This window comes from Gobio gobio (genome assembly GCF_949357685.1).
Source record: "Gobio gobio genome assembly, chromosome: 20".
Classification (NCBI taxonomy): Eukaryota; Metazoa; Chordata; class Actinopteri; order Cypriniformes; family Gobionidae; genus Gobio; species Gobio gobio.
The window spans coordinates 13,884,052-14,028,230 of record NC_137113.1 but is presented as its reverse complement, the minus strand read 5'-3'; the positions used below and the strand labels follow the sequence as shown (position 1 = coordinate 14,028,230).

At 38.9% G+C, this 144,179-nt stretch overlaps 4 protein-coding genes and 1 long non-coding RNA gene across 8 annotated transcripts; all 5 read right to left on the bottom strand.

Annotated features, from left to right (window-relative positions):
* Positions 1-23,438: 23,438 nt before the first annotated feature.
* Positions 23,439-48,116, bottom strand: st6galnac (ST6 (alpha-N-acetyl-neuraminyl-2,3-beta-galactosyl-1,3)-N-acetylgalactosaminide alpha-2,6-sialyltransferase). The gene is made up of 10 exons (XM_079801225.1): positions 47,983-48,116; positions 46,392-46,763; positions 39,840-40,104; positions 39,070-39,235; positions 38,168-38,342; positions 31,735-31,873; positions 27,587-27,690; positions 27,315-27,398; positions 25,619-25,718; positions 23,439-24,536 (listed from the first exon to the last, which is right to left on the bottom strand). The coding sequence occupies exons 2-10, from the start codon at positions 46,541-46,543 to the stop codon at positions 24,366-24,368; spliced, it is 1,356 nt and encodes a 451-aa protein (XP_079657351.1). The 5' UTR covers positions 46,544-46,763; positions 47,983-48,116; the 3' UTR covers positions 23,439-24,365.
* A 3,604-nt stretch (positions 48,117-51,720) lies between these two features.
* Positions 51,721-84,024, bottom strand: cep131 (centrosomal protein 131). 4 transcript variants are annotated; one of them, XM_079845678.1, is made up of 27 exons: positions 83,861-84,013; positions 82,970-83,164; positions 82,421-82,515; positions 79,836-79,947; positions 79,521-79,648; positions 72,104-72,208; positions 71,761-71,937; positions 71,479-71,596; positions 71,255-71,368; positions 71,010-71,163; positions 70,768-70,856; positions 70,500-70,679; positions 68,868-69,059; positions 68,653-68,790; positions 68,375-68,500; positions 66,516-66,632; positions 66,094-66,123; positions 63,721-63,823; positions 63,150-63,351; positions 61,581-61,688; positions 59,621-59,738; positions 58,466-58,540; positions 57,534-57,676; positions 55,481-55,658; positions 53,963-54,159; positions 53,755-53,815; positions 51,721-53,666 (listed from the first exon to the last, which is right to left on the bottom strand). In XM_079845678.1, the coding sequence occupies exons 2-27, from the start codon at positions 83,156-83,158 to the stop codon at positions 53,595-53,597; spliced, it is 3,321 nt and encodes a 1,106-aa protein (XP_079701804.1). In that variant the 5' UTR covers positions 83,159-83,164; positions 83,861-84,013; the 3' UTR covers positions 51,721-53,594. The 4 variants fall into 4 exon arrangements, with proteins under 4 accessions (XP_079701804.1, XP_079701805.1, XP_079701806.1 ...); XM_079845679.1 differs by lacking the exon at positions 66,094-66,123 and having other exon boundaries at positions 83,861-84,024; XM_079845680.1 differs by lacking the exon at positions 66,094-66,123 and having other exon boundaries at positions 82,970-83,158.
* A 230-nt stretch (positions 84,025-84,254) lies between these two features.
* Positions 84,255-137,241, bottom strand: rnf213b (ring finger protein 213b). The gene is made up of 63 exons (XM_079801224.1): positions 137,098-137,241; positions 127,051-127,793; positions 126,779-126,934; positions 124,907-125,073; positions 124,540-124,814; positions 124,220-124,455; positions 123,788-123,991; positions 123,078-123,297; positions 122,924-122,979; positions 122,681-122,843; positions 122,467-122,610; positions 122,223-122,321; positions 122,013-122,141; positions 121,740-121,899; positions 121,410-121,577; positions 120,911-121,060; positions 118,454-119,070; positions 118,199-118,358; positions 117,889-118,106; positions 117,355-117,498; positions 117,013-117,165; positions 115,637-116,816; positions 115,138-115,322; positions 114,850-114,999; positions 110,878-114,774; positions 110,658-110,794; positions 110,471-110,569; positions 110,157-110,290; positions 109,951-110,073; positions 109,500-109,549; positions 109,241-109,388; positions 108,963-109,098; positions 108,413-108,601; positions 108,181-108,314; positions 107,862-108,037; positions 104,182-104,385; positions 103,774-103,961; positions 103,470-103,590; positions 102,509-102,609; positions 102,147-102,329; positions 101,922-102,067; positions 100,820-100,919; positions 100,570-100,681; positions 99,968-100,157; positions 99,657-99,847; positions 99,403-99,525; positions 96,984-97,094; positions 96,508-96,750; positions 96,329-96,413; positions 96,201-96,235; positions 95,861-96,109; positions 95,175-95,340; positions 94,507-94,592; positions 93,996-94,232; positions 93,755-93,887; positions 93,578-93,661; positions 92,984-93,164; positions 91,422-91,623; positions 91,235-91,312; positions 90,819-91,016; positions 88,539-88,628; positions 85,919-86,094; positions 84,255-85,102 (listed from the first exon to the last, which is right to left on the bottom strand). The coding sequence occupies exons 2-63, from the start codon at positions 127,764-127,766 to the stop codon at positions 84,967-84,969; spliced, it is 15,222 nt and encodes a 5,073-aa protein (XP_079657350.1). The 5' UTR covers positions 127,767-127,793; positions 137,098-137,241; the 3' UTR covers positions 84,255-84,966.
* A 246-nt stretch (positions 137,242-137,487) lies between these two features.
* On the bottom strand, positions 137,488-142,501 carry dnai2a (dynein, axonemal, intermediate chain 2a; the record flags this gene model as incomplete). The annotated part of the gene is given in 10 exon segments (XM_079845559.1): positions 137,488-140,447; positions 140,654-140,800; positions 140,897-141,023; positions 141,260-141,426; positions 141,432-141,473; positions 141,562-141,684; positions 141,828-141,936; positions 141,938-141,953; positions 142,116-142,229; positions 142,495-142,501. Coding segments are annotated over 10 exon segments (939 nt in total). The 3' UTR covers positions 137,488-140,360.
* A 47-nt stretch (positions 142,502-142,548) lies between these two features.
* Positions 142,549-143,796, bottom strand: LOC307143670. Its single transcript, XR_013818620.1, has 3 exons — positions 143,592-143,796; positions 143,320-143,387; positions 142,549-142,667 (listed from the first exon to the last, which is right to left on the bottom strand). It is a non-coding gene; the product is annotated as an uncharacterized lncRNA (long non-coding RNA).
* Between the last annotated feature and the right edge of the window lie 383 nt (positions 143,797-144,179).

Genomic DNA, 144,179 nt, shown 5'->3' with positions numbered 1-144,179 from the left:
GCGGTGCTCACGTGAACAGCATCGGCTGCCGTAGAACTCAAAAGAGCTGCACTGTTTACAACGTAAACTGCGTAGGAGACTGACACAGGCTAGAACGAGATTATTGAATAAAGTTGTTATTTTTGTTCGTTTTTGCTTTTAAGGCTAAACCACTGGAGTCACATGGACTGTCTTTCCTACCTTTCTGGGCCTTGAAAGTGTTAATTAAATTGCTGTCTATGGAGGGGTCTGAGAGCTCTCGGATTTCATCAGAAATATCTTCATTTGTGTTCTGAAGATGAACGAAGGTCTTACGGGTTTGGAACAACATGAGGGTGAGTAATTAATGACAGAATTTTCCTTTTTGGGTGAACTATCCCTTTAAACACATCAAATGCCTATACCCTGTCTGTATCTAACAAATAAAATCACAAAATCAACATAACCTGTTGAAAAGGCATTTACAGTGATTCAATGTAGTAAAACGTATTTATAGATTTGAATGTGTCCCAAATAATTACCATCATTTAAGAAACAACAACTTAACATGTACATTAATCTATTGTATGTTTGAATAAACTATTCGACCCTCTTAATACTAATAATATTATTAGATAAATTAAGCTTAATTAAAAATTGGGGTTTTAAACTGCATTTAGACACATCCCACATTTTGATATCAGAGTTGCAAAATAAAATAAAAGCTCATATTATTGACCTCCTGAAGTTGACAATCAAAATTCATTAAGCAACTATTGTTTAAAAACAATACTCATCACCTCTGGTGAATGCTATTTTCAAAACCTATTGTTCGTCCACATTCTTGACTTACAGGAAACTACTACATAAAGATTTTCTTGAATCTCATTCTATATATATGTCTGTATTCTACAAGATGCTTTGAGAATGCCAGCAATAGGAGAGAGAGAGAGAGCGAACGATTATGCGAACGAATCCGTAATGGATTCTATATTGAGCTTTCATCTTAGCCTTGCTGTCCTTCAACATGAGATGGGAGCAACGTAATGCCCTCTGTTTCTCTCTCTGGAGCTCTCCATGGTGCTGATACAGAAGTTAAAGTGCATTAAAAGTCTGCTACATATAGTTTAATACACAAGCTATACAGAGCAACACGGTACCCTCTCAAACCAAGATTTAAAACAAACCCATTCTGACCTTTGGGTACAAACTTGGCCAATTTGTCTTTTTTTTTTTTACCTATATTACTCCTATAGTCAAACGCCTCATCTCAACAGTATGCCGTTTCAGCATTTTGTTCTACCTTGTGTGTTATTTTGCCGTGCAATCCATCTGTATTTTCTGGGTCACTGCAGCCTGCAGTGAGTGTGACGATGAGCAACTTCTCTCTTATCCAGACACTGAAGGCCATCGGCCATTTACTGCTGTGATGCCCTGTAGACCTAGAGAGGGAGAATCTGAGTAGCAGGAGGTGGTTACAGAGGGCCATGACCCATCTAGAGGGATTCATTTAATATGTTTGCAAAACTGCTGCCATTTTCAGCAGTTGTAGCAACATCTGACTTAAACATAACAGAAATAATCCCCTAAATACATAAGGGATTTGCAAAGCCCTCTTAATGTTCTGTGCATAAAATTGTATTCAAAATCTGTTCTTTTTTCTGATTATACTGCATCAACAGGGAACAAACCATCACTTCAGTGCTGTTCTAGGTCACCATCCTCTTTTTCTCTTATGCTGAATAGCTCCACTCAGGGCATTATTGCAAGTCCTTGAGTCTTGCTGTCTAGCACTTGGCCTTGTTTTCTCAGAGATTTGATAAGATAGTTTAATAGTGCCGGAAAAGCCTTCAACATACAAATTAGTAAACTCTACCTCAAGTCTGAGAATGCATAATTTAGTTGCTGTTGTTTTTTTTCAACGAATTACCCCCAGTCAAAGCAAACATATACCTCTTATTTTTAATTACTATTTATAATATAATGTTGCACTGTACTGGCATAGACTCTCAACTGTTTGTAAAAGCTAATATTGGGTGCAATCATACCCATTATGATGATTCTTACTCAAGAAAGAGTTCAATACACAGAGCAAGAAAAGAATATCATGCAGTCTCCATCATGCAGGAGTGGCATCTATTAATGGATGCCATTTTGGGGATGCTCTTTTCTAACTGCTCTAGTCTCATGCTTTCAATCAGGATTGATTATCTTCCACCATCTCCTGCACTGCTATATACTCCAATTTCCTGACTCCAAAAGCACACGCATGCACAAAGTAGTTCTGCAGCAATGGCACAGGCCATTAGCAACAATCATGGGAGCTTGTTTGTAACTCAACCTGAAGGAACAAATGACTGAGCTTGGAGCCAAAGAGTAGGTGTGGAGAGCTTTCCTTAAAATAGAACTGATGAGAGCAAATGAAAGTAAGTGAAAGCTTGGTAAAGCATGTGGGCACCCCCTTATAATTAACAGCTTTGGCTTTCCCAGCAACATGCCTAACTAGCAGGTACATACAATCAAGAAAACAGCCATGCAATATCCTTTAACCAATATTTTGAGGCATACATCTTGTGTTCCAGCAACACAACGCACTTCTGCAGACCTGACCTGAATCCTGAACAACTGATTTCAAATAAATGCTGTTCTTTTGAACGTTCTATTCAAAGAATCCTGGGAAAAGTATAACCGTGTCCACAAAAATAGCAAGCAGCACAACTGGTTTCAACACGGATAATAAGAAATGTTTCTTGAGGTGCAAATCAGCATATTAGAATGATTTCTGAAGGATCATGTGACACTGAAGACTGGAGAAATGATGCTGTAAATTCAGCTTTGCCACCACTGGAATATATTACATGTTAAAATATATTAAATAAGACAAAGGTTATTTTAAATTTGAATTACACTTTTTACTGTATTCTTGATCAAATAAGGCAGCCTTGTTGAGCATAAGAGACAAATCTTACTAAACCCGAACTTGAAACCTGAAATAAATCAAATCTGCATATAAACCAGAGCGCCACGCACCTCACACTGACCTATCCCAGCTTGTTTACATTACACCCGATGCCATTTCACCATCACTTGAGCATCCTGTAACAGCTACGTCTTTCATAAACACACAACTGAGCACAAATAAGCCTCTCTTCTCGATTTCAACCACATTCTAAACACTCTTTCTGACGGTTTGAGGAATATGTCGATGTTCACAAAATCTCATTATGGTCAATGTCATATTTCGCCTTTTTTCTTTTTCTCATCTAGCATACGATCTACTATATAATCCACTGTAACGTTTTCTTACCGATCCTTCTGTCTCTGGTCAGGGAATAAACAGCAATTGGTCTTTCAGGAAGAGCCCAGTGCTACAGGACAGTCTGATTGTCTGGCGGTCAGGAAACCTGAGCTCTGGAGGCTGGCATGGGATGGCTGCCAACACCACCACCAGCAATTACCCAACAAACCCTGCTTCCAGAAAGATGATGTCATCATTACAATAACCGAGCCTCTCCATAGTCCCAATTTTTATATTACTTAGAAGTCGCTGTAAATCTCAACATACCCTCAGGAACAACCGTGTAACTAGAGCCATGCTGTTTTATTTTTTAAATCATGGTGGCATTCTTAACAGCCACTAATTTTAGAATCCATTAAAATGATCCAGCTGAAAGGATGCTTAAAATGCTCGGTGCTGCATCACCATGATTCATGGTCAAAAGTGTTGACTTAGTCATTGTGAGTCATTCACCTTCTAGTAAAACACAAACAAAAACGCAATTAAAATGCAAATGATGGTGTAAAAGACTTCTTCCCAGATTTTGCCTAAAATTCCAGACTGCAGTGTGACAGCATAATGCATTTTTAACCCTCAGGAGCTGTTCATCCTTTTTGACTGAAATTTGTGATGCAACACAATTATGTGAGTAAAAAATGTTTTTTATATGTGATAGAATTGTGTACGATTATGTGTACATGTCTAGCTAAACATAAGTTAGACTAAACATAAGTCCTCCACGCTGTCACAGGCTGGAGTATCCTTTGTATTTGAGGTGTTGTGGGTTCATTGTGCTGCGATTCGTGATCAGACTCTGACATATATGGGCCAGCCAGGGCTCGCAAAATAGTGAAATACGTGTGTGTGTGTGTGTGTGTGTGTGTGTGTGTGTGTGTGTGTGTAATAAAAAATAACATTCCAATTAATTGCAGGTGGATGAGAGATAAATCATTGTTTGTTTGATAAAGACATTTTGCGAGCCCTGTGGGCGAATCATTCCGGTTGCTGTTTCACCACATTGGAAGTTTTCAAAACAATTCCTCACGTGTAATGACTGGGGAGCCGAAGCTCATTATAATATGTAAAACTGTTATCCAATCATAGCAGTGGGCGTTTACTTCCAAGTCTTCAATATGGCACGCCCATTAAAACCGAGCGTTTCAAGAGCTAGGCTCAAAACCAGGGTAGAAAACAGCTTATTCATTATTATGTTTTTGAATGTAAAAACCACACAAACGTCATAAGTTGACCTCAGACAACAGTATGAAAAATGTTAAAAAGCCAGTTCATAACAACCTGGGTGCTGGACGTAAAAAAATTATAACTGCGTAGGGCTGAAACTACCAAAACACACTTGCCTGGTGTCGCATTGCGCCAGGCGTATGAGAGGGCCCCTAATGTGAACACACACACACACACACACACACACACACACACACAAAAATCATGGACATTATTCGAAAAGGGGTCCTGAAATCTAGTGGAAACGTTTGGTACTGCGGCCAAACAAAATCTTACTGAAAGCTCACTTTTTGAGATCTATGGCATTGATTTTCTCACAGTTTTAGAGTAAAACATGTTTTGGAAAATAAAAATAGTATTTTTATGCAATTTTCATAATAACCTTCCCTTTTTAAACTTTCACTTCAGCAATAATCTGTCAAGTGTCTTCTTTAAAAACAGACTAAACGTAAGTCTATGCTCCAAAGCAATAAGGATTTATTACAGTTTAAGTTCGAAATTTCATTTTCAATATTCAAAAAGTGATTAACAGGTAATAAATGGATCATAACGATCGCATAAATATAATTTACAACCATAAAATTCCCTTAAAATACAAAATAGTCGATAAAAAACATTATTGAACTTAATTTAATTAAAATAATAAAAAGAAAATCTGCCATTTTTGAGCACCAGAGGGTTAACACAAAAAAGCATTACATTCATCTGAAAAACAGAAGTATGTATGTCGCACAGATTCAATGAAAGAATACGAACGATTTTATCTCCCTCTAATCATTCCCAGCCTCTCCAGGATGAGTCCTACTTCCATTCATCACTTTGACAGATAGAGCTTGTTCCCCTCTTCATCCCCGCTGACGGACATAATTCAATTGGGAGGAGGGGAAGAGGTCTGCGACTCCAAATTGAAAATGTAAAATTGTAAAACATGGAAATTCCAATTTGTGAAAGTTAATGTAGAGACTTTGAAGAATTCTGGAAGTAGGCTTCAATATAGTTAAGAATAGCACATCTCATAAAAGGTATTAATAAAATTGCAGAGAAATGGAATCGCTGTTTAGATTCCTAAATCCGGAACTGCAGACCCTCTTGGTAACCATAGGAACCATGTGAGGAGGCAACTAACACACAGCTGAGTCCTAATATAGAGGGGAATACCATTCAAAATTGGCAACAACCTACACGATGGCTCATTTTCACACCACAGGGAGGCTTTAAAGAGGTAGTTCACCGAAAAATGTCATCATTTTCTAGACCTCATGTTGTTCCAAACCCATATGCTGTTGTTTTTTAATCAGGTGAAACGCAAAGGAATAGCTTTGTGTGTAGAACAAATCTGTGTCAGCTTGGACGTCAATGACATCAAATGTCTCAGGACCGAACAACATTGATGTCCAACCTTATCCTATGCCTCAGACAATAATTGATTTGACAGCAAATGGAGGGAAAGATTTTCCGTAAGGGTTTTCGTAAGAAAAATATCCATATTTAAAACTTTATGTAATCCGTATACTTCTATATACGGAAAAAGCGTAACTGGCGTGACATTATGAAGTCAGACGTTTTTTCGTAAATTGAATATGGAAGGCGGTCTGGGGGAAGCTAGATATTTAAATATGGATATTTTTCTTACAAAACCCCATCAATTAAAGCTTGGAAGAGCCAGGATATTTATTAATAAAACTCCAATTGTGTTCATCAGAAAAATAAAGTCATTTACACCTAGGATGGCTTGAGGGTGAGTAAATCATGGGCTAATTTTCCTTTTAAAGTGAATTAATCCTTTAAACGGTTTCAGGAGACTTGGCTTATAGTGCACCACTTCTGTGATGCTTTTTTGTCCTTTCTGGAGCCTGACAGACTTTGAACTGTTGTTTCATGGACAGCATCTTTTTCTGAAGATTCTTCAGAAATAAATAAATAAACAATGAACAACATCAGTGTTTGCAGTGGAGCTTCGATAAATGCCAGCAGATAATTTATTTACAGATATTAATATTATGTATTTTATGTATTTATTATGCTGCTGCTGCTGTTGGTTATTGCCGCTGTACAGGACTTTCTGCTGCCAATACATACACAACACACTGCTGTGAGCAAGTAAGACATGCTGCTGCTGTACAATAGAGCGTACATTAACCCATAGCAGATCTATACAGGTGGAGCTGGGGGAGGTGGAGGGTTTCTGCAAGTGCGCTGACACTGCTACAGAAATTGCTGACCAGTATTTGAAGGTTGAGCAGCAAGCTCATTGGCTACTAATACAGCAGGAACCAATCAGCTGTGCCCTATAGAGAATGTCATTGCAAGCAGATTGAGTTATCAACCTGTGCCATCTAGAGTTTCATGACAGAACTTTGTAAATGTCTCTGAAATCTGCAACGCATGATACCATATGAATATGTGGAAGATGCTTTATTGTTTTTAAGTGTAATTTTAAATAAGACTATGTGTGTGTAGGCCTACTTGTCTAAATCAACCTATTGTTTCCATTAATTGATAGTCATGACATGAAGGTTATATTCTTCCTCATTAGCATATATTATATTCTTAATGAACTCCTCCCTTACCACACACACACACACACACACACACACACACACCTCCCTTGAGGTTGATAGTGTCCTGCTTGTCCAATCAGAATTGGCTACCTGTGCATCAATCACCCAGTTTTACTCTCACCTCTGACATGAGAATCAGTGGACGTGCGGAGAGGCAGATTGAGTCATTTGTTTGCCTTCACCTATATGACTTATCCTCTGAAATAAAAATACAATCTTATATCGATCATTAAAAAACAATAAAATTATCAGATTTCCGTGTACAACTGCAATAAGCATTCATTCACGCTTCTTTTAGAATATCTCGTTGTAGCAGCCCTTCGGATGCTGCTGAGGTGAGCATTTTGCTAATCTCCACAGAAACAGTTTTTACTGAATGCAATGTGCATAAATAATACAAAATAAAAGCCTACCTGAGTCGAAATGAGAGCTCAGCGCAAAACTAGGGTTGAAAAACGACGCAGACATGACCAGCAGTGTTACAGTGCCTGACATGCTGAAGATAACGTGAAGTCCAGCAACGGTGTCTCTGGTGTTAAAATAAAGAGTTTATTTTCTGGTCAAACATGCCATTCCCTCGCTCCTCCATGTTATAGAGCTAGAATAGGGAAATAGCCGGACAAATCCACTGGTTGTGCAGTCCATTATGGATGTGTCTCACCACAAGCCATTGCCGTGCTCATTTGAATCTTCTCTGGTCATTCTCGAGGAGAGGGTCTCTGCGGTTGATTCTTCTGCTTCTCTGCACCAAACGACGCGTGCGCGCGCCCAGTGGAGCGTTCATTTATGTGTCCGACTAAAGAAGAAAAACCGAGACCAATTCTGTCATCCGTTACCTTGGAACGCTGTAAACCCAATGGAACTGTTAGTTAATAAGCGCGACAGGAGCTGTTCGGTGCTGAACGACACAGCGCCATCTTGCTCATAGCGATTCCTCCAGAATCTCAGGTTGACTGATTCTGCTGGAATCCGCTGAGGGGAGGAGATTGCGCCACAAGCGCATCTGTGAATGGCGCTAACGTACATGATAAAAAAAGTAGGACTAATTGACTTTTTATTTTTATTTTTGTACATTACAATTCGCAGAAACTGTTTTATGATTCACAACTTTTATGTTGATGAGAGCACTGGGAAAACAGCTGAATTCTTGCATAATTGCTTATGAAACTGATATCTTCGAATTTGAGCTCTGATTGGATGATGAACCAACAACCAATAAAAGCAGATAACTTTAATGTATTAACGTGACAGGTAAATGCAAACTGCAGTAAATAATCAATAAATTGGAGGAAGAATTTCTTATTCTGATTATACTTGTCTTTCGAGAACTCATAATTGAAAACGGTCTGACTACACTTGATCTCAACTAAGATTTTGATTTTGTTAAATCATTTCCAAAACATAAACCAATACGATATAAAATGAAAACAAATACTTTTGCGATATTCCCGGTTAAAAACATTATATAATTGTGTTGTGAGGGTATAGAAGATTTTTTTTAAAAACAACAACAAAACCAAACAAAACAAACAAAATGTGAATTAGGTGCGTTTCCATTAAGTTGTTTGAGCAGATGACTGTGGGATTGGTAACCTAGTAGGCTAACCAAAAGCAAATAAAATGCCATCAGAGGAAACAGCCGAGTCACGTGGGTTTAATGTTTGCTATATGTCAGAATATATTCAGCAAATGCATTTCCATCTCCCATTATTCGCATTAACTTTGCATTAACGAATAAATAAAAAACCACCTCAGGCAAGCAAATTTGCGATACTTCAAAATGCGCATAAAAACAGATTGGTTCAGATGATGAAGAGAAAGATGAAAGTTTCCAAAACAAAAAGTATTTATTAAATAAAACAAACTCAAGTAATCCAAAGGTAAGAAGCAGCAAACATACAGCGGTATGACATCACTTTGTAGGCCAAAATGCGGAAGCGAGTTAGCATTTTAGCACTTCTGTTTCCCCTTTACCGAAGTCAATGGGTTTTTTGAATGGGGTTTTTGCTGAAATAAGGTCTGTGGTGAACACAAGCTCAAGAAACATTCACATTTTATTCTACAACATAAAATACATCAGTATTCCCACTCAAGATTTTTTTAAGCTGTTATGCGTCTTGAAAAAGGCAGTTGCTAACAAGTGGCTAAATGGGACTACGGCTGTTGAGGAGATTAAATGTCATCACGCCGGGCAGGTAAACTCAGTCCGCTTTTACAGCCTCATGCTTATAATTGTGCTCTTATAAACCAGTCTAACTCAAACGTTCTGGGAAAATGTTTTTAGATAAAAACTGGAAGAGTTGTCAGAAGCGATGGTGATGTTTAATTTGTGGGACCGTGGTGTAGTTTGTTTATAGCTTGCCTTTAGCTTTTTACTTCTGGCGACTGCATTTAATTCAAATTAATAAAAGTTATGTTCATCAGTGACAACTATTTTGACGAACAAAACGTGTAAGTATCATAAACTTTTGTTGATCACAGAGCTTGTTTCTAGCGATAATCCAAAAGCCTATGGGAAAATCCTATTGGGTTTTTCTCGAGGGAACCAGCGTGATGCTAACTGCCGGTTGGCCTACAAAGTGACGTCATACCTGCACCACTCTATTCCGGACAACTAAAGTGAGCTCAAATAGTAACTTAAATACACAATGACAAACAGCTGTGATGATTAATAAGTGACCATGACAACTAAGGCTGCCTTCACGTGCTATCGGAATCATCGTAAAAACGAGTTTTCTAGGTAAAAATTGCACATGAACGCCCTCTGATGTCGTGTCTACCACTGGGAAGTTTAGAAATAATGCCGCATTCCAGGCAACCCGTAACCCGTGTTTTTCCAACCTTCTACCCGTAAAAGTGCAGTCAAACCCGTAACTTCCCACCCTTGGACTCGTGCTAGATTGACGTACTCCCAGTTACGAGCTCTGATGTCACATAGCCGGCAAAACAATGGCAGCCGCATACGGATGCAGTGTTTATGAAACAAATATACTCTTGCCATATGCGCCGTTTTTTCTCCTCCGTTTCCCTCAAATAAGCAAGGAGTGAGCACCTTTGGTGATAGAAATGATTGTAAATGAGCATAAGCCCCGTACGGTCCGCCATGCTTTGTTTACATCTACGTTAAGTTACCCCAATTCCTTGCACTCAGGCAGTTTGGCCTGACTTTGCCTGGAATGCTACAAAATCGTGAGTCGTGGTTTGAAGTTGCAACTATGGGCTCAAAAACCTGCCTGGAACACAGCATCATTTTGATACCCATATTCCCTAGATGGGCATATCATAAACTAGTTAGTGTCATAAAATAGTTTTTTCCCCAAAACAGCTTGGTTGTCTTGTCTTGACATTAATGTAATGCATATTTACATGTACAAGTAATCATTTGAAGCATATTGTATGTTTGATACACAGCGAAAATAGCCTGCATTTGACTCAAATTACAGAATCGGCAGAAAGCGGACTATCTGGAATGTATGGTTGTCAGTGCATGGGACACTACATATGATGTTTTTAATAAGATTTTCCCAATAAATAGGCAAAAATAAACCTGGTGTCCACCATGATACCGGTTCATTCCGACAACAAAGCACTTGAATGCAACAAGCTCGAAATCACGACTTCTGAAGCATGTGAAGGCAGCAGAATGCTGCGTTCCAGGCAGGTTTTTGAGCCCGTAAATCAAACCACGACTCACAAGTTTGTAGCGTTTCAGGCAAAGACACGCCAAACTGCCTGAGTGCAAGGAATTGGCGTAAGGTTAGCTAGATATAAACAAAGCATGGCGGACCGTACGGGGCTTATGCTCATTTATAATCATTTCTATCACCAAAGGTGCTCACTCCTTGCTTATTCGAGGGAAACGGAGGAGAAAAAAACCGGCGCGTACGGCAAGAGAAGCTGTTATACCTTTTATTTTATGTTATTTGTATATTTTTTTCATAAACACCGCATCCATAGGGGCTGCCATTTTTGTTTCACAGGCTATGTGACATCAGAGCTGGTAACTGCATGGGAGTACATCGATCTAGTACGAGTTCACGGGTGGGAAGTCACGGGTTTGACTGCCGTTCCTGTGCACTTTCACAGGTAGAAGGTTGGAAAAACAAAGGTTACGGGTTGCCTGGAACGCGGCTTAAATCATGGTGGGAAACTAGGAACAAATGAAACAGGTAACTGACGAATACAAACTAAAAGTCCATGAAAGTGAAACTAAACACAGTTTGTGACACACAGAAAAAGATATCTGTTCTATAGTTAAAAAAAGAAGAAGAAAATTAAGAAACAAATCAGCATATTTTAGACGGAACATGTGACACTAAAATTTTAAATCCAGCTTTGCCATCACAGAAATACATTACATTTTAAAATATTTAAATAAAATTAGAAATATAAGAATAGAAAATAGGTTTTTACAAATGTGCCCTTGAAAAGCACAAAAGAGATCTATGAAAGAACAAAGGCACTATGTATAGCACAAGATATTTGCTCAAAATATATTTTCTCATCAAAGTCAATATACTTGAGCAGTCCAGCAGCATTTGCCTTCAAAGAGCATGTCCTGTTCCCAAATCTGAATACTAATGAACACATATGCCCTTACACTGTTTTGTTGTCCTAAATGGAAGCTGGTTCAGAGGCTAGAGTCATAATGTCAAGCATTCTGTTTGACTGAGACAACATGTCACACTGTCAGGGTTGCCGTGGAAACACTGTGGATAGCGAGCGTGTTCATATAGTGCTGAGATGAATGATAAAAACACCTTTCTTTTTTCTCTTACTCAAGCGCACTGCTGTGAATTCTGTGTCTGCCTGCAGATGAAAAATAGAAACTTTTATATTTGTGGGTTGCTTTTCCTTCACCAGCAAATTCCTTTAAAAACAGAAAGTAAGAAAAAAAAGTATAATACCTTCCATTAAAAAGACTGGGGTTAGTAATTTTGTAAATTTTTTAAATAAACAAATGAATACTTTTATTCTGTAATGATGCATTAAATTGATCATAAATTATAGTGAAGACATTTCTAATGTTTCAAAAGATTTCTATTCTAAATAAATGCATTTTTTTTTTTTTTTTACTTTACATTCACCAAATAATCGTGAAAAAAACATATCACGGTTTTACACAAAAATATGCAGCATAACAATTTTTAACATTGATAATAGTCAGAAATGTTTCTTGGGCAGAAAAACATCACTAGAATGATTTCTGAAGGATCATATGACACTGAAGACTGAAGTAATGATGCTGAAAATTCAGCGTTGCCATCACATGAATATTCACTGATCAGGCATAATATTATTAACCTAATATTGTGTTGATCCCCCTTTTGGTGCCAAAAGAGTCCTGACCCGTCGAGGCATGGACTCACTAGACCCCTGAAGGTGTGCTGTGGTATCTGGCACCAAGATGTTAGCAGCAGATCCTTTAAGTCCTGTAAGCTGCGAAGTGGGTCCTCCATGGATCGGACTTGTTTGTTCAGCTCATCCCACAGATGCTTGATTGGATTGAGATCTGGGGAATTTGGAGGCCAAGTCAACACCTCAAACTCGTGCTACTCAAACCATTTCTGAACCATTTTAGCTTTTTGGCAGGGCGCATTATCCTGCCACAGCTACCAGGGAATACCGTTACATGGTCTGCAACAATGCTTAGGTAGGTGGTACCTGTCAAAGTAACATCCACATGGATGGCAGGACACAAGGTTTCCCAGCAGAACATTGCCCAAAGCATCACACTGCCTCAGCCGGCTTGCCTTCTTCCCATAGTGCATCCGGGTGCCATGTGCTCCCCAGGCGACGCACACGCACCCGGCCGTCCACGTGATGTAAAAGAAAACGTGATTCATCAGACCAGGCCACCTTCTTCCATTTGCTCCATGGTCCAGTTCTGATGCACACGTTCCCACTGTTGGCGTTTTTGGCGGTGGACAGGGGTCAGCATGGGCACCCTGACTGGTCTGCGGCTATGCAGCCCTATACGCAACAAGTGTATTCTGACACCTTTCTATCAGAACCAGCATTAACTTCTTGAGCAATTTGAGCTACAGTAGCTCGCCTGCTTGATCGGACTACACAGGCCAGCCTTCGCCTTAATTGGCTGCCCATGACCCCTGTGAACACCCCACAAGAGCTGCAGTTTTGGAGGTGCTCTGACCAAGTCGTCTAGCATCACAATTTGGCCCTTGTCAAACTCGCTCAAAACCTTACGCTAAGGAACAAGATCTATCAAATTGTAATATTATTTCATGATATTGCTGTTTTTACTGTATTTGTAATAAAAAAAAAATGCAGCCTTGGTGAGTATAAAAGACTTCTTTACAAAACAAATAAATCTTACTGACCCCAAACACTTGAACAGTAGTGTATATACATGAAAAAAGCATCTGGGCATTTAGATCAAAAGGTTTTAAGATCAGGAAACTGATAAACCGGTGATGCACAAATGCATATTGCATGTAGTAAACATCATTCTGGCTAAGAGTACATTGGATCTGAAACACAACCTCTTAAAGGGTGCTCAGACAGGAGACTTCACCTAAATTATATTAGTTACTGGCTAGTCATATTGAGTGAGATATTAAGAGTGTAAATGTGGGAGAGACAGAGACTGAAGGCAAGAGGAAAGGTGACTGTAGTTCATCCACAACAGATTCATCAGGCATCCCATAAAACACAAGCATTAGACTACACAGAATCATAAGCATTTTATCTCTACTTACATGACCCCCAGTTCAGAATCACATGTAAATAATGCCAAACAGGGGGAATAGAACAGATGTTTCTTAATTGATCTGAGAGTCCAGCATGGTCTTAAATAAGTTAAGCCTCCACCGGGGAGCCATAATCCCAGAATGATGTTAATATCACATAATTAGACTTGAGCTCTAAAAATTAAACACAATATTACCCTCCTCTGACCCATCAACACAAATGGAAGGGCTTGACATTAAAACAAAGCTTAACATATAACGTTTATTAACACAACAGTCAAATATATTTGTACACCAACTTGAGTTTATAGTGTCCTTCACTAACATTGGTATGGTAAATATTAGCAAAAAAAGCTGTGGAAACAAATGTCTTTAATGTCTATCATCTTTGTGTTTTGTTTAATACTCTGGTACTTTGATATAGCCTATGCTGTAAGATATCAGGGTATTTCCACAGTACTCGAAGGTACTTTAAAAAAATACCAATCAAATTATAATGTCAAAAAAGCATGACACTTCCCTGGTTCATACCTAGGAAAACAAGGGAATTTTCACTGCTTTTTTTCTAGAAAGTATAAAAGTAGTCCTTAAATATATTTGTCCGATATCTCAACCATACAGTACAACAAAATGACTGCACAATTTCAAACATTCATAAATCCCAAACAGACTGAGATCCCAATATTCATTGAAAATAGGGCTCACATTTTAGGGGCTAGTGGAGATTAAAATAAATAGCATAAAGAAAAAGTGATATTATTCATTTTGTGCAGAGGCAAGCCTGAAAGGGAAGGATTAATTTGCCTTGAGTACAGTTCTTATAAAAAGTTGCACTCATTGCAAAACTCTCACAAACACAAACATCTGTCCATTTTGTGAGACTAGTGCATTATCAGACATTTGAAAGGAAAGGAGGAAAAGAAGGGGTACTTACAGACACCATTATTGTAAAATTGCAAGAGTGCATGCAATCATTTCTATACAAAAGATAAGATGTGGTGATAATTTCCTTGAAGAAAAGAGCTCTCAATAGGTGTATTGACTACAAGGCTTTTGAAAATCTGTAGGCTACATGCTGGAGTTCTCAGATATAAATGATGAATTGCTCATGAGGTTTGAAAGCATCTCTGAGAATCTCTGGTGTGGTTCAAGACCATCTGAGCAAAGCCGAGCTTGATCTGTGCAGCTTCAGCAGATTTAAGCTTCATCCCTCTCGGAGAGAACATCAGCAGGAGGACAATCATTATATGCACTTCAATGAACACACATGCAATCCCTTTTTAAAGCGGACCTATTATCCTTTTCTGCATTTTCAATTTTCTTTAGTGTGTAATGTTGCTGTTTGCTGTTAATGTTTTGCAAAATTGCAAAGCACAAAGTTCAATCCAAAGGGAGTTATTTTCAGTAAGCACTGTTTCTAAACTCCCTGATACGCCTCGATTATAGTCTTGAGGGTTTTTTTTTCTTTTCGGGAACGTACATCCCAGTATTCCTCACTGAAATAATTCCTGCCCAAGTCATTCAGGTCTGGTTGAGTTAATAGTGTGTTGAAACTCGCTGTTAAGGAGCGTGACATTTCCGAAACATGTTTGAAGTGGTTGACCAATCAGAACACATTTGTCCAGCAGACGAATCAGAGCATATTGTGCTTTTTGGAAGGAGGGCCTTCACATTAGTTTTTGTGGTTAAAAACCACATTAACCTAGCCTGGTCCTACTAGACTCTCGTACATTTCATTTGTACAGAGAGTCTGGCCACTCTCCATTGACACGCGTTTACTTCCTTGAAGGCGGGTACTCCGTTGAAGTTTAAAACAATTGGATCTGCCCAGAGCCACTCTGGATCTGCCATAACCAATCGCTAACGTTTGGTCATGACGTATGTCATCTTAAACTATAGCGCACGGCATCAACGTCATCGTTCTCAGCCACTCCCTCTGTTCGCTGATTGGACCGGTTAAAATTTGATCGGAGAAAACCGGAGAATATACTGCAATCCCAGACGGAGTACTGAAGGAAAATGAAAATTGAGCGAAGTACATAGGAAGGCGGAGCCAGGCTAACATTAACCAAGATGCTGTACAGAAATTCTACCAATCAGAGAGTCGAAACCAGCAAAACGTGCCAAACAAGCTCTTTAGCTCTGCCCCCTCCCACAAAAGCAATGCAAATGACAATCAAGACGGTCTCCCTACGCTCTCAAAATACTTAAATATTTGCATATATGTGCATATTTTTCAATAAACTTAAAATATATTGTTTATACATTTCGTAATCATTCTTAATTCGATTATGCTGTTCACAATGCTTAATGGGATTGTAGTTCTTAGAGTCGTTAAGAACACAGCCTTGAACCTTTGTGTTTTTGTCAAAATTTGCAATGTTATGATTTACCTTGTAGCTGGTTGGCATTGTTCATGGCTTATAACGCTTTAATGAAGACTTTTTAAAAATCCCTATAGGAGAAATAAATGGAGAAAACATACTTTCCGAACCAACACCGCTGAAAAAGTGGGCGGGCAGAGCTACTTACAGACTGGGAAGAAAGGTGCAGCAACAATGTAAAATATATGAAAAATTATGTTTTTTTTTTAATCATTCAAGCATGAAAACCTAAGACCCCCACCCTATAAAAATGACTTTGTAAAAGGGCATAATATGGCCTCTTTAAAATCAATTTGATGGTCCAACATGACGTGTGATTAAATTGCATATACGACAGCTATGAAAAATGCTATTTCATTATGAGGCATAAATACATTTCTAAAAGGAGAAATTTCATTTCTTTCAGAACGAATCTTCATGCTGTGAGTCATAACAGCTTACATTATAAATTGGTGTGTCTTAGGATGCTTAATTTAAACCAAAAAGCCCCCCTCCCCCTTTCTTCTTTAACCTTTTCCCCCATTTGTCATCTTCTCTTTTTTGCTCTGATCCACTTGGCTGTGTGGCAAACAGCCATCTAACTCAATTACATGCTTCTTCCTTAACCGACTGCAACAGCCAACCAAAAGCTGGACACGCAGTAAAGCGATTATACACAGGAGCACAACCTAACGTACATCCCAGTGTGTGTGTGTGTGTGTGTGTGTGTGTGTGTGTGTGAACAGATATCATAGTTGTCATTTCTGAAGTCTAGAGCCGGAGGCGAAACGCGAGAGAGCAAAACACATCCACAAAATCAGCTCGATTTGTGTTTGCACAGCCAACCCTTGTGCTCTCCTATGTTAATACTATAAGAGACCTTTTATAGACCTTTTCTAAATGTGAGGGGAAAACCAAGTCAAGAGAAAGAAAGTGCACAGGAGACAATAGGAATCATCTGAAGGCTACGTTACAGCATATGGCTATATTATGCAAATCACATTGCATAACACCACAACTATGACAAAGAATAAGGTTCTTCATTTTTCATAGCTGACTATAAATAGCCCATGAAATAATTTGTTCTGCTTATTTTAGACCTGTTTCCAATACAAACAACAGCTGCCATCATATCTCGGGCCAAAAATAGAGAAGTGCTGGTGACGTACAATCAAGATAAGGATATAAATGATGGAAGATTATCAAAGTACAGTCTGTAATTGCAGAAATTCACAGATTATTGGTCGTGAAACAAGAACAATGCTGTTTTTAACATGTTTCCAGCCAGGTTTTTTAAGGTCACACTTTGGCGTAATTCGCCAGTTCATGACTTTAGGGTAAGATGGTGCCTCTCTGAAGGGCCATAGAAACAAGCTTTCATTCCCCTCATTAGTCAAATGGTGAGAGCTAATGGTCATTACAAGTAGCCTATTCAAATCTCCTGCGCCGGTCCTGCCAACACTCATTTATACATGATAGCATCTCCGCCTCAGTCATTATTACTGAGGGTTTTGTGCTTACACAAGCATGTAGAGAGGGTTACTGGAGATAAAATGTTGTTCTACATCTTGTTCAACATTTTGATACCAACCAGAAACTTCCAAATGATTTCTAGCTGACACTACAGGTGACTTTGGACTGCAGATGAAGTTGATCTGGTGTGATGGTGATTCTGAGTGAAAGAGATATTGATCGATCTCAGTTTCATTATTTAAAAAAATCAGTCCAAAACAATCTTGAAAATTATTTAAATCGCAAGTAGCCTTCACACCATTTTTTTTTAAATAATCATGTGCCCTCATAATATTTTATTTTACGAAAAATAAGTAGGCTATACTTAAAGTTCGAGTGTATTTTTTTAAATACTTTATGTAGTAGGATAAGTGTACTAGAAGTATAGGCCTACTTGTAAGAATCTGATCTGCGTAGTTGCCACTTTTTATTTCTTAAAAATAATTAGTAAAAAATTTTCTTTTAAAATATTATTAAAATATATAATAGTTCAGATTGATTTATATATATATATATATATATATATATATATATATATATATATATATATATATATATATATATATATATATATATATATATATATATATATATATATATATATATATATATATAATTTTCTGTTTGTTTAAGTTATTTAATGGAGACTTTCCCCTCCTCCAGGTTTCTGGAGTTTATTACAGTCAGAATTTAAAGGGTTAGTTCACCAAAAAGTGAAAATAATGTAATTTATTACTCACCCTCATGCCGTTCCACACCTGTTATGGTGCGTTCACACCGGACTTAAGACTTCCGTTCATCTTCGGAACACAAATGAAGATATTTTTGTTGAAATCCAAAGGCTCAGTGAGGCCCCCATAGGCAGCAATGAAATTTACTCTCAATATCCATTAATTTAGCTTATTTAAAACAGTTCATGTGAGTACAGTGGTTCATATGTTATTGTAAAGCGACGAGAATATTTTTGGTGCACCAAAAAAATCCGAAATAACGACTTATAGTCATAACCGATTCAGCGATTCGGAGCGCCAAAGTCCCGTGATTTCAGCAGTTTGACACGTGATCCGAATCATGATTCAATTCGCTGATTCGATACACTCCGAAGCTTCATGAAGCACTGTTTTGAAATCAGTTATCACTATATAAGTCGTTTTTTAGTTGTTTTTTTAGGCAATTTATTATTATTTTTTTATAGCCTAGCCTATATATTTTTTTATTGAACAAATATTAAAGCAAACACAGTGAGCCAGGGGTATGAAATTTAAAAGATGTCGTTTTTATTAAATGATCTCTCTGATTACGTGCCGCGCGAGGGCGGGAAACTCCATACTATCGGGCTGAAAGAGAAAATCAAGTCCCGTCATTTTTCTTGTTGGAGAAGTAGTTTCTCTCGGATGTAAGCCACAATACGGAAGAAAACACTATATATAAGACAATTTCCGTTTCATGCCGACTTTAAAACCTAAGAGGCGCAAAAGACAACAACAGTGAGTGTAAAGAAAGCAGAGAAACACTTCACCCACACTCTGCCATTTAATAGTGTGAAATGCATCACATACTGTAGCTGTAATTTCATAATCATTCAAAATGCCAGTCTACTTATAGCATTGTAACATCCAGTCCTCATCTCTGGCTAAATAGCCTAACAACATTTTCAAGTATTTCATTCTTGTCCATGTTCTCAGCCCCAGGCACCCCTGTCAGGTGAAGACAGCCTGGACTGGAGTCAACAGAAAGTAGCAGAGATCGACGTCTAAAAATAAGAGGTAAACTAACCACATTCAGCAATCAATTATTACACAGAAAGCACGCTAAACTGAGATTTGAACACATTCATATTCATGTAACGAATATGGCTGCAACTGAAAACATTCAGCACTAGATGGCAGAGGAGTGTAGGATCTGCAAATGCACAAATTGCAACGTTTATGAGCAAAGCTTGCAATAGACTTTAGCATAAGATTTGTTCATCGATACAATTATTTCTATTAGGCCTAATTTGTATTAAAAGGCACCCGACTCACCGGTTATTTAACACTGGGACAAAGCAGACTGCATAAGCCTCATCAGTCTTCTGCTTCTAGCTACTTTCTCTTAATTTTTAAATTTTTTTTGCTCCCCTTGTCTAATTCAATAGGAATCAACAACATAAGATAGCCTAACAAGGCATATATGGTCGTCACACATTTGAATTTACTTTGGATTGATGAATGAATTGAGAGTAGCCTATAGGTGTGTCACGTGTCCTGTCTCCATCCGTGGGTTTCATGAAATTGACTTGACGGCTGTTATAATTGAATGCTGAGTTGACTTTTGAGAATCTCCTGTGGAGAGGCCTATGTTTAACCTATGAACTGTTCTAAAGACTGTATCCTGTTTGCCCACTTTTTGACTAAAGCTCCCACACCCAGGTTCATACATAATCTCCTCTTTATATTACTACAATAGGATGGTTTGCTTTAACGTCGTATATTTTAACTCTCACCATCACACATAACATGTAGGAGTGTTTTTTTTTTTTTCCTTTCTAGAATTGCTAGTTACTAATAGGACCCAAAACACTTAACAAGGTCCCATTAGTTAACATTAGCAAATACATTAACTGACAATAACTGTGAGCTATACATTAGTTACAGTATTTATTCTTAACGCTAACAAAAATATGTTTTTAAATTGACATTAACCCTCCATTCATGGGCCATGCCCCTCCAAACAAGTTACTGTGCTCCCTCCCTCCCATCCCTGATGAATGCGAGCAAAAGGGAAAAGCTAAAGCGCAGAGCGAGCACGCTTTCGAAAGCAATTACAAATGTGTGAAGTGATTCGAAATCAACTTATCTAAGAAAATTATTCATCAAATATTTAAATATCATTTGATCCTATGTTTACTTTCTTCACTAACACAGAAACAAATGAAAAGACTATATCAGTCAAAGCTCAGGAGGGGAAGAGATAGGGCAAGATAAGGAGACTGAGAAAAAAAGAATGGGTGATGGAGATGAGGAGAGAGCAGGAATTGACAAATAATCCACTGACATGGTTTTAAAGCTATTTCTTAACCATTTTTTGGCCTTTAAAAGTATTAAAGGGATAGTTTACCCAAAAACGAATTTTTTATGTTTATCTGCTTACCCACAGGGCATCCAAGATATAGGTGTCTTTGTTTCTTCAGTAGAACACAAATGAAGATTTTTAACTCCAACCGTTGCAGTGTTATAGTCGTATAATGCATGTCAATGGGGATATTTAAGAGTATGAGAGCAATGAGAGTAAAAACACATAGACATACGAATCCTCATTAAACCATGCGGCTCGTGGCGACACATTGATGTCTTAAATACTGTTCGGTTTCTCGAAGAAACCGAACATTTCGTGTCTTATGTTATTTTTTTTACCTCTTATCAGACGAATGTCATCGAGTATTCCTAGCGCCATAACTTCCGGCGAATAAGGTCAAAATACTAGCGCGATCAAAGATATATATACGTAGAAGCCTTATTCGACCGATCCGCCAGGCACTAATGAGGAATCTATGCATATATCAATGACCGCGCCGGTATTTTGCATGTATTTTGACCTTATTCGCCTGAAGTGATGGCACGGGGTCGGCTGATGCAGAGCCATAGAAAGAAATGAAATACATTTTTAAATATGGATATTTTTCTTACACAAACGCATCGGTTTGCTTCAGAAGGCCTTTATTAACATCCCGGAGCCGCGTGGAGCACGTTATTTGACGGACAGATGCCTTTTTTATGGACTTCAAAAATAGAGCAACTATTACTGCTATTATAATGCTTGGATTAGCCAGAACATTTTTAATATAACTCAGATTTTATTCGTCTGAAAGAAGAATGTAATTTACACCTCGGATGACTTGAGGGTGAGTAAATCATGGGCTAATTTTCATTTTTGGGTGAACGATCCCTTTAAAATGCATGTAAAAAGTATAAAAAAAATAATTTGGTACTGTACAAGCGAGATATTGGTAGAAGCTCATATACAGTAAGTCAGTCTGCCCACTAGACATTTACTATATAACCATATAAATATCGTTCATTGGAATGAAGGATTGGACATTTATATTTTTGGACTGAGTGGAATTTGCAGGCGGTCCCTTTAGCAGCCTAGGCGAGCTTTACTGCACTCTTGGAGTAGCTGCTTTCCACAACAATGCAAATGCTGTTGACCCCCCCATAGAACTATAGATGCCACAAGGCTGTGTTATTTCCCCTGTGCTTTTTTCTAATGAGTTTATGATTATGATTAAGGAGGAACATTTTAGACTATTTAAAACATGCTGATGATATGGCCTTAGTTGGCCTTGGATAAAATTAACTCTACATGATGCTGCTTACCTGGCTCACACAATAAGGCGCACGAAACTTGATGTCACTCTAATAATTTTGTCTTCGCGACATTCATTTCTAATTGGCTAATTATGTGCACAAAACGAGACATGATAATCCCAGCCAATTTCACTTGAGCGTCAACAAATTAAAATTGCAGAGAATTCTGGACTTGTAGGTGAGCTTCGTTGAAAATTCAGAGTACATTTTTAAAATAGTTCTTCTTAGAAAGCTCAGTGGCCTTGGGGTTAGTCAGCATATTTTAGAACTTGTTTATAAATATAAATATTGTAGAGACTTTTCACACACACTCACAACTTTTCATCTCCCTCCCTGCTACAATCACTTAACTGAATTGTGTCAATGACAAGTAAAGTAGTTGGTAGGCCACAGAAGCCCATAACACAACTTTATGCTGAAACTGCAAAGAAGGTGAGAAGTATTCTTGCAGATAGTTCTCACCCTCTCTTTAGTCAATTTGAGCCCTTGAAATCAGGAAGGCTTGATAACCTTCCTAACGGCACTAAAATACTCAACTCCGCAAGTGATTGACAAACCAAATGACTGTGGCATGAATTATGCGATGTGTCTGTCTTTTGCTTTTGCTTTTTCTTAACATTGCCTGTTTAGCTATATGTGGTGGTGAGCCAAAGACAAATTTCCACCTTGGTGGATAATAAAGATATACAATCACAATCACAACAGTTCTGCTCTGGCTTTATAGATAATATTTTCATTGGAAAATTAACAAAAACAGACAATATTATATGTAAAATATATCACAAATATGAACTTCTTATTTATTATTAACTTTCACATTTGTACTCGTTCCATTCGGGATAAAAAAAAAAAGCACTGTGATAATGCTTAACTATATCATATCATCTAGGTCTATATGAGAGACAAAAACTCAGGGATATTTTTGGGCGGAGTTGTTGCCCTACATCATGTTCGACTATGTCACCAATCAGCTGTATGAACTACATAGGAATAGAGCGGGGCAGGTGCGTTAAATTCTTTCAAGTTGACAGCCGTCTAAAACAATTAATAACATTTTAACCAACATGAAGTATTGATTTATGAAATTGACTGATGACAGGTTGTTTAGGGATATGTCCTCAAGCACTTTATCTTTGTGCTCAGAAAAATGTGGTCAAACCAGATATTTCTGAAGGAACTGTCAATATAACTGAATCACCTTAACTGAAAGAACAACACCCATGCTGATAAAATTGACATTACTTTATGTCAGCTCACCCCTTAGGTACATGGATACTTAAATAAAATTAAGATGATGAAAAGTGTACAATACCAGGATGCTAAGCATTAAATATATCTCTCTAAACACATTTTAAAAGGCACATTTAACTAATCGAAGTTCTTTTAAACCAAACCAAATATTTGTTTATAAAATTGACCATAAATAAGAGGCAAAATGGAGGCATATCATTTATAACCCAACAACACAATTTTAAAAGATTTATTCTGAGCTTAAACATATACCCTGCTGTAGGACCATCATTCTATTTTCTGTTAATTAACATCTGTTCCCAAAAATCCTTAACCATTTTATAAAAGTGGAGGGATTTTTGAACTATAAAACAGGAGTGTGGAGAATCTCTAAACCAGTTAATCTGACCAGAATGAACATAACCGTTAAATTATTCTGTAATAAAAAAGGATTCAATATAATCAAGAGATAGCATCAAAAAGACCTTAACAGGATAGATAAAATAAATCATAAAAGAAATTCACATTTTGATTCAAACATAAGATATTGCACATTAAAACTTCCAAGTAAAGTTAAGCTGTAAACTTAATAGCATACAAATTCCTCTTAAAAAACAGAAAACCTTCTTGATTTACACATGATGCAACATGGCAACAAGTGCATTTTGGATGAGCCATCTACAAATCACACACCACATTAAAGGAATATGATTAAGAATATAAAATAATAATTTAAAAATATTGTCTTTGGTTGATTATTTTTGATTTAGCGTGATGCTCTGAAGCCTTCAAACTCAATGGTAGTCCATCATTCGAGAAGTCCTAAGGCACGCATTACAGAATTCTTGCGATTCATCGCTCCCAGCCTTGAACTGAAATGTCTATGTGTGAACAAATTCGTGTTTGCAAGGCCTCTCCCTATGACACATTAGTCAGTAATTTGATTCTCTTAAAAGTTTCTCTAAAAAAATGACTTAAAAGAGAGCGTTCACTACGTAGCTCCTATACGTAGTTCCTTGTTGAACAACTATATATGATCTTTATCTTCAAAAGCAGAAATACCTCGTACAGGGAGAATAACAGGTTTGTCCTGCACACGCCTTCCACAGGTTCTGACAGTAAAAAAACACCTCGCACAAAGTGTAGGCTCCATCCGTTTGTGCTCACTGGCGCATAAAGAGATTCATCAGTCCAGCCTGATGCAGCTCTTGCCACAACCTCATTTCCATGCGCATGTCATGGTTGGCATAAAAATGCACTTTACGTTTCTCTTTGTCATAGTAGTGGTCTGAATACAAGTTGTAGTCTGGGGTCATGAACCCATAAGCATCAACCTGTTAATAACACAAACATCATGTTATCACAAACTTTCACAAAGACAAATAAAGTATGTTTTATGTAACAGAAGCTAATCGGAAATACGTGCTAGTGGTGGCATTTCTGCATTCCTTGATGTGTGTTTTGCAACAATTTCAAAGTGAAATGGAGCTATAAGCGCAGTCGAACATAAATCTGGCAACGTTTTATTATTTTGGTTGACGTTTTGCAGCAGTTCCGAAATTAAATGTCCGATGAGCGCTAAAAGGTATAACGCTCTAACACGTTTGAAAATAACGTACACTGAACCTCACTGATGGTGTCAATAAAAGCAAACGTGGGATAAAAACGCATTTGCTGAAGCAATCATGCCATTTTAGCTTGCTTCTACAAGTCTGTGTGCTCTTTTATCAGGTGCTGTGACCTGTTGTGACCCGCACTCTTACCCAAGCGCTCCACATTGTAAATGCAATGCTGTACCAGCCATACATATGTGATTCAAACATCCAGATGGATTTATTTTACACATCATTCACTATGGTAAAAAAGTTGAGGTCATGGCCTAATATTGTGCAAGGATCTCTTGGAAAATAAATCTTTGTTAATTGATAACCTGTCGCCGTAATCATAATTTGTGTGCGAAGGAATAATATTTAATGTGTTTACTGTCTCTAGTGTTTATTTTAGCTGGCAACTGCAGGGAATTGTATGTTTTTGCAAAAATGTAAGTAAAGGGACGCATTTCCAATTAGCTTGGGTTGGTTTTATGACGGCAATACAGCCCTGTGAGGGGAGTCTTCTATATCTTACAGCAGACATCTGTCCGGTTAGACTACACATCTAACATATGTGTAATAAGTGTAGTTAAAACAGTGTTCAAACTTTTGACAACCTTTGATACTGTAGGTGTTTGCACACAATTCGAGGTATAATGTTTTACTATATTTACAAAACTTATTTTATTATGTTCTTATCTTAATGGTGTCCTCCTCTAAATGGATGGATGAGGATTGGGTGTTTCTACTCATTTTACAGCAGGGCACATTCATAAGACGCATGTTTGATGTCTTTAAAATCTCAATAAAAAGATCACACAAACCTGGTCACATGTATGAATAGCAGCCAGGAGCATTACTGCTCCTGTAGATGGCCTGTAAATTCTTCTTGCACCTGTTTTCAGAAGTCTTGAATGCAGGAACCTTGATGATGACAAAGAAAAAAAAGTTAAAAACTCAGATCTACGTACAAATGAAGACAAAACGAAACAAAAAGATGCAGCATTTATAACATGCCGCTTTCAGTTGATGGCAGGGTGTGCGCTGTGCGAAGTAGGCTACTGGGATCATAGTTGAGAGCCGCGCTTCATGATCCATATGGACGGACCCCCCACCCCCCCATTTGATTATTCCATTTCTGTACCTGAATACAGTTACATTTGTCTGAAAAAACCCCCCATAAAAGCACTGCTTATTTAATCTGTATCTTTGTTCTATTGTATTTAGCGATGCTTGTAATTTGTTTATTATTTTCTATGCAGACGCAATGCCCTACAAAAATCACCCTAGAATGATTCATTCTTTAATAGAGCTATTCAAATCTTCTGGTGAAATTTTGTATATATCGTAATTAGTGCTGGGTAAATGAACGCGTTTACGTGGGCGATTAATTTTTTCAGTTTAATGCATTCAAAATATTTAACGCAATTAACGCAGCGTTCGTTTTTATATCCATTTTTGCCCAGCGTTACATTATATGATCGCGCTCTTATTCATGTAAATGCTTTTAAACAATCTAAGCGTGACAAGACAGAAGAGAACGCCCTGTATGTCAATGTCCTGTCTGTGTGTGTGTGTCTGTCAGCTGATCGGGACACCCTGACACACACACACTCGACGCACAGACGGACTCGCGTCCGTCTCACACACAGAGTTGCTCTTTTGCTCTTGATTATTAACAAACAATAACAACAACACAGAGAATTTTGCCAAGATGCGCGGGACATGTTTGGCAGCGGCTGATCTTAAAGTGACAGCGGCACTGATAATGTCTGTCATTAATGTTCATCAAAGAACAAAGGGAACAGAGAAAATTGTAGCTTTAATGATGATTAATCTATATTTAATTTATTATTTATGCAGTTAAGAAAGGTGTTTGATAACTATTACATTTCTGTATGTGTCTAACTTTTAAAGCCTAATAAATGTTGAAATTGGTAGCTTTCATTTATGCTGTAATGTAATGTCATTAATGTTTCATAGAGACATTAGTATCAGTGATACTGGTCATAAAAAGATGCCATTACAACACATTTAAAATATGCTGTCATTTAAAATATCCTGTCGTTTCTACATTCATTTGGAGAGTAACTGAAATGAATACAATATCAAAATATTAAAAACTCCAAAATATAAAAAACTTGCGATGAATTACATAAAAAAATGTGATTAAATGTTTTTTTTTTAAATCGATTCCCAGCACTAATCGCAATGTATAATCACAGAAAAACTAAATATCCCAATGCGGCCCTATAACGTGCGGCCCTAATAATGACCTCTGAACTGTATAATTAACCACTGCAGCCAGCAACAGATTTCTGCTATAGCTGTGCAAAATTCATGGGTTTCATTTCACTCTGCAGGATATTTCTTCCCATATCATTCCAACTCAGATCACGTAGTCATGTAATAAGCGGGATGATGTGCAGTCAGCCTCTTGATCTCCCTGTTTGGGATTAATTTTGCAGTAATGACTGGCTGAGTGTACATTATCCCTTAGTCTCTGTTTGCAAAGCTTACCTGTTTCTGAGGTAACGGACAAAGTCTGGGTGGTAGATTTTGAATTTTTCTACTGTCACATCTTCACCAAAGTATGCAGGGGGTCTGAGAGAGATATACATTGCAATTAAATATAGTCTTATATACTAACTAACAGTTACTTACACAGTTGATTTGTACTATTTATCTACAGTAATGAATAAAAACAATGATGGTTGGACCGTATCTCTTATAGTGATCAAGGATATGTTCATTGCCAGTTATGTACATATGAAAATGTTTATAATATTTACTTTTTGCTGCGTTCAGGGCCTTTATTAATTACTGTGTGTGTGGAAGCCGCCTTCATAAGAATGTAATCTCGGTCATGATCTGGCAGGAATATATACCTGGTCTCCTGAACAGATGGAGACAAATAGAGAGTTAGCAAACAACAACGTCACAATTCAACACACAAAAGGGTGTTTCTGTAGCTCAACTTGTAAAGTATGCCCTGTTTGGATAAAACATGTATGCCAAATGCATATTGGGTCACTAAAATGTAGTGATAAAAATGACTTTTGGATTGCATTATTATTGATTTATTATCAACTTTCACATTCCGTTTCCTCTCAATCTGAGCATAGTCAAACCAAAACCTGTCTGTCTGTCACAGAAAAGATTGTAGTCAAACGACCATTTCAATAATAATTTTGACAAACATATATAGTGTTGATGTATTGAAAACCCCTTTTGCTGCTATTGAGGTGGGATACGGGTCATGGTTAGGTTTAGGTGGGTTAAGGGAAGGGTCAGCAGTGTAATTATAGATGTAATTACAGAAATTAATTACAGCTATAATTACATACAGTGTAAAAACACAATTACACAAGTGCATTGTATCAAATTATTCATTTAATTGTTAGTACATCGTTCATGAGATGGCGCCGCCGTGCTCGGTCGCCGTTCAGGTCGCTCCGCTAAGACTTTGCTTTTATTTATTATTCTACTCTCTTTTACTCTCTATTTTTTCCAACGGATCATCTGCTTTGATCTGTTACGACAGCAAAACACTTCTGGAAATTGGTTACCGCTACACTGACCTGTTTCAGGACACTTTCTCCAATCTTCCATCTGAGATTCGCCGGGACGCCGAGTTGAACAATGGCCACTCGAGTCGACGGCGAAGATTCAAAAAACACTGCGGGAAACGCGCTGGGATCCGCAACAGACTGAGAAAAAGAGCATTCAGTCCTCCTCTCCCGAGCATTTTGCTCGCAAATGTCCAATCCTTGGAGAATAAGATGGACGATCTTAGAGCCAGGATAAGTTTTCAACGGGACATGAGAGACTGCAACATCTATTGTATGTCCGAAACATGGCTCACGCCAGCGGTCCCGGATACAGCCGTGACGCCGTCCGAGAACTTCTCTGTTTTTCGGATGGACAGAACAGCCGAGGCCGGGAAATCTAAAGGCGGTGGAGTGTGTTTCATGATAAACAAGAAATGGTGCGATCCTAGGAACATCTCCATTCTTTCGCGATCCTGCTCGCCTCACTTGGAACATTTATCTCTCATGTGCCGGCCTTTCTACCTACCGAGGGAGTTTTCCTCGGTCATCGCCACTGCCGTTTATATTCCACCGCAGGCAGACACGGGGCTGGCTTTATCTGCCCTCCATGATGTGACCAGCGGCTTCATAAACAAACACCCCGACGCTGCTTTCATCGTCGCGGGTGATTTTAACAAAGCTAACCTAAAGAAAGTATTGCCAAACTTTCACCAGCATGTCTCCTGTCCCACACGAGGAGCAAACACACTGGATCATTGCTACTCTCCGTTTAAGAACGCCTACAAAGCTCGTTCACAGCCAGCTTTTGGCAAATCGGACCATGCCGCCATTTTCCTCACACCGGAATATAAACAAAGGCTCGTTCAAGAGCCCCCGGTGAGGAGGGAAGTCAAACGCTGGTCATCCCATTCAGAGATCACGCTACAGGCAGCTCTTGATGACGTCGACTGGGACATGTTCCGCGCGAGTTCTGAAGACGTCAGCGAGTTCACAGAAGTGGCGCTCTGCTTTATCAACACACTGACAGAGCAAGCCACACAAACAATAACTATAACGTCCTTCCCTAATCAGAAACCGTGGGTGGACAGTTCAATCCGCACTGCAGTTAACACGCGCACTATCGCGTACAATGCCGGTCTCCAAACGGGGGATATGAGGGAGTACAAAGCTTCATGTTACGCCCTCCGGCGCGCCGTTAAAGCCGCAAAACTCCGCTATAAAGACCGAGTGGAATCTCATTTCCAACTCAACGACTCCCGGCGGATGTGGCAGGGACTGAGGACCATCTGTGCTTTTGGAACTAAATCCTCTGCAGAGGTGAGAGCTGATCCGTTGCTGGTGAACGAGTTAAACTCTTTCTACGCTCGCTTTGATGGTAATCGCGGCAGCGCGACTCCGGCGAGTGACGCGTCAGAGAGAGTCCCTCAGAGCAGCAACGGTCACGTGATCTCTGTCTCGGAGGACGAGGTTCGGAGGGCACTCAAACGTGTGGATGTCAGGAAAGCTGCTGGGCCGGATGGTATTTCAGGTCGTGTTCTGCGGTCCTGTGCTGATCAGCTCGCAGGGCTCTTTACATCCATATTTAACGAGTCCCTTGCTACATCTGTTGTCCCCACCTCCTTCAAACGATCCTCCATCATCCCTGTACCTAAGATCAGTAAACCCTCTTGCCTAAATGACTATCGTCCAGTGGCTCTCACATCTTTAGTCATGAAGGTCTTTGAGAGACTCATTAAAAACAACATTTGCTCCTCCATTCCTGACACTTTGGACCCTCTTCAGTTTGCCTATCGTCCCAATAGATCGACTGAAGATGCCATCTCTCACGTCCTTCACTCCTGCCTCACTCACATCGACAGCAAAAGTGGGAACTATGTCAGGCTGCTATTTATTGACTATAGCTCAGCCTTTAACACCATAGTTCCCATTAAGCTAACACACAAACTCCTGGATCTAGGCCTGAATTCTTCTCTCTGCCTCTGGATTGAAGATTTCCTCACTGGCAGACCCCAGGCGGTGAGAATAGGCCAGTTCACCTCCACCTCCATCACCCTGAGTGTTGGAGCTCCACAGGGCTGTGTGCTGAGTCCCCTGCTCTACTCTCTCTACACCCATGACTGTTTGTCCACACACAGCTCCACCTCTATCATCAAGTTTGCTGATGATACTGTTGTCCTGGGTCTCATCTCCAACAACAATGAGACGGCATACTTGGACGAAGTGGAGCAACTGACATCATGGTGCCAGGACAACTGTCTCTCTCTGAATGTTAACAAGACCAAAGAACTGATTGTGGACTTCAGGAAGAGACAGCATCGGTCATACTCCCCTCTCATGATCAGCGGGACACCGGTAGAGAGAGTGAGCAGCTTCAAATACCTGGGTGTGAACATCTCCGAGGATCTGACCTGGACTACACACATCCAGACACAGGTGAAAAAAGCCAGGCAAAGACTGTACCACCTGCGCCAGCTGAGGAAATTCAGGGTTTCACCAGCCATCCTGAAAACTTTCTATCGAGGGGCGATAGAAAGTGTCCTGACTCAGTGCATCACAGCGTGGTACGGGAACAGCACCAGTCACGATTCCAAAGCCCTGCAAAGAGTGGTGCGCTTATCCGAGCGCATCTCAGGCTCAGCTCTCCCGTCTCTGCAGGACATCTACACCAAACGCTGCATAGGTAGAGCTACCAAAATCATCAGAGACATTAATCACCCTGCAAACTCTCACTTCACCCTGCTGCCATCTGGTAAGCGCTTCCGTAGCCTGATGGCAAAGACTGAAAGACTCAGGAGGAGTTTCTTCCCCCAGGCCATCAGACTCCTGAACTCAGTCACGTGACTTCACTTCACCCCCGCACACACATAAACATCCAGTTTAAACATTAACATCCACATACTGCCATTGCACTGCACTTTACTTTCCTATTGTTACTGCGTAACAACCTGTAATAAACCTTGCACATTATACTTCTTTATATATACATATATATATATTTATGTTAACCACTTATTTCTAAGTCTACAGTTGCTCACTTATCATATCCACTTATTTTTTTATATTTTTATATTTTAATTTTTATATTTTTATTTTTATCTTATTTCCTATTTTTATCTTTTACTTGATTTATTTATAATTCTACTTATGTTATTACTTTTTATTCTAATTTTATTCTATTTCTATTTTAATTTCTTGTAACTGTTATTTGCACTGTCCATGGAGCGGACCTGTTTACATTTCACTGCCAGTTGTATATTGTGTATATAACTGTGTATGTGACAAATAAATAAAACTCTTGAACTCTTGAACTCTTAAATATACTTAATAAAAAGTGGAGCACTGCGTCTCATCTTTGCATGGACGTATACTAGTCTGACATCATTGGTTACCTTTGATATGGGTGGACCTCTGTAGCCTACGCGAGCATAGCTACGCATGGAGTTTCGCATGGTGTTGGTTGAGAATGTGTAGAATGAGGTACGTGATCCCACATCGTTCTCAAATCCCTTAAGGGCCGCACCATTCACCCTAAAGATAGGACACAGAAAGAGAGAAATATTGTGATATTAATCAATAAACAGTTTTTTTTCTCCCAAAAGAAATAACCAATTCTAAACTGCCTGAAATAAATCGTCAATTCCAGTCTTACTTCCTGCACAAACCTATGTAGGTGTGTAACCAATTTGCATAATGTGAAGTCTATGGTCTTCATTCGCTGTTCGTGAACAATGTCTACTTTGACACACCCCCAAACCAAACACGGTAGTTGTAACTCAGGCCTGGTATAATTTGTTTTATGTTGTCGACTAGGCAGTAGTCTGTGTTACCGGTGTTTTTCAGCTCTTCCTCTCCCCCCGCTGTTATCGGTAATACTGGTAAAATGAGTTTATATACCTGTGTGAAAAGTTCCTCAACGTGACATCCCTATTTTCAACATGTTGAGAATATGCGGTTTCGTGCGCTGTGAAAGCAAATCCACTTTGCAGGCTTACGGCCAAATTGATACAGAGAAAAACCAACAGATATGTAACTGTTCATATGACTGTATCAAGTGCTGAGGAAGCCTCTTGAGCTGAAATTCAGATATGGTAATAGCCGTTTGGTTTCCGACACGTGCTGTAAGCAGTAGACCAATCACAACAGATTAGGCCATCTGACCAATCAGAGCAGAGTAGAGTAGGCTTCCGGAAAGGAGGGGTTTAGAGAGACCGGATCCTTGTTTCAAACCGTTTCAAACACTGTGAGAAAAAAGGTAATGCTGCAATCAGGGCCGTACTCACCATTGAGGTCCCCGAGGTCCGGACCTCTGTCATTTTTTGAAATGCATATAATGAAGGTTGTGAAATTAAATACTTTGTTGCTACAATGATATTGCATATCGCCACAATAACCGACCTCATCTGAGCTGCTTTATGGGCCGTTCACACATCGCATGTTTTGCACGCTCAAGTTCGTTATTTTAAATGTAGATGCGCGAAAAGTACTCTCAAATATAGAGTAAGGTGATCATGCGGTGCGCATAACGGTCGTTTTTCCCAGGCATGTCTACACTGCAGCAAGATGGAAAAATTCTAAATCAAAGTAGATTTTAGGGCTTTATGTTCACAGAAGCTGCCAGCCGAGCGTGAATTTTAGCACAACGCTTCATGACACGCTTTCAGTTAACAGGCATAAAGTGCGAGTCTGGCCTGCGAGATGTAAGTAACTAAACCAAAAAGCTGTTTTACAATAGAAGTTTTAAAGGACCGACAGAAACAATCAAGTTTGAATCAATCAAACATCCAATACAAAATTAGGAACCTTAAACATAGCATAACAGTTAGAACTTTGAAGGAAAACTACACCAATAAAAAATACAAATAAATACTAATCAGTAAAAGACTATCAGACAAGCATCAGACATGCAAAAGACTAGAGGTCGACCGATTCATCGGTTTTGCCATCGGTTTTTAATCGGCACCAATAGCTGATTGGTGAAACAATCGGCTATCAGCAAAATTCCACACCGATAGTTTATCCGGGTTGCATCCGTTGCTGGAGTGGCAGAGACGGGTGCGCGGTCATTACACAGTACGAGAGCTCTGAGAAGGGTCTGCTGGCATTATATAGCACGAGAGCGGCCTCTAGAGGCGAAATAAAAACTGTTGTTTACATTCACACGTGAGGCTGCACCATTGCTGCACTCGCTGCACAGAGAGCGCTCACACATCAGATGCGCGTTTAAAACACGACAGCGAAACGGTACGAATACAGAACACTACAGTACTTGTTGCCAAATCATAAAGTAATTCATTTGTTGACTACATGCTGCATTAGTAGGCAAAGAACAACTGTGTGTATGTTTTTTTATTTTTTATTATTCTTATGCAAACAGACAAGTACAATATTTACAAATGAGAAATTAGATGAAAATTACATAGACTAACAAAACATACATTATGGTCAGTACGATTTGGGTATATCAGGGCTCTACGCTAACATTTTTCTTGAGGAGCACTTGTGCTCCTAATTAAAAAAAAATAGGAGCACAGTCAAATTTAGGAGCACTTTCTGATCCATAACACGCATTCCAATTATAACTTTCCCATTACAGGATGATCTTTGTTTCTTTAAATTCTTGTCCACGGGCATTTTTACCATTATAAGAGCAATGTTTTCTAATCTTATTAAATGTATGTATCATTTTTTGTCAATTTCTTCAATTAAAATAGAAAAGTTGTTTTTACATTTTTAATTTAAACAATAAATTCAGTTAGAGCAATAATACACAACCAGACTGTTACCAATCTAATTAAATCAGCATCAAAAGATCACTGTAGAAGTGACACAGCAGCTCCATCTGAAGTGCTGTTTAGATACATTTACATAGATTTAAAGGAGCTCATGGGTAAATAATGTTGTATGAATGTTTTAAATATACATTTTTGAATTTAGAAATAGGCTATGTACAAGCTAAACTTAAACTTAAACTAAGTTAAAAGATTTATATTTTAAATAAAAAGTCCATGCAAAGTATAAATATGATAATAAAACCGCCAGTAGGGGGCGTCAAGTCTATGCGTGAGTCATTCATTTAATTGTTCAAACGCGGATTCATTCGATCGAACCGCTTGGAGATGCGCAACAGTTCGGGTGTAGTTTTGATTTTCACGAAATAAACAGTATTGTGGCTAAAATGTTGTTACTTAATCTCAACTTGTCTATTGGACTTTTTTACAAGATCAGTATCACATTTGCAATCATGCCAATACTCGGAGCAATAGCAGTCCGTAACTTTAGGCGCTCTTTTTAGGCATGTGCCGGTATCAAATTTTCATGTTGCGATTAATTGCTGAAGCTTTTATCACGGTATACGGTATTATCACGATATTGAAATAAGTTGCAAAAAAAGTGGTCATACTATAACAGGTTAAATCACTTTCTTATAACAAAAGAACCAAACATTTAAATACAATAAAGCAATACACAAAAATGTATAAAGTAAACAAATATTTAAAATAGATTAAAGTGCAAAAGAATTATAAAAGAACAATAGGTTTGCTGAAATGTACATTTAACTAAGATTAATACATGCCAGAGCTGCCAACTTTTCGAAAAATCTTGGAGTGAGATTTGGTGGGGCCAACCAAAAAGTTGTCGCCGTACAAAGCAATTTCAGGGTTATTGGGACACTTTTTTCCCAGTCATTTCAATGGCAAAGTTTTTCTATTTGGAAAAAATAAATCTGTACTTATTTTAATAATTTTATTTCACATCCTGCCCACTGATGTCCTAAAAGCAATGTTGATATTGAAATACAGTGAATGTAATGTAGGCTATGCAATACATTGTGCAAAAAGGGGGTTTATACGGTGGCCAAAAACAAAATTAATAATTTTGAAAAAGCATTAGAATAGCCTACTTGATTACCCCATAATGGTCACTTTCATAAAAATATATTTACTTGTGGGTTTAAAATTCCACATGTGGCACATTTACTGTCCAACAACAAATATTTTAGAAATGTGTATATTTTAGTCAGAATTATTTAGCTATTTGCAGGTGGCGGCGCTCATTCACGGAAGCCTGAATTTTAGCGGAGATTCACTTGCAGAAGCTCGTCCTCTCCAGACAGCAAAATGGACATATTTGCACGACTTTCTAACATTTACAGATGGAGAATATAATGTGAAATGTAAGTTATGCACTGAGGAAAGCACCACATCTCACCACAAACACCGCAAGTAGGCTATTTGTAAAGATATCTGTCAGACTATCTCTCAGAGCATCTGAAAGGGCAAGCTGCTTTAAACTATACACGTGAAATATCTTACCAGTTATTTTGAAGCCCTCAATATAAAACATGTGTCATGTTTAGGACAAATTGTATTATGCACTTTCCCTGCATCAGCTCCTTCTGCACCGCTGTTTTTCAGATGCGTTCGTACCAATCTACTCGAGAATGCTCGCGTGGCTTTGCTTGACTATTTATTTTAGTTTCGAATTGTTTCGTTTAAAAATTAACATTTCAAGCCATCTATAGGCCTACTTCTCATGTCTGTGAGGCAAGCTAGCTGCTGAGTTTGGGTTTATTTGAGACACGCTCCAGTTCATCTGCAAAGTGAACACTGATTAAAATTAAGATAGGCTACAATTTATACAAAACAAAATGAACTTCAATTAAAAATCATTTCTGACCCTATGTCTTTGACTTTGTCTATACACTTTTCATAATAGCCTAGATGAAATTTAAAATAGCACTGGCTAATATTTAAACATAAATATTAAACAAAATAGCTACATTTAATAGCTACAACAAATACAGGCAAATTTCATGTCAGAACTGGATTTGAGCGAACGTTGTTTTACTGGTGAGCGCGCAGTTCATGAGTGGAGCATTCGCTTGGGCCGTGAGATTGGAGCTGAGCGTCACACCGCACCGCTTCCGGAATGTGGCTTTTGGTCGCACTACGCCGCCGTAGCCTATTTATTTGCACATTTATCTTGAACCCCCAAACTGAAAGCATAACTACCTACCATAGTCGATAACGAGTAGCTGGTAACTGGTAGATCTATAAACTCATCTTTCATAATGTATATTTACTTCTTTCAAGTAATAAAGTATTCTCGTAAGTTTATAATATGCCATTGAAAATACATAAGGTAATGGGATCTAACGGTGGTCGCCATGTTGCCCCTCCATCTTGAAAGTACATTAGCCAAAGAGGGACATACCCGTAAATTCAAGCTTCGCCTTTCGCGTTTTAACCGGTTTTAACCAAGCGGCAACCTCCTGCAGTTTCTCTTGAAGCCAATATGGAAGTGCCTCAAACTGCAATTCATCGACTGACCGCTAGGGACAGGATCCAGAAGGGAGCAGAATCTCTTTGAGCCCCATGTTAAAATGGCCAACTTTAGAGCAGAATAAAACATGTTTACAGCCTGGTACAAATTGTGCTTTTGATCTATACGGCTCATTTTGCCCTTCATGACAACTGTGAGGGGGGTGAATTTTTTTATAACTCATTCGTTTACATTATATAAAGCCTTAAAATTCTGCATAATTAAGGGCGTGGCCATTTCGAGTGACAGGTGGATAGCCATTTATCTGCTGTCTGTTAGTCATCACGTCACTTAAGCTCCGCCCACGTCCCGCCTTTTTGCCCATTTTCTGTTATCCGGGAGTGACGCGCAATGACGCGCTGCCAAGATGGCTCGTCCCTACTTTGCGCTTCAGAACGGCTCATCAGAATCCTATGGGTGACGTCACGGACACTACGTCCATATTTAAGCATTAAAACAGCGAGACAAGTGCTGTGCCAGGCGGCAAGAAATCTAGAGACAAGAAATCCTAGGCAGAAGTACAGGCTGAAGGGTGAAAACCCAAAGCCCTCTGCCCCACATCACACCCACCCACAACTAATCAGAACTGCACATGGCCGGGACCAGTATGCCATAACCAACCAGGGTCCGGAAGCAACTGTGTGTATGTTTGTCATCGAGGCTGAGATGACACTAACATTAGCAGTACCTCAAGCAGGTTAAACAATGTGATAAAAACGCATGCAAGTCCGACCCAAATGTTGCATATATAAAATTAGTGACGTGAGAAAGCAAACTGTATCGTCATGCTGCCGAAAGAAAGCGCACTCGTTTTTTTATTAGATAACGTTAATCGCCTCCTAAAAAAGCTAACACTACAATAAGATTACATTTGTAACATTAACTAAGGTTAATAAATGCTGTGGAAGTATTGTTCATTGTAAGCATGTTATCTGTTAACCTTGGAAAATGCACAATGGACTAATAGTATGATCAAGGTATAATTGTAGTGCTGTAAAATGCTGTAAAACTGTATATGCATAATGCTTATAGTTCATGTAAACATAGGGACTTGCATAGTGTTACCTAGGAAATGTACATGCATGTTTCTAGGTTATAGCTAAAGGACGAAATTTGACCTGTAATATTTTAATGTTTTTGGAATGTTAAAAAATTATGAACGATTTTTTTCAGTTAGAACTTCCCATTTTAATATTCATAGGCTTTTAATTTAGCACATTTTCATGGATCAGTACCGTTCTTTTATTTCTTGTAATAAAGTTCAGCACAGTTTTACTTATGTTTTTTTATTAAAAAAATTTTTATCCAGTATCCATTAAAAAAAACTATCGGTCGATTAATCGGTTATCGGCAAGTGCGGTCCAACCTAGTTATCGGTACCGGTAAAATCCGGTTGACCTCTACAAAAGACATGCAATTGCTTTGTTTCTGAGATTTGCAACACTTTGAGAAACACCAATATAATAAACATAAGTTTTACTTAATGATCGACCTCCTCACCTGAAGACATAGTCATGTTCATCGATCTCCTTGCCTTTTCTTGAATCATTCAGTATTCCACCGTTTCCCACCACAGCACAGCGGATGCACTGAGATCTGTTCTTTCTCTCCTCCCAGTCATCAAACATCAACCGATTTGCGGTTGTATTTAAAATTCCCAGTGAGCTCTTCAACACTATGAACAACACACACACAAAACTAGATGCTTTTACACATATCACGTAATTATTTAATCTCATTTCTGTAGTGATTAAACTAACAAGTAACTTCACAAAACAATTACACATTAAATATTTAGTTACTATGAAGTCAGAAGTAGTCAAAATGAATTTAAATCAATAATTGTTTTAACTTAAAATTCATTTTAAAATATAAAAACAGCAACAAATATAGTAGTATAAACAAATATAAAGTAAATTTACAATTCTAAATTAATAATAATTAGTAATATTTAATTAACAATTATTTTTAGTTTAAATATTTAATAATAATAAACAGTTATTGTTTAAAATATTTCATATCATTTGGCACAAAACTACATTGACACTGGATTTGTCAAATAATAATAATAATAATAGATGCATTTTAAGTTTAATTTCCTAATTGCTTCTGGAAATTTTGATGTATAAATTTTACCATCAGAAATGTATCTAGTTTTTATTCCCCCATTATGCCATATTAAAAGTGCTTTGTTGTTTTTACGAGCAGTGGCATTTCTAATTATATATAATATAAATTCAATTATATATAATAAATGATTCAAAATTCTGTCTATACCCAAGCACAAAAGTAATGGCGCGCTAATGGCTATATCACTTTGACACCTAGAATAATCAAAACACTCTGGGAAAGTACATTGGAATTTTTGGAAGACTAGCAGATGCCCAAAAAAAACAACACACCTTCAATATCAACGCTTCCCCAGCCATGTGCTCCACTGTAGTGACTTAAGCGCTGGTACTGTTCTGGGGTGAAATGCTTTGCCCATTGAAGCACTGGAATACTTTGTAGAAACATCTCAGCAAACGTGGTCTGAGGCACACGCTTTCTAATGCTTTGGGGACAGTTCTGCAATAGATAGAGAGAGATAGAGAGAGAGATAGCGAGAAAGATAGCGAGAGAGAGAGAGAGTGAGAGAGATAGCGAGAGAGAGATAGAGAGAGGTTAATATTGTTAACATTGACAATCTTGAAAATTTGTTCTATGGGTGTAAATTGCAAAAAAATTGGAAAGACAATAGCCCAGGGTTCCATCCATGTAATTTTACACCCGTCTTGTTATAAAAGAAATATTGCTGAATTTTCAGCATAATTTCTCCAGTCTTCAGTGTCACATTCTAAATCTAAATCATTCTAATATGAGGCTGATTTGGTGCTGCAGACACATATTTTATCATAAATTTTGGAAACGGTTGTGCTGCTTCAAATCAATGTTTTTTTCCAGGATTCGTTGAAGTTCAAAAGAACAGCATTTATTTTAAATACATCTTTAAAACAATGTATAAGTCTTTACTCTCATTTTTGATTACATTTGAATGACCAGTGCATTTGTTCAAACCCTTGAATAAAACTGAATTTAAGCAGGTGACTTCTGGAAATTGCACTCAGTCACAATACTAACAGATGCATGATAGTTCACAATGCTAGGCCAAAAACCACAAACAGACACTCACTGTTTGTGATGGAACGTCATCCGTGGTATAACTGTCACCAAAAAAGTCTGGCACAGTCGGTTTTGTCTCATTTTTTGGCATTGGCTTTAAGGTGTTTGTTTTTAAATTTGCTTGATCAGACTTTGCGCCGTTTTCTATCGCTGATGAATCCTCAAGATTTGATTGCAGGGCTGAATTTCGCTCCAGTTCTTCAACAGTGTCCAGTTCATTCTCAACAGACCGTTGAGATTCCAAAGAACTGCTGTCATTCTTGATAGAATGTAACCTGCGGGCAAAAAATAAAAAAAAATAAGCAATGTTTTTCACTTTCTAACAGTAATAACGAAGCTAAGAACTGGGTATTGACACAAATTTCAGAGTTTGATTCGATTTCGATTCACAAGCTTGCAATTCGATTTGATTTGATTCAATATCGATTATTTTTGGATATATAGCAGGTACAATACAAAAACAAATCTCTGAACTAATGCTGTAAACTATGGGAGTCAGTTGTAGCCTACTACAATTTTGAAGGTAAAAATTAACTGATTTGTTTACAAACACTTAAATTGCACACATTTTTTAAAAATAATAATAAAGTTATAATATTAACTTTACAATTACAGAATCATATTTATACTCCAAATCGTTTTTGAAATATAATTATTTAAATGGTGTGTGTCATAAAAACTTGGCAGATTTATTCATACATGCATTAAATATTGAAGAACATAAACAATTATAATTAATTTGTGATATGGGTCATATATTTAGCAATATGCTCCTCTCTAAAGTTAATTTTTCTAGCTGACTACTGAGTTTATGGACACAGAGTTTATGGTTTTTCTGAGGTAAATGTGACGTCACATGACATTGTTTGCAAGCTGTTTTACTGACGTCTTTCCACGGTTGAAACAATGATTGAGCGATTCCATGTGACATGATACAGATTTCGGTAAGTTGCACTTTATCTTTTAACACTTTCAGATGCTCATTCATGTTTATTTCACGCTGTAACTGGTATGAAGGCCGAAGAGAAGATCAGTTCACGTGCCGCTTCTCTTGAACGGAGCTGCGCCAGAGCGATCTCACGCACAAAACAGTATTTATGTTTTTTGAATTTCGTAATAAAATGGAAGTAATTTGAAATCTGAGACTTTGTGTCATATCAATAGTAACAAAGCACAAAGATTATTTGGATTTAATGTTCATTCATCTGAAAACAGGATGACTAATCGATTCTTGGGATTTAAGAGTCGATATCGGTTCGCAAAAAAATGAGAATCAATTAAAATCGAGAAAGCAATATTTTTTACCCAGCCCTACTAAGAGCCACCAGCTCAAGTGAACAGGCCATTAGGAACAGGGCAACCACTAAATCGTTCATCATTATTCAATTTTTTCCCATAGAAAGACAGAATAGAGCTTTTATCACCTGTCTTGATATCTGATACACTACTAAACACATCTTGATGAAATGCAGCTTATGCCTGACAATGACTTCATAACAAGGCCAAGCCTCATTGTTCAAAATAGCGAAAAGCAGATGACTGATACGAGAAATGTAATCAAACTAAATACAAAGGCATCTCGCAGAGGTATATGATAGAAAATATAAAATGTCAGCACGCCTTTTTTCCATTATTGCGTCACTGTGTGTAATCACGAAAAAAGATCCTAAAGATCTTTCTGAAGAATACAGTGATTAGAAGCAATGGAATGGCTTGTTTCCGCCACTGAATAAAAAATGTAAAAAGGTATTTGCGACATTTTCATGTCACAATTCAGACTTTTTTTCCCTCACAATTGCAAGTTTACATCTAGAGTTATACATTCAGAATTGTGAAAAATAAAGTCAGTCTTTTTTCCTCAGAATTGGACTTTATATCTCACAATTCTGGGGGGAAAAAATAAATTCTCAAACACTGTCACATTATTGAACACTTAACAAGAGCTCATTATTCATCTATTATTCTCACACATTCATTTTTATTATAACATGCTGCTACTGGCACAACAGGTTTTCAAAGGGTCTTAAAAGCCTCCAAACAACTTCTACAGAATCACAAGTTTTAATGTCAGCTAGTATAATATGTGCCATTTTCTAACATTCTGGTTCCCCCACACTCCACGCCTGTGTTAAAATTAGAGCTTTGCCCTTTTAAAAGCTTCTGGGCTACATTTCACATAACAGACCCTACTTTCAGAGCAACGATTGTGCACTTAGAATGATTCTATGCCTGACTGGTTTAAAGGAGCAGTAAATCTCATGTTGTTGGTTTCTCTCCCTGACTTCAGCTGAACAACAGCCGAAATGCATCATTTTCCTGTTATCACTGTAAAGCTGCTTTGAAACAATCTTTATTGTATAAAGCGCTAAACTGGTGTCCGTCCACTTAAATCATCTAAGGGGGTTTATTCCTTGTCTCTACTGTTTTTAGCTGCTTGTTTAAGGGTTTTTAAGCCACTATTCTTAGAAGCTGTTTTTGGAAGAATACCTATTGTAGAAAGCACTATGCAAATAAATTTTAAATGAAAACCACCTGCTCCTCCCACCTTCACTAGTACAGATAACAAGGGCAGAGAGAGCAACAAGACATGACATTGTTTTCTTAGCTTCTGACGGCCGTCTCCATAGCAATGGCAAACACACTGAAATGATTAGCAGAGGAACTGCGCACTGTAATCACGGCTCTCTAGAGACAACATGCAGACTGTGACATTAGGCCTAACTAAATGACAAACAGAAAAACAGCCAAGAAGAGTTCCCCTGAATTCAAAATGGGTTTATTTAAAGCTGCAGTCCGTAACTTTTTTGGGTTAAAAATGATCCAAAATAAATTGTTGAGCAAGTACATAACCAGCCAGTGTTCAATACTATCTGCTTAGCTTAGCTCGATTTACAACGGTAAGCTTGTAATAATGTTTTTTAATTCCAGTGGTACTGGTGGATTTCCGTGGGAAATTCAAGCAGGTCTTTGCGTCATTACGTCACATCTGTACACATAAAGAAGGTGTCCTGGCTAGTAGGCTACACTGCGTGTGAGGATGTTGGAGGTGGAGATTTATAGGCTTTTCTCACAGCACTTGATATAATTAAACTTATCAATTTGATTGCAGATCCAGAAAGGTTCATACACAAATCACCAGTGACAACTGGAGATTCACCTGTTGTAAAATGCAAAAGACTTTGGACTTTCGGTGTGCGTCTCAATCAGCTTCCTAGTTCAGTAGTCAGGGCACTGATCAGGATATAAGTCCATGGGCTGACTCCCTGATCATTGCCCTGACTACTGAACTAGGGAGCTGAATGAGACGCACCCTTGGAGTGGCTTCAGAAAAAAAGAGACTTCAACCGTGTCCATGCGATAACAAGGATAAAAATGGCTTTTGAAAGGGGGCGTGAACAAATGGGTTCAAAACAGACGCAGAGACCGCGTTTTTCTGCTGGACAAGACATTTAAATGGTTCAATTATGTAATAGAAGCACACTTGTTCGCTTAATTCATACAGTTGCAGAGTTTTTCTTTCTTGTGCCTTTCTCATTTTGCTATGTGCATTATGGTAAATATCAATTATTTTGCTCTAGCTATGAGAGGGAGCACTTCACCTCTAACTGTCATACCAACAAATGAATGTGGAGTAGAGACTGCACAGAAATAGAAACTGAACTACAGGTCGCCCTAATACACATTAAATGTAGTCACGCTATGCTGTTAACATTAGATACATTAATATAGATTTAATCATTGCGATTTACTGCAATGCTTTTTTCCCCTTAGTTGGTCAGAACAAAAGTGGATGTTATCTACTTGTTCAGATGACATTTTCCGGTGAAAATTCTTATGTTGGTCATACTTTCAAAAAGTATAATCTGTGATTCTGAATGACAGCATCCACACCGCGCGGTGACTGACAGCCGCACATTCTCCTAAAAACATTGGATTCCTCCGCGCTGTGCCGTGCCGAGGCACAATTCACGTAAAGTTGATAATTCCGCGAATTACTGCAATTGCAGATTTCGAACAGAAATGGCGACAAAGAGGAAAAACTACAGACTGCAGCTTTAAAGAAAAGCACATTTGAAATTAGTCAGAGTGCTCAACTTTCCCAAGTATGTTTTAATGTATTGACATGCATCATAATAGGGCTGTCAGTCATATTTAATTGCGACTTCATTATTATTATGTTTTTAGAGTTTTAGACCTGGTTTCACAGACAGGGCTTAAAGGGATCGTTCCCCCAAAAATGAAAATTAGCCCATAATTTACTCACCCTCAAGTCATCCTAGGTGTATATGACATTCTTCTTTCAGACGAATAAAATGGGAGTTATATTCAAAAAAGTCCTTGCTAATCCAAGCTTTATAAAAGGCACTAAGCTTTTTCCGTAAGTTGAATACGGAAGGCGATCGGCTGGAAGCTAGATAATTTACTTTACTTTATAACGTTTTAAATATGGATATTTTTCTTACACAAATGTATCGATTCGCTTCTGAAGGCCTTTATTATACTTTATTATTAAAACATTACTGGTGTGCATCTTGAGACAAACAATGGCACTAACAAATGTCAGTGCAAGTTGCTTTCAGCTAAAACAGCTCAAACAACCATTTTAGTCTGGGACTATAGTCTTAAGCCTTGTTTGTGAAACTGGGGGATAATGTATTAACATATCTAGTTTTATTTTAAAGAGTACTAAATAATATTTTTTGTGGATTACACATGTAGCAGAATATATGCACATATGTAAGGAAACCAGACAGGGTGATGAATGCAAAAGAGCTTGTCATCTGACTCACATGGATTGGTTGGTGAGATTTTGTTTTACATTTTTCAAGACATTTATGCTCACCGAGGCTGAATTTAAATAATTGAAAATACAGTAAAAACAGTAATATTGTTTAAATATTTCTATTTTAATGCTCTTCAATATATCTTTAATTTATGCAATTGCAAAGCTGTATTTTCAGCATCATTAGGCTACTCCAGTCTTCAGTGTAACATGATCCTTCAGAAAGAAATCATTCTAATATGCTGATATGCTGATATGCTGCTCAGGAAACACAGGAAACGCTGCTCGCATCAAGTTTAAGTCGCTGACGCTTGCCTACAGAGCCACCACGCGCTCAGCTCCTGCATACTTTGACTCGATTCTACGTCGCCACACCCCCACCAGAAGCCTTCGTTCAGCTAAGGAGCGAAGGCTTGTGGTACCATCACAGAGAGGCAAAAAATCCCTCTCCAGAACATTTTCATTCAACGTTCCCAGCTGGTGGAACGATCTGCCCACCGCCATCCGAAATGCGGATTCATTGACAACATTCAAAAGTCAACTAAAAACTCATCTCTTCCGTGAGCACTTAACCTCCTTAAAAAAAAAAAAAAAAAAAAAACCCTTCCTTTCCTCTTTTCCTCCTCTTTCCCTCCCTACTCTAACCTGTGCTACACTGAGAAATGTACACGGACCAAGTATTTCAGGCACTTGTTGCGCTCACTCGACTCTTCACGACCAATCGCTTATTGTTCCCCCAAGTTGTAAGTCGCTGTGGATAAAAGCGTCTGCTAAATGCATAAATGTAAATGTAAATGTAAATGTAAACATTATCAATTTTGAAAATAGTTATGCTGCCAAGCTTTTGAACACTGGTGTATTCTTTAATAAAAACAACAACAATAATATGTTTCTCAAAAAGAAATGCACCAAAAAGCAACTGCGCTAAATGCTACAGTAATTCAATTTAAACCACTGTCTGTCTGAATACTCGATTCTGATTGGTTGGAAGGTGTGCAATAAAACCATTTAATGCACAGGTAGTTCCAGGTCAGTTGAATCACTGTTCTATATTAATGTGCTGTTTTCAGCGTGCACACACATAAGTCACTCGCACACAGAGCGGAGCTCACGCTGTGCACACGCAGAAATATTCAGGAGCACAGAAACTTATCACTGCTGCCTGCGACTTTTAGTAATAAAATAGCTAGCTACTGAATCGCTACATTATATTTCTCAGCAACGTGGGCGTGACATCGCTATTTTGTAGTAATTATGTAATCTCTAATCTCGCACTACTTTAGCTCTGTCTGATTCGAAGCAGGCAGAATGCTAGCTCTAACAAGCCGTGATTGACGAAAATAACCGTCAATTGTATCCATCCGGTCAATTATTGCCGCAAACATCCATAACAGCTTTAAATGACCAGCATGGTATAAGCAGAGGCAACCACCCTTTGCTTCGCGTCAGGCATTTCTTTGCCTCCACGTGCATTAAAATAGTTTTTTTCATGCTTGCATATGAAACCCATTTGGATTATCCCTTACACAAATTTGTCCCCCTCAATGCTCGCCACTTAAGTGTGTAGAGGAAAAAACACTAAATACTGAATTCACCTTTAAAGCATAGTGTAAAAGTTAAAGAACCTACACTCTTAAAAATAAAGGTTTCAAAAGGGGGGTTTTAAACTGATGCCATAGAATCACCATTTTTGTGATCCAATTTTGTCTTAGTCTGTAGAACATTTTAATAATCTGAAGAATCGTTTTCCACATGGCATTTTAAGAGTTCTGTCTTTACCTGTAATGTTTCGTGGTGAAGCTTTGGAGGGTCATCACTTGCCATGGCAGCTGGATCTGCATAGCCACACACACCACGATTAAAGTCAGTATCGCGATTCCCAACAACCCAATGAACCACAGCAGAAGCCTCTGGGGCAGCTGGCCTGCCATAGTGCTACTTTCCTAGTGTACAAGTTGCTGAGAGTTCCCCAGAACGTCTGGTCACTTTGTAGGCACATGAGCGTTCTCCTGAGGAAGGAGTGGTACTTTGATGAAATAGGGGTTTGAAAGCGCTCCTCAAGGGGAAGGGTTGGCAGGGTCGCTGCTAGTTAATTAGTTCATTTTGCGCTCTCGCTTTCACACGTGGGAGTCTCCTGCACAACCGGGACATCTGTGAGAGGAAGGGAAAAAAAACATACAAGAGAGTGAAACTCCACATGGCGGATTCTACGCAGTAATCCTGTTTTAATTAAAGGGCCCGGTAAACCAGGAAGATGTGATCCAGGTTTCAAAGTGCACCTTTGCTCAAAGAGTGTTTCAGATGCTAATTAATGGTGTCAAAAAGACTGCAGGATTTGACAAAGGAAGAAACGCGAGGGAATGGGTGAAGGACAGAAAGAGGGAGCGTGAAATTACCATACAGACAGAAAATGGCTGTTTGTATACAGAAGGGGGCGAGGAAAAGGCTGAGATATTGTGGCAAAATTGCTTAGTAACTCTCCCCCGAGTACAATTTTTTTTCTAGGAAACCAGTATTACTCCTTCGGGAAATATTTCCCCATGACCACATCTCCTGCCGATGTGTCTGGAAGCAAGTAACTTCACAAATCATTTTGCATGCAGACCAAGTATGCAACAAGTAGGCCTAGTTTTTAAAACAATTTAAACATTTTAAAAACAGTTTTCCCCTAGAGTTCACAGTCAGGCTTTGTCATTCACTAATGAAACTCGCATTAATACAAATAGAACTACATTAACAACTATTTGAAAGTCATTTAAGGAAAACTGGAAATACGACTTGTTGCCGTTCAACATTCATGAACTAGTTATTAACATACATTGAAGGTTCACCAACCACATACGAGTGAAAAATCTGGCTTGGCTTGTTTAACAAAGTTTAATTCTTCAATTGGGTCTCAAAAACTAGGGAATAAAGCTGAATTCAGAGGCACAAAGGCTTACATTATGAGAATTCCTGCTATTCTTTTTCTGCCCTTTGTGGAATGACAAGAATGCTATTTGTGTGTATCAGTGTTTTAGTAAGTAGAAATGCCCCAGAAACGTGCTGTGCTTATAAACTCAGTCTGAGTAACGTTAATGTCTAAAGATTCAACTATAAACCAGCCCATCTCTTTTAAGAAACTGCATACATTTCTCTTTAAAAGGTAGAATTGAAATGCTCCCAAAATGTGTAAAATGAAACTTTAAAAAAGTTGTCAAAACACAAAAAGAACAATTTTCCGACTACATCAGAAAAAGTAACTGTCACCATAAGTAACATTCAATGACAGCTGACTCGCAGAAGCCCTTAAACTTGAGGAGAACTGGCAGAATATGTGAACAGACAGAAAAAAGATGAACTGTAAAAGAAGTTAAAAAAAGTCTCGTACCTGAAGGGAAACTCCTGTCAAGCGATGAAGTCGAGCTGCAATGTGCCTAGTTTAACAACACAACTCTCAGTCAGTCAGTCACACACACACACACAGACACACACACACACACACACACACACACACACACACAGGGCTGGAGAGGCGGCCCTATTGTGAAATGAGTAACAGCTGCTAGCAATTGGTCAACTCCCCTGCCCCCTCCCCCAAAGGAAGACATAAAATAGGAGAGGAAGAGAGAGAGATAGTTACGCACAACTCAGAGCCTGGTGATAACAGACAACAGCAAACAAAGCAAAGCGTGACTGACAAGTCAGCTGACGTTCAAAAGACAGACCTTGGAATGTGCAAACTTGAGCGTTCAGGCATTAAAGAACAGACGTAAGGATGCATACCCTCGTGTAAAAACTACCCAAAAAAACAACATGCAGGGACATGCTGAAGGCATCCTAGATTCAAAGAGCCCGATAGTCTGCTTTATCACAACTTACAGCTGCCTTATTTACATACAAGGCAGTTATCACACTCTCACACAACAGTCACATGGGGGCTGAGACAGTGCAGAGGTAAAAAGGCTGCATGTTACTTGTGGTTAGCAAGAAGCTGCAGAAAACAAATGCAAAACACCATGTGAGGGAGCAAGAGGCAAAACGGGTCAGATGGACGTGACTCACAGATCGACATTTACATAATTTATTTAGCAGACAATTGTATACAAAGTAACTTACAAATTACAAAGCTAAAACGATTTGAACTGGGGAGAAAACAAAAGAACAGTACAGCTCTAGAGTGGAAGTGAAAGTGGTTAGTTGAGATAAAGCTTTTGACTAAAGTATGGGTTCAGTAAGATTTTATACATATCTTCCTTTAAAAAGTTTAGGGTTAGTAAAAGTAATATACAAACAAATACTTTTATTCAGCAAGGATGTTTAAATTGATCAAAAGTGATAGTAAAGACATTTAGAAAAATTCTGTTCTTTTCAACTTCCTATTAATCAAAGAATCCTTTAAAAAAAAAAAAAAAAAAAAGTGTTTTCAATTTTTTTCTTGATCACCGAATAAGCATATTAGAATGATTTCTGAAGAATTGTCACATTTGAGACTGAAATGTGACTGCTGAAAATTACATTTTAAAAATGTAATCAGATTTCAAAATATTACTCTGTATTTTTGATCAAATAAATGCAGACTTGTTGAGACCAAGACTTTATTAGGCTCCAATTTTATCTTTGTGTAGGCTATCTTCTTTCCATTATGTTATGTCCACATCATGGACACACCTAGACAAAACAAGGACGAGGCCTTGGACACACTCATACGCCAATGGGAACTCAAACACACATCTGATCTCTTACTATATTTCTTAATATGTCATATATGGTAGGGATTGGATGGACTATCGTGGATGATTCTGCTTTATCGTGTGTATAAATATGACTTTTGAATGTTATGATACTACACATTTAAGTGTGACGTCAACACGGTCTCTGTGTTTGCTTAATCATTCTCCCGAGACCGCCGCGTCTTTTTCCAACTGATGACTGATAGCGTCAAGGCTGCAGATAGTTTTATATTCGTTTTCAGGTAGACTAAGGGAAAGTGCACAATACAGGTCCCATTACTGGTCACCAAAAAGTTCTCTTTTTGCCTTCACTTGATCATTTTAAATAGACCGGCGGTGTGACAAATACAAGTATAAATATTACTGAACTTTGATGAGGTCTTGAAACGGCATGCACATTATAGATAGGAAAAACACTACAAGTTTAATGACTAATCTTTCGTCAACTATCCAAGTGCAGAATAGTTTGTTTAAAAACTCCCAGATAAGATGTCAATCAATTGTGGAACACCTTGAATCAACGGTTTCACACAGAACAAGCTTTAAACGTGAACAAAAGAGCAGGTTAAAAGAGGAACCTGCAGCAGAACATTTCTGCAAGGAATAAAAACCAAACAAAAAGCACCACATCTGAAAGTTGACCCAAGTTAAACTTAAACCACTCAGGGAGTGGACTGTGGAGAACGAGAGTGATTATGTAATTGCTGGCTATTGCAAGAGGGAGGAGAAAAAAAAAGAAGTAGTCGTCAAACTCATTTTCAAGATTTATTTTCATACTGACAAGATTATTTTCTTCACTGATCAAAAAACAAAAAAAAACAGCTATTAAACTCAAATGATCAAAATACAGGGTGTGTGTAAATAGATCAAATTAAGAGCTACATGTTAAAGGGCACATTTAATTTACTTAAAACCTCAGACATGCAAAAACAGACATTTTAAAAACACAAAGAGAGAGTCGTTCGAAGGCGAAATGATCCCAGACATTAATTAAGATAATAAAAGTAGTGTTTTTTCAGACCACAGTTACAAAAGGCCAGGAAAATGGCGACCGGCGCTTGGCTATTCAACACTACACTCACAAAAGAATGGTTCATTGGCACGAGTGGGACTGACACGCACTGGCCATGCCAACCACGCTGCCATTCAAAGGCGGAAAGACAGCCAAGGACCTGCATCTGCTGCCAATCTGCTTCTGACCTTCACGAAACACATCTGAAACATTCTCAGAATGTTTTAAACGCTTTGAACCTCACACTGGGGCTCTAATATATTGCATCCAACTGACTTTGGATACACATTTAAGTGTGATGTCAACAGGTGACTCATGAAATGATGCCCCAGTGTTTACGCTTGAGCCACATGACAGAGCCTCCTGAATTCTGCAATGGGTCTGCAGTGAGGACGGTCTGAGCTCACTCTGGCGTTCCCTCCCTGTCCTCAAATGAGACACCTGATCCACTCATTAGAGAACAGGAATGAGGCACTTTTCACTCTGACCTTTTCCATGTTTCCGTTGACTAAAGAGCTCACACACCAGTAAGAATCTGATATACAAAATCCATCAAACAATGGTACAACAAAGCGGTCTAACATTGGACAGGAAGTAGGTTACGGCTCGCACATGTAGTTCAACTTTCGATAAGCAATTTCATTTGCCACATTAACCAACTTGTTTGGTAGATAAAGGGGAGTTTTTAAATGGAAGTTCCCTAAAGTTGCCGATCGGACATATGGGTCAAACATTCCCAAGATAATATTTCTAACATTTAATGCTTTTCTGGCCTGCACCCTTTGTATTTACTCGAAATATTTTAGATTTGTTTCTCCTAATAAAACGAAACGGTAAGGAATAAAAAAAGGTAGGGACCTAGTAGAAAGAAACAATGGAGACTTATGGGAATTTTGAAGCACCTCCCCCACCCTGCCACCCCAACTCCTACTGAATTGCATTCGTCACGGTTTTTCTTAGGTCGAGAGAACGAAAGAGATCGGAGGATTGGCATTTAGTTGTGCTTGAAACCACAGAATGAATACCAGTCATGCTATATCTCCACCAGCTCACAGTAATTTCACCACTCCAGGATCAACATTACAACACAACTTGTGCAAGAAAAACATTCCTGTAAGGAAAAAAATCTAAACAATAGACTACACAATCCAGTGGAAAAATGTAAGCTGATAATGTTAATCTTGTCTTGAATATGTTGCATTAGCACCATATTGAATCCCATTGAATCATCCTGACTAATCTGTGAACTGTTTTGAATGATTCATTAAAAAAATATTTAAAATAAAATAGACATTTATGTGGCTTGCAAGCAGTGCTATTTTTGTATTAATTATATATTATCGTATTTAATAATATTTTGGAATAGCTTTTATTTTATATTTTTCAGCTTTAGTAATTTATATGCGTTCGGCAGTTTTATTAGTGTTTGTTTTGTAATATTTTGAATTAGCTTTAATTTTCAGTTTTGTTTTAGTAATTTCTTTAGTAATATTTTTCATTTAAATGTTTAAGGTTACGTTTTTCATTTATTTATATTTCATTTCAATTAGCGATTTTTTTTTAGCTACCAATAACACTGCTTGCAAGCCACTTTTACCTAAAAAATTTTTTTTAACTAGATTTTTTTTTTGTTCAGGCAAAAAAAAAAAAAGTACATATTTAATATTTCTCTGTTTTCAATGACTCATCTTGGCCTGGGAAACAATTTTAAAATTCCACAAAAATGGGAACCCTGTATGTTGATTCAGGAACATCCTACTTGGCAAATCACAGTCATCTTCTGTCGAACCCAGCTCTAATTATAAACACTGTTATCCTCTTTATTTTCTATCCATCCAATATTTTTATCTACCCAACTTTCTATATCCATCTCAACTCGATCTCATCCTGGTCTCTCACTTCAGTATGTGCAAAATGGCTGCACACACACATTCCGTGAGAGCTGCTCAATCTACTGTCAGTCCCCATCAATCTAAAGAGACACTCCATACTTATCTTCTTCACTTTCTGCTTTGCTGTCAACAAACCATCTAAAATCTCTATCGCCTAGCTGTGCTGCCACAGAACTAGAACTGGGCTTCACTGAAGGCTCTGTGTGAGCTTGTTTGGGTGTCCTGGGGGCTCCAGGGACATCTCCTGTAATTTAGAGATAGCCCTGAGGGGGATCGAGACAAAAGGCATCTGTATGCAACTCACAAAAGGCAGGGGAGTGGGGACGTTTGTGCCGGTGGGTGGGAGGATAGAACTCCCCTCTTTAGTGTGAAGAGTTAACTTCTCTGCTCAATATCAAAGCCTTTACCCTTCCCACTTCTCCTGTCCACTGTAATCTCCGAACATTCCCCTTATCCAGCGCTTGAGAGAGACGGGAAGTGGGCAAGTAGTTACAGAAACATCTGGAACAGTTTACTGTGAATGCCTTTGTGCCCAGCAAAAGGGGCTTTTCCACTTCATGGAAATCTTTTTTTTTTTTTATCTTACAAATGCATATAGATTTTACCCTCAAATCAAAAAAATAAATGTAAGAAATACTATTTTGCATTAAGAAAATTATGCTTATATTTAGGATTATTTAGCATTTTGACAATTTCCATGACAATCAATCACATTATTGTTTACTTTTGAGGGTTTTGCAATTCCCATTAATCTCGATTGTGATTCTTATCAGATTTCCATTTTTAACTATATTAATATAAAATGACTATAATATAAGCAAATTAAAGTTAGAAAAATACTATGTTGTATAAATACTTTACAACTTAAATAATATATTTTGTTTTGACAGGTTTTGTTGTTGTTGCTTAATGAGCCTTATTAAAATGTATATATTTTGATTCTGGGGTGAAATATGCACAAGTTTATGAGGTGAGGTTTTGTAAGATTCAACAACATAATAGATCTAAATTCTAGTGAGATTTTTTTTTTCTATCTTTAAGTTCATTTGTCTGGCTGTGTGAAACCAGTGGCTGAAAGGAATCTGTAATTGTCATATCTGTGCAAGAGAGACCCACAAAAGCCTCTCCTGGAATCTTGGAGAAGATTAAATTCCTCTCTTATTCTTGCCTTGTTCTCATGGGAATGCCAAAGGCCGCCCTTCTGGATGAGAAGTCTGGTGGAACCAAAATGTCCGCCCAGAATCCATCAGTTCATCCAAACCACCAAAAGAAAAAAAAACAAATAAAGAGAAAGTTTCTTTGTGCAGGAGGACAGTATGGATGGAAGGGGTGGTGGTGGGAGGGTGTCAATGCCCTAACTTGTCAATCATTTCCCTAAAAGCTGTTTTCTCTGCTGTTCCAACAAAGACTCGAGATGATCTGCTCTCTTCACCGCAGCCTGAAAGACAGAGGAAAAGACAAGTTGTAAATCAAAATTTACTTACTGCCACAGGAAAATACATTGAATCATTTGAGTTGCAATATACCTCATGCTGCTTTCGCAAGTTATTAACCGTCTCTTCCTTCTTCAAAATAGCTGACTTCACTCTATTAAAGGAAGAGAGAACCATTTTAATTGTGGATGAGACAAGGAACTTAACTCAAACGTAATACAACACCTCATCTGCAGGTTTAAAGCTAAACCTGCTGCATATCAAATAAGGAACTAAAGGAAAAATACTCTTTGCCTCTGACCTCTGATGCACTTCTGCAAGCTCCTCTTCTTTCTCTCTGCTCACTCGCTCCACCTCTAAGCGCAGTCGCGCTTTGGCTTCCGAGACCTCCATCTTCATCCTCTTATTCTCCTCCTCTGTTTCTACAAGCCTCTCGGCAAACTCTTGTCGGATCACTTCTGCTAGGCTGCGGCGTTCATCTGACAGCTTATCGCGAGCCTGTAGCCATTCCATGAAAAGAGACGGAGACGAGGCATGAGGATGATAGCTGATTGAAAACCCAGCAAAACAAAACGCAACACATACTCCATTTCTCAAATCTCCATTTAAATCCAAGACATTTCATTTTTAAATAAATAAATATGCAAATAAAACAGTTTAAATAGGCTTAATTTATGAAATTATAAAAATTTGGGAATTTTTGTGGACGGCTGTTGTTAAAGAGTGAAGCAACTGGCCTTATGTGTCATGTGCTAACTCTATGATCCTGGACATCTTGCCTTTTGACCCTTTAATGTTACACCTAACTGTAAATGCTAGTGTGTAAAACGAATAGATTACCAGTTGTGGTTAGTTATACCGCTTGTCATGCTTTTAGAGAAACAAGTAGCCAAGCATTTTACCTGAATGACTAACTGAATCCGTCTGACCACTTCCTGACTTCCTGAACCGCAAGTCGTTATACGTTATCAAGTCCAACTCAAAATAACTGAGACTGGAAAAGGTTAAATGCATGGTTCGTGGTTCAAAACGCAAGTTGAGACATATGGTCCCCCTTTTGTAAGATATTTTGAAGAACTCCCCTGCCTTTAAAATAGAGTAATCTACCGCAATCTCCCCTTCTTGCTATATCACCATCTCATATTCTGCTTTATCTATATTATTTATTTTAAGTATTTATTTATGTCTGTGACTTGTTGTTCATAGGACTCAGTTACCATTAAAACCACTAGTATTAGCTCTTCTATTCTGTCTTTTTGGAGCAATATTCTTATGGTGTGCAATTATGTATTGTGAAGATGTGCCTCTTCAAGCAGTCTTTGTGTGTTTTTTGTTTTGTTTTGTTGTTGTTTTTGCTAACTGTCATAACCATATAGAGCACTCATATGTTTCCTAGCTGCTGTTAAGCCTTTTACGTTTAAAGATAACTAATGGACTGAACAAAAATGAAACGCTTGATTCTTTCAGTCAATGCTGGAATATTTTTTCCAGGGGGGGGATGGGGGAAAAATTATAATGGTAAATGTTAAAACTCAATAAAGAAAATATAAAAAATAAATAACTGAGAATTGTTACGGTGGTATGTGTTTTTAGAGCTTGTGAGACTTTTGGTGCGCACCCGGGTTTGTTTGATGTGAGAGTTTGGTAATTTGGATGACGTGAATGCTGTTTTTCCGAACTTGGGTGAACACCCACGAACCGTACCCAAGTCGGAATAAAAAAAAGGTGGTGTACAATGAAGTATGTAAATGTATATTAGTCACCTATTAACTATAACAAGTGTGGACTAATGAGGCAGTGTCCCCGTGACGATGGTTACCTGGGTGAGGTCGCTTATCTCTTGCTCTCGTTGTCGTAACAGCGACTGCAGTCGAAGGAGTTCTGCCTCCATCTCACTGTGTTTCTCTCTCATCTCTTGCTGTTTCTGCAGTGCCGCCCGCTCTGAACGCTCCAGATCTCTGATCTCGGCCTCGTATTTCTCCCTCACACGCTTTATCCTACAAACACACCATACACATTTACATCCACGTCGTAAAAACCACAGTTCTTCTGCCATTTGTTAAATGGATGGGCTTCAGTGACTTAGTTTGTATTTTGGATAAATGGTAATTTACATTTATCCAGGAAGAGCTCAAATATGTAGCCCACAGGGATATTATTTTATTCAAAACCCTGCAAATAACCCAAACATTTAACCTGAATTTGAATTTTGTCAAAATTGAAATTTGAATGATACGCACACTTACACACAAAAAAACACAAACACATATACATGTATATCACGGTCCACAAATTTGGCATTGATACCATGGGGAAAAACTGCCATATAGATATTTTTTATATTATCTCAATTTGGCAGCAGGTATATTAGGCTGTTATCTAGGGATGCACCGGTTGGCCAAAAACCTTTGGTTTTCTTTGTATTTTTCTGCCGATTTATCCGGAAGTGCGCCCGTGTGCACATACGCCTATATTGTAATCATTCGCGAACATGTCACTTGTGTGTTACAAACGGAAACTGGAGAACTGAGGGAAGAGACGAGATACGCTGAAGGGAATGAAGAGCCGCTTTCCTGCGCGAGCTGAAGTTGCACGAGCCTACCTCTCCGCGCCCTGCACAAGTGTAGATAGTGAGCGTTTGTTCAGCTCAGCTTCTCACATGTTGGATCGGATGAGAACGAAACAGACTAACTTGTGACAAAGCCGAAATACTTATTTTTGTAGCCTAAAGAAGAACATGCATGCACTTTTGAAATGAAATACTATCAGTTCTGTAGCCTATAGTATGATCATCTTTATTTGGTAATACTTTAGAATAATGGTCATTAGTTATTATTAGTTAACTAAATTAGTTAACATTAACAAAGATTAATAAACACTTTATAAGTGCAGTTCATTATTAGTTAATGTTAATTTCAACATTTACTAATGCATTATTAAAATCTTGTTAACATTAGTTAATGCACTATGAACTAACATGAACAGCTGTATTTATATTAACTAACGTTAACAAAGATGAACAAATACAGTAACAAATGTACTGCTCATGGTTAGTTATACATTATACATTAACACATTACATTAACTAATGTTAACTAATGACCATTATTCTAAAACGTTACCTTTTATTTTACCTTAAAATTTTTTGGAACAATTATATATTTTGGTTTTATTTAATTTCACTGGTAAAGACTTTTTTTCTTTACACTGAATTTAAAAACAAATGCTGATTTAAGTAACATCTTTGTTTGGATTGCAGAATATGCAGTTGTTGCCTTTAATTTCACCTTTCAGCCTTTTAATTTCCAATTAAATTGCTTGTTAATTTCAGATTGCGGACTGGTTTTCATTAGCCAAAAGCCAATTTAGCCTGTTAAATACCAAATAAACATCTTGTTCATGTATACTTTCATTCTTTTATTGTGTAAAAAAAAAAAAAAAAAAAAAACGGAAATCGGTATCGGCCAGTTTTTCTTGAAAAAAAAAAATCGGTATCGGAATCGGCCATGTATAATCATGATCGGTGCATCACTACTGTTATCACTTTAAGACCTGGTGCATGGGTCCATTATACTGATAGACAGGTGTTTTCTTTCTCAACTGTTTACGGAAATGCTCACCGAGACTGGTATTTTGACATTGTTTAAGGGCAGTAAAAACAAATACACACAAAATAATCTCAAAGTGGCTTTATGTGCGCACACAATATCTGCAGGATTTTGTTAAATTATGCACAATTCCAAGTCTTACCACCACCAGTGAAAATGAATTAATGCAAAACTGTAACAGTAAATGAACATGTGGGTGTGTGTGTGGAAAGCTGAATAGCACAGGACGTTACAAGTTCACATTAACAGGAAAGGGAAACACACCGGTTCTCAGCTGCTCTCTCACACTCCTCTCTTGCCCCTCTGGTCTCCTCCTCTAGTCTCTGAATGGCCAGCTCAATCTCTTTGTCTCTCCCTCGACGCACTTCCTCTTTAAGCTCCCTCTCTCTGCTCAGCAGCCACGCTTCCTGTGAGAGGAAACAGTGTTTTGAGCTGCCCTTAGAGACTATTTAACATTACACACACTTGCAGTTTTAAACCTTCTTTGACCAAGACATTTGTTGGTATCAGGGGTGGGTAAAAACAATAAAGCCGAGAACTTACACCTTTGCAAATTAATTACCGTGTTATCACCTATTATTCTTAGATGAACAGGTGGATTTTTTACTAGCCCCAACCAGTCCAAATAGCCTATAAGTGGTACACAGAGGTTAGCCAATCATAAAGGTCATTTGCATTTTCTATGAAATTCTGATTGGTTTAGAGCAATAAAATGTAACAATGCACAATTTTTTGGAGTCTGTAAGATGTTTGAAATCTGTAATATTTTTTTTATGTTTTTGAAAATAGTCTCTTATGCTCACTAAGCCTGCACTTATTTGAAAGTAATTATTTGATATTATTACCATTTAAAAATAACCTTTATATTGTAATATAATGTATTCCTTTGAGCATTACTCCAGCCTTTAGTGTCACACTATCATCATTCTGCTGATTTGGTGCTCAAGAAAAATATCTTATTATTATCAATGTTGAAAACTGTTGTGCTGCTTAACATTTTTGGAGAAACTATGATCTATTTCCCCCCTCAGGATTCTTTAATGAATAGAAAGTTAAGAACAAAGAGTGTGTACAAATTCTTAACATAAGCATACACACATTCAATTGCTTCTTACTCTGTAAACATGCAAAATAAATAAGTGTAGTACCAGATCAAATATATATAAACTCATTTCAAAACTCACATAAACACATACCTCTTTTTTCATATAAGTTTCTTCCCACGTCTGTTTCTCAATTTCAAGTCTTTCCTTCAGGGCCTTAACTTCAACCTAATGAAAAATGTAGACAAACACAATTAAAATAACCCAAAGAATGAGACCCGACATTCTATATTCCCACAGAAGGTGCATTCTTGTGATCTCTGCAAACATTGCACCAATCAATCACATGTACACATATCTTAAAAGACAGGTAATTTGAGTTCTGGTCTAAAAAAGCCTCAGGGAAAGCCTTGCCTAACTGAGGTTAAACAAGGAATGATGTACAGAGGGCAGGAGATTGACTATTATGCTTTTTCAAATATTAACTTTAAAGCATGTGTAATATAGCTGTCTGTGATGAATGTAAACGTTGTAAAAGTCGAAGGTGCCACAGTAAATAAAGTGAATTGTCTCCCAAAAGAAAGAATGGACTCTGAAGCGCCTAAATGAGTCATCAGGAATTCCAGCAAATTCTCTTTGTAAACAATTCCAAAGGATTTGGATATGAAGAGTCAGTGGGTAAAATGACCACATCGAAACAACAGCAGTTTAACCTTTTGACATTTGCTTCTCAAATCTCTGTGAGGTCTAAATCAGATTTACAAAACGCTTATCCATTACAGAATCGACAGTACCCAGTTTATTTGGACCAGCTTGCTCTTTAGAACCTGTAAGTATGATTAATTATTGATGTATATATTTTCTATCGGGTGTTCAAAATACATAGTTTTGCGTGTTATATGTGAGAAACAGAGGCGACCGGCGCATGACATGCGTCACTCACGACCAAACGTTAGTGATTGGTTGTGGCAGATCCAGAGTGGCTCTTGGCAGATCCAATAGTTTTAAACTTCATCTGATGTGTTACAATTTCTGAGAGTAATGCACACAGCCTGAAAGGGATTGTTCACCCCAAACCTCATGTCTCACCAAACCTTTCTTGTGTGGAAATCACAAACAAAAAAAGATCCAGTAGAATGTCAAAGTTGCTCTTTTCCATACAATGAAAGTGAATGATGACAACACACATACCCACTTTCATTGTATGGCTAAACATCTCCTTTTGTGTTCGATGCAATAAAGAAGAGGCAGAGTAAAATGATGGAAGAATGCTTTACTTGAATACATAACTGTTTGTGAGTGCGTTACCTGGTGACGTCTCTCCTGCTCATCTCTGCCCTTCTCGAGTTCTTCTCTCAACGCTCTTCCTGCCAAAGAGCTGTTGTCTTCCAACTGCTTCCTTAAGTCTTCCAGCTCAGAATGTTGCCTATATCACACACAAACACATTCACATTTAGTTTGAACCTAACTTGAATGTGTTGATCTCGTCCCTCTCTTTTAGACAGTAACTGTAAAAAATACCTTACTCAAAGCCTTTATTTATAATGCATAATAAAAGGTATAATGCATTATATCTTCTCATAAATTATTGTAATCAAAGTTAAAATGCATTATTATTTGCAGTGTTATGCTTTATAAAGGTGTGCTCAGTGAATAGAATAGTATTAGAACTGTGGTTACAGTTATTCACGAGATCATGTTTACTTGTTTTATGGAATATAGATCTTAATAGTTCTTACTTAGACTGGGACCTGTTCTTCGTACCTTGCTGAATACATCTGAGATGATTTGACAGATGCCAGATCTTCTAATCGTGATAATTGATCTCTGGCTAATTTGGTTCTTCAAACAAATTTGCAGATTTAAAATATCTGGATTAAGTTGTCTGAGATTACTGCACGTTCTGGTGTTCATTGGAAAGGGCAGATATATCGATATTTGAAACCATGATGAGAAATGCAGCGATTGGCTGACAGCAATGTAATGACATCATACTGTATAAAAAAAAAAGAACATCACACACCTGACCAAAAAACGTGACAAATTTCTAGACCTTTATAAGGAAACAAAAGTTATAACAGATCAATTAAATGTGTACTGTTATTTCACGACTTCTAGTATTTGTACAGGCTTTACATTTTTATTTCAATATTGTAATTAGCAATTCAATTAATTTAAATTTAAATTGATTCATTAAGTCATTTAAATTGAATTGGTTAGGTGACAGCATGAATTACATTTTCTTAAGGTTCAAGAAAATTTTTCGAATGTTTTTACTGAGGGGCCGTTTACACACCACCATTTTCAACTAAAAACGTTTTAATGCGTTTTGGCCGGTCATTTACACGAAAATGCCGTTTTGGAGTTGTCTGGCTATCATTTATCACCAGCTCAATTTAAGGTTGAACATTGGTCTGGGGTGTCTGTTAATTTCTACTGCACAAGACGCGTGATAAACGAGTATACCGGTAATTCAAATGACTCTGTATGCAATTGGAAAGTCCTTCAACCAATCAGACCACAAGAGGCGTGATCAACAGGCAACGACCCATCGCTTCTCTATCCGCCAGCTGGATAAGCCAGTCTGTGATCGGTTCCCGCAAAAATGTGACAGAAGCAGTAGAAAGGAATGTACAGGTTTACAGCCTGAGCTGCAGGGCGAAATCGAATAGTTTTGGGGGCCTGAAAACATAAACTTTTGAAAACATGTTTTAAAGTGCGCGTTTTTGTTTCACGATACCATTATGATCTCCATGTAAACTTTAGAAACATTTCCGTTTTTGGTACATCATTGTCGTGTAAAGTACCCCAAGTTCAAATGCACGGCATAGACTAGTACATCATGTGTGTAAGACTCCAATAAAATTATTAGGCAATTATTCCCTCAAATAAATATCTCAATGAGTAAAACTGGCTGTGTATATAAATATTCTTTTCAAATTAATTTTCTAACTATTATTATTTTAAATTATTATTGTCCCTGGTCCAATAGAAAGTATTCTTGTAAGAAAGTGGCAGTGGACAGACGGACTTTAAGCATCACCTCCGCCTAAAAAGATCTAAACCTGTTTATGTGAAATAAGCTGCTCCCGAGAAGGTTTGATCTTACGGACCTGTTGCTATGACAGCAACTCCGGGATGAGATTTGAAGAACCTAACAGTCCTGGATCATGTCAAATCTTCAACAGTAAAATCCAGACAACGAAGTAATCCACATACGAAGAACCGGCCCCTGGTCATGTGACGTTAAACAATCTTTAAACCTGACCTGGCTGCCAGCTGTGTGATTCGCTCCTTCTCCTCTGACACTTCTTTATACAGACGCCTCCTCTGCTGCTGCAGAGCATTCTCCTCTTCCTGCAGCTGTTTCTCGAACCTGAGACACAAACACACATTCATTTACTCAGTTCTCATAATTCAATGCATGGGGAATTAAGACTTAATCTTTGTTTGTATATACAAGGATCTGAGGGATGAATTTAGCTGTGCCACTTAAGCGCACAGTCCTTTCAGTGTAAATCCCTGTGCCTTATTCACATACTGCCCGAAATGAAAAACTGGATTTTTTTAAACCGTTTTAGAACCTCAGGCTTACGGTCGTTATCTAATGTTGTGCGTATGTTTCTCCCATTATCTGATTTGCATAATAAAATGAATTGAGTGCAAAACAATGCAGATGATGTATGCAAATTCTAGTGTTTATGCTATTTTTTCCAGCACACACAAAATACGTCTGGGGGATTCCAGAAAGCAGGGTTAACTTAACTCACGGTTGATTAACCTTGATGTGTCACATATGCATTTTCTATTATAGAAATGCATTACACCACACCAAAAAACAGTTGAGGAAAAAAAAAATTAAAAGTAATTATTTACTCATCCTTATGCGGTTTCAAAACCCCTACATCGTAATTTTTTTCAGTAGAAAAAAGACAAAGCTATTGTGTAACGTGTTAGCATCCAGATTCAAATCATTGATACAGTACTCTGTACCTTCAATTGCCAATTTAGAATTCTGGACGTGAAATACTGTTCAAAATATATATTTCTTAAGGAATGGGATGTCAAGTTTGTGGATGTCCACTTTTTAATGAAATTATTATTTTAAATTGTAAAAATATTTCACAATATTAATGTTTTTACAGTATTTTTTTTTTAATCAAATAAATGCAGCCTTGGTGATCTTGCGGCACAAACTTTTGAAAGCTCTTCAAAAATTTATTGTCTGATATTTACACAAGCCATCATGTGGTTTGAGGATCATATGGGCCACGTTTATGGCGCTTTTATTGTATTTTTATATCTTTTAAGGAACTTGATAGATGTGTTACGAACTGTTGTTGTAGGGAAAGAGCTGCATGAGGAGTGTCTGACAGTAGTTTGTGTGTGAAATAAAATGATCTTTGTTGCAAATAATGGTTCATATTTAAATAAAATGTTATTAGTTATTTAAAAAAAGAAGAGATAAGGCCTTCGATTTTTCCTACTTCAACATCCTGTTTCAACAGGAAACATCAACACAGGAAAGGGAACTACAATTTCAGAGTACAGCAGGGTTAGACTGAAATAATTATAATTAGCTTCATATAAAAATAGCAAAATCTAAAGTCTTTATTCTCATAACTAAGTAAAGGTGCGTGTTCAAAAGCTGTATTTAGCTTTGAGCTCATGTCTAGCCAGTTTCTAGTCCCGCTTTCCAGGCCTCCCTTTATTTTTTCAGAGTTTGAGTGACTTTGTATTCTAACATCTGTGAACACATCGCCTTGGCTGCCCATCGCTGTCACTGGTTTGATCTCTGATAAACAGATGTGCACTGGACACATGTGAGTGTGTGTACCTTTGCTTAGCCAGTTCTCTCTCTCTCTGGCACTGTTCATCTCTTTCTCTCTCCAACTGCTGTCGTAACTCCTCGCTCTGCCGGACGTAGCGCTGAGCAGCTCTCTCGTCTGCCTGAAGCAGCTCTGCCTCGTGAAGAACTCTCAGTTTCTTCAGCTCCTGCTTGTGTTTGGAGATCAGCTTCTGAATCTCTGGCTCCAGACCTGAGCGCATACAGGAAAAGACAGTTTTCAAACATTTTACACGTTTGCTGTATAGCATTAAAATAATCCAGTGATTCCCAATAGAATTTAAAACACACACACACACAGACACACATTATTACAGTAAACCAGTTTGTTCAGTCTTTAATTTTACGCAACTTAACAATGACACTTATAAAACGTGATTAGATGCCACACCTGTGAAAAATTTATCAGCCATTGTATTCATGTCTTTAGGGTACAGAGACAAATTATAAAACGTGAGACATTTTGGCAGAAACATGCAGACTGGGATGAAATGGATACTGTTGAAGGATGTGGTGATGTGGCACTGGTACAGACAGACACTTGTTGTTGAACTCTGCTGACCTTTCACAGTGATCTCCTTGATCTTTTTGGTCTTCTCATCGATCCATTTCTCCCGGCGGATCTTTTCTGTGGCACTCATTAACTCTTTTAGCTTCTTAATCTCCTGTGTGGAGGAAGAGAGGGATAGAAAGACGGTTAAACACAAAGAAAAAAACATCACCATCACCAGAATGAGCACAAATGAATGCGAAACACTGCTACATCTTGAGACAGGCTCTTTTAAAATAACTATTTTTACTTAACACGGCACATTAAAAACACGACGCTAAGTGCCGGCAAGCCAGTCATGACAAAAGTAAAATAGTCTGCGAGCTTATTACGATAGCTAAAGTAATTGCAGGCAGCGAAAAAAGATGGGCTTTGAGGTGTTTTTCATTTAGTCCTCAGCAATACTCGATTTTCAATCAAACAACACCAAAGCCTGTCATTTTCTTCTCAGGAAAAAAACATTTAACAATGTTAAAAGGAAAAATCCAGCCCCAGGTTCTGTTTGAAATCGTGAATTTTGATCAATTTAATGTATTCTTGCTAAATAACAGAATGCATTAAAACATTTTTTACTGACCCCAAACTTTTGAACAGTGGTGTAGATCTAAACATACAGTATATCATCACACACAGAAAATCCTGGCATCCATTTTAGCCCTCCTTGGTGCATTTATAAAAGTTCAAGAGAGAAGTAGTGATGACTGATTTGTTTGTCTTCTTTTGTGCTCCATGGGAAAAAAATTAACTCGTACAGGTCTGGATTGATAACACAGAATACTCATTTATTGCATGAGAACTAAAATGATAACTATGGGGATGTTCTCATTTACTGTGCTGCATCTAAAAAGAAACTAAATAAGTGAAGTCGCTAAATAGGTTTATGCATCAACCATTGGCTGGTTGCATAAACTGCTTAGACTAGTTTTACAGGTAATTTTTCTCTTCAAGACGAGTCATAAATTCAAAAAGTCATTTACATGGGCCTAATTTGAATCTGATTTAAATGAGACAGATTACCCCTAACTGCTAGTTGGCAGGCCCGGTTCCAGAAATCCAAATCACTGAGGGTTTACCAATAATTGGAATTTCAAAAAAAATTTGCTACAAATTGTCTATTCATCTATTAGTCTGCCTTTACACTGCTTTAATCCGTTACTAGTGTTTTAACATGTAATCTTCCTGAGAACCAGAAAAAAAGGTTTTGTGAATTTAGATTTTTTTTACATTTTTATTATTATTATTTGGAGCATAAAAAAAAGTTTAAAAAAAAGGCTACGCTATATCCTCTGCTCTGTAGAGGACACCAGAACCCCTTTATTGAGAAAATTAAAAGACATGAAGCATAAAAATTGTTTGGTGAATGACAAAAAAAAAAATCCCATTGTTTGTCTATTCAAGTTTTTTTTTTTTTTTAATCCAAACTTTGTATAAAGATGATTCTCAATGTTATGAAAGATACAGAATAATTTGATATACCATTTTACTTTATGCAATATGTGTAAACATGGCCATAAATGCCATTCCTATTCTATCGGCAATGCATCTATACACTATCTAATTTGCATATTAAGGTGTTGTAATGTAAAAAGACGTGTAATAATATTTTCATAAGAATATCCAGACTATTTAACGAATTTCTCTTACAACATACACAGTTTTTAATGTCCTCTACAGAGGCAAAACCTCTAATCTGGGTCTCAGGAGGATATTTCTGTCTTGTGCGTGTGTTTATACAACTGATCCCTCATGTTACAGTTGTTATACTGTTATAATTTGATCTGTGCATCTTTTCATGTTATTGAGGATTCACTAGAGCAAATAATGGAACAGAATGATGAATAATGAATGAATGGAACATGAGAATAAAAGTATTAAACTTCTGGAATTAATTCAGGCAGAAACGTTCAAATGTACAGACGACATGATATCTTATTTTATCGTTTTTTTCTTCTATATTTTGTTTCCAGCTTGAATGCAAATCAATATAGCAAGTGCCAAAGCAATGGGAACGCCAAAATACACTAATGGAATCCTCAGCATTGTACCATTTTAAATGACGATGTCACACACACCAAATTTGCATACTGAATTGAAACTGGTCTGTAAATATCTAACCATTTATATACAGCCACTTGCACTGCACAGTGATGTGTTATGACAAAGGCAAAGCAGCTCAAGTGTAGCGTTTCTTTTATGCAAAATCAGACTATTTTTGCTGCCTTACAAGAACTGCTGGTTCCTTGAAGTGTAAAAAAAAGCATGCAAGGTTAATGGCTCGAAGCAAAGTGAAGCTGTCTGCAAGTTAGCATTGAGAGAGGAATAAAAGAATGGAAAAATGCCAGAACAATGGAGTGATGAGGGGTTAGAAAGAAAAACAAGAGTTACCTCGCACATGGGACCCAGAATTTGCCACACCTACAAGCAGACGGAAGGAGAGAAAGAGAGAAACGCACAACAAATGCAGAAAGAGAAACAGTTAGCCGTGGCAAAAGCAACGCAGCAAGCGGACATGCAGTTGATGGTGTGCACAAGTTGATACAAACATAATCAAGACTGTGTGCAGTAATACAGTTAATGGCAGCAGCAGAGGAAACCACAAACCACAGGGAAAATAAGACATGTTGAAACCAGCACACGTTTGACTGAGACACCACAATACACTTAAACAGACATTTTAAGGCCAATCGCCCCCTTGTGGCCAAAGTTGATGCAAAAACTGCTCAGACCCTGAGGCACCTCCTCTGCAGCAGGTCCACGATAGGATCCCTGCACCAAAATCTCAAGACCTTTATTAAAACTCAACTCACCAGCTCATGTTGCTCCTGCATCTGAGCGATCTTCTTAGTGTATTTCTGGTCCACCTGCTTGAGTTCTCCTACTACTTCCTCGCACTTTTCACTCAGGGCCTTTTTATCGTCAATCAGCTGAAAGAAAGAGACACATTAATACAGCATTAATACAACCTCATCTAGCAGTACGACTAAAATGTCACTGTGTCACATTGGTTGATTTTATTTGATCAGAAATACAGTAAAACAGTGATATTATATAAAGCAGAAATATTATTACAATTTAAAATCAACTAAAACTATTTTAATAAATTTTAAAACCATTACTGTCACATGATCCTTCAGAAAGCATTCTAATATGCGGACTTGCTGTTTAAGAAACATTTCTTATTTTTATCAATGCTGCTTAATATTTTTGTGGAAAAAAGTGGTGCTTTTTTCATCATTCTTTGAATGTCTTTGAACTTTTGTGATATTAGAAATGTCTTTACTGTAATTTCTGATCAATTTAATGCATCTTTGCTAATAAAAGTGTTAATATCTTTTTTTTTTTTTTTTAGATCCTTATGAACATTTGTACATTTTGTAATTGCATAGAATATTTTCTTTTTAATAATCCATGAATATTTTTAAAGGACTACATTTCTATATGCAAAAATATATTGTGTACATCCACTAGGGTTGGGTACTGAACTCGGTACTTTTAAGTGCACCGACCGAATTACGTCGGTACTACCGAGTACCGATTCACATTAAATCAATCTGTACCAAATTTCGGTACCTGAGAACGCATCTGGTGATATAAACTAATGTCTGTGAATATTAAACAGTAAAAAGACTATTTAAATACGAATCCTGCGTGTCTCCATGCGAATGAATGCCTAATACGTGCGGTTTACCCCACACACACACTCGTGCATGACAGTCGCATGTTTCCAACTCTGCCGTCTCATATGAGGACATGAACGCATGAACATCATTTCCAGAGCCACTGGGTCACTTTATGAGCATTTTACCGCTTCTTTTGAGAAAAACTAGTCATGTCATAAACACACAAACTCAAAAGGTCTTCACGGCAACCGTCAAAATAAAAGTTGACAAACACGTCACTGTTGTACAGTAGAATTTAAGATACGTCTCAATGTAATAATAATACTAACAATAAAGTGATAAATTACCAAAACTTTATTTTAACAAATAAAACATTTTCTTCATGTTTTAATTTTAACAGTATAAAAGCTCAGTTGTGCAGCACTAATTCAATTAAAAGATAAATTAAATGAATGTATTTTACCTTCATTTGATTACCAGAAAATACACAGCAAATCATTTGTGGGAAATATTTTCATATAAAAAAAATATATAATATGGTTGTTTTTATGAATTAAATTAAGTACCTAGTGGCCTACTATTTACTAGTAAATATTACAGTATACAAACATCACAGACAATGGCAGACAGAGACCAGGACAGCTCTGTCCTAATGTCAATAACACTTCTATAAACGACTTACAGTTTCTTTACAGTTATTAATGTAAACATCCCTAAATAACGAAAAAGGTATTTAACATCCCTAACATCCACGCTATTTTAAAGTACCCCAGTAGTCAATAATTTTATCCCTTAAAACTCATTTTTGATCACCAAAATTACATATTTAAATGTTTTTTTCTTTGAAAAAAAAAAAAACCGTCATGCCTTAAAATAGCTTGAATGTAACTCTACACCGTTGCCTCATTTAGTAATGTGTTCTAGGATTATGCAAATTAGCCCGCCTCCACTCACACAAGATCAGAGATGCACTCGTTGATGGTCTGTATATAGAGGCTATTGTCTTGTCTTTAAATGTCTGGTGTCTCTATGCTTGAGATTAATACCTGGTCTATAAACGTCAAGTGTCTCTGTATTGTAGCTTCATACTGCTGTTTCTGTGACTGGAACGTATGATTGAGCTCTTTCTCTGTCTCCTTCACATGCCGGATCGTCAGCTCCCTCTGCTGGGCCTAAAGACACACATCATTCACATTTACAAATTAGTCTCAGGCAGCGCTATTCAGTCCATCTGTTGCATACTGTGCATGAACATATGTAAATGTCATTGTGCAGAGTATTCTGAAACATACAGATGATAATATATGTGTGTGTTTGTTTTTACCAGCGCTGTTTGTAGCATATTGACGGTGCGTTTTTTCTCATCTAGCTCCAGTTTGAGTCTCATCATAGAGCCGGTGACCTCAGCAGCTGTGGCCGAGGCTTGTTCCACAACTGCAAGATCTTCCTCTGACAACACCACCTACACATACATGAATGTAAAATTCAGTGCTGATATAATATAAAACTCAACTTCATATAGTTGGTTCAAATGTTTACCTCTCTATGTGATCCAGAGGTGACCGAGCGTGGTCTCTCCTGCTCGGACTTCTCCATCTCATCCAGGAAGCTCATAATACTCTGCAGTTTGGCTTCTGAAAGAAGAGCGCCCCCATCTGGAAGGGCTGGAGTCTGACTCAGCTGCCTGTGCCGCTCCACGTTATCAGTCGTCAGGGAGTTGGAGTCTCCATCCTAAGAAGAAAATGTATGTGAAGGTTAGTCAATCATAAAAAAAAAAAGGTAATTTACACACTGTTGTTTAAAAGTTTGTGGTCAATTAGATTTTTTTTATTTTTTATAAAATTTTATTAATTAAGGATACATTAAATTGATCAAATGACAGGAAAAACATTCATAATTTTACAAAAGATTTCCATTTCAAACAAATGCTGTTATTTTGAACTTTATTTTCTTCAAAGAATCTTAAAAACATGCATCACAGCTTCTACAAAAATATTAAGCGGTTTCAACATTAATAAGAATAATATTAATAATTATGTTTTTGAGTAGCAAATCAGCATATTAGAATGATTTCTGAAGGATCATATGACGCTGAATTTTCTGGGACCCAGAAAAAAAAAGTGTTTTGAATTTAGTATTAGGGTTAGATTTAGAAATGATATTTTATTCATATGTTATGATATGTCCTCTGTAGTTGACACCAGGACTCAGTTGTTTAAAAAATAAAAATGACATGAAATTGCATGTATAGGCAAAAACAATGGGATTTATTTTTCATTCACCAATACATTTTTAGGTTTCAGGATTTTTTAAAACAAACTTTGTTTAAAGATGATTCTGAATTATGATATGAAAGACAAAATGAAATGCATTGATATGCCATTTTACTTTATGCAATATGTGAGTAAAATGGCCATACTTGGATTTTCCCATTCAATACAATGCATCTCTACACTGCATCTAATTTGCATATTAATGTGTTCTTGGTGCAACATGTAATACAAAAAGAAGTGTAATAATGGGAGTAATAACTGGCAACATTTTCATAATAATATCTAATATTTCATAGGAATATTGATATGCAATTTCTTTCCCTATTCACTTATGTCTCCAAAATGCCTGATAAACATGATTGAAATCCTGGTGTCCACTACAGTGGAAATGTCTGAAATCAATGCCCTGTTTTGTAACAGAAAATCATATTTTGATTAGAAACCCCATAACATTTTCCTGAGATGTTAATTTATAACAAACAATTTGAAAATGTATCCGATTTAAATTATAATCAAAAAATATCATATTTCCATAAGAGTGCTAAACATTAATGTCAACCGTTTTTAAAGACCAAGAAGAAGTTGTTGTCCTGGTGAAACCTCCAAACATTTGGGATCGTTGCAAAGCCTCAAATGTGCTTTTTACAGGACATCCAGACTGTGACATGTATGATGTCAGTGAAATTCACTAAAATATAATGTCCACTACAGTGGACAAAAGTCTATTCCTGGGTCCCAGGAGGATATTAAAATAGACAGTCTTACTGGATTTTTGATCAAATAAATGCAGCCTTGGTGAGTTTAAGAAACTTCTTTCAAAAACATTAAAAACAAACTTTACCACCCCCAAACGTTTGAACGGTAGTGTATAGAACTGAAGATAAGAGTGTCAATTCACCTTGTCAATCCATGCATACTTGTCCTTCCTGTAGCTCTTGGGCTCTGACAGTCTCTCTGGCTCCTCTTCTAAGAGCTTCAGTGTGTCTAGGAGATCATTCAGAGTGGTTTTTGACTGCGCCCTGCTCGATGGAGCTCCCTGCCGCTGGTCCTCCATGCTCACAGACCTCTGGAGGATCTCCTTAGGGCATGAAGTGAAGTAATGAGCAAACACTTTCATTTTTCTTCACAGCTGGTGAAATTATGGCCAGTGTGTTTTAAGTGGTTACCTGAGAACACTGAGATCCTCTGCACACAGAACCAACAGGTGACGTGGCCCTCAAACTCGTCACATCATCCAGATCATTTACATTAGAATCTGAAGAATAAATGCCAAACGTTGTGACTACCTAAAATGTACTTATGTGACTTATGGGGTGACCACAATATTTTTTTCTAAGATCTACCCAAAAAGAATACAGAATAAGGTACAGGAAATTGAGTTTGATCAGAGACCCTGAGTAGTGCACACCTGTGTTCTTAGCCTTGACGTCAATGGGAGAAGTGGGTGAACTCTTGGCGAGTTTTTTACGGCCCACTTTCCCAGCTTGTCTTAGAGTCTCTACCTCCTCCTCTGCGATCTGTTGTACCTCTGCAGCACGTTGGGCTCTTTTCTGCTGAAGCTCCTGTTTTGGATGCACAAATTATGCAATAATACGTCAGAAAACAACGACTTAGCCAACACAAATTACAATAGCAGTGCAAACTACACTGTACCTGTATGGCGGTAAGCCGAGCCAGGCGAGCTTTCTCCTCCCTGATGCGTTTTCGGTCATCTTCCTTCTTCAATGACTCTGTGTTTTTTTCCTCCTCTGCCCTCTGCTCTCTCTCCTAGGACAAATACATCAAATGCAGACATCAAATAGAGGTCTCTGTGATGTACGTGTGCTATCAGGGTTTTAATATAATATAATTTTAATTAAAGATATTATCCTCATTACCTTCTTTTTGGATGCTAGGATGTGTTTGATTGTATTCTCATTGGCCCGCTTTCTGTTGGCATGGCGACGAAACCAACGCTGGATGATAATAGCAGCATGGTTCACCTGCTGAATATACCTGTGAAAAAAAAAGTTTATAACTGTACTGTATTCAACCATGTATAAAAGCCATTTGGAACAGTCTGAACTTACTCATAGGCCAATCAAACATTTGTACGAAGATGATCACGTAAAAAAAACAACTCAATTGGAAACATATGAGGGCTGTAAAACGCTGCTGACCTTTCGGCCTCCTCCTCAGTCACCTCTCGTCTGCGTGGCTGACCTGGGCTTCGGGGACTACGGGGGGCATTGTTGTTGGAGCTCGATGACGCAGAAGAGAAATTCTTCTGAGACTTAGTAAGAGAACCACTCACATCTAGAGTCGAATCATCATTTACCGTGGCTTTGATTATGTTACTGTTAAAACAGAGAGAGTGAGAACACTGTAAATGTTTGTTTTAACAGTAAATGTTTAAGCCTGGAAACGGCATACTCAAGCAAAATAGAGCCTTTTTTTAGAGGACTTAGGTCTAAGATTAGTTCACAGAGCGGTGCAATCATTCAACGGTCATAATGAACCTACTTGAAGGAGGGTTTCTGATTGGAGCTCTTGGGAGTGAGGGGCTTCTCTGAGTGGTTGTTATGGAGGATGGTGGTCACCGAGTTGCCCACAGCTGCTTTATTGCTCCTGTAAGTCACACAGACATCCTACATATTCAAATACATTTTGCATAATATAATTATTAATTATATTAATATACACTGATGAGCCAAACATTAGGACCAGTCACAGGTGAAGTGAATATTGAGCATCTCCTAACAAAGCCACATATTAAGGTCTGGGTAGATTAGTTGGTTAGCAAACAATCAGTTCTCGTAATCAACATGTTGGATGCAGGAGAAATAGACAGGAATAAAGATCGGAGCGATTTTGACAAGGGCCTAATTGTTATGGCAAACCACAAACGGGGTGTTTGGCGCCCAAGGCTCATCGATGCACGAGAGCAGAAAAGTCTATCCCATCTAGTCCAAGCCAACAGAAGGTCTACTGTAGCATAAGTCACACTACATTTTAATGATGGTTATGGGAGGAATGTGTCACAACACACAGAGCTCGATCTTTCAAAATACTTATGATGTGCATTTGAAAAGCAAAACATTCAAATCATTAAGTTTTTACCCTAAACTCGCTTCATAACGTCAGTCAAGTGTATGAAATAACTTCCATTTGGCATTTCAAGCGGCTTCTTATCACAGAATGAGGCAGACAATATATTCCATCCATCCACTTCCGCTTATCCGGGGCCGGCAGCAGTCTAAGCAGAGATGCCCAGACTTCCCTCTCCCTAGACACTTCCTCTAGCTCTTCCGGGGGGACACCGAGGCGTTCCAAGGCCAGCCGGGAGACATAATCCCTCCAGCGTGTCCTCGGTCTTCCCCGGGGCCTCCTCCCGGTTGGACATGCCCGAAACACCTTCCCGGGAAGGCGTTCAGGAGGCATCCGGAACAGATGCCCGAGCCACCTCAGCTGTCCCCTCTCGATGTGGAGGAGCAGCGGCTCTACTCCGAGTTCCTCCCGAGTGACTGAGCTTCTCACCCTATCTCTAAGGGAGCGCCCAGCCACCCTGCGGAGAAAGCTCCTTTCGGCCGCCTGTATCCGGGATCTTGTCCTTTCGGTCATGACCCAAAGCTCATGACCATAGGTGAGAGTAGGAACGTAGATTGACCGGTAAATCGAGAGCTTCGCCTTACGGCTTAGCTCTTTCTTCACCACGACAGACCGGTACATCGACCGCATTACTGCAGAAGCTGCACCGATCCGTCTGTCAATCTCCCGTTCCATCCTCCCCTCACTCGTGAACAAGACCCCTAGATACTTAAACTCCTCCACTTGGGGCAGGAACTCTCCACCAACCTGGAGTGGGCAAGCCACCCTTTTCCGACTGAGGACCATGGCCTCGGATTTGGAGGTGCTGATCCTCATCCCAGCCGCTTCACACTCGGCTGCAAACCGTCCCAATGCATGCTGAAGGTCCTGGTTAGAAGGGGCCAACACGACAACGTCATCTGCAAAGAGCAGAGACGAAACCGTGTGGTCCCCAAACCTGACACCCTCCGGCCCCTGGCTGCGCCTAGAAATTCTGTCCATAAAAATTATGAACAGAACCGGCGACAAAGGGCAGCCCTGCCGGAGTCCAACATGCACCGGGAACAAGTCTGACTTACTGCCGGCAATGCGGACCAAACTCCTGCTTCGGTCATACAGGGACCGGACAGCCCTCAGCAAAGGACCCCGGACCCCATACTCCCAGAGCACCCTCCACAGGACGCCGCGAGGGACACAGTCGAATGCCTTCTCCAAATCCACAAAACAAATGTGGACTGGTTGGGCAAACTCCCATGAACCCTCCAGCACCCTGTAGAGGGTATAGAGCTGGTCCAGTGTTCCGCGACCAGGACGAAAACCACACTGTTCCTCCTGAATCCGAGGTTCCACTATCGGCCGGATTCTCCTCTCCAGTACCCTGGCATAGACTTTCCCGGGGAGGCTGAGAAGTGTGATCCCCCTATAGTTGGAACACACCCTCCGGTCCCCCTTCTTAAAAAGAGGGACCACCACCCCGGTCTGCCATCCCAGAGGCACTGTCCCCGACCGCCACGCGATGCCGCAGAAGCGTGTCAGCCAAGACAGCCCCACAACATCCAGAGACTTGAGGTACTCAGGGCGGATCTCATCCACCCCCGGTGCCTTGCCACCGAGGAGTTTCTTGACCACCTCGGTGACTTCAGCCCGGGTGATGGACGAGTCCTCCTCTGAGCCCCCAGCCTCTGCTTCCTCAATGGAAGACGTGACGGCGGGATTGAGGAGATCCTCGAAGTATTCCTTCCACCGTCCGACAACATCCCCAGTCGAGGTCAACAGCCGCCCATCGCCACTGTAAACAGCGTTGGTAGGGCACTGCTTCCCCCTCCTGAGGCGCCGGACGGTTTGCCAGAATCTCTTCGAGGCCAGCCAATAGTCTTTTTCCATGGCCTCACCGAACTCCTGAGGCCATGGAACGCCCGAGTTTTTGCCTCCACGACCACCCGGGCTGCAGTCCGTTTAGCCTGTCGGTACCTGTCAGCTGCCTCAGGAGTCCCACAAGCCAGCCAGGCCCGATAGGACTCCTTCTTCAGCTTGACGGCATCCCTTACTTCCGGTGTCCACCACCGGGTTCGGGGATTGCCGCCTCGACAGGCACCGGAGACCTTGCGTCCACAGCTCCGAGCAGCCGCTTTGACAATGGAGGTGGAGAACATGGTCCACTCGTGGTCCACTCTTGGTCCACTCTTGATTTATTTATAATCCTACTTATGTTAATACTTTTTATTCTAATTTTATTCTATTTCTATTTTAATTTCTTGTAACTGTTATTTGCACTGTCCATGGAGCGGACCTGTTTACATTTCACTGCCAGTTGTATATTGTGTATATAACTGTGTATGTGACAAATAAAACTCTTGAAATCTTGAATCTTGAATCGGACTCAATATCTCCAGCCTCCCTCGGGATCCGGTCGAAGCTCTGCCGGAGGCAGGAGTTGAAGATCTCTCTGACAGGAGACTCGGCCAAACGTTCCCAGCAGACCCTCACAGTACGCTTGGGTCTACCGGGTCTGTCCAGCTTCCTCCCCCGCCATCGGATCCAACTCACCACCAGGTGGTGATCAGTTGACAGCTCCGCCCCTCTCTTCACACGAGTGTCCAAGACATACGGCCGCAGATCAGATGAAACGACCACAAAGTCGATCATTGACCTACGACCTAGGGTGTCCTGGTGCCATGTGCACTGATGGACACCCTTATTGCTTGAACATGGTGTTCGTTATGGACAAACTGTAACTAGCACAGAAGTCCAATAACTGAACACCACTCGGGTTCAGATCAGGGGGGCCGTTCCTCCCAATCACGCCCCTCCAGGTTTCACTGTCATTGCCCACGTGGGCATTGAAGTCCCCCAGTAGAACGACGGAGTCCCCAGTCGGAGCACTCTCCAGCACCCCTCCCAGAGACTCCAAGAAGGTCGGGTACTCTGCACTGCCGTTCGGCCCGTAGGCACACACAACAGTGAGAGACCTATCCCCGAGCCGAAGCCGCAGGGAAACGACCCTCTCGTTCACCGGGGTAAACTCCAACACATGGCAGCAGAGCTGGGGGGCTATAAGCAAACCCACACCAGCTCGCCGCCTCTCACCATGGGCAACTCCAGAGTGGTAAAGAGTCCATCCCCTCTCGAGGAGTGTGGTTCCAGAGCCCAAGCCATGCGTGGAGGTGATTCCGACTATCTCTAGTCGGAACCTCTCAACCTCACGCACAAGCTCAGGCTCTTTCCCCGCCAGCGAGGTGACATTCCATGTCCCAAGAGCCAGTTTCCGTGTCCAGGGATCGGGTCGTCTAGGCCCCCGCCTTCGACTGCTGCCCGATTCGCTTTGCACCGGCCCCTTACGGTCCCTCCCGTGAGTGGTGGGCCCACGGGAAGATGTCCCCACGTCGCTCCTTCGGGCTGAGCCCGGCCGGACCCCGCAGACAATATATTTTGTAGTATTCTATACTGTAATTAATGCTGTGTCGATTAGCACTGCATTAGAATTAAGGGTGTGAACCTACACTGGTCTCACGGTTCGGTTCGATTATGATGATCATGCCAACGATTCGGTTCAATTCGATATCACGATGCATCAATGCATTGACGATGCACTGCATCCTCATGTATAATTTTGTCAGTTAGTTATATGAACTGAACCTTTCATTTTACCTGCTCAAAGAAAACACGCTTCTTGAATGTATCAAACAAAATTCAAGTCTGGGCACAGAAGACAACAGGAGCATTTAGAACAAATAGAAAATACTAAAAGCCACTTCAGGAGATGGTCTGGTCTGTATTCCAGATGAAACTGAACAGGTCTAAATGCATCTGGTTGTTGAAACCCCATTTGTAAATTTTACTCCTCCCAACAATGCTAAAGAATAAACGTGTGAGTGTTATGGGCTATATGACATGTTATAGCCAGATATGACAGTGCTATGCGCAGCATGCATTGCCACAGACGAGCAACGTTATCTCTTCATCAAGCCAACGCACAAACTACCGCAAATTAAACCGAAAGTAAGTCTCAGGTGCTCAACACAATCATCTTCATTAAAAGTAAAAAACTGAATGTTATGACCAGTGCTGCTGCCTCGAACTGTCCTATTGCGGTCTTTGATTTTGAAATTAGCTGATCAGTGATGATGAATAAAATACAGCTCATATCTGTTGTTTTCAGTGACATGAACTACATATAGTGCGGGAAATGAAGATTGGATTTATATCCGTTTTGTGGAGATACATTTATGTGCCCAAGTGTAAATGAAATCGTTTTGATAAATCAGATAGCTTTCATTTACACACAGTGCGTGTGTTCTCCAGGTTGTGCTTACCAGGTTGTTCATAAAAAGCCGAAATGTTGTCTTTTAACCCTCTGGGGTACTTCATTTATGGGTCACACTCAGGACCTTCGGGTCAAAAATGACCAGGAGGGCGGGATTAAGATAAAAAAGATTTGAGTAAAAACAATTAAATATATTTTTGTTCAATAATATTTTCTCTTTTCTTTTTTGGTGTTTAGAGATAATTTTATGATTTATAATTAATATTTATGCAATAATTATGACCCATTTTTTTAATATAATAAAAAAGTGTAATATATATTATATATATATATATATATATATATATTATATAATTTTATAATTTTTTTTATTAAAGCTGTATTTCATTTTAGAGTCAAGCCTAGGCCTCATGAAAGAAATTGTTTAAAGGTCCCCTTCTTCACGATTCCATTGTTCAAACTTTAGTTAGTGTGTAATGTTGCTGTTAGAGCATAAATAATACCTGTAAAATTATAAAGCTCAAAGTTCAATGCCAAGCGAGATATTTTATTTAACAGAAGTTCCCTTTCAAAGCCTACAGCGAACGGCTGGCTTGGACTACATCCTGGTACTTCCTTCTTTAATTACGTCAGTAGAGCAGTAGAACAGACTAACCTCCGCCCACAAAGAAACGCGAAAAAGGGGGCGCGGTCTTGTTGCTGTCCCACGTGGAGAAGCGGACGGTCGCGTGGAGAAAAGGAACTGTTGCGTTGAGTGTGTTTATGGCCATGTCATCGAGACGCTGTTATTTTCATCCAGGAGTCAAATCACCTTTGTTTGGCTTTCCCAGGGACGCTGTAGAGATTATTGAACGCATACATCGCTCCGTTAAGAGGCGTGACCTTTCCAACGTGCGCTAAACTGCTGTCAAATTACAACACAGGAACCGCTTTCACGTGCGCTAAGCTGTGGTCGAATCACAGCACAGGAACCGCTTGCACAATCAGAACTCGTTACGTGTTTCTGAAGGAGGGACTTCATAGCACAAGGAAATCACCAGCCGTTTTTAGGACAGTGGAAACAGCGGTACACAGATAAGTAAATTGTGTGAAAAATACTGTGTTTTTTTACACGCGAAACATGAACACATGTTATATTGCACACTGTAAACACAATCAAAGCTTCAAAAAAACACGAAGAACGGGACCTTTAAATGAGATCGGTGCCATCCGGCTGACACATTGAGCATTTTTATCACGCAATAGCAAATTTTTACCACTATAGTGGATCTTGCGTTTTATTACATTTTTTTTTTTAAATCGTAGCTTCATCGGAATGGTCCGAAACTTTGTGACTTTATTGGTACTTGGTATATGAACACCCAAAAAATTGGGGACAGGATTTGAAAAGTCTAAGTGGTCGTAAAAAATAAAAAAAATAAAAAAATAAAATAAAAAAAAAATCACACTCAGAGTCACACTCAGGACCTTCGGGTCAAAAATGACCCCCATAGGAAATTAAATCTCTAAAACATAAAGAGTGCAAAACAGACAAAAAAAAACCTCACACACACACGCACGCACAAATAAACGCGTGCCATTCCGAAAGCGAATTGTGTTTTTGTGTGTGATAGTTTTTTTTGTCTGTTTTGCACTCTAATTGTTTTAGAGATTCACCCTTCACTGTGGAGTCCTTTTTTTCTGCATCCTGGCTGATTTGTAGATTGTACGCACAAAAAAACTCTGTATTTTCATATTTTTGCCAATTTCCCATTCATTTCTTATGGAAGGTCCTGAGTGTGACTTTTTTTTTTACGACCACTTAGACTTTTCAAATCCTGTCCCCAATTTTTTTGGGGTGTTCATATACCAAGTACCAATAAAGTCACCAAGTTTCGTACCATTCCGATGAATCTACGATTTTTAACATTTTTTTTATAAAACGCTTCGGGTCATTTGACCCGAAGTACCCAAGAGGGTTAAAGTAGTTGGAGCATTTTAATTACTTGCACTCGAGTCTCGCCTCCCTCTGCCATTGTATGCTACCGCAACAAAGCATGTGCGTGACAAATGAAGTCAGAAAAGAATCAGTACATTATAATCGGTTATGGTCTATTACTGAACCGATACCGAAGTTTCCTCGTCTGCATCGCGATGCATCGAAGAAGCGATTAATTTCGACACCCCTAATTAGAATTACACTTTATTCTTATGAAAATACCTGAGATGGCTTGAAGAACCCAGATAAACCATATATCGTCACAGTTGTAATTATTGTATGTTTAATAAGTCTGTGTTTTCATCTTCCTTTTAGCTGGATGCCTTTGTCCATATTGGGAATTAGGAAAAATATGAAAAAAATACATACTTCACTCTGAAGAAATCTGAAATAAACATGACAATCCATGTGTTTTTTTTTCTCCAGTGTATATTCAAAAGCCATAAAATCGAAAGGAATCCTAGCACTCTTCTCCGTAGGGCATGCTCATGCTTTGATTGACAAGCACAAAAAAGGTGTAAAATGAATCTGTTGTCAGTGACATGGTTGTCATGGCAACAAGAGAGTTTGAAAGCTAACTATTAGAGCTGTAGGACAAAATGGCCTCCCACCTGTTGTTGGCAGTGAAGTTGGCAGCCAGAGAGACGCCAGATTCCCTCTTCTTCAGCCCTGTAGGAGAATCCATACTGCAGGTACTGTGAGAGCTGCTGGGCACAGGGAACACTCTTGGCTGATCATCCTGAAAGCAAGACAGACCACATTACTTTTAAGCTTACCATTTTTTAAGCCCTCCTTCACAGGTTTTGTTAAATTACTTTCCTAGCATGACAATCAAAAAGGCCAGTTACCCTTACGAAAAGTTTAATAAGATCTGACAATCACAATGACACGAGACTTAATAAAATAGTGGCTGAGTTGGACAGTACCAATATGTTCCAAGTGGTACGGTCTTTGGACGTCTTGGAGAGGCCGGCCAGTTTTCTACGTCCATCAGAGCTGCTGTTGAACAGAGCCAGGAAGTCTTCTGTGTGGCCTTCACTGCATTCAGATGCAGAGAGAGAAAGACAGGAAGGAAGGAAAGACAGAAAGGTCAGAGTATTACACACCAAATACATGTTATCTTACAGACACCAAGGCTGAATTTATTTGATCAAAAGTACAGTTAAAAACAGTAATATTGGGAAATATTCTTTGAATTTAAAAGAACTGTTTTCTATTTTAATATATCTTAAAATGTAATTTACAGGGATTGCCATTACTCCAGTGTCACATGATCCTTTCAAAAATCATTCTAATATGCTGATCCGGTCCTAAAAAAAAATTGTTCTTCTTTTTATGAATGTTGAAAACAGCTTAATATTTTTGTGATACATTTTTTACGATCCTTTGATGAATATAATGTTCAAAAATAATCTTTTGATCAAATTAATGCATCCTTGCTGAATAAAAGCATTAATTTAATTCATACGGACCGCAAACATTTGAACAGTAATATACATGGTTTAAAACTGTGGGAAAAAAGTAATCATAGTGCAATTGGTACATGATATAAGTGAATAGTTGTTGTATAGGGTTTGTTCAAATGCTTCTTATAAATATTTGGAATGCCTAGCCTGTGTTTCCCTTCTTTAGATTTGCCTCTTCTTTAGGGGCAAATCTAGTGCATGACCTGAGATTTATCTCCAGTAAAACCAACCAGACTATTTAGGCTAAACATATCAGACGAGCATACAAAAAAAAAAGTTCCTTTTTTCGGAGGTGACAACAGCTGCACTGGGCTCCCAGCAGAGGAATGCTACAGCAGAGGCGGATTTTAAAGGGGCAGATGTCCATAAGCATATGGCAATCGCATCCCTTAATATTTAAATTGCATCAAATGTTTCACATGATGTTCACCCCTATGTCTGACCCACCGGCATCTGTTCTAGCAACTTCAGTATGCATGTGTGAGTGTTTTGGGGGTGTAAGGGGCACAAAGCGTCAGCTGGTCCAGCAAATCAAGGAACTACATTCCTCCACGTTTCCTCTTTTTAAGCGATTCAGAGGGAAGAGAGGTCACGGAATGACAGTGATTAAACACCAGAAGGAAGGGGGAAGGGGTATTCGGTCGTTCCTACATTTAAACCCCTCTGTGGCATCCCAGGATCCATTGGGAGGGGAGGGAAGGACTGGCAGCTGCCGGACAAAAGAATTTCAGCATGCACACTTCTCCTTTCACTGAGTCCTCATTCGAGTGAAACCGGAGACCCCGGGTCCCCTTCTTGACAAAGCTGAACCCAGCCCCCTCTTGCTTGTCTAGTGCTGCAGCCACCAGGCCACAATAGCTATTGTCTGGGGGAAACCAAATTCACTCAACCCCCAGCTGTTGCTGCTTTAAGGGTATAAATCCCCAACCTCCACGTCTAGAAGGTGATCAACCAGGCATACCACAGCTTGGGTGAAGTGAGTGCATGCAGGCATGTGCACTAGACATGTACGTGCACAAACATGCCATCATTGCTTTAGAAGATCATACATGTTGAATAAGTTGTCAGCTAACCTCTCACTCATGTCCCTTGGGGATTATCCATTCACAAGGTCTGAATAGGACAGCTGGCACATGTCGATGGGTGAATCTCACAAAACATTTTCATATTTCATCCCAAAATCAAAAGAAATCAATCAGAAGTTATGCGTTTCATAAAGACCGTTTTTAGGTCCTTTTAGGACCAAGATTTATTTTATTTGCAGACAGTATTCTCATTACCGTACTGGAAAAATAAAATCTCATTGTTATAACTGTATTATAAACAAATATGATTTATTATATATAATTATTTAAATTAAAGCTAAACTATGTAACTTTTACGTCCACTAGAGGTCGCCAAAACAAAGGCGTAGTTTAACGACGGCACGCTTGAGCGCAGAATCTTGGGACATGTGGTCTTCACCTCGCGGAAACCGAGGGTAACGCATATATGACACAATCGACAGGCGACTCCCTCAAACGCATAGCTCACACGTCCCGGTTCCTTGGTTAAAATAGCAATTTCTCACGATTTACAAATAGTTGGAAACATTTGGGATATTCAAAGTACTCAACTGAACAAAATATATAACACTGGCCTAGTGGTTTTTGGATATTTTACTACAAAAATCTTACATAGTTCACCTTTAATGTAATTTTATATTAGTTTTTTTCCCCATTACATTCTAAAATATTATAGTAAACAAACACTGCATTTTGTAAAGTAACAGCATAAACTAGAGAAAGTACAACATATGATGTACAAATGCTATACAACTTAATATATAAGTATTGTTTGTGCAATATCATTTTTGTGCAATTTTCTTTTGCACTACGGTAATGAGAATTGAAAAGAAAATGCTTAATTGTGATGAAAATAATAACATCAAAAACAACCATAAACCTTTTTAATTCATCTCGTTTATTTAGATTTTTTTTGGGGGGGGGTTCATCAGCACCAGAAGAGTCAAATGGTATGCAAAGGAATGACAGATGGTTCTGTACCTGGGGCTTGTGTTGGCCTGCTGGTTCACCTGTGTGGTGCTGTTGGACCGGCGCAGGTTCTTAATTGCCCGTGAGCTTCCCAATCCAGCATCAGTCTGCCAACAACAAGAAGTGCAAAACAGTTACAATACTAGGCCTGCTTCAGAATAAGAACAGGTTTAAAATGGAGCATCTCTCACGTTAAAGAAGCAGTTTTTACATCACGCCATTTGGTTACAAGACAACCAATGATATTTGAGGTTATTGATGTCCAAACTGCATAGTGATATATTACTTCTTTCACATAAAGTTATCACATGGCTTTAAGCAACGAGCAGTACAGGTGTCGTGTATTAATTTACTTCTATTCTACTTTAAACTTTAATTTAATGGTTCTCTCAATAGTGACAAAGAAAACACATGTTACAATACATTAAAATATATTTTAAAGTGATATGTGTATGTATACACAGTTATGACCATCACTGTTTTTTTCATTCATCTTATAACAAGGGACACCTACTACTATATTGTTGATCATTACACAGTCTTTTAGCCAAACAGACTCACCAAAGTGTTTCGCTTCCCCCGGCCGTCACTGGCCACAGACACCGATATGGATCGAGAGAAGTGTTTTCCAGGTGAAGCACTGCTGGGTCTGCGGCCCATTGAGAGCTGAGAGCCGGTCAGGCTGAGGTCCAGTACGTCTCCAGCTGCTCCTGTCTGGACGGACGCGGATGGACTGCGAGTTGTATGCATCTTAAACTGATGAGCATAGAAAAGGATTCGGTCAGGATAGTATCAGGACAATGTTTGACTTCTGAATTTCCAATGTTATTGGCAAATCACCATTTTAACACAATGATTGTATTTACACTGATTTAATATTTTAGAGCTAAACATAACTAGAAACATCCCTGGAAATCTCAATATTCAGTGTCCCTTATATTTACAGGTTTTTCCATGACCTTTTGATCCTATAGATTAGAAGAAGGTGGAATATAATAGTATTTTATGTCAACACTGATGCTGTCTCTATGGTAACAGATTCAAAGCACCAACACATCGAATATAAAAAGATTTCCAGACACTGTTTGGTTTATATTATATGTATATTGGAAACTAGATATAAATAAACCTCAATATGACTAACGTTAGTGTCTAGGAGTTTCTATCACGAACGTCTAACGTTACAGTTTAAACACAATAAACAAGGACATTTAAAACCAAAGGCCACCGGTATCATCTCAAACCTGAGGAAGGTCAAAACACAATACACTGCCTCTGAGAAACATGCACAAAGATAAACAAAACGTTTCATTGAATAGTTACTGTATACTATCACAGGGTTGCATTGTGGTTCAGCTATGGCGAAACAGTCTTTCTTGCACCACTTCTTGCTAGCTTCACATGATAAACACGACGAAAACAGTAGGATTAAACGGTCAATTCAAAGCTTACCTCCTCTAAATCGTCCACATCAGGCAAAGAAACTGTCTTTATTCAAATAAGAGCGTCGTTATTCCCGTTTGGAGCGTCTGACAGTGATTTCTCATCTGTCTCCAACTCCACTCCACAGCGCAACATCTTCTCATTGACAACCAGAAAACATACAGAGCGCCGCCCATTAAGAGTTTTTGGTTGGTGGAGCTCCCAGCATTCCGATGATCTGATTGGCTGTTTTGATATGTTTTTAGTCATGATGGCGGAAAGAGGCGTGGCGACAAGGCAAGGTTGGTAGGCGTGCTGCACAGGCGGCAGATGTGGTGTCAATTTGAGCTACTGAGATAAATAATTTACTATGATGACTTCTTGTAAGGTTTTTAAATGTGACACACTAATTAAGCTAATAATGAACATGGCAAAAGGTATTTATTTATTGAACGTTATATTTTATAGTTACAGAAACTAAAATGAACTCCGGCTGCTCCCGTTAGGGGTAGAAAAACTGTTAATTTTCTAGACAGATTTCTGTATCTTTTGTAAACAAATCAAATTGGTCACAATGTAAATGCACTGTACATCAGTGATACAACTTTATATGACCCTGATTAAAAGCAAAAGTAGAATGAAGCAAAATAAATGGCAATGTGTTACAACAGGCTATATTGCTCAATTAATTATTGGTCTCTGAATTGAATTCAAGTCTAAACAAATCTCTAAACAATGAAGTGATTAACATTATAAAGACATATTCAAAGTCCTAAAGGAGTAAACACAGATCATTTTAAATCAATTGAATAAACAATAAAAAAGACAAGATTTAGGTCATTGGAATGAGTCCTATACAACAGAAATTACAATCTGACAACAAAATCAACAAAAGTAGTCCAGGGTCCGATCACTATATAGTCGTACAAGTTAGACATCAATATTTGTTTTCTTTAAGACTGTTCATAACATAGGCTGGCCTAATTTGATACCGAAAATTAAGACTGAATGCCCCTTGACTAACTGCTAGTGGGTCATACTAGATCTTAAGACACTGTCTTAACATAATGGCTGTGTTTATGCAACTGGCCCCAGATCTTTTCACATATTATTCATTCTGGTTCGGCTCATTCGTTTCAATGTTTGAAGTCCACTGCAAGCCTCCAGATGTCTGCTGCTTTAGCCCATGTCATTTCCTCTGGAAGACTATCTAGACCAGGAAAAGAAGTGATGTTCTTCTCCTCGAAATATAATTCCATGGTGGACCTGATGCTACATGGTGGAACACAAAAAGAGAAAGGAGGAAGGGTGTTCAGTGGTGTGGCTTAGGATCAACAGTTAGCTTTGGATTCTATTGTTCTCAACGCACGCATTCCTTTTCTTTCCGACCAGCTGCCTGCTCAGTAGGTGACCAGAACAGGGCATACTGACAGATGGAAGCCTGGAGGGGTCAAAGTGTGCCTCAGTTGGGTTTAAAAGCCCACAGGTCTTCAGGGAATGACTAGGTCTGGGAGTGGGAGGTCTGCATTGTTGTGATTGAAAGTGCCCATTCTGGGTAAAACTTAAAAGACCCTTATGGTCTCTTTTTGTCGACTTGGTACTAAATGCTCTAGGATCTTTTTAAGTGTATTTGCTTTGGATGCCAGAACATTTCCTGACTTTTCGTTTTGACAATAATTATCCTGAACAATGACATTAAAGTGTAAGAAATTCGGAAATTGGATTGATGTTTTCAATCACAAGCCAGATATCAAACGTTTCAGTGTTATTCAGTTTTAAAATGAATTACTATTCAGATCTTTAAAATACTTGATTGCAGTATAATTTTGCATAAGTTTTGCTGTATAACTCTGGTTTCATATAACAAAAAAAAATGTGCGATAATGAAATTGACATGTAAAAAGTCTGCTGATCAAAACATGTGAAATTATGTGATTATGTGAAATGGTCAGGCCATTTTTGTGGGCAGTTTGCCTTTTGTGGCCAGTTTGCCTCATCAAACCCCAAATGGTGAGCCCAGAAGGCTGCAGTCCAGACGGCTAAACTGCAGGATAAATAAAAAAATATATTAATAAGATCAGTTCTTACTCCCAGTGCGGAGCGAAGCCATCATCCACAGTGCAGTTGGTCCTGAGCAGAAGGATCTCATGTAACTCCAAAGAGAAAATGTCAATATCTGTGAGCCCAAGGAAAACCTTCACGTGCTTTCTTTCCTCTGAATTCAGTCTATCTCTGAATTCTTTGGACAATCGCTGGAATGGATCCTGTAAAAATTTAAAAGATTTGAAGTAAATTAGAGAAACCATAATATACCTGACCAATAAAGATGAAAACATCATTAATATGTTCTGGAATGAAGCTAGAATCTTTAAGCAATGTTGTCCAGCTATTCAGAAGAGCATGGGTTAAAAGTCTTTGAACTGTTGTTTGTGGCACACGCTCTCGCTTGGCACACTTGGACCAACACTTTCCCTTGGATTTACAACCCTCGTTTGTCCGATCTCTCTGTTGTTTAGGGTCAATCAGAGGAGGTCAACATAGGTCACTAGTAATGGGGTCAGTTTAGTGACAGGCTAAATAGCTAAGCAGAAGGGGGGATTGGGATTAGATGCCTATACAAAGAATGCAATGTGAAAACATTTATTTTAACAGAAATTATACATGCATATAAATCCATTCAAAAGTTTGGGGAGTTTTTTAATGTTTTTGAAAGAAGTCTTTTATGCTGACCAAGTCTGCATCTAATATTCAGTAAAACAGTTCAATATTGTGTAATATTATCACAATTTAATAGAACTGTTTTCGTTTTTAATATATTTTATAAAAAATATATTGATGTGATTTACGGCATCATTACTGTAGTCTTCAGTGTCACATTATCCTTCAGAAATCATCTAATATGTTGAATTGTGCTCAAGAAACATTTATGATTATCATAGGCTGTGCAGCTTAAAGGGTTAGTTCACCCAAAAATGAAAATAATGTCATTTATTACTCACCCTCATGCCGTCCCACACCCTTAAGACCCCTGTTTATCTTCGGAACACAAATGAAGATATTTTTGTTGAAATCTGAAGGTTCAGTGAGGCCTCCATAGGGAACAATGCAATTTACACTCTCAAGATCCATTAATGTACTAAAAACATATTTAAAGCAGTTCATGTGAGTACAGTGGTTCAATATTAATATTATAAAGCGACGATAATATTTTTGGTGCGCCAAAAAAACGAAATAACGACTTATATAGTGATAACCGATTTCAGAACAATGCTTCATGAAGCTTCAGAGCGTATCGAATCAGCGAGTCGAATCATGATTTGGATCGCGTGTCAAACCGCCACACTGCTGAAATCACGTGACTTTGGCGCTCCGAATCACTGAATCGACTCGCTGATTCGATACGCTCTGAAGTTTCATGCAGCAGTGTTTTGAAATCGGTTATCACTATAAAAGTAGTTATTTAGTTTTTATTTGGCGTACCAAAAAATGATTGTCGCTTTATAATATTAATATTGAACCACTGTACTCACATGAACCGATTTAAATATGTTTTTAGTAGATCTTGAGAGTGTAAATTGCTTTGCTCCCTATGGAGGCCTCACTGAGCCATCGGATTTCAACAAAAATATCTTCATTTGTGTTCATTGAGGTCTTACGGGTGTGGAACGGCATGAGGGTGAGTAATAAATTACATTATTTTCATTTTTGGGTGAACTAACCCGTTAACATTTTTTGTGGAGACTGTGATGCATTTTTGTCAGGATTCTTTGATAAACAAAGTGAGAAAGAACAGCATTTATTTGAACAAGAAACATAGAGTAAATGCCTTTAGTCACTTGTCACTTTTGATCAATTAATGCATCCTTGCTGAATAAAACTATTCATCTTACCTAGTCCAAATTTCAAATAGTGTAAATGGCAACAAAAAAATAGCAGTATTTTTTGTAAATAGTTGTTAGATGCTATTTATACTTAGTGGCAGATACTATTTGCACCTCAAGTGTATTGTAGTATATTGTAAAACAGTTTGCAATAATAACATATTCAGAGTATATGATTATATTTATTAAAATAATAAATGGATGCTGCTTTATTTGGGACATTACTTGTACAGTACTTGACGTTACCTTCCCTACACCTACTTCTAAAAGGATAGTTCACCCAAAATGTTTCATTCTGTCATCATTTAGTCACGCTCAAGTTGTTCCAAACCTGTATACATTTCTTTGTTCTGTTGAACACAAAAGAAGATATTTGGAAGAATGTCTGTAACCAAGCAGATCTCGGCAGCCATTGACTACCATAGTTGGAAAAAAAAATACTATGGTTGTCAATGGCTGCCGAGATCTGCTTGGTTACATAATTTTCATTTAAAATAAACACTACTCTGAGCTGATTCTAACTTACAGGGGGGACATAGACTAATGGTGGGCGGAGTTAGTGTAACAAGGCAGACTATTTGCACTAGTAAAGAAGAAGAATTTATTTTGAGGGCTATACTGAGGAAATGTTGTTATGCTCAAAATCTGTGTTAAAGCATGCTTCCCATTGGCTCTGTGTAAACTTATGTAGGGAGATCAGAAGAAAACAAATGCTATAACTGTAATTACTTCATAGTTTAGATGTAAAAATACTATGTGATAGATATGTGTCTCAAAACAAACTTCTTGTATGCTTCACATCACAGCTAGGCTGAATGTCACATTACCTGTCCTTTCCTCATCATCAGTTCACTCTTCCAGCAGGTAAGGAGCTGCCAGGTGGCTGTGCACTGACTAAGCCGGTTCTCTTTTAAAGCCTGAAACCAAGAAGCGTGGATTCGAATTACAGATTTATATAGATGATATGCTCTGATACGGCAGGGCTCCAGACAGACTAACATTTGAGAGCAGTGGGACCCGCGCCACTAAGTTCTACAGATGGTGGCGCCAGCACCTGATATGGTGGCGCTGGAGGAAAATGTATCATAAATTTAATTTAATAATAAAATTACTATTATTTTGCATTGTTTTGTTAATAAGTGCATTTACCAATAATATTACATATTTGTTTATTGGAAATTTAACAGTGAAGCACTGAGCTTGAATTGATATGCAGATAAAAATTAACTTTTATTAACAACAGTAATGTGCAAAAAACAAATTTTTATAGGGAACATTTAAATAATGTGACAGTTATTAAATGTACCACTGTTTTTTTATAGTATCACACTGAACTGACCAACAGCTTCAGTGATAATAGAAGGAGCACTCTACTTGTTTTCTGTCACAATTCGAAGAACAGTTTTTGTTTTTCATGAGACTTTGTTACTTCCTACTTTTTTCCATATATTGAGGAGTGGAAATTGCTTGTAAGTCAATTCATAGTTTTCAGTCACGTGACTGTCGCGGAGCCTTGGAGGGCAAAACCACCATAGAACTCCATAGAATGGCAGCACAAGCCTGTCAAATTTCCACCTTAAAACAAAAATATGTGAACAAGATGCACGATTTGGGCACTTATGATCCATATCCAGCACCTGCTGCAGTATTTCAATCACTGAAAACCGTGGGACGTTTTTAAAACGCTTAACGTGAAAAACACTACAGGGTGAGCTGCGCCAATAAGGATTAAATTAAGCAAAGTTTAAAGGATTTGTTGATATGGTTTTTATTTTAAATCGAGTTGTTGCACCACTTAATTTTAAACAGATTAATTACGCAGTAAAACCGTTATAGAGCTGATCAAGCAGCAGACGGAGGGTGAATGACGACAGGCTAAAGAATCCTTAGTGCAACCCACCCTTAAAGTGCGCTAATCCTACTAAAATAGTGATATTAAAAGATTCAAATTCAGTTTACACCTTTTTGATGATGCATACTATATACAGGCGAGTAGATGAGGCAAGAATATGAATGCAACGCCTTTTCTTTATAATGGGTTTCGATGGGGAAAACACCTTACGAGAAACCTCGTGTTGCACTAATATTCTGTGTTCATCTGCTTTCCTGTACAAAGTATGCAACATCAATAAGGTGTATATTGAATTTGGTATTTTAATGTCCCTGTCTTACTGCATTAATACTGACTACAAACCTGGTAAAACTGACTGGTGGGCAATGGAGGAGAGCCTTGTTTTGCCCTCCAGGTGGGCGTTCCTATAAGCGTGTGACGACACATGAAAACTATGAATAAGTGCTCCTTTGCCGCCATATACTGTTTATAGTGGTATTTTCATGTCTTTGTGGCAAACAAGCACTTTTATTTTAAAAAGTGGCCTACACCTTTAAACTTTTAGTTTTACAAATCATCAGATTAAAAATAACATTAAAATTGGATAATATTTAGAGTTTTGTAGTGCTGTAAAAGTGTGAAGCACTTAAAAGCCCTTGAAAAGTGCTTGAATTTCACTCTCAAAAGGTTGAATGAACCCTGAAATGAATAATGACAACATTCAAAAAAACGTTTATAGACTATTTCTTCCACAATACCATGGGATGCTACATTAAATCCATGGTGAATGTTTATTATTTGTGGACTGAAACCCCTGAACTTCATTCATGCAACAATGGTTTCTCCTGGTTTCCATGCCAGCTCTGCTTGATCTAATAACAGAGAATTCTGTGGTGAACGCTTGCCACTAGATCTCACAGTAGCAATGTTATTAATTCTGTGGCGAATTCAAACGCTTTCTCACTGCATCTCCCAGCGCTGTGTAGCAATGGTGTCATGTGATCGAGATTGGCTCGTGTATGAGCTTGCACTGAGCTGATAAACAGTCCCCGCAATGCAGCTCAAACGAGTAGCGCAGGTCCGTTCTGCTTCCGTTTTGTTTGTCATTGATGTTTCTCATATGTAACAGAAATTGCAGCTCTTATCAGTTGGGCAAAACAACAAAATTTAGTTGCACCAGCAGGAAAAAAAGGTCGCAGTCTGGAGCCCTGTGATAGTAGTGGTGAAATACCTGCTTGGTTAAATTTCCTTTAAGTTACCATTTTAAATTCCTTACCTCAGCTATGTTGCTTGAGATTTGTTGGTCCATTTTCAAAGATTCTGTCAGATAGGAGAGCAGCAGGGCCTGTGGGTCTCCTCCAGTTTTACCTAGGAAACGAAGTCCAATCTCCACCACATACACTGCATCACACACATGAGTGAATGAACGTAACATTGATCTCATGGAGCTGAGCAGAGAGCCCTTTAGTGGTTCCTGTCAATCAAATGGGAAAAATTAGGCTTCCTTAAGAAGAAAAAGTTCTTTCAGTAAGTGGAATTTCAATTAAACAAAAATATATTAATAAATAATTATAGTAATGATATCACATTATATTTCTACAGTATGTCACCCTTAACCAGAGAAATTTGCTCTGCTGAGGCCTACTGTTTTTGATCAAACGAATGAAGTGCAAAGAGACTGAAGGAAATTACCTGAGGTATTTTGGCTCTGACCTCATTGAGGATTTCTATGAAATTCTGATGGTGTCTTCTCAGATATTTATCAGTGTCCTGCATTGAATTTAGAATTTTCAGTGAAAAGTAACCAATGAATCTGGTCATATGTTGATATCTGGTTGTACACCAGTTGGATAATATGATTTAAAATGAGTGGACTCACTGTTTGAATGCGTGGTTTGCCTGCAAAAAATCGTCTGCTGAGTTCTCTCTCAATTGCCTGATGGTCATAGGAGCTGACTGTCTGCTGACCCTTCTCTAGTGTGTAATGGCAGTTAGCTAACACCAGAGGGAGCAACTCCCTCTCCGGGTGACACAGGGCAAGTTGGCTCTCGGACAGCGCCACCAATGGAACTTTATAGTCACTGTAAAATAAAACGCAACTAATTGACATGCATCAATAAGACATTGAAAAATATTTAGTGTGCTTCTCAAATGGAAGGCTGCATCCTAGCAAGGCTGCATATCTTGACTGCCACATCATCAAACCCCTCAATTTGAAGGATTCTTGAAAGGCTTCTTTCGTTCTGCATCTTTCATTCAGCTCAATTCGAAGGATTCATCATTCTTCACGTCCTTAAATCAACCACAATCCTTTGCACATTTTTCAATTCACGGAAAAAGAACTGATGGAAAGTCAGCACTGAGTTTGTCTGATTTCGGATATGTTTGTTTTGATGTAAATTAATCACTCAACACTAAACTGCCAATAATGTAATCACTGGGAGACCACAGATGATTGTCATTCACTGTATTGTATTAAAAGAAAGCCAGTTAATATAAAGATTTAATATTTATAAGAAGTATTCTTGCAAAATTTGTATTTTCATGCCGTGACCTTGGGGGCGGGAACATGTGGGACGTAGCGATGTGCACTTACTAGACCATCTCATTCTAGCATTTCCACCTCCACGTTTTTCCACAGCTTCACTAGAATAAAGCCTTACATTTGAGAAGCATCCTTAGACTTAAAAATATGTAAACTCGTACTCTACCATTAAAATGGTCTCAACTAGTACAGGTTAGAATGTGCTTTTCTTTCTTACACTTGCATATACACTACAGTATGCATAAAATTTATCAAAAGTGACAGTTAAGACTATTACATTGTTACTGTGTGTGTGTGTTGTGTGTGTGTGTGTGTGTGTGTGTGTGTGTGTGTGTGTGTGTGTGTGTGTGTGTGTGTGTGTGTGTGTGTGTGTGTGTGTGTGTGTGTGTGTGTGTGTGTGTGTGTGTGTGTGTGTGTGTGTGTGTATTAATATTGATTTTATACAACATTTGAATATTAAGTGACTGTTTTTGCTATTTCAATGAAAAAGTGTTAAAGAAAGCCATAGCAGAACTGCAGTAAATTTTGCTAATGAACTCTCACCTTTTGCTCAGACTTTATGCTTTACAGAGCTAATGTGTGCTGTGAATCCAAACATTGCTTCAGTACATAATAAATTATTATCATAATGAAACTAAATACCGGACATTTTCACAAATGTAGAATGTAAATTTTTTTTATGTCGCGAAAAAGAGTAATGGCTAAGTAATGGCTCCTGAAAATTCAGCTTTGCCATCACAGGAACAAATGTCATTTCATTTTAAAATATATTATATAACATATATAACAGTTATTTTAAATGAATTTTATATATATTTTTTTCTTTAAAAACATTAAAAAATCTGACCAACCCCAACCTTTTGAACAGTAGTGTAAACTCATTCTCAAATACACACCTGTCTTCCAGGTGACAGAGTTTTCTGGCTTCTCGCACAAGACTGTTGTGGGTCTCAGACAGAAGATCTATGACTGCGTGGAGACACGAGCCTGGTCCGCGACGACTCAGGGACAGAAACTGCCCGGAGCTTTCCTTAGTTAGATCTTTTTCACAAAGTGCAGAATCCAAACCCACTGAAGCTAAAATAATAAAACAATTCAACAGGTTAGCCAAATTATTGTTTTTTCTATGTAGGGATGCACAAAAAAAATCGGTCTGTTATCCATTTTTCATTATAATACATTATAATGTTGTGCTGTCTAAATTCACTTGTAGCGTTTAACACTTTTAAGCATTTATCCCTTTGTTTCACAGACAAGGCTTAAGTCTATAGTCCCAGACTAAAATGCACGTTTCAGCTGTTTTAATTAAAATCGTAAAATATGTCAGTGCCATTGTTTTATCTCAAGATGCACACCAGTGATGTTTTTTTTCTAAAGCTACTTAAATGTCCTAATTGAACTAAGGCCTAATCCTGATTCCTGGCTTAGTCTAAACCCTGTCTGTGAAACCGGGTCTACGTGTTTTAAATGTATAACCTCTAACAGCTTACTGTTATTGGATATTTCCATTCTGAGTTGGTTCCACACCTTCATGAAGATCTCTACTCTTTCCAACAATAATTTCTTCTGGTGGCCTATAATTAGAGTACAGTAATGTTACATATATACAAAAGCTTCATAAATCAATCAACTAGCTCTCTCCACCCGTGAGTATAAGCATGACAGACCAGCAGGAATACTGTGCAGCAGTGAAGCGATGGTGTGGGTTTGGGTCTCAGAGCCTGAAGGAAGCACTTTCATTAGATCAGACAACAGGGCAGCAAGAGCCGGCAAATGGATCAGCTGTCGTATGCAGTGCACCTGATAAACACACACATGTGCATATACTTTTGGGAACATGCTTAAAGACAACATAAAATCATGTTTGCAACTTCCACAAGGACCTGGATATGTCTTCACTTAACGAACCTTATTGACAAAAAGCGTAAGCAGGGCTGCTTTACTTTGGTCTAATTGCTGCGATAAGCTTTCCACCGTTAGGACAGGTGAGGGGCTCCAGAAGGCAGAGTGGTGGGTGGGGCAGTTAGTGGGGAGGTTAAGGATTTTTTGAGGGTCTCCCCTCAGCATGTTCATCAGAGGGCTGTCAGAAAGACGGTTATCAGCTGCAATCAGCTCCTGTGCACGGGCCAACCTCCTGTTCATATCCTGAAAACAGAGATAAAGGTTGATCGAAGCAAGTACATGCGGTTATATGACTCAATAATACTCATATATACATTTTTTAGGAGTTAATCCAGGGCTGTTCAAACTGAGTCCTGGAGGGCCACTGTCCTGCAGAGTTTAGCTCCAACTTGCCTAAACACACCTGTCTGAAAGTTCCTCCTCCAGGAGCAGGATTGGACATCCCTGAGTTAATCTGTGTTTTTAAAGACTTATGGTTTAATGTATCCCCTTGACATTTATCAGTATCAAGACTGACCTTTAAAACAGGACTGATGACTGTTTTACACACTGTACTCTCCCACTGCTCTCTGGACTTGCGTGAAGACAGATCCACACCAGCACCTGATGTAGAGAGGATTTTTTTTTTTTTAAACATAGCTTCTCCAATTGCAAATTTTTTTCCTGTATTGTTACTGTTAATTAAAACTAAAACTATTAAAAATTATTTTTCTGTAATTGAAGTAAAGCTGAAATAAAATATAAACATTAGTTGAAAAACGTACACAGAAAATAGAAATATCGCTGTCGCAAATAATTGAAATAAATACGTTTAATTTGAAATAGTACAATTACTAAACCTAAAAATAAAAATAAAGCGATACATAAATATATAAAAACTAAAAATGATATAAGTACGTAACAAAATGACTAAAATGTCAACCAAAATTAAAATAAAAAATAAAAGCAAATTCAACACTGCAAAAAAATTTTTCTTACTAAGTATTTTTGTCTTGTTTCCAGTCCAAATGTATAACAAAATATAACGAAAAACAAAAATATTAAACAAGAAAAGTATTTATAAATACTATAATAGCATATAAATAATACTAAAATAAAAAAAATTGTTACTAATGTAAGTAAAATGCATGCAATATTGTCAAAATTTCAAGAAGATTTAACTTTAGTCAAGATTAATATGGATACCTGAGGTGGTCACTAGAGATCTGCTGAAGATCAGATGAATTAAAACGGCAGAGTCATCCGTGTTAAGATTCAAAGTCTTCCCAAGAACTTCCATGTCCTTCTCAATATGTTGCCAAAGGAATTCATTGACCTCATTAACAGCTGGTTTGATCATATTTCTGATGCCCTGTGAAGAACCAAGGCCTTTAGAAAACAGTGCTTTTGATTCGCTAATGCTAGTGGCCCACTAATTAACTAAGTAGTTGCCATTATTTGGATAAGAGTAAAAAAAATTTTCAAACACACACACACACACACACACGTTGGGTTTTCATGTTTTGTGGGGACTTTCCATAGGCGTAATGGTTTTTATACCGTACATACCGTATATTCTATCCCCCTACACTGCCCCTGCCCCTAAACCTACCCATCACAGGAGACATTCTGCATCTTTACATTTTCAAAAAACATCACTTAGTCTGATTTATAAGATGTTTTCCTCATGGGGACCTAAAAATGTCCCCACAAGGACAAGGATTTCGGATATTGCCATCTTTGTGGGGACATTTTGTCCCCATAACGTAGGGATTACCAGTCCACACATACACACACACACACACACAAGGGAGTTAGCATGTAAAACCACATCTAAAAAGTCAACATTTGCACACGCATATTGCCATTAGGGTTCCTTCAAACCTTTTTACCTGTGGGTGATGAATGGCCCCTTGTAACATGGCCAGGTGAAGACACAGACGGAGGACACAAGACTGTGCTAGAGTGAGATTCCTGTTTGGGGCTTCAGACCGGTTGTCAGCCCGTCCCAGTATATGTCCAGGTTGTGTCAGGTCGTTGACTCTATTGACTTGAGTAAAACCTTCCACTGGGTTATGGTTCTGGCCTCCTATAGGCACTCCGCAAGTGGCACAAGATGACAAAGCCACTGGTTTACCACACTAAACAAGTGGAAATAAATAATTAATTCATCATAATCTTCCCAGATAATAGTCTCAATTCATTCAAATAAAAATAAAAAATTCTTCTCACCTCTCCCACAAAGCATGCATGACCATTAGAACAAACTATAAGATCGGAATGAAAATCAAATAATTTTAATTTGGTGGCATTTAAAGACATTTTTGACTTAATTGTCTTAATGGACATGTCATACTTACAGTACATCTGTGGGGGTTTTCTCTCATTGAGCCACTGTCGGGCCTCACTGGTATGGTCATCAGGCATTGTGGGTAGGAAGGCTTCCTGATGATGAGTAGAGAAGCATGGCTATTTTAATCATCATCCTTATCAATTCAAAAACCAAAATATGTAATATTCATTAAGTAGTGGTCCTTACTGTCATGCTCTGCGGTTGAGAGGCAATGTTGTAGAGGGGAATTAGCAGTCTGTTTCCACTGTAAAACACTGCGCTCGCATGCACTAGGAGCTCAAGTACAGGACGCCGCTGAGCAGGTACATCTGCACTGAGTCTCAGGGAAGATCCTGGACCTCCAATCTGATTGGATAAGAGAGCAGTGCAGAGCTCTCTGGCATGCCCTAAGATGTTATCTCTAATAAAGTCCTCCAAGAAGCTGATATCCTGTTGACAAAGAGGAAAATGTAGGTGCTTAAGTCTGCCAGGTGTGTTTTTCTGAATCTTATAAAGTATACGCTTCCTTGCTCAAACATGTTACTATTTAAGGTTGCATGAAGTTAAAACATCAGATTGATAATATGTGAAACTTTGTCGTTATTTCAAATGTCACCATACTTGGTTTCTAGACCTATGTTCACTTGAGTGATAAAATTAATAAAACCTAACCTAACACTTACCTGTGCTTGAGGAGATATAGCTCTTTCAGCTGACATGAAGCGACAGGTGACCTGCCTGAACACAGCTAGAGTCAGCAGGACGTTTTTCTCTGGGCCAGAACCATCCATTGCCTGAAAAAAAGCAATATTTTTTTTTTTTTTTTTTATGGAATTGACATTTTCATTCTGCAAGGATGCACTAAATTGATCAAATGTGACAGCAAAGACATGTATAATGTCACAAAAAATTTCTGTTTCAAATAAATGCTATTCTAATCCTCAAAGAATCCTAAAAAAATGATGTTTTAATACAGTACACAGGGCTCGACATTAACGCTTGTCCGGGACAAGTGGATTTTTTGAAGGGGCAAGTGAAAGAGAATTTTACTTGCCCGATGGACAAGTAGCCTGATAAAACGTCATTAACAAAAATAACTAGGGAATCACCCAAATGCAAGAATGATTCTGCATTCATTACTGTAAGTGGCGATTGACAGTGAATGATAATAATGTATAATGAACTGACGGTAATAACGTTGCACTGTTGACGCTCGCGCAGCCTCTCGAGGAGAAATTGAAACAAATGTGCACCGCACACACAGAGAAACTCAGTTAACACACTGCCGTAAAAATGTAGAAATGTGGAGTTTATTTATATTTATAACAGTTGCAATGTCACATTACCAAGAGTGCTGTTTTCCTGAATAACATCACGACTGAAAATGACACTGATTTCATATGACAGCTCCATAAACAATTATTAATATTAAGTCACTTACATTTTGATGCAATATTGAGTTTTTTTGTTCCATTTCAGCAGCGAAAATAGTTCCAAAAGATCACAGCAGAACGCGTGTCACAGCAACAGCGTGTTAGTGAATGATTCAGATGAATCGATAGAATCAAAGATTAATTGAACTATTCGTAAAACGACTGCCTTATTCTTGAATGAATCAGCGTTTGAACGAATCGACTCAATGACTCACTCATTCAGACGGTCATCTGCTGCCACCTACTGGTGGTTTAGTTTCATCTTTCCAGCATTTTTTATTTGTAAATTCAAAAAATATTTAAAACTATCTCATAACATTATTTAATGCAGTTGTAATTTTTCAGTGTAAATTATTTAATTTGACTGGTAACAGCCAGTGTCGTCTTCTAATTTAATTTATTGATCCAATTTAAGAATATAAAAGGAAATCTAAATCATAGCCTATATTTAATAAGATTAGGGGGAAATGCCCTTTATAAAAGGTAAAAATATCACAAATATGCATATGTCAAAGCTGATTGAACACTGGTGAGAATATTGCTTCAGAAAAAAATGTATTTACAACACACACAATTTATTTATTTATTTTTCCGGACAAGCACATATTTTACTCGGACAAGTGGATGACAGATTTACTTGTCCGAAGGACAAGCATGTGAACAAGCTTAATGTCGAGCCCTGGTACATCAACAAACAACTTGGCACTCGAAAATGTGTCCTTAACCCTCTGGGGTACTTCAGGTCAAAAATGACAGTCAAATGCTTTCCATTTGTTCTCTTTCTAAAGCAATGTTCAGGTTTGACTGTATTATAAAGTAAAACGGGCACTTCAAATTTCCAATTTTTTTTTACAACCACTTAGACTTTTCGAATCCTGTCCCCAATTTTGTGGGGTGTTCATATACCTAGTACCAATAAAGTCACCAAGTTTCAGACCATTCCGATGAAGCTACGATTTTTTTTTTTTCAATTATAAAATGCTTCGGGTCATTTTTGACCCAAAGTACCCCAGAGGGTAAACCAACCAACCAAACAAACAAAAAACTTGACAAAAATAGTCTTTGAGAATCTGTTATTATATATTAAAATCAACAACCTGCAAAAAATTGGAAATATGGGCAAAAATCACTAGAATTCACAAGCCTTTCTACAGAGAACTGTAAATCCACTATAGTGGTAAAAATTTTGCTATTACGTGATACAAATGCTCAATGTGTCCAACGGATGGCACCGATCTCATTTAAAAAATTGCTTTCATGAGGCCTAGGCTTGACTCTAAAATGAAATACAGCTTTAATAATAATAATAATAATAATAATAAATTATATATATATATATATATATACATTTTCTATTATATTCAATGGGAAAAAATGGTTCATAATGATTGCATACATTTTAATTATAAATCATAAAATTATCTCAAAACACCAAAAAAGAAAAGAAAAAATATTAATGAACAAAAATATATTTAATTGATTTTACTCAAAACATTTTTTATCTTAATCCCGCCCTGTCCTGAGTCCTGAGTGTGACCCATAAATGAAGTACCCCAGAGGGTTAATTAGACATCCGAGAAGTCTTATTTTGAGTCTTTATTTTGTATTTGCTCACATAACAATGTTTTTGTGTGTGTATTGTTTAATGAATATAAATGTAGACACTGACCTGGAGAGCATCTTTGAGTACATGTGTCGTGCCTTCCTGCAGTGCTTCTCCCACTCCATCTCTAAGAATGTGGTATGACTGACCACAACACAAAAAACGATCCACCTCTCCAGGAATCAACCTCTGTACAAGAGAAAATAACAATGATCTTGGAGCAGCTACAAATCCTTTTTAAAACCTCAAACTAATTTTTATTACATAACTATTTAATACTATAAACACCCTAAAAGCAACTTCATTTTGAATGACCATACATGAAGGCGTAGTATATCCACAGGAAATATCCATTCATAATCAGTGCTGTTGATCAGTGCTTGCAGACAGTCCATGCCAGCCTGCCTGTTGAGTGCTCGAAGCAGGTAAACTTTGTACCAGTCGTTGTCACAGTAGTCACACACAGCCTTCACCTGCTCCAAAAGCTTTATCTCCACATCCTCAAAATTATCTGTAAGACACCAAACATATGGAAAGATTGCACACAGTTTTGCTAACATTATCTACTGTTATGCATTCAATCATTGCAATATAACTGCCATGAATCGGTCCGACCAGCAGAACATCTTACCGGTTCTTTGGCCGATAGCTCTAGACAGTATACGGGCAGCAGAGTCCAGACACATTCTGAGGTGAGCCATAGACAGCAGAAACTCAGCTGGGTCATTCTGTCTGGAAGGTGTCTGTTTACGAGCTAGTCGGCTAAGGAAGCTTGCGTTGTCCCTCAGATCTCCATTTAATCCAGAACAAAACAGGGAATCCTGAATAAACATACATCCGCTTTTAAAAATACATGCAGATTTGAAATAATAATTAATGTGGCTGAAATCGGAATATAGCCATTGATGATTATACTTCATTAAAAAAACCAACAAAAGTTTTGTGCATTCCTAGGCATTTGCTAAGGTACTCTGGATGGTTGCAAAGGCATTGCTAGGTGGTCGCTTACTGGCCCAAATCCACCCTCAAATCCACAGGATTTTTTACCTATTTGTTTATCCACCAAACAAAAATCTTAAGTATGATTACATTTGATGAATCATTCATGTCCATGAAACAAAACAGATAAAGCGCCTAAGTTCAGTACTTGAGCAATAGTAAAAATTATACTTGCCTTGGTGAGAGCCATTATTGAGTAAATGTGAGTTACAAAATGGTGAGATTATGACACACCTGGAAACAGTTAACAAAGAGTCTGTAGAGTTCAGTTCTGTCCTCCTTGTCCAGTAGCTTGTTCTCCAGGTTATCCAAGTACATTTGAATATGCTTCTTCATCTGTTTAAAACTGAAGAGATTATCTTATTTCAAACTCTTCTTGATACAAATGAGAAACACTTACTATATATCGCATATTTAAAGTTATACAAAAAAGGTCACATATGCCTGGTGTGTTAAACTGTATGTATGTGTTGTATTGCAACACCTGTATTGCAGAAGGAGTTTAGGCAGCACAGAGCGCACCACAGGGCACTGGTCAACACACTCCAAAAATGGGGTGAGCTCTTTGGTCTTATAAACATCTCCTGTAATGTTTATAAACATGTAAACATAAACATTATAAAGACAACATATTTTAAAGCATATTAGAATAAATCATTTTTTTCTAGATATTTACAATGACTTGGTTGACAAAACTCATCCGTTCATAGCAGTTCTCAAATTATTAGCATATTGGAGGTGAAAATAATGATGACTCGGCCTGTTATGAATTATGAATCGACCTGTTTTTTACACAAAGCTCTCTGTGGCAAGCAGGCCGGGGCCTCAAGTCTCACGGACGAGCTCCGGAAGGATAAAAATGAGAGTGATGGCAGAAGCCGAAGGAGCTGTTGCCGTCCAGAGTTAGGAGTTAGAGGTCCGTCCACAGAGGGGAGTATCCCAGTGCTACCGCTAGGCATAGCAGAGGAGTTTCCCCAGTTGGTGAATGACCGGATGGCAGTGCATTTTAGTAACCGGACCAAAAAATGTTTTTCCTCTCTCCACTCTCTTTTCTCGGTCTCTCCTCATCCTCGTCTCCTTTTCTCTCACCTCGTCTGTCTTTACACCCAGGTGCTGTAGCTGCAAAGGGCGATAGGGCTATGTGGCAAGCAGGGCGGGGCTGAGAGCCATGGGAACTGAGTGAGGCCGGTGGCACGAATGTTAATGAGCATCACACTGGTCTCGAGTCTCATGGAGGAGCTCCGGAAGCATAAATGGAGGAGTGACGACAATGCAAGACGAGAGAGGACCAGGCCTCAACCTTATGTTTGTGTAGCAGCCATCCGTTAGGGGCTGCTGCTTTACTTTCATTTAGTTTTTTGTTTATTTTTGGATTAAAATTTTATGTTAAACACTTGCCGGTAACATTGTTACACTATCATATGTTTTCAGACAACTTGGAATACAGAAAATCACATGGACCCCTTTTATGATATTTGCATGCTAAATTTACATCCTTTTTTAAGCTTGAAAGCTCCTTATTCATTTGCAGTTGTACTGAAAAGGATGAATATAAACAGGATGAGTATATACAGAAATCCACCCACCTTGTGCGAAGATGAGGAGAGAGAAAAGCAGTTCCACCAGGTCCTCTGGGGGGTCTTGATCATCAGTCAGACAGAAGCGAGAAACCACCTCCAGGAAAAATGCATTACAGCATTTTGTTATCTCTCTATGCTGCTTTAGGGCTAAGCTGTAACAGACAAATAAAAAAATCTGACTTTACAATCTATATCTATCAGAGGTTACCAAGAACAAGGAATTAAACTAACTCTATGGTTGTGGAGACAGTGGGTCTGAAGTTGTTTGATAGAGGTTCCCTGCACTTGGGACAGTACTTTGTTCCTTCTCTCTCCGTGGATCTCCTCAAACAGGACAGACAAAACACATGCTCACAAGGAAGAGAAGTGGGCTCTGACAGATCTAACAGACACACAGAGCACTTCACACCATATCTGTGAAGAAAGAGTATGTTTAGAAATAAACAAAGGTTATAAATCATTCAGTAATGCTTAGTAAAGTAAAATGCAGAAATAAATAATATATACAAGTATATAAAAATAAAATGTCAAGGTTTCAGATAAAATCATTTACATCATCTCATATCATACAGCTCAATGAAATTCAAGAGTACCGCAGTTCTCTGCTGATGGACTCATTGTTGTAATCATTGAGTATGCGGATGATTTTCTGAAGATTGTCTTTGCTCCTCAAATCAGGAGACCCTTCCATTAGCTGTGAGAAAAGAAACATAAGCAGCATATATATGCTAAGGTCTTTTAGGGCTCTAGACTCAAATTTGTCACTTTGATTCAGCATCTATGCTGAGAAATTTTGCTTAGCACTCAAATTTTACCATAACAAAAATGGCTTCAGTGTCTTATACAAAAGTAATGAACAATAAGGCCTTGTCCACACTGATATGTTTTGCAGCTTTTTCTCTCAGTTTTGGCCTTCCTTCCACACTGAAACTGAGTTTTTATTAAACGAAAATTTAGCTTTTTGAAAACGCTCTCCAAAGTGGATAACTTTGAAAACATTGTTTTCGTGTTGTAGTGTGGACTGTGAAAATGGAGGTATTAGAAAAAAATGACGCATGTTTAGTCATGTGATGCATATTGTACCGATAGATATACATGTTTATAATGGTATTGTGTCTGTTATGTGCAATTCACTTTCACACAGTTGCTAAAATGTTACTTTGCACACTCTTTATATCACAGTCCTGCAAAGATGACAAATAATTTACTCGCACTTCTTGTCCTGTGGCAAAACATGAGAACAGTTGCATTTTAGACCAAATATATAATGGTGAGTGAGTGCAACCTGGATGCATCAGTGAATGATGAGATATTTTACTAAATAAAATGATCCTGCCAGAAGAATTGCGTGATAGCTATATTATGTCTTGTTCTGTCTGTATCATCTCAGTGAGCTTTTATGAGGGTTTTTGCATGTGCAGTAAGGTGAATTTAGTGTTTTCTAACGTTTCAATGTGGATGAGAAACTTTTGGAAAATGCTTAAAAACGCTAGTGTGGACAGAACCCAGTTTTCTATCCAGAATAATGTAGATGTATCCTAAGCCTAGACTCACCCCATGCAACTGACTGCAGTGTTTCAGAGTCAGTGCTTTTATCCTCTCATCTCCCATTTTCATTTTGATGACCACCTTTTCAACGAAAGCAGCCACTAGCAGCAACTCCTGCCACACTGACCTAAGGAAATTTTAAAAAAAAAGATTTTTGTAAGATATGATTTGAATAAGAAATCATGACATATATGACACATAATATATGACATGGTATATATATATATATATATATATATAGAAATCTTTGTTAATATAACATTTTCAAATGATCCTATTTTCTAATTCTGCAACATTCTTTATAGCTCACTTTATAGTTTCCAGGTGTTTGAGACAGCCAGGGCCGCAGAGGGCGCTGTAGTCTGGACTAAGCACTCTCTCTAAACATGGCTGCAGTTGCTCAACTCTTTGTAAGAAAGTCTGGCATTCAGTTAGTGATGTTATGGGTAGGAGCTTTGTTTCTTCAACACAGATAGCAACAGCTAGAATGTCCTCACACTGTAATGAAACATTAGACATCTCATTAGTTTAAATTTAGTAGTTTGACTGCACACACTGGTCTCTCACTCACTGGTAGTTTTTTTTTTTTACATAGCAGTAGTTTAAATAGGCACCAGCATGTGTTGACCAACTAACTAAGTATTACTGATGAACAGCATAACCAGACTAGCATAAACAATCCTAAATCAACATGGAAATGTATACACCTGCTCCTCACCATATCAGGGCTTTGTATCTTTGATCTTTCTCGTTGGATGATGTGAACCACCTGAGGGTTGAGATGAATGGTATGTGATAATGTTTCCATGCGTGGGGTGTACATTTGGGTTGTTGCAAGGATCCATGATGGAGAGAGTTTAGGAGTTACTGACATCTCCATCTGCAGAGCAAACACACAACCCTGCACTGCAGTACAAAAGACCTGTAAAAAATACATACACACACACACCCATAGATGCCCACATTAGAACATGAAACAAGTAATGTGCGAAAACGTCTCGGGTTATGACTATAACCCTTGTTCCCCGAGAAGGGAACGAGACACTGCGTCATCGTGATGACACTTTGGGGAACGCCCCTTCGCGTCAAGCGTCTGAAGAAACAGTAGAATCAGCCCAATCCGATTGGTGTTGCGTGATGACGTAGTATGTGACGGCATACCCGGAAGATACAAAGAGACGTCCTGAACACAACAGAGATAGCGTTCTTGCGATGAAGCGAGCACTCTGATGATTGGGTGGACACGAGACGCAGTGTCTCGTTCCCTTCTCGGGGAACAAGGGTTATAGTCATAACCAGTGGGACGTCTCGTGAGACGCGAATAGATCCACTTCCACCGGGCCCAACCGCTCGCACATAGCCTCCACCACCTTGGGGTGGAGTCGCCATTCCCCGGGCCTCAGCCCCTGCCTCGACAGGATGTCTGCTCCCTAGTTTTGGTCCCCGGGGATGTACATTGCCCTGAGGGATGACAACCTCCCCTGGGACCACAGGAGAACCTGATGCGCCAGTCTGCAAAGAGGGCGCGACCTCAGGCCCCCCTGGTGGTTTAGATACGCTACTGCCGACATGTTGTCGGATCGTATCAGGACATGGTGGCCGCGGAGGTCCGGGAGAAAGCTCCTCAGAGCTTTGTAGACCGCCAGCATTTCCAGGCAGTTGATGTGCCAGGAAGAACACCGGGTCTCCCACAGACCTCTGGAAAAGCGGCCTTCCATGACCGTGTCCCAAACAGTGAGGGATGCGTCTGTTGAAACGGTTTCCCGGCAACATGATGCTCCCAGCACTGGCCCCCGGGACAGGAACCAAGGTCTCTTCCATATGACGAGGGAACGAAGGCATCTGCGCGTTACCCTGATCATACAGAATGGTCTTCCCCTCAAGAAAAACCTCCCTGGTTCCCAGCCACCACTGTAGGGGTCTCGTGCAGCAGGCCAAGAGAAATTCTGTTGGACGCAGCTGCCGCAAGTCCCAGCAGTCCTAAACTGCTACACAGTGATGCCCGAATGGAGGAACCTGATAATGATATGCTTCGCCCCCGAAAGCGAACCTCAGGAATCCCCTGTGACACAGAAGGATGGAACATGGAAGTATGTGTCCTCTTTAGATCCACAGTGACAGACCAGTCCTCAGACTGGATCTGAATCACGACACTCAAGCATCTTGAATCTGAATCTCCTTGGAGAACGATCCAAGTACCTCCGATCTAAAGTTGGACGCAACTGGCCATCCTTCTTAGGAACTATGAAGTACCGGCTGTAGAACCCGGAATCTCCCTGACTGGCGGAGGAATACGTTCAAAGCCTCCTTAACCCACAGGGAGTGTACTTCCTGTTCCATTACCCACACCTGCTCTGGGCCGACCACAATCCAGACCGCCCCGTTAGACTTCAGGGGAGGGAACTGAACTGCGGCCTGTAACCCCGTTCTACAGTACGCAGGGCCCATGCAGATATATTCGGAGGCATAACCATGCGCCGAGATAATCTGCTAAGGGAACCGGCCTCTCGAGGCCGGCCTCGGGTGTCAACCGAGCCTCCTCCCCGACCCCCTGAAGCGGCTAACCGGCAGGGCGAAATCGAGGAAGATTTTCGGTGTGTGTGCGCGTTTGCTGGACCGCCGCAGGTCTTGCTAGAGGCGGCTGGTGCAGCACACGTGCGCTGAGAAACGATGTGGCCCGAAGCGTACTAGACGGCGGGAGCACAACATCGATTCCCAAAAGCTCCACAGGGGAGGCGACCTCGATCGCTCCTACCCGGGAGAGGGGGCCGGCCAGCAGGGGCCTCATCTAAGGGAGCAGCTCGACAGGGCCGCAACCTCCAATCTTAGATGGTATCCAGACAAGTCAAACACGCTTGGGCGACAGACTGATTAAAGTATCTAACTTAACAAAGTCAGATAACATGACACTCAATTCCTCAGAATTAAATGTCATCATAATCACCCAACCCGTGCAACCTGGTCTGAATGATAGGCTGTATATCTAACTCCTCAAAGTAAGATTTTATTTAATTCCTCAGAATTAAATGCAGCCATAATCATCAGACGATACTGTTTTATTGTATTATATACGGCTAGAAATCACACGTTGCCTCAGCAACGTGGCTTAAGCAGTTACAATGCAATTGGCCTTCATCACTTTAGAAGAAAGCCAAACAGTATCACATTCCACAAATACGGTGAAACATGGTCTGAATGATAGGCTGAATATCTAACTCCTCAAAGTCAGATCATATTTCATTTAATTCCTCAGAATAAAACGCAGCCACAATCATCAGATGATACTGCTTTTTTGTATTATATACGGCTCGTAAACCACACGTTGCCTCAACAACGTGGCTCAAGCCGTTATAATACAATTGGCTTTCACCACTCGAGAAGAAAGCCAAACAGTATCACATTTCACAAATACGGTAAAACATGATCTGAATGATAGGCTGAATGTCTAACTCCTCAAAGTCAGATCATTTTTCATTTAATTCCTCAGAATTAAATGCAGCCACAATCATCAGACGATACTGTTTTATTGTATTTAAACGAACTCATAAACCACACGTTGCCTCAGCACGTGGTTCAAGCCGTAATACAACTGGCTTTCATCCCTCGAGAAAAAAGCCAAACAGGCGCGAGGCTGAAACACCCGAAAGGCGCACGGCAGTACGCATCGAGATATTTCTGAATGAAAAACAGCCCGCCCCCTCAGGAGCTGACTGCATGCCTCGCACCCACAGTATCCCTTCTCACCGTGTCACGTTGTATAACTCTAATAACAGACCCAAACTTGCGCGCCGCCTCGGCAACGCAAGGTTGAAAACTGCATTAGAAAAGGCGAGCCTCGATACGGAGCCCATCCAATTCCTCAGAATTAGACAGCTCACGCATCGGGTCCTCCACCCCGGGGGAGGAAGCCGCAGCGCGGGCTTCCACGCGGGGAAGGAGAATAATGGAGCTGTCACCGGGAAGGAGACGATGCCTTAAGCACTCTCAAGTTCCCTTGACAGACCCATCTGCGAGTCCATGATAGATCAACCGTGCTGCCTCAACAGCACAGGATCGGCCATGGAATTCGCGAGCCCTGCATGCTTGAGAAAACAACTTTGGTAGATAACAACACCAAATACTCACAGACTGGTAACACAGAGCGCTAACGCTGAAGAGCAAAAAGCTATCTCTGTTGTGTTGTTCAGGACGTCTCTTTGTATCTTCCGGGTATGCCGTCACATACTACGTCATCACGCAACACCAATCGGATTGGGCTGATTCTACTGTTTCTTCAGACGCTTGACGCGAAGGGGCGTTCCCCAAAGTGTCATCACGATGACGCAGTTCGAGTTCTCTCGAAGGGGAACAATGTAATACTGTATGTATTGCCATACTGACAAAACCTTTGTATCTCACCGAAAGCTCTTCCTCAGAGCAGATTTTGAATGACAGAAGAACATAATCAGTCAAGTAGCGCTGACCCAACTCAACTTTCTCTCCCTCTGAGAGTTTCTGAATATAGCTGCCCAGTCCACTGTCAGATACAGCACTAACAAACTGTAGAATCCTTTCTTTGCTGCCTTTCTCAGTGCCTGAGAGAAAATGTAAAAGCATGAAGTATAAAGTTTTGCATGACTTTGCATTCCAAAGATAAAGGAGTTTTAAGTACAAATGTATATGGTATCTGGTTAGCGAACAGGCCAACTTTAGCCAAACACAAAGCAAGAGACCTCACCTCGCACAAACTCTGATTCCTCCCACAAACTCTGGCAGTATGCTTTTATCAGCCAGCTAAAAGGAGCTGCACAACGCCGTTCCACTTCTCCAACAAACAGCTGACACTGCACAGTAATCTCCTGTTCTGTAGTGCTAAAAGAAGTAAAAATCCACCTCATCAGTTACAATCTGATATTTAATCATCAATTCAATGCCTCATTTAATCATAAGCAGGTTTCATGCATGAATACCTTGCATTTTGTGAGAGGGTTAGGTCAAGGAGCTGTTGATCTTCAAAGACATCCAGCCAGAACTGAGCCAGACCCTCACTGAGCCCTTCTCCATACAGTAGGTACAAGTTGCAGTCTCTGTCTAACACCTCTAACACTTTGGCCAACACTGGGGTCAAAACACCCTGTAGATACCGCCACAAAGTGTGCCTGAACACAAAAACAGAAATGTTTTGCTAGCTAATTGTTAGTTATCTCTAACCTATGGCGTATGTGTTGACACGCAGTCACAATAGACTTTAGTAAGGATGAAGCTTGAGATTATTTTAAAGGCATTTTTGCTTTGTGAAATCCGAGATATACAAAGCTTACAAATCAATTCTGTGGACATTTTTACAGTTCAAAGTAGTAGCACATTATTTTCTCTGCACAAGTTGTCTGATATTTTTATTTAAACCCCTTTTAAATTATATGATTTAATTGGCTCTGAACATCAGCTGTTTTTAACAATTTGGGATATATAGATGATAGGTGGATTGTTAATGCTAGTTGCATTACAGTACCGCAGTACCTAAGTGTTCCACCTTCCTGCAGAGCTTTATGGTTCTTTGCCACTTTATAAGCCCAGTCCTCTGCGTTATGAACCAGCTCTTCCCTCTGCATCAGTGCAAACACCAGCCTCCTTAGCAACACTTCCTGGAACCGTACTGTAAATATATACAAATATTTGTAAATCAAGCTAATAATTTCTGACAGTTTCTAGTTTCAGTAGGACTTATATTGATACATATAATGGGGGGGAGAGGGAGGGGGGTAACTGTGACAACAACAGAGATAAAACAAACTGACCTCCAATCCGCCCAGGGTCACTTGCCAGAAGGCCAAGCAATATGTTCATGCGCTTTATACTCCTGGAGGGTTTTTTGCCTATATCTCTCAGCAATGAAGCAGCGTTCTGGGTGCAGGATCTTATTAGGGACAAACTGCGTAGATCTCCCTGACAACAAATTAAATATGTTTCAGTCAGAAGGTATGCAATTTCTTCCCATATGGCAGATCTCTTATGCATGTGTTTAAACTTATCTGTTGCAAGCTTAAAGCATCTTACCCTCTCACTTTCTGGTTCACTTGTATCCATCTCTTCTGATTGCTTGGTATCTGTAAAAGAATACTGTTTAAGATTTTTTTTTTAAAGAAAATGTTAGTGGTGCTTGCTTGTGCAAAGCTTGCCACAACAATACAGGGTGTTGTTATTAAATTACAAGGGTGTTCTGGGTGTTTATAGACCCTATATATGGCTTTGGTCTCTTCTTCAGTGCAAGCCTATAGGATTTCTATCATCTACCAGGTAGAAACTGTAAGACCAGTCATTTAAACTTCTCAATAAGATGCACAATTTGAGGAATAATTCATATTTGTTAAGTTTAATATTAAGGGTTAGATGATTGTTTTTAAAAATATTGTTGCATTAGCCAGCACCACTAATAAATCTGAAAAATATTTCACTCATTCATTCGTTTTTAGCGATTAGTAATGTACAGCATTTCGTCCTTACATACCTTGTTTTGTCGTGATTGTCTGAGAGATGAGTTTACTTATAGGTATTCCACAAAAAGCCTTAAGATTTAAACTCATGTCGTCAGAATCTCTGAGGTCATCAATATGTGCAGACAGCCAAACTCCTTTAGTAAAAAAGAGAATGATACTTGTTATTTGACACTAATATCTAAACATATGTTTCTACTACCAAAATACTTCCACTTACCTCCTTGAAAGCCAATGTACTTGTTGCCACTTGTTGTACATTGCTCCCCAATTCGGGAGAGTTTTGTTATGAACACAGTATAGACATTGCACTCTTCTGACTTTATGGACAAGATTTCATTCATGGTACAGTACCTGAGGAATGAAAAATAATATGTAATAAAATATGACTGACTCCTGATAATAAATTGAAATCTGATGCAAGTAAATTATAAAATGTAAGTAACGTGATCCCCTTTTTCTAAAAGTTTTTCATTGCCACTTTTTCTAAAAGTCTTTCATTGTTTTTTTAGCCACCAGCATCAAAAGACTCACTTCGCTGAAGCAATGAGTTCATTTTTGCACAATGACTCTTCCATGTCCATCTGAACCAAGAGAATGTGTAGAGACAGCCCAGATTCCATCAGGAATGATCTGTGGGAAAAAAAGATAACGTACAAGAAATGTTGCTAAAGTGAAAGGTACTGAATAAATTAAATATATAATACAAATAAAAACAAACCGTATCTTGCTGCAAAAAGAAACTTCTGTGTCAAATTGGTGTAAAGAGAGCAGAAGAAGCCGCTCGGTGGACAAACCCAAGGCCGGAGCAAGATTTCTCACATCAGCTCCAGTGAGAAGATTGGAGAATGTGGTTACCTAACAAAAAACATGAGCATTGTCAAATCTCTTAAAAGTCTCAGGAAAAGTGCATCTTTTGTATGTCATCTGTTTAACATTACCTCTAAGAATCTGCTCTTGTCCTGATCAGTTTTGTTTAGATGGTTGACTAATAGGTCTCTGAGAGATTGATGGCTTTGCTGATGGAAATACATTCTCTGAAGTTTGTCTTTCTCCTGATTTCCGAATTCGGAATACTTCAACCTAAGTATGGAGTCTGGTGTGGAACAATTCAAGAGAAAGCTTTTGGCAGTTTCATAGGCCTCCTCTTCCTCGTCTATGGTTTTGTTTGACTCCATGCTATTTCTTGCCTCAACATCAACAGGATCTTCGTCCATTTTCACAAGACCAGAAGCATCCCCAAGAGTCACAATTTCTTCATGAACCTCTGTATCCTGTACCTTGTTGTCAACTTCCATTGAGGCATCTCCTTGTGCCTCGTCAAGGAATTTGTTCATTTCTTCTTGAGACTCTGGCATATCTTCATCAATGTGATGAACCTCACTTTCCTCTCTTTTCATGCACATGTCCTTGGCCACATTAATGTTTGATTCCTCTTCACTTGATTCACTGATTTCATTCTTGTTATTGAGAATGCAATGGAGTTCATCATTTTGAGTAGCTCTATCATGGCCCAATTTTTGTATTTTCTCTAAAGCCTGCAGGAGTGCACTGGCACAAGCATCGCCATGGAAACCAGCAAAGGCTTCTGATAAGCTGAAATCTGCTTCAGTAGATTCAGACAGTTGAACTTCTGAGAACTCTTGCACCCACTGTTTGAGTTTTTCCAAAACTCTGTGCTGCCAAGGAGTCAAATCGGTACTCCTATCAACTCTGTGTTTCTCCAGTCTGTTTTTAAGAGGAACAGGAAACTTTCTGTAGACTTTTTCCTGGTCTTCCACCACAACTAGTCTGAAGTCTCTGTGAACTCGACACTTCACTCTGTGTGAACCAAGCCCCAAGTCAACATACTGCTGTCCACTGAAGTACACATAGTATTGATTCAACGCATCATACAGGCTTTCATATAGATTAAGGAGATTCAAAAGGATGACAGTTCGACCTGTCTCCATGCACGCCTTTATTCTACTCACATTCCGACATATCTGGGCATACTCCTGGTCTTTGGGAAATCCTGATCCAAAGACAATTTCTGGGCATGTAGAGTTCTCCTTGGAGAAAATATGGTGTTGGATTATGTACAAGGCAGCATTGTTAGTTGTGAGTAAAAGAAGGTATCGGCATTCTTTGTCATTGTGGTGGTTAAGATTTTGTTCAATCATTTTCAATGTATTTGGCCTTTCGATATCTTGAATGCTTTGGAAGATTCCCCTGAAGTAACGAAGTGGATCAAAACCATCCCTTTGTCCACTGAAGTTTCTCAACACAGCCTCTGCCAACTCGCTGTCACATGGCTCTTGATCTGAATCGCTGACTGTTGCAAAAAGCATTTTTATCAAGCTATAATAATCTCGGAGTCCAAAGAACTGGTCACTGTCAGTTTTACAGATGTCTAGGAAGCTTTTTGCCAACTTTGGAAGAAGGTGCCTGATTTTCAGCAGAAGAGTTTGGGAGGATGAGCAAATGCCTTCAGCTGTCTCAACTAAGTCTTTCTCACTTGGGTCCCAACGGGACACAAAAATACCCCTGTTCATTTTTGCTGGATCGAGAGCCCAGTTTGAGATTCCAACAAATCCAACCTTCATGTATGGTTGTGGGTTGTCACTGTCTATGCATCCATCCTCTAGAAGAGGATGCAAAGTCTTCAATGGCATCTGAGGAGAGTCCTCTGCAAGTCCTATTTCATCCAGTACAACTACTGACACATACTCTTCTAAGTTCTTATCCTTTTGGAAACGGGCACAGTTCCAAAAGGTTCCAATGATTCCTTCGGGGCTTGAGTGAGGACTGCACTGAAAGGACACCATGTGAACCTCCTTGAGTTTCTTGAAAAAGACACAGTGAGATGCCTGACGCTGCATTGCATCTGCTACGACAGTCTTAGCAAGAGATTTTGAGCTCCCTGGCTTGCCTACCAGAAAGAGTGGAATTCTCAACTCAATGCAGACCACCATAAGGAAGACATTCTCTTTCAAAGCCAGATTTTTAGCAATCGTTTCTCTTGTTTGGATGTTACTAAGAAAAAGGTCTTGGCATAAAGTGATCTCCTGCTCCAGTGACTCTTTAGAATTGAACTGATCAGGAAAGCATTTGCTGATAGTCGCTAGGTATGGCCTTTTGTCTTCAAGTGATGGGTAATAGCAAACACCGACTGCAAGCACCAAGCATTTCAAGATCATCTGCTCAATTTCAATCAAGTGGGGTTTTGGAAAAAGATCATCTCTGTGGTTGTAAAACCAAACCAGGACACTCATTGATCTCTCCACATCCCTAAGGCTTACAAAGCTGCATTCATCAGCTTGGCTGCGCATGTATTTCTGAGAGGCAGCCAAAACTTCTGTGATCACACTCTGGCATGCTAGGGGCAATCTATGATCTCTCACTTGTTTTTGCACAATCTGGCGAATGTAAGTGAGTTCAGCTGAATCACTTAACTGTCCAAAATCCCATACTAGAGGCACCATGCTTGGAGGTAAAGGGTGCACACGGTACACAAGCTGTCTCATGGGAACTTTACCAAGGCGATCCTCAGTTTCCTCAGCTTTCACTCTGTATCCTAATCCAGCTTTCTCCAAGCGATCAACCATTTTGCGTGTGTGTCTCCTGTATGGATTGCAGGCAGCAATTATTTTCAGACCAGAGTTTTTTTTCAGAGGATATCCCTGTACAGTTTTGTCACATAGCACTTCCTTAATGGCAAAGATGGCTTCGGTTGTGTTGGCTTCATCAAAAAACAATACGGTCTCGAGTTTATGTTTTTGCCAATTGTTCTGAGCAAGTTCTTCTGCTTCCCGCACCTTCCTATAGATGAACTCAGAAGTGGTACCTCCATGAACTTTGACTAATTTCATGTTTTCAACATCTCTGCCTTCACGTTGCAGATCACAGAGAAAGCGCACAAGCCGCGTTTTCCCACAGCCAGTTTCTCCCATGATGATCACAGGAATCTCACATCTGAATCTCATATGAATTGCCAACATCTTCATAACATTGTCAGTAGTGAGTTCATATGTAGGGTCGGGATCAAACTGTCCTTTTACCGAGCCTTTTTTGGCACCAACAACACCGGATATTCTTTTTATCTTGTCTTCTCTGGACAGGTTTTCAAAGTCCTCAGAAAGGTCAATCCTTTGTCGCTCAATGCCTGAAAACAGCTCTTGTGTCATCACATTTTCCATCAACACTTTGCCACTTTTTGGATCGACTGCATTAAGAATTGTCCTGTTTTTCTTCACGTGGAATCCTAAGAAAGACATGGTGACATGATCTGCATTGAAAAAGATGTATGGGTGAGATTCATTTTCCCATCGTTTTCGAATAGAGAGGATGTGTTCCTCATCTTTATTCTCAGAGAAAAAGGAGGGGCTCTGGTCAGAGATGTCAATGGAAGGAGAGGCAAAGTCTCGAGCCATGTGAATCATGAATTTTACTATGAACCCCTTAAAGCCACTTAAATGTTCAGCAAGGAAGTCTGGATCACAGAACATGGAGTTCTCACAGTCTTTAAGCTGCAGGTTTAGAAACCAAGTAAAGTGCTTTAATTCTGCCCATGATGGGTCCTTCAAGCCATAGTTTGACAAAAGATGATGGAGACAGTCAACGTGATCACCTTCTACAGAATGAGCTTGATATTTGAAGTGATCCAAGCTGACATTCCTGTTGAATTTCTTTAAGTACTGGTAGGGTCTTTGAATGTCTTCACTTTCAAACTCTCCATTATCCATCAGTGGATCCAAGGATGTGTACCCCTCTTTTTTTCTCATGATCTCCAAAGCCTTGACGTCTTTAGGGGGCCTGCAGAAGATAGTAGGCAGTGCATGCAAAAACCCATGGGTTGTCTGTAAAACAAAGAACTACAATATTACAGGTAGTTCCACAATTAAAACATTATCTCAAGGAGCAAAACATTCTACCTCCATTTGGGTTGGACTCTTTTGACCTCGCTGAAGTACTTCAATTGCCACTAAATGAGCTGCATTTCTCCTCCATATCGTTCCCTTGCTGTCACTAAGACATCCTAGAATGAGCAATTTGAACAGGAATTCCTCCAAGCCATGACGTACCTGTAGACCCAAGAAATCCATTAAAAACTATCAAAAATGTAAAAGGAAATGTAGTGAGACAAAATGTTAGTCATCCACAAATAGTATATAATAGTGCACGCTATGATAAAACAAAAATATTTTTTTTGTAAAACATACGGCTGCAGCATCAATGTGCAACAGCACATGGTCCTGCTCTCTCAGTGGAGCCATTCTCTTGGACAGAGTTTGGACAAATCCATCCAAGTCAACGTAAGGCTCGATGAGTCTGATTGTTAGAAAGGTGGCTGTTGGAACCTCTCTTCTGAACTGCTCAAAAACACGCTTGACATACAGAGACTTTCCTGCAAGAAGAGTAGGAAGAAATTACAAAGAAAGCAGGTATCAGCATGTCTAGTCTTGTCTACAAGAGAATATTATCACCATATTTAAAGTCAAAATAAAATGCAACCCATTTTACTTCCATAGTGTAACGTATTTTTGAGTGAAACCGAATATTCAATGACAACATTTTTTAGCACATGTGAGTAGTTGGAGGGAATATCAGCAAGAAATTAACAATATTACAATTAAGCTAAGAACATGCATTAAGCAAGTAAATAGGGTCCATTTTGATTTCATGTTACCTTATATAATATATAATATATACAATGCTTACCAACAGCTGGACGTTCAGATGCAATCATCCAGACAGAGAGTTCCCCTGGATAGACTTTTGAGTGGGTGACCAGCTCAGACGGTATATGGAAGTGATGGCGAATGTAATTTTTTATTCCTTCTGTAGATATACTCAGACCATTTTGCACCTTATAGTTGCTGAAGAAGGAAGGAACATATCTATCCTGGTTTACTGGACAGACCATCACTAGATGGTAATGAGGCCCAGCACACCGTTCTTGTGCCTCAAAGTATTCCACCAGGGCTACACTCACATCATAGGTCAGTGATCCTGGATTGACCAGAGTGTAAATCTTCTTATGACTGCTTGCACTACCCTGTAATCCCAGGCATCGGCGGAGGAAGATCTCCACCTCCTCTTTAGTTGTCTCCTCCTGGCACATTAATACCTCATCAGTTGTTGGAAGAGGATGCTGTGGACTCTCTGCATAAAAAGACAGAGTGGTGCTAATCAGTTCTGCATCAGAGCATTGGACAAGGTTCGGCCTTCCCTCTTGTAGAATAGGAGGAATCTTGCGTTTGATGTGCATTTGATTCATAGCAGAGAGATTGGAGAGAAACCGTCCAAGTGTTTCAACATCCACATGATGGGTAAGGAATCTGGACATGTTCTCCTTAAACTGCTGCCACAGGTCCTCCAAGCATTCCATTCCAACATGTAGTAAAGGCAGGCCAAATTCTCTATTCTGTTCTGATTCCTCTGCCATGTCACATTGAAACATAGATTCAGTCTCAGTTGCGTTTTCAAAGGCCTCTCTGATCTCATTTAAGGTACAATCTGGTTTGATAGGAGCCAAAAGGTGCCACATATGTTGTGGCACAGGTTTTCTTCTGATAGTGACACTGTTGATCCATTCGCAAAGATAGACCACTTGCTCTGAAGTGTAATGATTCAGTGCGTAGTACTGAGAGCGCATCTTAGTCAAATGGCTACACCAGTCTTTATGGAAGTCCTCCAGGGACCGACACAGCTTTTGAAGCTCCTCTACAACCTCACCATGATATTCAACACATCTGCTTAAAAGGGAAAATCTAACTTGAATGCAGGGTTGATCTGGGTTGTTGCATGTTATCTGTGCTCCCCAGTTTCGGAAGAGAATATTACCCGACGTGCGCAACTGCAGGAGGATGTGGCCCATCCTCTGGACTCCTTCAAAAACCTACAGGATGACAACAGAGGTAAGTCTCTACAAAACGAACATCCAAAAAATAAATAAATAAATAAACAATACAAATAGAGAGATGTAACATGATTGTCTCTGGTCTTTTATTGGGAATTAATTTTTTCAGACATCATTAGTTTAATATTTTTTTTTTTACAAATTGTTGGTGGACAATTATGATAATGGACCAAACCTGAGTAAACTTGTTGACTTGATCCCTTCCATGCTCCCCTTTAGATGACATCAACATGAGCTTATTCTGCAGCTCTAAGAGTTCATTAAAATTGTATGTCTTTGCTTGTTTGTTCTTCGTCACTTTCACATGAAAGACATTCTCCAAACCTGCCTACAAACATATTACAATTTACTGTTACTAAACGGATGCTCACAAACTCACCTATTCTATAGAACGTCTGTTTAGTAGAATATTTTCATTGATTTAAATACAAGTTTTGGAAAAGGTTAGAGTCTGATTTTAAGCCACAGAGCATTTGCATTTTAGGCATTGAACATTTTTATACTTGTGTCTACTCACTTTCCGATTGAAATCTTCAGGCCAGCCCACGTGATACACGCCTCCAGTGTTGATAGCTGAGGCCTGGGACAAAGACGATTGCTCTACAGAGCCATGAGTCTCCCTCAAACCTTTCAGCCAATCCAACCACCGAGAAGAGTCTATCTGTATACAAGATTTATAGATTTAGATATGTCATCAACACTTCATTAAAAGCATGTATGGACTTTTTTCATGATAGTGACTTTCCTTGCCAGTTTTAAATTGCATTAAAAATAAGCTAAATTTGGCATCTATTCACTGGAAGATTAGAGGTGTATAGAAAAAATAAAAAGGTGTACATTTAATCATTTAGCAGGCACTTTTATCCAAAGCAAACTTATCAAGCAACCTATAATAAGACGCCAAGTTAAATATATAAAAATATAAGCTAGAATAGTATTTAAGCTAGAGAAGATGTCCAATTAAAAATGAACAGGAAAAATAAAACTTTTCTATAAATAGAATTTTGAGTAAGTGCCATTTTATGAATTAGGTGTGTTTACAGAAACCAACCAGTTTATCCACGAGTTTCTCATCTTTGTCTAGGGTGTCCCATACTTGCTTAGCATAGACCATAAACTCTTCAAATCCTGTATCTTCAGGTAGTGAGTAAAGCAAAGGGCCATAGCCCATCACAGCACTTTCAAAACTGGCTAGCCTATCAATGTCTGCATCATTCTCTCCAGCAGAAATTGTGGTCAGTTCCATAAAAACTTTCAGGTCCCTTAAACCTGGATGAAATAAGACGTAAATTGACATATAAATGTATTGAATATGAAGAATTTTTCCACACTATAAAATAGATAAATCTGGAAAATCTTACTTGGAATTTGCATTTTGACCCATTCTATCAGAGTATCACTTTTCAAGAATGCCTTCAGACAGGCTGTGTGCTGGTGCTTGACATTTTCCAGCCTTTTCCTGGCTATGATGAGATCATCACTCAGCGAACCCAGAGTTTTTTGTTTGAATGAGTCATCTCTCTGTATAAAAAACAAAACATTTTCACAAATTTAAACATAAACACATACAGTACATGCTAAAGTTAATGCAATCATAATAAAAATTGGTCTCTTACCACTTGAGTCAGGCAATGTATATGGCTGAAGTCTCCTCGTAATCCGACCTTATCTTTGATTTTCACTATGACCTCAGCAGTTTCCGCAGCATGGTGAAGGTGTCTGTATTCCTGAATCTGATTGAGACGATGCTCTGGCCAGTTCTCATCCTGAAATTTATGGCTTTTCAGCAGAGAAGCCATCAAAGAAAACTCTTTCTTTAGACGATCTCCTTCACCCTGATCCCCACTCCAGAGCAAAGCCTTGTCCACCTCTTTAAAAAAAGTTTCTCCAATTGCAATCCGTTTGCCAAGGTTGAGGAAGTCAGTAAGACATGGCCTCCAGATTAATTCATGGACTTCTGTAAAGTCTAGTGACAAAAGCTGAGGACCAGGCATGAAATATTGTTTTGCCTTTTCTTGCCATAAACATAGAAGAATGTTGCTGGTTTTGACTTCATACATCTCCCGTGCCATGTTTTGGACATGCAGATTAGAAGTGTAGAATAACACTTGCCTTGTGCTGTTTTTGTCGAGATCGTCTTTGGAGAAATATGTTTGCACTTCAACCAGTTTGTCCAGTGCTTCCGTATGAAGGTTGGTTTTGGCCATGTCTTCAAGGGAAGAAATCTCCGGTACTGATGCGCCCACATGGCAGGTATAAAAAAAATATTTATATATATTATTAAATTCTTCAGAGAGCTTCATAAAAGTCTTGACACATGTATCAAAATTTTAAATGGGGTCCAAAAATAAATTGGAGATAAAAAAATGTTTTAAGTAAGTTTATAAGTTAAAGGGGTGGTAAACCACGATTTCACTATTCTAACTTTAGCTAGCGTGTAATGTTGCTGCTTGAGCATAAACAACATCTGCAAAGTTACAACGTTCAAAGTTTAAAGCAAAGGGAGATATTTGCTTTTAAAGAAATCAGTTTCTAAGGACTACAGCAAACGGCCAGTAGGCGACTACAGACATTCCTCCAGGGCTTGCTGACATCACCAGGCCCAATATTTACATAAACCCCTCCTCCGAGAATATTAACTAAGGGGGGGTGAGGCCATTTTGTATTGCGGCGCTGTTGTGGTATAGTAAGGCTGGAGTGTTGTTGCCGCGATGCCGAGGAAACGCTGTTATATTCATCCGGATTGCAGGTCTGGGGTACTTGCTTTGTTCAGCCTTCATAGGGACGGGGGTGCGTTGCAGAGTGTTTAACATACAGCATGTTATATGCACGTGTGTTTGAGTCAGCGGGGAATCAGGCGCGCGCAGGGCTCCCTGCAGCACAACAGAGGAAAACATCCACCGTCTTCGCGATTTCAATGCCGGATTTGCACATCGTCAGCTGCGTGAAAAAAACACTGCCAGTGCGTGGATGCACGACGCGCGCGCTGCACATTTCACGGAGGACAACACAAACTTCCACAAACTTCGCGAGTTCAATACAGGATATGCACAACGGCTTGTCCTGAAAGCTGGATTTACAAACAGAAGCTGTTTACGGGCCACAACCTGTAAGTCTGATTTATATTTCATCGATGTGTTTTCCTGTAATAGGTTGTAGCAAGGAAGTAAACAGATGACAACACTGTTCTGCAAACCAGTCTGTTAAATGCTCATTCATACTTAACGTTATCCGACGAACACCTAACATTACAAACACTAACGTTAAAATCTCAACAGCGAACCTGACATTAGTGTAAATTATTCTTTGATTAGAGCTTTTATGTATTGTTTATCTACAGGCATGCTAAACATGGTTCTGTGTGTGATTTGGCTAACTTACTAGTTAAAGCCAGTGCTTAGTGTTCGTTTTGGGTTAGTTCTTGCGACAGATATTTGGCTATAATCGTTCTAAAAATACAAAAGTTAAAGTGCCATTCAGTAGCGATCACTATAGATCCGCAGTCTTTACTCTTGAGGACTGAACAGGTTCTGCTCGATCATCTTCACTCAAATGTTCTGGGTCTGATTGGGGCTCAGATGGTTTTATTGACGCCGTTGTTTCTATGACCAAAGCACAGCCTCCGGTAAGGGAAGGGGCGTGACGTTTCCGACAAACGTACACTAGGCGGTTAGCGAATCACAACACACTGGGCCAGCTAACCAATCAGAGCCCACTGCGTATTTTTGAGGGACTGGCTTCATACAGCCCGGAAAGCATCAGACCGTTTTACAAGGAGGGACAGAGCAGTGTAGAATAAAGGTCAAATATATGAAAAATAAGGCAATTTTTTTTTAAACGAAGCATGAACACATGTTACAGTGCACCCCACAAACACAGTCAAGCCTTCAAAAGAATGTGTTTTACCACCCCTTTAAATAAGTTTTTTAAATATGTTTAATGCAATTAGAGTACAAATTTGAAATCATTTGATGTTTTATTCTATTGACAGCTTTAGACTGTAGTTTCCTCACAAGGGGTTCATCAAATTTGGGGGTCCTAGGCAACACAAGTTTGAAAACCACTGTCCTTACCATCTATGACATCATTAATCTTCCACAGCATATTTATAAAGTTGTTCATGTACTCCTTCTGCTGCTCAAAGGCTTTCAAGTCATTTTCTCTTTGACGGAGTAGCTCTGATATGTTGATTGAGATATTCTCTTCTTTCCTGTTGCTCTTATCTAAAGCCAAAATAAACAAAAATAAACTAAATAAGCTGGTGCCTAATGAAGCCTCTATAAGTAATAATGATACAGAAATTAAGTGAATAAAGGGCTGTTCACACCAAGAACCATAACTATAAAGATAACTATAATGCTATCTATACTAGCAACATGTGCCACTTCAAATGCTTAAGCTCTTTCAAAGTCTTGGATTTGGATTCTGTCAATGGTTGTATCATTCATCAGCTGTAAAAAAAATATTCTGAAAGTGATTCCAATGATATCATTCCTTTATATCAGTTGTGATGTGGACTTATATTTATTCTTATAGCTATTGTCCTTGGTGTGAATGGCCCTTAAGACTTACACTGGTTGTAAAGCCTCTGAAATTGATCCTTATATTTAAAGATGGTCTTAAGTTGGCCCAGAGTTAAACTTCCTTGGCAAAGGGTCTGAATCAGACAACCCAAGAATGACTGACTATCTGCTATTAAACGACTGGCCTCATCTTCTAACTTCCACTGATTCCATTTGTCTGTTAAAAGAAACAGAAGCCACAATGTTAATGAATTGCTGCACATACTGTTATGTATATACAAGGATTCTTAAATTGTGTCCAAGTGTTCTTTCTCTGAATATTCACATTATTGTCAAACCATTTTAAAACAATTAAACTTGTGAGACCCAGTCACTGCACCTTGAGACAAAAGGCAGTTGATTGCTGATTGTGGGTCCAGTAGACGAACTTCAGGATTCTCCTCAAAGCGAGCTGCTGACTCCACAATAATGGAGGACACGATAGACCATGAAATGGACTTGGAAAAGAGATTGCGTAAAAGGTCTCCTTCCTTCTTTGCCTGCAAGAACAAAAAATACAAAAAGGTACACCAATCTACCTAATATTCTGTAAAGAAAAAAAGAGAGAGTGAGTGATACATGAAACAATATTGCAAAACTGCATTGACATTACCTTACACGTGTTCGTAATAGCAGCCTCACACAACTCTCTGAAACAAGACTGAAGTTTTGCATGACTATTCTCAATAGCCTTTGCTGATGTCTCCAGAAAGTACACACCAATCTTGTCAGTGTCAGAGGTCTGAAAAACAAAAGGAGGATGGCTACATACATTATCTATAATTCCAATGTATATGCTTCTAAAATAAGTGCTATATCTTACCTGGGACACTCTCAGTCTTAGGTCATGGTCTAATAAACCCATCCAGCTTTCAGAGATGCCTGGTATTGAACATTCAATACCATACAAAGCATTCCACAACTACAAAGAAGAATATATCAAAGCAAAAATTACTATTTTATAGATTCAGCCACAAGGTCAAGAACTCTGATCTACGGATTTGCATAGCACAATTCAACTGTGGCTTAAGACTGTCATGCAGTCGTAGTTGTGCTGATTACTACACCTGTATTTCTCTAGGGTAATTGAATCCGGAGGTCTGCATCAAAGGTTTGAAGAGCAGCAAATCTCTCCACTTAGTGAAACCCATTTGAATGACATCAAGTTCTGACAAAAGCTTTAGCTGCTTTGGTTTCATTTCCTCTCCACCCTGCAAAATTAAATTATTTGCTTAAAGAGCCAGAATACCATGACTCACAATAAGACCTCAATGATAGTACCTTTGAAAACATATCATGAAGAATTTCAGCCACTTTAAGCAGGAGCTGAAAAGAGAGCACTGTGACTTTGTAGTGTGAGACAAGTTGAACTATTTTGCAAGCACTCTTGTGAACACTTAAGCAATGCTGAAAGATTAAATCCGGTGACTTGGACTCCATGATTCTGTTGATTAAAGAAATTCTGCATTATTACATGCCCGATATCAAATTTCAATGACTCCCACATGTAATGAACTTTCATACCGCCCTCGGTCCTCCTCAACCTTCTTCAACAATAGGTTCAGGACCTTTTCAGTTGCCTGCAATTTAAAAAACAAATACCGGTTGGTTATGAAAGTGTTCTTTCTGTGCCAAATGCAAAACCTGTAGAGTAAGCTCTGCACCCTTAATCAAATACCTCCAGATTTTTTTCTGTGCTGTTGAGACCAGTGTCAGTCTTTTGTTCAGTCTCCTTCATTCTGTACATCAGGCTCTGGATCAGCAGTTCAGGAACATTTCCGGTCATCTGGGCAAACTCAGGGACATCCTCAAATGCGACGATGGAAAGCCAGCTTTTCAACAAGTAAGGCTCATCTTTGGTCATTGATAAGTGATCTCTGATCAGCCGAAGGACCATCCTACAAAAGAACACCACATGTAATCTCAATCATATCTACCGGTATGTTCAAGTCATTATGAAATTGAGAATTAAGGGCCAGATTGACTAAACAGCACAATTACAAAAAAGCGCAGATGGAAAGTTCTGAGTGTGATCTACTGACGACTAGCAACCAAGGCAATCTACCTGTTATCATCTGGTTTAAGACATGTTTTTTTTGGCCTGTAAATAATGGTGCAAACACCAGTAAATTGACTAGCGTAAACCTTAGTAAATCACCATGCATGATTTATTTAAACACTCTCCTCCCATAAATTTTGCGTCTGAAAGGGAAACTCCTACAAATGCATATGCAATAAAGTCAGCTGCAAAGAAATTCAGTGCTAATTTTTCAGTGTCTTTAGCAAATCCTGACCGCATTATTTTACGCCAAAAGAGGATTTGCACTGGCGCAAACTGTTAGTAAATTTGGCTCTAAAAGTGCTCATCTAAAGGTATTACAAACAAACCTCCTTTTGTCAGGGTTTCCTCTAATTCTCTCCCTGAAAATGGTATACTCTATTTTTTCAAGCCCTGCCCATCTCTGTTCGTCCATAGCTGTGCCTGGATCTGACTTTTCCCCTTGCTTTCTCAATAAATGAAGGACAGGAACAAGTAACACCACTTCAGAGATCAGCTTCCTTGCACATTGGTTCATCAGTCCCACCACAGTGCTGAAAAGAAACCAAAGTTATGAGGATTAGTGTGCTGTCTTTAAAGATATACTCATTCTAAATGTAAGCAATAAATAAGTATTAAGTAGGAAAGTCTTTGCTTTCTATGGTGCTTTAGGGACTTTTTAAGTTGCTTTGAATAAAAGTGTCTGCTAAATGCATAAATGTAAATGCAGATAAAAATCAAATTCTATAAAACCACAAATTAGTCCAATAAACCCTACTCACAATTCAATTGAATGTATGGCTGTTAGGGTTGTTTGCATTTCTGCAGGAGAAGCAGTCATTTCAGAGACAACATGGCAGAGTTTGCCCCAGTCTTTTGCGCTCAGATCCACACTGCAGCCACAGCACACCTTGAACACTGAGAGGGACACTTCCAAAGATATGAAGCTCTCTGAAGTTTTCCCTCCAGATTTTCCATTTAAAATCCGACTCAGTCTTTCAGAAATCAGTCCAAGGACCTAAAACAGAGAGGGCAGATCTATAGTACTCTTTTTGGATAGTCTTTTGAAAATGCAATAAAGCTACAGAAAGCTCACACCTACGTTTATTTGAGAGAGGAAGAGATTCGGAGGAAATTGCAAACGTGTCATGACTGACTGAAAACCTTCTTTGTAACTGTTTAGGTGTTCAATAAGTGTCTTGTCATCTTCATTTTTAAATGACCCCCATTTCTGAAACACTCTGTCCAGCAGGGCATGAGCAGAGGTCTCCCAGCGTTTGCAAAATTCTTCTTGTTCGCTCTTAAAGAACCAGTTCTTCACTCTTTCTTGAACAGGTCTGTAACTTGAACTTATATAACCTTCATAAAGGTGCAGTTCTTGAGAGGAAATACAATCACAAATCAGGCATGACATCACACAGATTGTACAATGACTTGTTGAAAAACGCATTTAACACTTTTAACAGTACCTTTTACTGTATTGTCAGTGGGGATGTTAACATATCTTAAGGCTATTTCCTCAATTTGGCCACGTCGTTTCTGCACTGCATATGTGTATTCAAATGGAACACCCCTTGTGATGCTTCTCCAAAATGGAAATGTTGCTTCAATCAAATAGCCACTTTGTTGTAGGTCCCTAAGCAACAAGAAATTACATGAGTAAAAATCACTGACACTTTACAATACAAAGATCACATTTAACTTTTACATCAGTTACAGTGGTGGTCAGAATGATTGGCACCCCTGACAAATATGATCAAAGATGGCTGTAAAAATAAATCTGCATTGTTTATCCTTTTGATCTATCATTCAAAAAATTCACAAAAACATAACCTTTCATTGAAGTTAAAGAATTGGAAGTGGGGGGTAAATCACATTATGAAATAAATGTTTTTCTCCAAAACACGTTGGCCATAATTATTGGCAACCTTTTATTAAATACTTTTTGCAACCTCCTTTTCTCAAGACTGAGACTTCTCTTATAATGCCTAATGAGTTTGGAGAACACCTGACATGATATCAGAAATCATTCCTCCATACATAATCTCTCCAGATCCTTCAGATTCCCAGATCCATGTTGGTGCTTCTTCTCTTCAGTTCACCCCACTCATTTTCTACAGGGTTCAGGTCAGGGGACTGTGACGAGTAAGGCAGAAGCTTCATTTTGTGTTCAGTGACACATTTTTGTGTTGATTTTGAAGATTGTTTTGGATCGTTGTCCTGAGGGAACCACCGCCCATTATAAGATTTCTAACAGAGGCCATCAGGTTTTAATTTTTTTATCTGTTGGTATTTGAATCCATGAAACCATGTATCTGAACAAGATGTCCAGGACCTCCAGCAAAAACAAAGGCCCACAACATTAAATATCCAGCTGTATTTTTAACCATGGGCATCGGGTACTTTTTATCCCTGTTTGCACCAAACCCAATCTGGTGTGTTTGCTGCTAAAAAGCTTATAGTTACTTCTGACCACAGAACCAGGTCCCGTTTTAATTTCCAGTCGTGTTTGAGAACTAATATGCTGGAGTCTTTTCTTTAATTCTCCCAAAGAAAATGTGGTGATGTAGGGGTTGTTTGATTTTTTTTTTAAGGCTTTCTGACCCCAAGACTCAACTAATCTCTGCAATTCTCCATTTGTGAGCCTTGGACAGTCTTTGGCCACTGAAACTCTCCTCCTCTCGTACATTAGGACGATATAGACACACGTCCTATTCCAGGCAGATTCATAACATCTTTAGTTGATTGGAACTTCTTAATTATTGCCCTGATGGTGGAAATGGGGATTTTCAATGCTTCAGCTATTTTTCTACAGCCACTTTCTATTTTGTGAAGCAATAATCTTTTGCTGCACAACTATATTCTTTGGTTTTATTTATTGTGATGAATGATTAAGGGAATTTGGCCTTTGTGTTTCCTCATATTTATACTCCTGTGAAACAAGATGTCATAGCTAGACAATCTCATGGTCCTAGTTACCCTGGTGTGCTAAAATGTTAATATTAATGGGAATATTCTTCAGAGATATTTTACTCATAAACAATTCTAGGGGTGCCAATAATTATGGCCAACATGTTTTGGAGAAAAACATTTATTTCGTAATGTGAGTTTCCCCCCCTTTCAATTATTTTACTTCAATGAAAAGTTATGTTTTTGTGATTTTTTTTGTATGATAGATCAAAAGGATAAACAATGCAGATTTATTTTTACAGCCATCTTTGATCATATTTACCAGGGGTGCCAATAATTCTGACCACCACTGTATATGTTTTTGCACAATTCATATTGCATTTGCTACCTATAGTGACTATGTTGTCATTATACATTAATGAGAAACTTACAAAAAATGTGTAATTTTTGGTTCAAATCTTTCATTCCCAGTAAGGAGCAAAAGGGAGTCATGCTGTCTGTTAAATGTGAATCTTTTGTCCAGAACAGCATACATGTAGAAAGTGAACGCAGGCTGTTGGGCTGGAGCCCTCACTGGGGAAGGTTTTCTACAAAAAAAATAAAATAAATAAATAAATGTTTAAACAATTACAGGTCATATACTGTATCTTATTTAGGTCAAACATTTGACATGTTAAGTGCATTATATTATAATGTTGCACACCTTCTTTTACTATCGACCTTATCCACTGTGGTCTGCTTCCCCTCCTCCTTAGACTCTTTAGTCTTTCCTGCTGCAGTAGCCGCTGCGTATGATTTTATCTCTTTTATTCCTGACTTGAGATTAGTGTCCTTTTGGGAATCTCCTTCTAAATGTTTTTCATTTGTGTCTTTGTCTTTTTTATCATCTCCATCTTGTTTTCTGCAACCATCTGATAGTTCAGTCTTTTCTTTTGTCTCATTTGTAGGCTCCCTTGATTCACTTATTCTCCTTTTCTTCCTCTCTACACTTTTGTCCTTTTCTCCATCACTTTCATTTCCTTTGTTCCTTGGCAGCACAGTTTCCACCTCAATCCTAACATCTTCAGGACTGAGGTCTGTTGACTGTGACACTTGTGTAGTCTCTGTGTTGCCATTGATCTCTGTTTGTGTCTGCTGTGTTGCATGACTGACAATCTCCGTCTGAGTCTCCTTTTCCAACCAACATGAGCTTGTTTGAGTCTGAACCTCTTTGCTCAGTGGCTCAGACTTGGTTGCTGCTTCTGTGCTGTGCCGTCCATGGCCTCTGGATCTGGATCGGCTTGGATGGCTTGTATGCTTGCGTTTTGGTTGGTTCGCTGAATGCGTTCTGAATGAAGATGTGCTGCCATCTCTTTTTTTGGCCCCCTTCTTCTGTTCACCTGCCTTTCCTTTCGGTCTTCCCTTTCTCTTCCTTGTCATTTCTACCTTCTTACAGCTTGTGGCTTCCTGATTGTTGCAAAAGAGGTTAAAAAGTCAAAATGGATCCTTAAATAAAAAATTTAGTAAGGGCACGTCTTAGTGCTTTTCATATAGTATTTTCATTAGTATATATTCAATAGTGTATGATTTTGTATTGAACATTGATGGATCTACATATTATGTGGGGAAATCAATGTATATATATATATATCAATGAATGTATCTATCTACACTACCGGTCAAAAATTTGAAAAACGGTAAGATTTTTAAAATGTTTTTAAAGAAGTCTCTTCTGCTCACCAAGGCTGCATTTATTTTGATCCAAAATACAGCAAAAACAGAATTATCGTGAAATATTTTTACAATTTAAAATAACTTTTTTTCTAATATGAATATATTTAAAAATGCTATTTATTTCTGTGATTCAAAGATACATTTTCAGCATCATTACTCCAGTCTTTAGAATCACATGATACTTCAGAAATCATTCTAATATGCCGATTTGCTGCTCAAGAAACATTTATTTTTATTATCAATGTTGAAAACAGTTGTGTACAATTTTTTTCAGGATTATTTAATGAAAATAAGGTTCAAAAGAACAGCATTTATCTGAAATATAAAACTTTTGCAACATTATAAACAACATTATAAACATCATGTCTATACTGTCACTTGATCAATTTAATGCATCCTTGCTGAATAAATGTATTAATTGTAAACAACCAGTTAAATAACCCTCAGTTATTTGAATTAGTTTGGAGTTTATTATATTATTCTGATATTATTCCCTATATTATATATCGTAATTCTATATTTTCTTAATATTAGTTATGTTTTATTATATTTTGGAACGTTACTTTGCACTCTTTAAGTTATTTAACCTATAGAGACTTTTATTATGAAAGGCGTCTTGCCGGAAAGTCAAACAGATCGCTCGTGCAGACGCGCACAGAGAGAGCTCGCACACGGAAGATAAAAACACTGACGGAGATACGGAGCCATGCGGTCACGGAGATAATAAGTTTATTAAGGACACTTTTAAGTGGATTTAAGCATTTAGATGCTGTTTGTTGTTTTCATTTTGCAGTATTTTTTGTTTGTTTTGTTTTGCACCTGGTTGAAAAGGAGTACAAGGTATTCATTTATATTTAAGCACTTATGTATATATATAATATCTTGTCTTAATGATTGTTTTATGTGTTTGTTTGATTTAAGAGTAATTTTATGTTTTTAGTATAAATGTTAGTATTAATTTCTAAATTTGTTGCTATAGTCAATTGTTTTGATTCATTTATATAAACGTGTATTATTTTCAAATTGCAACAATTGTTTATTTATCTTTTCTAGCTCTTAAGTTGTTGTAAAGTCAACAAGGAAATAAAGAGACAAAGGACAGTACAACATCAGTGCATGAGCAAAATTATTTATTCAATTCAACCGGGCTGTAACAGTAAGAGCTTACTTCCATTGATTCCATTTGCTGCCATAAATGATGACAGACCAAGGATCCAAGTCATGCACTCCTGTGAAAGAAATGGAAGCTTTAAAAATCCTACCTTCTCAAGACAGAGATACAGACGATGAGATGGAAGATCATTCTGATGGTGTAAAGACAGCTGAGGTACGTCACTCTGTCCGCAAACGAATTCCAACAGAAAAGATGATTGCATATCAAAAAGAGGAGTCACAAAAGGCAGAGAGAAAGCTTACACAGGCATATGAAAAATGGAAAGCTGAGGCTAGAAAGGCAAGAGGGCAGCTGAAAACAGACATTTCTGAGAGTCAACTAGCAACACTTACAGACACATTGGAAAATGAAAGAGACCTTGTGATGGAAGCGTACATGAAGGTTCGAAGTTATGTTGCTCCGTCTGCTGACACAAGGAGACGAATTGATGCATGCGATGCTGTGACAAAGGACATTGTAAAAATTGCTTATGAGAGGATTTCAGGTGTTGATGGAGACTTCGACAGTGAACAAGTAAAAGAACGTCTTTGTGAATTGCTTGATCGAGATTATGCTCGCTCTGTCTATGGTTCTACAGTCTCACGTGTCAGCTCCAAGTCGAGTACACCCCTGAGTCAACCTTCATTGAACTCCATCTTGATGGCTAAACGGATAGAGGCAGCAGCAGAGCTTGCAGCAAAGGAAGCAGAATATGTAACGACAATGGAGGAAAAGGAACAAAGAGAAAGAATACAACTTCTAGAAGAGAAGAAAAAGAGAGAACTTGATGCTGAAATGATGGAGTTAGAAAGATTACAAGCAGTAAAGGAGGTTAGAGCAGCTAGAGCAAGACTTGAAGTGTATGATAAGGAAGAAACCATTTCCTCTGCTAACCAGAACACTAGGCTACAGCAACATGTGAGCATTCCTATGCAAGAACCTGTGTATTCACCCTCAATTAAGCCAACAATCAATGAGAAGTTGTCGCCGCCTCCCAATACTGACGTGTCTTACCTTGCGCAGGCTGTTCAAGACAGTATAACACTGAACAGACTTCCTATGCCAGAGCCAACAGTCTTCAGTGGTGACCCCATTCACTTTATTGAGTGGAAAGCTTCATTCCAATCGCTCATCGACAGAAGACATGTCTCCTCAGCAGATAAGTTATACTACTTGAAGAAGTATGTCAGTGGTTCTGCTCGGAACGCTCTAGAAGGCATCTTCTACAGAACTGATGAGGAAGCTTACAAGGATGCATGGAAAAGACTTCAGGATCGTTATGGACAGCCATTCATTATACAAAGAGCATTCAGAGAGAAACTCACAAGCTGGCCTAGAATCCAGCCCAAGGACGCCGAAGGACTCAGAAATTTCTCAGATTTCCTGAATGCATGTGAAGACGCTATGCCTCATGTTAAGGGACTGGAAATATTGAATGACTGCGAGGAGAATAGGAAACTGGTCAGCAAACTCCCTGATTGGGCGGCTGCCCGCTGGAATCGTCAAGCTACGCAAACACTGAGTGAGACTCAAGATTTCCCAACCTTCCATGACTTCGCCAGCTTCATGTCAGTTGAGGCTGAGGTAGCCTGCAACCCAGTCACTTCCTTCTATGCTCTTCACGCCTCTGAAGCTAATAAGGAGAGATATAACCTCAAGGTTAGTAAGAACAAAGCTAATGTCTTCCACACAAAGATTGTCACACAGCATGAGAATCCGAAGCCAACTAGTAAGGTCTTCAAACCTTGTCTGTTCTGTCAAAGCAGTGAACATCAAATTCATGATTGCTTTAAATTCTCGGCAAAGTCTCTTGAAGAGCGGAGACAGTTCATAAAGGACACAAAGCTGTGCTATGGATGTTTGAAGCCCGGACACAGTGCCAGAGACTGTCGTTTCAGACATACCTGCAATACCTGTAAAAGAAGACATCCTACCTACTTGCACGATGATAGCTTCGTAAGAAAGGTGAAGTCCTCCCCTGTTCATAGCCCAGAGAACGCACACGAAAGGGTTGAGACAACGTCTTTAAGTGTAGAATCTGGATGCACGTCTGCTAACACCTCAATGATTGTGCCAGTGTGGTTGTCCTCACAAAACGACCCAGACTCTGAGAAACTTGTCTACGCTCTGTTAGACACACAAAGTGATACTGTCTTCATTGAATATGCAGTAAGTCAAAGTCTAAAGGTTGACTCATGTCCAGTGACACTTAAGCTCACTACTATGGTTGGAAGAGATTCTTTGATATCAAGTGAAAGAGTTTCTGGTCTTCGAGTTAGAGGCTTTAATTCCACAGTAGTTCTAGACCTTCCCCCCGCATACACTAAGGAATGTATCCCTGTGGACCGTGCACACATCCCTACCAGTGAAACTGCCAGGCGTTGGAAACATCTTGCTACTCTGACAGACAGAATTCTTCCGCTTCAAGACTGTGAAGTGGGTCTTCTCATAGGATATAATTGTTCCAGAGCTTTAGCACCCAGAGAAGTGATTCTTGGAGCAGACAACGAGCCATATGCTGTTTGTACGGATCTCGGATGGAGCATCGTGGGCCCTTCCTTGATACATCATGAGTCACAAAGTGGGGTTAGCATGTGCCACAGAGTATCCATTAAGGAGATTCCTTCTGTAATGCCAGCTGATGTGATCAAAGTGCTGGAGTCAGATTTCAAGGATACTAAAGAAAACACAAGAGTGGTGTCTCAAGAGGACATTATGTTCTTGAATAAACTGGAAGAAAGCATTAGAATGAACAAAGACAGCCACTTGGAAATGCCCCTTCCATTCAAAAAAAGACCCTATCTTCCAGATAATGAGCCTCTTGCTGCCATGAGACTTCAACATCTAAAGCGGAGATTAATAAAGGACCTGGAGTACAGAGAACGTTATGTGAAGTTCATGGAAGAAGTAATAGAGCACGGTGAAGCTGAAGGAGTCACTGATGAAGGAAAGGAAGGAGAAAAATGGTACATCCCTCATCACGGGGTGTATCACGCGAAGAAGCCAGGGAAATTACGTGTAGTCTTTGACTGCTCTGCCAGATACAAGGGAACCAGCTTGAACGATCATCTTCTCACAGGCCCTGACCTGATGAACAGCCTGACTGGCATTCTTTTACGGTTCCGACAGTATCCAGTGGCCTTGATATGTGATATTGAGAGGATGTTCCACCAGTTCTATGTTAACGAAGCAGATCGGGATTATTTACGATTTCTCTGGTGGAGAAAGGGAGATTTTGACTCAAAGCCTCAAACGTTCCGCATGAGAGTACATCTGTTTGGTGCCTCGTCATCCCCTGGGTGCGCCAACTACGGACTAAAGCATCTTGCAAGAGAAGGTGAACATCTTTATCCCCTAGGTTCACAATTCATTATGCGAGACTTCTACATGGATGATGGAGTCACCAGCGTCGAAAGTGCAGAGAAGGCTATCCAGATGGCCCTAGAAGCTCGCCAGGTTTGTGCACTTGGAGGTTTAAGGTTGCATAAGTTTGTGTCCAATGACAAGACAGTTTTGGAGAACATACCACCCTCTGAATGTGCTGTTGACATTACATCTGTCAATCTTTCCCTCACTGACCAGCCTTTGGAAAGAGCCTTGGGCATTTACTGGCATCTGGAACACGATAACTTCAGATTTCGTGTAAACCTAAAGGACCAGCCAGCAACCCGTAGAAGCATACTGTCTACAGTGGCCTCATTGTTTGACCCCCTAGGATTTCTTGCGCCATTCTTACTCAAAGGAAAGGCTATTCTTCAAGAAATGTGCAGAAAAGGCATGGGCTGGGATGATCCTTTACCAGATGGTTTGCAGCCAAGGTGGGAGCATTGGAAGGCTGATCTGGCTAACTTGGAGAAGATCGAGGTGCCTCGTTGTATTGTGCCTGCTGAGTTTGGGATAATCACAAGGAGAGAGATTCATCACTTCTCAGATGCAAGCACAAAGGGATATGGCCAGTGCTCATACCTTAGGCTCGAGAACGAACAAGGTGACGTCCATTGTGCTTTACTCATGGCGAAATCTCGAGTAGCCCCACTTAAGGTCACAACTATCCCTCGGTTAGAGTTGACCGCTGCGGTTGTGTCAGTTGCAGTTAATGATCTGTTAAAGGAAGAAATTAACCTTGCAGATGCAGAGGCATATTTCTGGACTGACTCTCAAGTGGTGTTAGGCTACATAAACAACGAAGCTCGCCGCTTCCACACGTTCGTCGCAAATCGAGTTCAGAGAATTCATCACAGTACAACTCCTCAACAGTGGCGATACATCCCCTCGGAAGAGAATCCAGCCGACTATGCATCACGAGGTATGAGTGTCAATGATCTTGTCACGTCCAGCTGGTTCAGAGGACCAAACGTTTTGTGGGAAAGGCAAATACCTCTACCTGTGGATGTTAACACACAACTTCCAATTGGAGACCCAGAGGTCAAGAAGGCTCAGTCACTGAACACGCAAACAGAACAATATTCCTGCTTATCCAACTGTCTCACAAGGTTGTCCTCATGGTCCAAAGTTATACAAGCAGTTGCACGTCTTCTTCGTCGAGTTAGGAAGGACAAGTCAAGTGACCACAGTACAGTGGCAGAACGTGAGGATGCTAAGCGCATCATCATCAAGGACTTACAAAGTCAGATGTATGCAGAAGAGATAGCCTTACTCTGTAAGGGCATGCAACTCCCACGCAGCAACAGGCTATACAATCTAGATGCCTTTGTCGACCACGACGGATTGCTCAAGGTGGGAGGAAGGCTTTGCTATTCTTCTGTCCCTAACTCCATTAAACATCCAGTGATAATTCCAAAGGGACACCATCTTACGAAACTTCTGATCGCTGATTGTCATGAAAAAACTGAACATCAAGGAAAAGGCATGACTATAAATGAGATCAGATCAAGAGGAATTTGGATAACAGGAGTAAATAGGACTGTAGCCTCCTTTGTACGAGAGTGTGTGAAATGTCGCAAGCTTCGCAGACCCACAGAAGAGCAAAAAATGGCTAACCTGCCCTCAGAGCGTATAGATCCATCCCCTCCATTCACATACTGCGGAATGGATGTTTTTGGTCCATTCATCACCAGACAAGGTCGTAAATCATGCAAGAGGTATGGACTTCTCTTTACCTGTTTCTGTTGCAGAGCCATCCATATTGAGATGCTGGATGACATGTCCACGGACGCCTTTATCAACGGCCTGCGTTGTTTCATCGCTATCAGAGGAGCAGTTCGTCAAATAAAGTGCGACCAAGGCAGTAATTTCATTGGAGCCAAGAATGAGTTTGCTAAGGCCATGAAAGAGATTGACACCAATCGTCTGGTAACGTTCTTAGCAGAAAAACAATGTGACTTTGTCTTCAACGCACCCCATTCAAGTCACACTGGAGGAGTTTGGGAAAGACAGATTAGAACTGTGCGAAATGTTCTTAATTCCACTTTGTCCTTATCTACTGGAAGGCTAGATGATTCTTCCCTTCGGACCTTCTTCTTCGAAGCTATGGCAATTGTAAATAGCCGACCGCTCACAGTAGATAATCTGAATGATCCTAAAAGTCCAGAACCCCTTACCCCAAATCACCTGCTCACTCTAAAAACTACCCAAGCTCTACCACCCCCTGGCAAGTTCATCAGAGAAGACATATATGCTCGCAAGAGATGGCGCCATGTCCAATACTTAGCTGAGCAATTTTGGGGCCGTTGGCAGAAGGAGTATGTGTCTAATATTGCAACAAGACAATGCTGGCTTACACCAAGAAGGAACATGCAAGTTGGAGATATAGTCTTGGAGAAGGCAGACGATCTGCCCAGGAATGAGTGGCGCTTGGCAGAAGTTATTGAGACTGTCGTTGACAAGGATGGTTTGGTAAGAAGAGTGAAGATACGTTTCGGAGACAGGAAACTGGGGAAGGATGGTAAACGTCTGAACAAACCATCAATGGTTGAGCGCCCAGTGCAGAAGCTGGTCCTGCTGCAGGAGGCAGCCTGAACTTCCTGACATATCCTTTGATCTATGCAGTTCATATAGAATATGTTTCAGGTTTACTTTTGCATCTAGCTTGAAATAGGTAATTTATTTTAGAAATCATTTGTGATTTAAAGTTTGAGTTTTGAAGTCACTCATGATTTGGTGGGAGTGTAAACAACCAGTTAAATAACCCTCAGTTATTTGAATTAGTTTGGAGTTTATTATATTATTCTGATATTATTCCCTATATTATATATCGTAATTCTATATTTTCTTAATATTAGTTATGTTTTATTATATTTTGGAACGTTACTTTGCACTCTTTAAGTTATTTAACCTATAGAGACTTTTATTATGAAAGGCGTCTTGCCGGAGAGTCAAACAGATCGCTCGTGCAGACGCGCACAGAGAGAGCTCGCACACGGAAGATAAAAACACTGACGGAGATACGGAGCCATGGGGTCACGGAGATAATAAGTTTATTAAGGACACTTTTAAGTGGATTTAAGCATTTAGATGCTGTTTGTTGTTTTCATTTTGCAGTATTTTTTGTTTGTTTTGTTTTGCACCTGGTTGAAAAGGAGTACAAGGTATTCATTTATATTTAAGCACTTATGTAGCCTATATATATAATATCTTGTCTTAATGATTGTTTTATGTGTTTGTTTGATTTAAGAGTAATTTTATGTTTTTAGTATAAATGTTAGTATTAATTTCTAAATTTGTTGCTATAGTCAATTGTTTTGATTCATTTATATAAACGTGTATTATTTTCAAATTGCAACAATTGTTTATTTATCTTTTCTAGCTCTTAAGTTGTTGTAAAGTCAACAAGGAAATAAAGAGACAAAGGACAGTACAACATCAGTGCATGAGCAAAATTATTTATTCAATTCAACCGGGCTGTAACATTAATTTCCCAAAAGAATTCAAAATAAATAAATTCTTTCTTACTGACCCAAAACTTTTGAACGGTAGCACAATGTTACAAAAGCTTTCTATTTCAGACAAATACTGTTCTTTAGAACTTTCTATTTATCAAAGAATAAAAAATAAAAAATGTTTTACACAACTGCTTTCAACATTGATAATAATCATAAAGGTTTCTTGAGCCGCAAATCATCATATTAGAATGATTTCTGAAGGATCACGTGACACTGAAGACTTGGAGTAGAACTTCTTGGATGGAACTTTGCCATCACAGGAATACATGACATTTTAAAATATATATAATAGAAAACAGCTATTTTACATTTTAATAATATTTCACAATAATATTATGGTTTTTTTTTTGTTGTATTTTTAATAACATAAATGCAGCCTTGGTGAGCAGAAGAGACTTCTTTAAAAAAAAAAAAAAAAAAAAATCTTACCGTTCTCAAACTTTTGACCGATAATTTATATATCTATCTAGGTAACTACTGCTGTAGTTAGTTGCATATGGTTTCAGAATATGAATATTTAAAATACGATTTTGTATAAAAATGCCATAGTTTGCCTGTGGTTACCATATATGGTCTGGCTGCAAAAAACACAGTTAAAATATGGTTGCTATACAATGACTTATAAAGGTAAATTTATTTCCACATTTTCACAAGGAATTTTCACAGAGCAGTGTATCGCCTAAGTGACTGTAACGACAGTCTTCTCAAATTCATAGCAATGTTTTATGTTTTTTCCACAGCGCATAATCAACAATCTCATAATCTGTTCACCAATAATAACTTCCTCATAACTTCTCGTAGGTTTCCTTTATGAGAAATTATACTGCCTCACATATTTCTCGACAACGTCTAAATACAGTTGTTTGGCAAATTTAAGTGAAATATAAAATAAAAAAGTGCATATCATGAACCACTGTGAGAATCGTTTACAACAAACCGAGAGCATACTATGATATTAACAACAAAATATATCACGACATACCTGCACAGATTCTTGGCCTTGAAAAAGAGGCCAGATGCATGTTTTGCAGAGTCGATCCCTCTCCCTGAACAGTCACTCCTGTCAGCAAACCGAACTATTCCTTGCAGTTCCGCTCTCTTGGCTTCTTATAGCATTCTCTACATCACTTTCAGTTTCGTTTCGCCAGCTGGTTTCTACACTGCCGTTCCCTCATCATTACAATGAACGAATGGAAGCTTAACTCATGAATATTAATTAGACCCTCAAACTGACGTTGCTTAACCATCTTAACATTTATTTTGTTATGTACTTTTAACTGACAGGAGCTGGTTAGTTATTAGATGAGTGAACCCCTCTGGGTGCCGGTCAGAGCACAGTTGTAGGCTATATAAGGATGAGGAGACAGGTAAGTAGTTTTTTAGGTGATGTATTTATAAAAGATAAGCTGCAGAGGTATCAATTACAGGCAGTAGAGGCATTAGTCTGAAACAAAAAATACAAAGAATAATGAATAACTTTCTAGCTTGGCATATATATAATAAACCATGAAATATACAAATATACAATCCAAAGAAGGAAATGAAGGCATCACATGGTGCATTAAACTGTACACGATCAACATGATACACACTCCATATATGGATATCGCGGCACATCCGAGTGTAATCGTTCGTCTGATATAAACAGCTCAAAATAACCAAAATCACATAACAAAGGTATTATATCAACAAAGGCAGTGATATACATCTCAATAAAGAAGAAATAATCACATATGGAAGTGCATTATTGAACGAATTTAACAGAAACATCGGCTGAGGGCATGTTTAGACATGTCAGAGTGACAAAGTTATAAATAACTCAGTACCGATCTCAATAAACACCAAAATAAGACAAACAGGCTTACTTGTAGGTCAATGACTAACACCTTGGTAACTGCTGCAGCAAATAATACAATTAAACAGGACTAAATGCAGAGGTGGACAAAGTACACAACTCCATTACTCGAGTGAAAATAAAAGTACTACTAGTCAAATATTACTCCGTTACAAGTGAAAGTTGTTAAAAACTATTTTTACTTAAGTAAAAGTACAGAAGTACTTGCTTTTAAAAGTACTTAAGAATCAAAAGTAAATTTCCTTTTTTATATCATTGCATTATTTTATTATTGTTGCATTGTTGTATAAATGCACACTATGCCATCATGGTGGTTTAAGCCAGTCAGTGATGCTCCATCCGACATGCTAGCATACGACTACCTTAAACTCATTTAAATACTTAAGTTACAAAGCTTTTTACAAAGCTGCTGTCACTTTAAGGCAGAATGCACAAATCCTATACACTGATACATAGGCTATCCAATATTCCCCCAACTGTTTACGTTCACTTAAGACATAATCAACTTTATTTACGTGAATACTTTCCAAAATGAAAATTGACATTGTGTGTATTGGTCTGTTTAAGTGCGAAAAAACACACAAATGAAAGCTCTATTTAGTACTCGTGCTCTGGCATCTCAGAGGCACAAAAAACAGACAGAACTGAGCTCTTTCACCATGCTTTTTCAGATTCATCCATATGTCTGCGCTTCTCTTTCTCCCAGACATTTACATTTTGCAAAAAAAAAAAAAACACTTTTAAAGAAGAAAAAAAAGCATCCACTGACTTGGAAAGCTGCTACAGAAATGACTTTTGACTTCGAGGACCTTGATAGAAATTTAGTGGAGTATAAAGTACGATATTTGTCTTTCAAATGTAGTGAAGTTAAAGTAAAAGTTTCCCTAAAAAAATAATACTTCAGTAAAGTACAGATAGGCCTACTCAAAAAGTGTACTTAAGTACAGTACTCAAGTAAATGTACTTCGTTACTGTCCACCTCTGACTAAATGTCCTTTCAGCAACGGCTAGCGTTTAAATTCAGCAGGCAACGGCAGATTATCGCACCAGACTCCTCAGCCCGAAAGTGAGATATGATGTCAAAATAAAAGCCCTCTCTTAAAAGAGCCTTTACAACATATTTATTTTATTATTATTAAATTAGGAGAATAATGGTAATAATACCTATTATTAGACTTATTCTAATGACCAATTATTCTAATGAGTGTTGTAATAATTATTTCTTTCTACGAATAAAGGAATAGTGAACTTCAAATGGATCAAGATGGGGCTCAGTTTCTGGGTTATTTAATGCTGAAACATTAAATATTTCTGAAGGATTAATATTTCATCCTCATATTCGCAAAATTTGTTAATACCAACAGACCTAGAGAGGGTTAACTTCACAAGAAATACTGCTAAGGTGTGCATTATACAATGCTAAAGTGGACCCTCTATTTTCTAAAATACTGAGATTAAAGGAGACTTTCACATTTCAAATTACATTTTCAGGCTTGTCTTAAACTTATACCAACAGAGTTTATATGTGTACAGTGGTCTATGCTAAAGTTGTGACCTTCAAAAAACGAAATGTTTAATAAACTGATGTGGAGCAGGAAGAGTAATCTTGGATGTTTGTTTCGATTTACTTTAGACAGAACTGATTTAAAGTCTATTTGCACTTGGAAAAACTTGCTCTTTTGGCATGTTTGTAAGCAGAGTTCTACTTGGATGTCTCTGCACACATTGTTTTACCTCAGGGGACAAGAAACAACCTTAGAAAACATAGATCCAAAACTTTGAGACCAGCCAAACAACATTTCTTTTAAAGTTTGTCTGGTATATATTAATCATTTAAAATATTAAGAATAACAATCGACCAAGTAAAAATGGTATCTGTTTTGCATATGTAAACAGAGGCAAGCTAACAAGAGCTGTGCATGTAAACTTCACTCCTCTGGCCTCAAGAGGCACACTGGTGCCTGACACCTTTAGCACCCGCCCACTCTACCCACCTAGAGCACCCGCCTCCCATACCGGAGACACCGGTTCAAATCCCATTCGGAGAGGGTCGAGTAGAACCGGTTAAATTAGTGCCTTGACCCAGATGGAAGAGAGGTTTAAAATTAGAGACACACCAAAGCTACGCCAAAGAAAACCAGCGACTGTCTGACTGTCAGCTTGGTGTGTCCCTGGCTTAAGGGATTAAGTGTACTGGATTCAAACTAGTAAGAGCTGTGCATGTAAACCTCACTCCCCTGGCCTCAAGAGGCACGCTAGACACTGCGGTTTTAACGTCCTTGTTAGTGTCCTGAAGCCAGCTAGTGGTCGCTGTGCGGGTAAATCTCACTCCTCTGATCTTAAGAGACACTAGCAACTGACGCTAGAGGTTGCAGCCTTTAGCCTCCTTGTTAGAGTGTCCTCCTTGTTAGAATTTGATTCCTCTCTCTGTACTGAGATTCCAGATACTTCCTTCTCTGGGTCTCACATTCGAACATCTGCAATGAAGCAAAAATCCACTCTTAACAGTTCAGTGTACATCCACACGACTAATAATTATTTTGTGTTTTAGAATATACTTTAAAGGAAAAGTTCATTCAAAAATAAATATCCTGTCATCAAAAACTCTAATTTCATGTCAATATGAATATGAAAGAGTGAATGTGTTTGCACATGTGAAGGAAGGTGTGTATTTGTGTCTTACCTCTGAGACCAAGGCCTTCTCATCCTTTCCCAGTCTGAACAGGCTTGGTGACATCCTCAGCAGTTTGACAGTTCCCAGCTGAGGTCCACAGCACACCAAATAGTTATTATTTTGTTCACGGATGCTGTACAAAGCTTCGTCACAAACCTGTGAAGAAAAAAACACAAACAGTATGAACAAATAACAATTAGATATTTAAGTGGGAGACGTTCTCATTATGAGAAGGAGATATTTAGGACTGACTTTGAAACTGAGAGTAGGGTCCTTCTGTTTAAATAGTAAGTCCCATACATCCAAGGTCCCGTCCACCTTCACTGTAAAGAAGACAGAGGGTCTGACTGGACTCCAACAGCCATCTAACAGATGATTTCTGTAGAAACAGATTAGAAATACTGGGCAAGTAGGTACATCAAACAACTTCTTAAAGCAGTGGTTGTCAACCATTTTGACATTTTTTAGACATTTTTATTGATATTCAAATTAAAATTAAAAAAAAGTTGATCCAAACTATACATCACACATAGTCAAATAGTAATATACAACCCATCTGAGTGGTATAAATGCTGCTCTGTCAGTGTTTCAGAACAACAACACAGATGTTCTTACTTGGTCGTCATGATGGAGGTCTCACTGATGTCCTCTGACCAGATGCGGGCGGTACAATCACCCACTGTCAAGAAGTTCTTCAGAAAGAAGGGGTTCCTCTGCAAGGCGTAAATGGGGCCATGGTGTCCGTGGTATGTGCACACAATCGGCTCGTTTGGGGTATCTAACTGCACGAGACCACAACCCCCTGCTCTGTGCCCACCAAAAACTTGGCCTTATGTAATCAAAAGCAAGAAACTTTTAAGCTATTAACATGAGTTTCAACAAGGGAATGGGCCAAGCAAAACGAAAACTGCTCTTACCATAGTGTTCTCAAACTCCATTGAGTCTGCAACAAGAGCATTGTTACAGTCTCCCTTCCTACTGGGGTCCAGCACGAGCCATTTGCTGGGCTCGCTCATCTTTTGAATGTCCCACAACAGTACCTGGTGTAATACAGATACTTCTTTGAGTTTACAGCACATAATATAACCCCCTTGAAGGGTTTGTTCTAGCTGTCCAGTTCAAAAATGTGCTGTGAAATATTGGTGGCTTATTTAATTGATTGTGTCACTGACTGTACACAGACCTGACCATCTGTAGAAGCTGAGAACGTTTCAATGCATATCTTTGACTGCAGCCAGATGCCTTTGTAGACAGGATCTCTACGGCTATGCTCAGTGGCGGACATCTGTACTCTGTGTGTCCCAATAGCCTGGAAAAGGGCCAACTCTCTGATTAGAGGACAGTAAATACATTTAAATGGCACATAAACAGTAGACTGTAAGGACTAGATCTCTGAGCTTCAGTGTGTCAGGTGGATTGAAGAAGCCACATCCGCCTTATATAACCATTCATATTCATAATGAAAACAGACCAATTTGTCCATTGTAGCTTCCCCCAACAAGGATGTGAATATCTTTGGGGTTGAACTCCAGACAAATAAGAGGGGATACAGGATTCAGAGTCATCTCTGGTTTAATGCTGTTTTCTGTAGGTGGGAATAAATAAATAAAGTATTAACAAGAGTGGCATGCATATGTGCATGGCATACCAGTGTTCCATATGAGTCAAAATTCAAGGTAAGAGTAGGCAACAGCTAGTTTATTATCATCAAGTGGGCCCAAGGACAAACTGGTGGCTGCACGCTTTTCGTTATTTGGGTCTCTAGAGAAAATCACATTTGGTTTTAGTTACATTAGTGGCACAGAAATTACATACTGCGTTTACCTACCATCTATCTAGACATGTGAGACCCTTCATGTCTAAATAAGGAGTCCATGTGCTCTAATGCATGTGCTCACCTGAACACATTGATGGCTCTCGCTGATACCACGCTGCTTGACTTCGTCACCACCCTCTTAGCTTTATCAAATTTAGATAAAGAGCAGATGCCACCTTTGTTTTGCTTGACGTGGTGTTCTGCGACCTGCAGTGGACAGGAAGACAATACTCAGAATTACAATTACTTCATGAACTCCACAGAGGACCCTGTGGGTACCTACTGCATCTGTAAAATTAAAAAAAAAGATAACATCTGACACCAAAACCAGATTCAATTCAATTATCTCCCTGCTTTCTTAAAGGACTTGTTCACAGTAAAATGAAAAATCTGTCATTCTTTACTCCCACGTTGTTCCAACTTCCAAAACCATGTGACTTTCTTTCTTCCATTGAACACAAAAGAAGATTGTCCTGAAGATTGTAATTTATCTATGCAACTGCACTGCCAATGTCAATGCAATAACGATGAATGGAGACTGAAGCTTTCAAGCTTCAAAAGGGTGCAAACAGGGCCGGCTCTGTAAATCTGGGGGCCCTAAGCAGGATAATTTTGGGGCCCTGCCTTGCAGTGAATAATGGAGTATTGCACCGCAAACCAGCAACTGTATACAATCTAACACTTACATATTTCATCTGTATATCTTTTAACATGATTGCCTACAATTATTTTACTGCTTATTAAAGTACACTCACTGAAACAGTAAAAGTAAAGATTATAGATTTGCAAATTTAAGGTCAATTTGTTGTAAACAAATAAATATGAATAATTTAGCATTAACAATATATAGCTAACTTACAACATTAGCCATAGTGGTATGCGGCTCGCTATGCTCTACTGAAGCAGCAGTAGAGTCACCTCCTCCAGCTGTTGAGATTATAATATAATTAATAATAAATACAGTATGCAGAGTAGATAAAACACATTCATTTTAAATTAATATTAAAGTACAATTAGACAACATAGTGAATTATGATTATAAAACTAAATTTTTTATTGGCAAGAGGAAAATTAGCTATGTTGAAGTTGCGCACAAAACTATTCAAAAGAAAGGCAGTGGGAAATATTTACTTGTGTCATCTCTGGTGTCAGCCTCCTGAAATGTTTCTCCATGACCACCGCAAGCAATGTTGATTCAGCATAATCGACGGACAGCTAATGTTATGCTGGTTTCACACCAAATGCAAATGTCTGGAGCGAGTGATTTGATTTCAATGTTAAGTCAATGGAAAGGCGCGTTGACGCGCGTCTAGAGGTCCCGCGGCGCGGAAGGCGCTTTTCGCGCGGTGTGAATGACGCGAATTGAGCGTCTTGCGTGATAAACTGCGGCGACGCTGGCGAGTGCAATCTGTAGTTAGGGGGCCCCCTAGTGGCGGCGGGGCCCTAAGCAGCCGCTTAGTTCGCTTATAGGGAGAGCCGGCTCTGGGTGCAAACACACCATATAAAATAAATAATCACATGGGTTTGAAACAACATGATGGTGGTCAGACGTACAGTATTTTCATCTTTAGCTGAACTATTCCTTAAAAACATTACAGTTCCTGATATAGGCCTACTGCTAAAAAAAAATTTTTTTATGGAAATTGTGGTTTATTGGCACTCACAGTAGCAATTTCCATAACCGTGTTCTGATAACACACATCCTTCTGCACTTTCTTC

Coding starts and splice junctions, on each gene's coding strand:
- st6galnac (XM_079801225.1), bottom strand. CDS start 46,543: ATGGCAGGCCAGCTGCCCCAGAGGCTTCTGCTGTGGTTCATTGGGTTG. Junction 31,874..38,167: donor GAACATGACTATGTCTTCAG/GTGAGGAGGTCG, acceptor TCCTATCTTTAG/GGTGAATGGTGCGGCCCTTA. Junction 24,537..25,618: donor CTATTCATACATGTGACCAG/GTTTGTGTGATC, acceptor TGTTATTAACAG/GTTGATGCTTATGGGTTCAT.
- cep131 (XM_079845678.1), bottom strand. CDS start 83,158: ATGCATACAACTCGCAGTCCATCCGCGTCCGTCCAGACAGGAGCAGCT. Junction 71,938..72,103: donor AATCAGAAACCCTCCTTCAA/GTAGGTTCATTA, acceptor CTGTTTTAACAG/TAACATAATCAAAGCCACGG. Junction 71,597..71,760: donor ACTGAGGAGGAGGCCGAAAG/GTCAGCAGCGTT, acceptor TTTTTTTCACAG/GTATATTCAGCAGGTGAACC.
- rnf213b (XM_079801224.1), bottom strand. CDS start 127,766: ATGACAAGGAAGAGAAAGGGAAGACCGAAAGGAAAGGCAGGTGAACAG. Junction 102,068..102,146: donor ACTGTCTCCACAACCATAGA/GTTAGTTTAATT, acceptor TGTCTGTTACAG/CTTAGCCCTAAAGCAGCATA. Junction 100,682..100,819: donor AAACTCCTTCTGCAATACAG/GTGTTGCAATAC, acceptor TAATCTCTTCAG/TTTTAAACAGATGAAGAAGC.